The following is a 137,222-nucleotide window of genomic DNA, read 5'->3' as shown; positions in this document are numbered from 1 at the left end:
CTTGGGCTTTTCAGGCTCTGTGGGCTTGGGCTTTTCAGGCTTGGGCTTTTCAGGCTCTGTGGGCTTGGGTTTCTCAGGCTTAGGCTTTTCAGGCTCAGGCTTTTCAGGCTCTGTGGGCTTGGGTTTCTCAGGCTTAGGCTTTTCAGGCTCTGTGGGCTTGGGCTTCCCCGGCTCTACGGGCTTGGGCTTCTCGGGCTTGGGAGGGTCAACGATCTCGATGCTTTTGATAACTTTTGCACCTTTGCAACATAATTTGTCTCGAATTTTCTCAGGATTGCAACATACAACAGTGATTACCACCTTGTTTTCCTTCTCCTTGTAAACCTGGTCTCTAATTTCTCTTGTCCAAAAATAATTAATCAACTCAGCAATTAAAAATAAATAAAATTGAAAGAGTGAATAGCATAAAGTAGGTATACGATGGATAATGCATTATCTTGTGTGGTGGATTATTGTGAAAGACTAATCAATCATTAATTGCCACCACAAAAATTAAAATAAAACGATAAGAACAAAATGAATAGATACGGTCGGGTATGTATAAGTCAGACAATATCGTACTAACGTGAATTCGCATTCGTATGGAAAAAACTACTCACGGGGAAATTTGCAGATAATTTTCTTGACTTTCTTGTAGCAGCAAGGACATTGGAGATCAACCTTGAGCACCATGATCGTCACCTATTTCATTTCATCCACAACTCAATTAATCCTCCAAAATTGCAATTCAATATGATTATTTATCAAATAACTCTATACATGATCAAGAAAAATTGGATTACCTTCTCACCCATGGCTAGCTATGAATGTCTTGATACAATTATTGGGAGCAAAATTGATGAGATAGAGAGAGAGAAAGAGACTTCTGGTGAGAGAAGTAATTATAGGGAGAAGAAGAGGAAGAAGAAGAGAGTGGGAATGACTTGAAAAAAGAATGACATAATGACACGTCTATTATTCGGAAGGTGTTGAAATTAATGAAATCATCAAATTCTCTTATCAAAAAAATGCAAGTAAAAGAGGGGCCTAAATTGCTGACTATTTACTCTGTGTTTGCATGTGCTGGCTTTGATGGAAACTTCTCACCTTCCTCTAATGAAGTAAATACACTTCATTCATAATCAAACTAAGTCTAACTCCTTTCAATTGAAAATTGTTAAAAAGGTTTGGTGAAATGGAGTTGTAAGTTGGGGTATGTGCCCCACATGGGCAGCCAACGAAGCTTCTCTTAATTTTTAATTACGTTTTTAGATTCATTAAATCTTGATTATGGAGATGGAATTAAGAGTTTCAAGAATATGAGAATTAGTGTCGGTTGCATCTTAATCAGACATTTTGATTAGTTAATTGGGTTTTGGGGGATGAATTTAATTCGGTGTTACTTTAATTAATGTGGATTTAATAGTCTACTATAGATTAAATTGTATTTTAATTAATGTGGGACGTGTCTAATCTCTAGTGGCCTTTGAGTTGAAATTTGGCAGTGACTTTAATAATTTTATTAGTAGTTTTCATTTAGGTTTATGCACCTCCATGACTTAGGCTTATCTATTTAAGTGTTTAATGATCGTTCATTTGAAGGATGAGCATGAGGTATTGTCAATTGAAAAGGGAAAGCAAATTATTCGATTTAAGGATAGATTGGAATACTTCATATAAAAAAGGATGGATTGTAATATACCAGCCCACTTTGATGTATTTTTATTTTTATTTTTATTTTTAATTAACTTTAAAATACATGGAACCGACAAATTTTGGTAAGTACTACACTTAATATGGTATCTTAATTATTTATTTAGTTATTTGTAACCAACGATACCGTTAAGAGCTATAGACAGTTTTTTATTTTATGCAAAAATTATTTTTAAATAAGCAATGACGTAGCAAATAAGAAAGTTCTAATTTTAAAATTTAGGTCGTGCATAAATGGCTCTATGCGGCTGTTGAAGACTTTAAAGCCACATTAATATTGTTAACTACAAGTAGCTATTTAATAATTAAAAAATAAGCTGTTATAGTAATAATTATTATTATAACCATCAAAACAAAGAAAAAGTTTGAGGTTTTAGCTTGTTACTTCTTTGAGAAAGTTTAGTTCTTACTGCTAAAACACCACAAAAAAAAGAGGATTTAGCTTGAAAAGAAAATTAGGATACTACTCCAACTAAACAAGCAAAAAATTGAGGTTTTTAACTGCAACTGAGGGTGTTTGAGAATATAGAAAGGGTCCCTTTATTTTACAAAGTTAAAGAGTGGAAGAAAGGTTCAATGATGGGCCAATAATGGTAGTATTTATGACTTTTGTGTAGGTATTTTGATAATTGAAGATCGATGATAAAAAATAAAAAAATTATTGGGTAGGGTTCAAAATAGATTAGTCATCATATTTTTGGTGGACATAAAATAAAAAGGATAGCATATATTTTTCTTCAAAGGAGGGAGTAACATTATACTCCGTATTAACTTTAGGTATATAATATTGAGTATGAGATAAGTTAATATAGATTTTATTAAGGATCAAATAAGTCATAGGAATGTAATGTGATAGATAATCTCAAGATAAGTTGTAATTTTGATAACGTAGAGACGAACTAAGATACACTTTTACATGATAAGTTTTTAAGAAAATTTTCAATCGAACAAGAGATAAGAATAAACATGACTTCTAGTCACAAGTAATAGTGGAAACCGGAAATTGTAAGGAAAGTGTTAAAAATTGTTAGTGTTACACATTCTTTTTATTCTAACATGGCAAATTATACTTACTTCTGTTGGACTAACAAAGTAGGAGTACAATTTTTTCTAAAAAATGGGACTACTGAGTATTAAAAAAAAATACTTTATTACTCTCTCTTTCAACAATCACACATCAAATATGTTTGAAAAGAAAACGAGTAACGATGCCTACGCTTAAACTACTGCACTTTCCACATCCATCAGTTTCATAGTATTAACCAAATCCAATTGTAAATCAGAATTTAATTTGATTTTACGTCGACTAATACTTCATGATTAATACTTTTTGTTTTTACATCACAAAATAACAGACCAAAAAATCTATGTAGTCTTGTAGTACAAATTTGAGTACATGACAAAATACTTATGATTTAATCAAAATTTTCAAATAATTATTTTATCCAAATTTTGATGATCCAAATTCATTTAAATACTTGGACAAGAAAAAGAGTCATTTATTAAGATAATGAGAGCATAAAATGAATATGAGGTCCAATTCAGTTTATCTATCCTTATTAGCTATTGTTTTCAGGTCTTATTCAACCCACTTATATGGCTATAAAAGCTAAACCAGACTCGAAAAAAATAAAATAGGACCAAGTTTTATTTTACATTTTGGTAAGTAATGAAAATCAAATTGAAATTATTGAACGAAACAAAAAACATATGTTTAATACCCTACTTTTGTAACAGTGATGGGCTTGGTGCAACTAGAAGCATCTTGTTAAATTATTGGGCCTTGATATATTTAAACAATTACAGTTGCAAGCAAACAAATCTGCATCTTTGATTTAAATCATGTTAAAATTATTTGTTGGTTTAAGGAGCTGATGAACAACCGAGCCTCTTCATTTAAAAAAAAATTGTACTTTTGCTTAATTTTGGTCTGGTTTTTGGTGTGATTTTTCTAGCAATTTATCGTCATCAATGTATTTCGTAGTATGGCCAAAAATTTTTGAATATTGACCTAATATTTATTTTTACAACAAAAGTTGATTAAGATCCATGAAAAGAAATGAAATACATATGAGGTATAAGGGCATTTTTTGTTTATAACTTTTATCAAAGAAAACTATGATGCGTATCAAACAACGTCTTAAAAGTATTATCTTACATTAGGACCAAAAATACTACTAGTATCTAATGTTAACCATCATGATTAGGTTCATTTGGTGGGTCAACGAAAGTGGCATTTATATCGGGCTTCTCAGGCTCCTTTGATTTTTCGGGTTGTTTGGGCTTTCCGGGCTTGGGAGGATCAACGAATTCGATGCCTTTGATGACTTTTGCGCCTTTGAAGCATAATCTGTCTCGAATTTTCTCACCTAGAACAGTGATTGACACCTTCTTTTCCCTCTCATTGTACACATGATCTCTAAGTTCTCTTGTCCAAAACAAGGAGTACTATAAACTCAGCAACCAAAGAAGAAAATTGAAATAGTGAATAGCATAAAGTAGATATATGATGGATGATGCATTATCTTGTGTGGTGGATTATAGAAAAGACTAATTTATCAATTTTTAATCACCACCAAAAAAATAAAATAGTGAATGCTAAGAACTGAAAAATACTCCCTATGTCTCTAATTAATTGGCACAACTTTATTTTTCAGTCCGTGATTAATTAACATATTTATTTTTTACTATTTCTGAACACAGGCTCATATTCCAATATCCCTTTTCACTCACTTTTAACAACAACGGCGACTATGAGTCTTAGCCCAAAATCGGACAATATCATATGAACATGAGTTCAAATAGGTAAAAGTACTCACGGGGAAATTTGCAGATAATTCTCCTGACTTTCTTGTAGCAGCAAGGACATTGTAGATTAGCCTTGAGCACCATAATTGACACCTATCTCATTTCATCCAAAACTCAACTAATTAAAGGGCAGAACTGCAATTCAATATTATTATTCACCATTCCTCACTATAATCATCAATAACCCCATATATATGATAAAGAAAATTTTGAGTACCTTGTCATCCATGGATGTCTTGATACAATTATTGGGAGCAAAATTGATGAGAGGGAAGAAAGAGACTTTTGGAGAGAGAAGCTAAGTAATTATAGGAGGTGAAAAAAGAACAGAAGTAGAAAGTTGGAATCACTTGAAAAAATATTAGTATGATACAAGGAAACATCACACTTGATTCATATTCAAACTAAGCCAGCTTTCAATTTAAATTTTTAATAAATGTGGGACGTGTCTACTCACAATTGGCCTTTCAGTTGAAAGTTTTGTCCATGACTTTTATTAATTTTCATTTAGGTTTATTCCATTGCTACTCCGTAACTTTGGCTTTATCTAAGCGGATGATTGTTCATTTCAATTTTTAAGGATGAGATATTATTTTGTCACTTGAAAAATGAAAAGCGAAAGCAAATTATTGTATTAAGGATAGATTGGAATGTAGTACAGTTTCTTTTATTTTGAACAAAAAATATTTTTATATACAATGACGTGCACTTAAGAAGCTTCGAATTTGAAATTAAGGTCGTGCATAAATGGCTCTATGCGAATGTTGCTTAATGCCGCATTAATTTAATTAATTATAGAGAAAGAGAAATTAAAGTGTGTAGATATAAATGAGTGGATAAAGAAAAGTATGAAAATGTCTAAGTCTAAAAGAAATGCAAAAAGTGCAAAAGAAAAAAAAAACAAGCTAGCAAGTATCAAACATCAAAGTAAGGGATCACTCATGATGCCCGCAAGGACGTAGTGCAGTTGGCAACAGAAGGGCAGATCTTACTGCTATGAGTCTGGATTCAAATCTCACTGTTATCGTGTAGTTGCTTCCATCGGCGGAACCAGCATAGGCCAAGTCCCCGAGCGGGGGCTTGGCCGGAGCTGTCCGCCTATTTATACAGAGTAAAAGCAGTGTCCGCCATTTTTACCGAGAAGATTAAAAATGGGATAGAAAGGGCGGTGATAGAGAGAAAGGGGAGGGTGAATGGGCCGAGGAGAGAGAGAGAGTGAATACTCTACCTAGTTCCCACATAGTTACAGGCTTTCCATTATTTTTTATTAATTTTGTTGGTATATGTGTCATAGAGTAGGGGATATTTTTTTTTATAAAATTTAGAGAAGGGATATAATTATCTTTTTATCCTTTAAATAATTGGGATACTTTTATTAGTTTTTTTGAGTGAATTACATATTTAGGACTTATACTTATCACGACGCACGTTTGCGGTCTCTATACTTGCAAAATATTATTTGCGGTTCCTATACTTGTATTTATGCACGTTTTAAGGTTCTTTTCTTTTTTTGACATTTTTTAGGACAAAAATACCCCCAAATAAATGAAGGACAAATGTATATACTTTTTTCTCTCCTTTTTCTTTCTTCTTCATTTTTTCTCTTTCTTCTTTCTGTGAATGACTTGTATAATTACAAGAAAAATTGAGATAAAACATATTTGAAGAAGGAAATTAGACAAATCAAATATTCAGCTAAGAAGTTTATTTTACATTATTTTGTTAGAATTGCAAAGAGAAATTTTTGATGTGAGAACCCACATAAGTCGCGGGCGCTACCCACTTGCTAAATACACAACCAAAATTACCATAATTTCATCCATTCCATTTATCGCTTATTATTCCTCACTTTACGATTGATTAGATTCAAATATTCACTTGTTGAAATTCGTCATTCAAATTTTTAATCTTTTATTTACGGGATCATTAATTATAATACTCCACATTTGAAGCATAATCACAAATACTCTAGTGTGGTGAAGGAAATGACGTGAAAATGTAAAATTTATCATCATATGATTAAATTTCTCAAAAAATTTAACAGAACACAAGGAAATAAGATTAACAAACCCATAATTTTAGTTCTAATTTTATTATAGACAAAGGAAAAAGAAAGAAGGAGGATGAAAGAGAGAAAATAGTGTACAAATTTTTCCTTTGGGGGGTATTTTTGTCTAAAAAAAGATCAAAAAGTGAAAAGAACCTTAAAACATGCATAAGTACAAGTATAAGGACCGCAAATGATATTTTGCAAGTATAGGGACCGCAAACGTTCATCGAGATAAATATAGGTCCTAAATATGTAATTCACTCTAGTTTTTTTTTTCTTTCTTAACAAAGTTTCCGTATTTACAATTTTCTCAGCTACCATTTGAAAATTTGTTAGTAATAGTAATATCTTATTTTGATTCATTATATCTATATTTTATACTTTATACACTACATATTTTAGCCAATTTTGCGATACTTTCACAGTATCAATCTCTATGTATATAAGAAATAATCCCTAAAACATGTTTTTTTATTGTCACATTAAAAATAAAATATTTTCTAAAATAAAAAAATGACAATATTCTACTTTTTCATTTCCCTTACTTTACTCTCTCTTCATTGACTCAACTGCATAAAATCTCGTATCGGAAACCAAACATTTCATATTTATTAGGATAGAGGGAGTATTAGTATTTGCTTCGCGCCCATAAATTGATAATTATTATACATCACTGCGGACAATTAATACTGCTAGAATCGACTATCCGCTTTCGGAGATAATAAGGGTGTCAGTGTCGTGTTGTATTATCGTTAAATTTCAGCACCGGCTTCTTTAAATTTCTGGTTCCGCCACTGGTTGCTTCCATCTCTCAGACACAAGTGTGAGCCTTGGGAGATGGGCTTCTGGAAGCCAGTGGGTTAAGGCCTCCTACTTAACGAACTACTGCATATCTTGATTTAACTCCCTCATATGATATCGGGCCGCCAAGGCGACGAAATTGCCTTTATTGTGCAAGGGATCACTCATGATAATTTTAATGTCCAGTGAATTCATCAGTGAAGATCTCAAAATTCATAGATCATACTTATTCATTTATATAGTTCATTCATAAAGACTAAAACAAATTAACATTTTGTATAGTGTGTATATGCCCATTCATTATTTGTGATAAAAAAAAGTCCAAAACATTGTCCATATATTTTGTAAATACTTTGGCCCATTAAAAAAATAACAGTCCCTTCCGTCAATGTCAATATAATGTTTGCTGATGCTCCCTCCGTCCCACGTTTGGAGTCACTTATTGCTATGGCTCGGATTTTAAGAAAGAGTTGAAGTGTGTAAGAGCATCCGCAACGCTGCCTCGTTGCGGACTCGATCTCGTCTCGACGAGACGAGACGGCATCGAGACAGCGTTGCGGCTCCCGTCTCGTCTCGACGAGACGAGATGTCTCGACGCCCGACGCGTCCCGGCGAGGCAAGTCTCGAGCTCGCGAGACACGCGCCCGGCGCCACGTGGCGCGCGCGGGCTGCTGGCCTGACGCCCACTCGCCGACCCGCGAGTAGGCGTCGGATTTATGACGTCATAATTTAATTTTTTTTTAAAAAAATCTGATTTTTCAAAAAAAAAATAATAATAAATAAAAAACGGTAATATTTTTAATTTTTTTTATATATATCTATATATACTCTTCTCCATTCTCCATTTTACACACAAACACACATTTATTCTCTCATCTCTCTTTCTTTCCTCTCCAATCACTTCTATAAAATCATTCCTTTATTTTTTTCTTCTCCCAAATTTAATCAATTATGGATCCATTTGAGCAAATGCGTCGAATAATGGAAGAATCGCTAGAAGCAGATCGACGTAGGGAGGAGGAAGCCGCCGCGCCTCCTAGGCGACGCCGGACATACATCCACCGTAACCGGGAGGAAGCCGCCGCAAGGTTGGAACGTGATTACTTCAGTCCGAACCCGGTGTGGGGAGATATCTACTTCCGTCGTCGTTTCCGTATGTCACGCCCGCTATTTTTGCATATCGCGAATACATTGGCGGCACGAGAAGAGTTCTTCAGAGAAGGGTTCGACGCTGTTGGCCGTCCTAGCCACACGACGCTCCAAAAATGTACTGCGGCGATCCGTCAGCTTGCTACTGGACAAACGGCGGATGCGTTCGACGAATACCTGCACGTCGGAGAATCCACTGGGCGACTTTGTTTGTTGAACTTCTGCAAAGGCGTCCGGGTAGCCTTCACCGCCGAATTTCTGAAGAAGCCAACCACCGCAAATTGTTAGTTTCTGCTCCGTCTTCACGAACAAGTGCACGGATTCCCCGGGATGCTCGGGAGTGTCGATTGCATGCATTGGCAATGGAAGAATTGCCCTGTGGCGTTGAAGGGGTCATACACGAGCGGCCACAAAGGCACCCACCCCACCGTTATACTCGAGGCCGTCGCCGACTACCGGCTATGGATTTGGCATGCGTATTTCGGGGTCCCCGGCTCGAACAACGACATCAACGTGCTCAACAACTCCGACCTCTTCGCTGAAGTTCTGAATGGTAAAGCGCCGGCCATCAACTTCGTCGCTAACAATCGCCAGTATAAAATGGGGTACTATCTTGCCGACGGCATCTATCCGAAGTGGTCAACCTTCGTGAAGACATTCAACAGGCCTACGGACGAAAAGCAGTCTCTTTTTGCGCAAAAGCAAGAGTCTGCTCGCAAGGATGTGGAGAGAGCGTTCGGGGTTCTCCAAGCTCGATGGAACATTATCAAAGCCCCGGCTCGACAGTGGTTTATGGAGAATATGGTCGACATCATGTATACGTGCATAATCTTGCACAACATGATTGTCGCCGACGAAGGACCTGAGGCGGGAAATTGGTTCGACCCTAAAACCCCGGGAAGCTCAACCGCAAGTAGTCCGCCTCGAACGGGAGTGCATCCGTCTTTGCAAGAGCGGTTGTCTATTCGGGCAAGGACACGTGATTCTACCGCCCACGCCCAATTCCAGGAGGATCTAATGGAGCACATTTGGGCAAAATTTGGCAACCATTAGATGATCGTCACTAGAGAACTCCTTCTTCTGCTTCTTTCCCTCCATTTTTTTTTTATTTGAGTTTAAGTGTGCAATTTGTAATTTCTAGTTTTTTAATTATGTCTTTTTTATTTTTTTAGGTATTTTAAATTGTAATTTTATTTTATTTATAATGAAGTGTGTTTTTTATTAATTGAATTTGTTGGAATTAAAAATAAAAAATGAAATTGAATGAATAGTTAAGAGATGGTTAAGAGATGGAAGGTTGCAGGTGTTGTCTCTTAGTTAAGAGATGAGCTGAAAAGTACAGTGGGGCCCATGAATAGTGAAGAGATGAGACGGTTAAGAGACAGATAAGAGATAGCGTTGCGGGTGGCCTAATAAATGAAATGAGATGGTGGAGTGTGTAATAAATGAAGTGAGATGGTAGAGTGTGTAATAAATTAAGTTAGATGATAGAGTTGGTTGAAGGTGGGTCCCTTTTGACTTTTGATTTTTGTTTTGGTTTATTTTAATATAAATAATGACATTTTGATGTAATTTTGATGAAGAATGAGGTAAAATTGTATGACCAAATATGGAAAATTCTAAAAGTGACTCTTAAACTGGGATGTACTTTTATGGCAAAAAGTGACTCTTAATCTGGGACGGTGAGAGTATTTTTTTTCATTATTACTTATTTTCATAGTAATTATAGTGTGAATAAATAAAATATATAAATTGTGAGTTTTGCTATCATTTTTTCCTATATTCAATTTTTAATATTGTTTACAAAGAAAACTTCTAAAACTTATAAATTATAGTATTAATATTTATATAAACTATAGTCAAGATCTAGATGTTATGAATATTATAAGTTGTTAATTAATTATTTTGTATTTAAAGTGTTTCAATATTGTACAGTTGTACTGTGTAGATTATCGTTTTACTTAGTTTTCTGAAGTATTATACTAACAAATGATGAAAACTGATGAAAGCGAGAGAATATATAGTTGAATCCAATTCCTCCAAGTCCATAAAATGTAATACTCCAGTATATATAAGCCTTATATTTAAGCCAAGAAATGAGACAAGTTGGAAAGGAATATAATACTTACTATAATCCTGTTGCTATAATCCTTTGAATTCTTCATTGAATCAGGAGAGTATCATTCCCTTTGTATGATCAAATAATATCCAATATTTTGTTACATATGTATATTTGGATTTAATTACCAGAAAATATATGTCTTTTTCACATTTTTGTTGAACCACTGGTAGTAATAAATTACTGCACACTAATTTAGCAATGCTAACATATATATTCTCGTTCTCGGCATAAGTGCTTTTTTAAAAAAAATATATTGATTAATGATTTGATTTCGAGTATGTGATAAGCATCCATATTATATTCCATTTTCCATTAACATGCAACTGCTATTAGCCTTGCACTATAACCCGAATAAGAATAATAAACATAAGTAGTTTTCAAGAGACCTCTCTTTCAACTACTACCTCCCAATTCCATAATTGAGACACATCCATTTCGTTTGCATTCAGAAAACTATCTCTTCCATTGTTTGTGCCTTGAGTGACCATTACCATATTCTCCATCACCATTTAATAATTTCCATATATGTATGTAGAGGTCGGCCCGGCCCAAAGATTAGCTTTCGTCATACTACATCTTTTAGTCGGGTCATCTCATATTTTTGGCCCGGCCCAAAACATTTGCTAGGTCGGGTCACTTTTGGCAGTTCTAATTGTCTAGTCTTTTTCTTGTCACGATTACGCAACACCATGCTTGATATGATTCGAATTGTTCACCCGGTGATTGTGATAGACACTTAAATTAACTTGTAGGCAGGTCAAATTCTTAGAATTTTGGGATGCAAATATCAAAAGAATTTGAGTAGGAGTTGATGGTTGTGAGGTTTTGATTAGTGCCCACAATCCCACATTGGAGAATTGATAATGACATTGAGATTGAGAGCAATGTGGATGTGGGGAATGTAGCAATAAATCCCCACTCATTAAGATGCCTTTGGTCCATGAGATTGTCCTTGGCCTTTTTGGTTAATCATGATTCTCCTTCACTCTTTGGGTGAAGTTTTTGAGTGAAACTTTATTTCATTTGTGTGCATCTTTGCCTATATTTACACAACCCATCATCTATTATGTGCACCATGTTACTTGAATAAAAATAGGCATCTCACTATATGCTACAAAGAAAAGTACCCTTATCCACTTGATACATCATATACATGTGTTTTATATACGTGACATTGTTCTGAAATTAAGTAGTAGATCGTATATATTCAACTGAACAACGTTTGTAAGGTTCAATTATATCTCATCGAACGAAATATGGCATTGCATAGAGTAACACTAAAATAAGTAACATCACAAGATATAGGTATGATTTGAAAAAACATAATCCAAACTACTTAGGAAATGACACTACATTGCTTTAAACGCTTTTGCTCTTTTTTGGGTCAACTGAAGAACTGTGCAGCACTAAACCACTTTCAATGAAGTAGGTTTGCTTCCATCTTAAAAATCTCTCATTTATAGAAATCATGTGTTGATATCAAAAAGAAGTTGCGCCCTTTTGGCTTCCTCTCCTACTATTCCATTTTTATACTCCTATAGATTGAATCTTTTGATTTAGCACAATATTTCAAAAAAATTTGAGTATATATTTGAAAACACAATATGAGGTGAGAATTAATGCAGGTAAGAGTCTAATCTCTAAGATCATAAAATACCAATTTCCCATACCCTTTATTTTTACATAACAATATTTAAGATAACTTTCTATAACAACATCCTACTAAAGACTTATAATTAACGATAGTAAGACTACTTTATTGTTGATGCACAAGTATGATACAGAGAAATACACTGTTATCATCGATGTCTACTAAAGAATATGGAGAACTATTCCATCGCTTTTAGTTTTTACAAAGGAATATTGTGTGTTCATCGTCATTCAAGCGGCATACACTTGTTTTTGGAGGCTTGTCTATCCGACAACCCAAAAAAGCGGAATATTACTACACATCTGTTTATCATAATACTTATTATATGTGACATCACTTTAGAAGTAATCATATAAAGCTTGTTGTAATATTAACCTCAATTTGCAGTCTAGCAAAATCTATACATAGGAGTACAATTTTTATAATCGCAAAATGTTACAGCGTCACCACAATCTGCAATTTTTTTGGGAGAAGAAGAAGACATCAAACAACTTTTGAATTATTTTTGTATGTAAAATTGCAATTTTACTTGTCTTAAAAGTAAAATATCATAATTACCTCGTGCTTTTACTTCTATTGATTCCACTCCTTCCAAATTTGTATCCATTTTCACCAGTCACACCACACAATCATTTTTCTTAGATGGGTTTAAAAGTGATTGAATATAATGCATCCTAAAAAATGATATAGACAGTAAAAAGATTTCTTTTAAAAATGATATACTAGCATATAGACGATAAAAAGATTTCTTTTTTATTTTAAACTGAGAAGAAAAAAACATCTTATCTTGTACATTGGGTTGCGGCTGCGCTTTTCATCGTACAATCGAAAGAAAATGTATCTAAATCCGGTAAATTTATTCCCGATTGAGATATTCAAAATTTAGGTAGACTACTTAAAAAACACTACATCAATTCAATCGAGGAACATGCTACACTGCTACTGTCAGTCTAAACTCTAGCGAATAAATAATTATCAGGTATGTATATGTTATTTTCAAATTATTTTGCTGTTTAAATAATAAGTACTCCGTCCGCGAATAAGAGTCTCGTTTTTCCATTTTAGTCCGTCCGCGAATAAGAGTCCCGGTTCACTTTTACCATAAATGGTAATAGGGTCCCACTTCACCTAACTCATTCCACTCACATTTCATTTAAAAATAATATATACAAGTGAGACCCATATTCCACTAACTTTTTTCCACCAACTTTTTTTAATATTTCTTAAAACCCGTGCCGCCAAGGAATGGGACTCCTAATGGCGGACGGAGGGAGTATATATCATGAAAACTCAATTTTCTGATAATAAAATACAAACTCGAAGACTTCACGAGAGAAGTGTGCGTCAAGTCAACGAAGGTCCAGAAAGTGTGGGCCCGACAACAATGTGAACGCGTTCGGTAGGCAGGAGTCCTCTCAACGTACGTGGGCCCCTCTCACAACAAGTCAAATTAGTGGGACCACTTCTACATAAAAGTGCCACAAAATGACCTTTTTTACACTTGGCGCTATCTTAAAAGTAAAATAAAATGAAAACACAAAAATCAATAAATAATGAACACATTATTTCTAATTTCTAAGGTATTGTTAACAAAACTACTATTCAACCGTATGGTCTCTAATAAGATAAGAGTTTATCTTCTTCTTTTTTCTTTGATAAGATAGGGATTTTAACTTGTAGGGAATAAAAGGTTTCAAATAATTATTTCTTCAATACTTTATTATTGTGATACTGACTAATAAATGTGAGAAATTTCTCAAATTTTGAAGGAAAACAGAAAATTAAATCTCAAAATCGAATTTCGCTTCTTCTTCCAAATTATGTTGTCACTGCATTTGCAAGTGTTTCCTCCATTTCATTTAAGTGAGTAATGGAACTGTTTCAGTGAGAGTTATAATGATAGGAACTTTTATTTAATAAATTCAGTCTTTCAGAGCATTCACGAGTTCATTTATTATTGATAAACACTTCTCATTTCTTCCACCTATCTTTAATTTATTTACATAGTGCTGAACCTTCATTGTCCCCAGCCATTTTCATTAAAACTGACATATATATTCACAATTCAACGTAAAAAAAATAGTTTCAGAGGTAATAATATACTACTTCCTCCGTCCCTAAAAAATAAACAACATTTAAAATGGCACAAATTTTAATTTATATTTGATAAAGTAAGAGAGAGATAGAAAGAAAAAGTGATTGGTATTTTTGATGGAGAATGAGACTCACCTCGAGAGAAAAAAGGTGCATTGTCTATTTTTAATGGACATCCCAAAATGACAAATGTGCTCTATTTTTAAAAGATCGGTGGAGTATTAAATTGGGTTTTCCTATCTGTTTCTATCAAAATGTCATGTGTTTGTGTACACTTTCATTTTAAAGAATTATAAATATAGTCTGTAGGGGCAACGCAGTTGATTTCAGAGGGACAAATTTGTATGAATGGTCAAGGATCAAATCTCACTACTGCCATGTAGTTGCAACACCTCTCAGGCACAAGTGTGAGGCCTTGGGAGGTGGGCTTCTGGCAGTGGGTTAGACCCTCCCCCTTAGCGGGTCACTGCTTGCCCTAATTTAACACCCCTCACAGACCGGGATGTGGAGGGCCTTTAGGGTTGGTATTTCAACCTTTTTTTTGTATGAATGAAGGAATTATAAATAGAATTATTTTGAAGTACTCCCTCCGTCCCAAGTTACTTGAGTCGTATTCCATTTTGGGTTGTCCGAAGTTACTTGAATCATTTCTCTTTTTGGCTAAAAATAAAACATCTGATCATACCTACTTTTATTATTTCTTTTACTTTATCCTCTTTAATCTCTCTTACTTTATTCTCTCTTCTACTTTATTATATTTTATTTAACTCACTAAACACAACTTTCTTAAATCTCATGCCGAAAAGAAACGTCTCAAGTAATATGGGACGGGAGGAATATTACAATTTATTCTCTATTAAATTCGAATTTTGTTGCATTAAAAATTGAGTTAATTTCCTTTTTACTAGTGAAAGAGCTCGGAATTTTAGGAGGAAAGTAATTAATTTGGATTTACATCGCATTCAGTCAAATATTAATCTCTGATGAGTGGAAAAATGAGTTGAATTGAACCAAATTCCAAAGATAGAGATTCAAAAAGAGCAAAGCGATGAGCAATATGTGAGGTTCAAACCAACCACGGTAACACCACATGCTTAACACACGAATTCAGACGTCACAACTAACTCCGTCTGGTATATCACCCAAGATTTCCCCTTCCCAACTTAACGGCGTCAAAAAACAAACAGTTTGCTTATGTACAACACGGAACGAAAATCCGACGTGGCGGCTCCCCATTGGGTCCCACGAAGATTCCACGGATACTGCCGACGTGGCTAACGTACGAAAGTGTGTCGGAATCAAGACAGCACGTGACACTCTCACGCTTAAAAAGTAGCAGACCTTCCGCCACTACCATTAATACCTTATTACGCCACGTGTTGTTTAATTACTACATATAATCATATAAACAAGTACTACTATTCCACTTTTTTGTTGATTTAATTTAATTAGGGAGTATTATTAATTTATTATTCACTTAAAATCATCCTCTCTTATGAATGATCAACGAAGAAATTGACTAACACTTTATTTCTCTCATCCACGAAAAAACAGTGACATGAAATAGACATTGGCATGTCGAGATCGCTTGTATACGTACACACACGTATGTGTGACATGTATATTTAAAAGAATTGTTTTTCCAATCCTAAATTACTATGATTAATTTTGTTCAATTCTAAATTGCTAAACCAGTGTTTTTCTTCTTTAATAATGGGAGATTGGCTTAGATTTCTTTCAATTAAAACTTTATTACTATAATTTGTGTTATATCATCAATGAGGATATCAGATAGTATTAACCAGTAGTAACCACTACCAGTGATTTTTTTTTCTTCACGAAATGGTAAATCTAATTTAATGTAGCCAAATTGCGTCTAAGTTTAAAATACTATTATTTGCGGCAAACTGACGGATTCCAAAAATAATTATAAATCAGTCCTGTCATTTTCCAATTTTGATTCTACCTTACGTTAACACTTCATCTGTTAAATTAATGACATTAATTATTTTATAAAAGAATATAGGACACTGTTCCCATAAAACTTTATAAATATTGTGTTATTCTTGTGTTAGGGACTTCTGTATGGGTTAATAGTATAATATCGTAAACATGGTAAAGTAATCATTTTTATATTGAAAAGATTAAAAAAGGTATAAATAGGAGTATTAAACAAACGCAAATGTAGCCACTTTTTTATTAAAGAGTGAACTACAAAAAACACCCCTATGTATGGACGTTCGAACGCTAGAGGTACCTATGTTTTAAAAAATGCAACAAACTCCTCTACGTATGGGTATAATATCATTTGAGGTCCTTTTCCACTATTTCTAGTCTTTCATGCCCTTTTGACCCTCCTTTTTTTTCCAAAATGCCACTCAGGATTGTTTTAGTCTTTCCATTTATTCATTATTTATTTTAATATATAAAATTTGGTAAAATTGATGAACCTACGTAGTACTTAACAATTCTAATTATCATATCATCTATTACATGATTTATGATTTTGTTTTAAAAAAATTATTTATAAAAACATGGAGTATATAATTAAAATAAAAACATAAACTATTCCTATGATAACTATTTTAGCTGACAAGATACGTAGAATTGATAAGTATTTTAATTTATCAATCTAATTAAATTTAAAATATTTATGAATTAAATGAAAATAATATTTAAATATAAAATAAACATATTATATCATAATAAAAAAGGAAAAAATTAATTTTTGCACCATTTGCTGCGTTTGATGAGGAATTATAGAAATACTAGTACCTTTTGGATCATATTTTGATAAATTCTTAACATTTTGAAAAAAAGAGAAACGTGCAGAAACAAAGTTCCCCACCTTGTACCTCCTCCACCTCCGCGCAAATAAATCATTCAACTAATGCACTGAAACAAAGTGGCGAAAAATCTAATTAGATGGAGCAATTTTCAAGAACACTGCCAATGATTTTATTGCTCGAAATAATTGTTTATTTTGGAACACCGACTTAGGCAAACTCCCATAGATTCAACTAAGCATCAACCAAATAAATCCTCAAATTACAATTGAATTGACTATATAACAATTAGGTTAGTGTTGTTATAGCCATGACTGCCATTGATGAGAGAAGATGGGAGAGATAGATGAGAGATGAAGAGAGAAGTTATAAATAATGATAAAAATAAGAAAGACTAAAATACCCTTGAAATGATATTTAAGTTAAAAGTGAAGGAAAAAGGGTATAAAAGACTCAAAATAGTATAAAAGGGTTTAAAATGATATTATATCCATACATAGAGGCTTACAATGCATTTTTTTAAACATGGATGCCTCTAGCGTTCGACTTGCCATACATAGGGGTCAATTTTGTAGTTCACTCTTTATTAAAACATAAATTATAGACAAACTAAAATAACAAAATGAGGATAGATTGAGAATAGAAAATGACGACAACTAGGTATGGTCTACCTTTAAATTTCTCTGTCCTCAGTCCCAAGGAAGATGACCTCTTTCTTGGGCGGCACAAGATTTTATACAAATTTATTTTGTGTGTTGAGAGGAAAGAGTAAAAAGTAAGAGAGAGGGAATAAAGTAGAGATAAAGATATTTTTATTTTAAGTAATGAGTCATCTTAGTTGGGATAAACTAAAAAGGAAAGTGGGTCATCATCAATGAGACGGAGGGAGTATTACTAATTTACAAATAGGTCATAGGTAGGTCATTAGTTGCCATAAAATAGAATATTTCAAAATCAAGTCACGGCTAGTTTTTTAATATAGCTAAGTTTACATATAGTAGAGTAATTCACAATCTTTATGAGTTCGTCATATGTATCATAGTTCACTGTCAAGTCATCAATAAAAGACTGTGAATTTGCTCCAAAACTAATTAATTTTATCTTTAATATCTTAAAATAACTAGTATGAGTATTTCAATTGTATACTAAAGAATTCAAATAGACTCACTCTCCCTATATGCACTCACTCCATTCCCGCGCTCCAAAAGGGATCTATATTTAATCATTAAAATTATTTTGATAAATCTTTTTATCTCTTAATTACTTTTTTCTTTCACCAGAAACACACCACATGACAATATGTCGTCTTCTCGAGTCCAAATTCCTTAACGATTCTGACAGCCTTGATTTTACCACTAAAATGAAGCTATTGGCACTCCAATTTCCATATCCAATCAATTGCAAACTAAAAAATCAGTGCAAGAAATTTCAAATTAATGATTCCATCATCCAAAATTAATCAAAAATAAAAAAATAAATAAAAGGCCCAAAATCCTTTATATATACTCCACGACACTGACAGAGCAGAGCTAACAACAATCATCACAAAGCAACAAAAAACCTCCAAAACCCCATCCTTCAAATGGTGACCGATTCCGCCACCAAACCCTCCGGCGACGAGGCCGAGCGCTGCCCCGTGGAGGAGGTGGCGCTGGTGGTGCCGGAGACCGACGACCCGACTCTCCCCGTCATGACATTCCGCGCCTGGGTCCTCGGCATCTCCTCCTGCATCCTCCTCATGTTCCTCAACACCTTCTTCATCTACCGCACTCAGCCCCTCTCCATCTCCGCCATCCTCATGCAGATCGCCGTCCTCCCCGTCGGCAAGTTCATGGCCGCCGCTCTCCCGGAAAAGGAGTACTCCCTCTTCGGGCGGTGGCGATTCAGCCTCAATCCGGGGCCCTTCAACATCAAGGAACATGTTATCATCACTGTCATGGCCAATTGCGGCGTCTCCACCGGCGGCGGCGACGCCTACTCCATCGGCGCCATTACTGTCATGAAGGGCTATTACAAGCAGACGCTGAATTTCGTCTGTGCTCTCTTGATTGTGCTGACAACTCAGGTGAAAAAGTTGTTCAATTTCTGATTTGGGGCTAAAATTGAAGTCTTTAACCAGGAATTGGATTTCATTAACTAATTGCAGCTGGTGGGATATGGATGGGCTGGGATGTTGAGGAAGTACTTGGTTGATCCAGTTGAGATGTGGTGGCCTTCCAATGTTGCTCAAGTTTCCTTGTTTAGGTAAAACACAATAAAAATCGTTTCTTTATCTTAATTTCTTCATTTTTCATCCTCCCATTTCTTGTTTTACCATCTGGTTTTCATAAAAATAGCACCTTTAAAGATTTTGTGAAACAAGGGTGTGGTCGAGTGGCATGGGAGTCGGTATGGAGCAACCTTAAATCACTGGGTTCGCCAGTGGATACCTTAGTCTAACAGCCATTTCTTGTGTTCTTGATTCTTCATAATCCCATTTCTTGTTTTAGCATCTGGTTTTCATAAATTGGCACCTTTAAAGTAGAGATTTTGTTCGAGTTCCTTGAATTTGGATAGCATAAAAAGAAACTTTTCCTCTCTACTTGCTGGCTGTGATTTGAAATTCCCATGGTGTAAGATGCTGAAAAAGAACAAGTAGAATAAAGATTGCTTTTCCACTTGTCCACTTTGGAAGACTGTGATCCATAAAAAGAGCTCTGAATAATTGGAGAATTTCTGTCCTTTTTCTCCATGTTGTGTGTCTTGTCTCCTAAGCGTGAATCTTGTGTACCTTTCGTGGCAGGGCCCTTCACGAGAGAGAGTCTAAGTCGATGGGGATGACGAGGATGCGGTTTTTCCTCATCTGCATGGCGGGAAGCTTCATCTACTACTTGTTCCCCGGATACCTGTTTCAGATCCTGACCTTCTTCTCTTGGGTGTGTTGGGTGTGGCCTCGCAGCATTACTGCTCAGCAGATTGGTTCGGGTTACCATGGGCTCGGTGTGGGTGCATTCACCCTTGACTGGGCTGGGATTTCAGCCTACCATGGCAGCCCTTTGGTGACACCGTTTTCCTCTATCCTGAATGTCATGGTCGGGTTCATCATGTTCATATACATCATCGTCCCCGTGTGTTACTGGAAGTTCAACACCTTTGACGCGCGGAAATTCCCTATATTTTCGAACCAGCTGTTTACCTCCAGTGGGCATAAATATGATACAACTAAGATCTTGACACCACAATTTGATCTTAATATATCTGCCTACGAAAAGTATAGCAAGCTCTACCTTAGCCCTCTCTTTGCCCTCTCCATTGGCTCGGGATTCGCGAGATTCACAGCAACGCTCACCCATGTAGCGCTGTTTCATGGCAGGTTTGGTAGAAGAAGCTCGTTGATGGTTCATGAATTAACATCATTGTTTGTGATGATTTCATAACTCTGAGATGTTGTGTTGGGCAGTGATATCTGGAAGCAGAGTCGAGCTGCGGTGCAGAACGCGAAAGCGGACGTCCACACGAAGCTGATGAGGAGTTACAAGCAAGTGCCTCAATGGTGGTTCCTGGTTCTACTAGTGGGCAGCATTGTGTTGTCCCTATTAATGTCGTTTGTCTGGAAAGACGACGTGCAGCTACCCTGGTGGGGGTTGCTCTTCGCCTTCGCGTTGGCTTGGATCGTAACGCTCCCAATCGGAGTCATTCAAGCCACTACTAATCAGGTAAAGAAAGGTTTAATCAAAACATTGTGAAATGTATCAACTAACTGTGTTTGATCAAATGAATGCAGCAACCAGGATATGACATAATCGCGCAGTTCATCATCGGCTACATCCTCCCGGGGAAACCCATTGCGAATCTGCTCTTCAAGATATACGGACGAATCAGCACGATCCACGCTCTCTCGTTCCTCGCGGATCTCAAGCTCGGCCACTACATGAAGATCCCACCACGGAGCATGTTCGTGGCTCAGCTCGTTGGAACACTAGTTTCTGGGACGGTGAACCTGGGAGTCGCGTGGTGGATGCTGGAAAACATCGAAAACATCTGCGACATCGAGTCATTGCACCCTGAGAGCCCCTGGACATGCCCCAAGTTCCGTGTGACCTTTGACGCGTCCGTGATATGGGGCCTGATTGGGCCGGAGAGGCTGTTCGGAGCAGGAGGGTTGTACCGGAACCTGGTGTGGTTGTTCCTGGTCGGAGCCGTGTTGCCGGTTCCTGTATGGCTGTTGAGCAAAGTGTTCCCAAACAACAAGTGGATACCCCTCATCAACATTCCAGTCATTTCCTATGGTTTTGCCGGAATGCCTCCGGCCACGCCCACCAACATCGCCAGCTGGATTGCTACGGGCACCATATTCAACTACTTCGTGTTTAAATATAGAAGGACGTGGTGGCAAAGATACAACTACGTTCTGTCGGCTGCACTGGATGCCGGGACGGCTTTCATGGGAGTCCTCCTGTTTTTCGCTCTGCAGAACGAGGGCAAGAATGTCAAGTGGTGGGGGTCGGAGCCCGATCACTGCCCACTCGCAACCTGCCCGACCGCTCCCGGGATTATCGTTCCGGGTTGCCCTGTTTTCCGCTGAAGTATATAGCAAGCTTGGTACAATTTTGAGTATCCAACAGATTTACTACTTAATTGTGTTGGGGTGTTGTAAATCACAAGAGTGGTAGGGCAAATAAGGGAAACTGTTGCAAATCAAAGGATGTGACTAAGCACCACTCACTTCTCAATGTGGATGATAATATCCTCTTTCTTCAATTAATTTACTAATTGATGCTGGCTTTTTTAGGAAGCTGAATTGGGAAATTTGATATTCAGTTCTTATATTTGAGTTATTCATTTCTCCCTATAGTTTTCCTTTTCAAATTTTCTTGTGAATTATAATCATGAAAGAGACTTTTTTCATCTCCCTCAAAGTGAGAATTAAGGTGAAGTTTGTAATCTATGAAAAGTATCTAAACAAATCAAGAAACAACATTAAAACAGTGGATCATATTTCTACTTTTTAGCAAACTCCACAGAAATATCAAGCAAAGAAATGGATAGGATGTGAGAAACAATAGCACAAGTAATTGCATGAAAACAGATTTTTTTAATATTCATTGTGTGGCTATTTCTGAATCCAACATAAGCAATTTACCTGACATGTATCTCTGATTGTTATCAAGTACATTGAGAAATCAAGGCTAAATTCATAGCACAATCTTTACCTCTGTATGGACTTGTAAAGCACCACCGTCACGTATTTGGAAAGGAAGCGGTTGGTAGAACCAAGTGCCACAACGGATGGGCGGTTCCTATCTCTGTGCATGTAAAGATGGTTTAGCACTACATGTTGCGGTCTTGAGTATGGAGGCGGGATCTCCATCTGGGGTGAAGGTGCATTCAGTAATGTCAAATTTAGATGTGGTGGAACCATTGGTGGCTCCTTCCCAAAATCCTCTTGACCAAGTTGAGTATTGCTGTAGCTGGAGTCGGGTGATTGAGGCGGTTCGAAACCAGAAATGCTATCGATATCTTCTGGAACATAATCCTGCAGCACATGTTAGTCGTGTCAGTAAGCATTGCAGCCAAGAAAGCTTCTAATCAATCGATGTCATATTTAAAGATGTCTGGGGTGAGGGTCCCGAGGCCATCTTTGATTCTTCGATGTGTCTCAAGTTTTTTTAGGCAGACAACAGTTTCTATGCATATATAACAGCAACAACAAACCATCACTGACAGACCTCCAAATTAATAGTCATAATCAACAAGTTGTTCTATATCAAAACCCTCTCACAGTGGAAAAGCAGTTAGGCATTATATCATACATACATTCCTACTTTAAGAAACTAGATGTTAACCTGCATACCAATAGTCAATAGGTACGATCAAATGCATATTAAGCAGATTTAGTGGATATGGACTTTAGTTTCTCCAAAGAAGCATGCCCAAATTTCCCATCAAACATCAAATTTGAATCTTTTCGATAATCCATAATCCAACCACCAGCACATAAGTAGCTTGTGGGAAAAATCAATTACCTCAACAGTTAGAAAGTAAGGAAACTTGTCAATACGATCGACTGAGGAAGTAATTCAAGTAATAGAGTAGATAATTTGCTTTTACTCATGACAATGATGTGGTTTTTACACATTCGTCAATTGCCAGGACAAAGATCCAAACGATGTCAATATCATTGTGCACATGAACTTACTATAATTTATAACCATCATGCATGACCCCAGAACTACTATACTCAAGAACCACATATAGTAGTACAAAACAATGCTCTGATTCAGCATTCACCTAAATCACGTTGAAGAGAGTGACTACAGTCTACAGGAACTCAACATCTAGATGATAGCCCTGAACTGAAAACGAAAGGGGCATGGAAATAAATATACCACAGGTATCACATGCTTTCAATGGTTTGACTCCCTAGCAACTGAAAAGCCAAATGGAAAACCAAGTGGCACGACATCGACGTTTGAAAACTATCAGCACCATAATTTCATCAAAAGTTAATGCTATGAAAAGACAATGATGGTTCAAGAAAATACATAAAATGTGGCTCATTTACAATTAAATCCAAACCTTTTAGTTTCAGTAATTTATTCATTAAATACTTGTTTTGCAAGTCAACACAAATCAAATATCTGTAGAAACTGAACTTAATAGTACGCATTATTTGGATATCACATGGATTAAGATAATTACTTGGACATAAAATTATGTTATGACTTGCAAAATTAAAAACTCATGGATGAAAACAAAAAAGTTGTCAGTGTCTTGGTACTTGCAACCAGCCCTTCAGGAATCAAACAGGAATCAAACATTCAACAGGAAACCAGAAGCAAGAAATGCCAACAAATAACAGATGAGAAACAATTAGGTGTGCATTAATTACGTTTTGAATTTATTTTTAGTGGGTTCCTGTGTGAGGCTGATGCTCCATAACTAAAGATCCAGAGAAAGCATAGTTCTTGACACTCTCTTGACTTTTCCACAGGTTATTTTAGGTACATTTAAAGCTGGTCTCCATGGACCACTTGCAATCATCAGTATCCTGCTTTAGTGAATATTAGCTTATTACACAAGTGCGCAAAAAGCTTTGATTGGTATATTTCATATAGTTCAGCGCTGAAAAGCTTTGATAGGTAGTCTTAATACATAAGCATTACTTTTTCTTGAGTATACCTCATTTGTGCGTATCAAAAAAATTCATTTGTAATTTTGTATCACTAAAAAACCTCATAGATAGAGTCAGAAATTGATGTTCCTCCCAATTTTAAAGCACCCTTCTTAAAAGAGAGCTACTTGGCAGGACAAACAGTGAAACCAATTATTATTAGTAGGGGGTGGTCAATATACTCAAATGGAAATAAATGCTTGGCATTATTGACCATCCATTATTTCAAACGTTTTGGCCTTAATACAAGTGGGACCTAACATTTCTATGGTATCCATGGACAAGCCTCTCATATGGATGTCAGTGTGACTTACTAAATATATTTTCTGAGATAACAAACACGACCAACATGCAATACAAATTCTTGAAGTAACCTTTTATGAAAATATGAGGAGAAAAACAAGGTATCAAACTTCAAAAACCAAAAAAATTAGCAAAAAAGATAAAACCATACAAGAGTCTTAAGCATTTCAGCCTGCTCACAGTAGAAAGTATCAACAAAATCAGGTAGACTAACATCGAATTCGAGATACCATATCTAAATACTCTAGCCTGAGTTTATGTACTTCATCCTTACTCTAAGAAAAAATTAAGGACGTGAAAGTAACACGGAAGATTTTAAAGGATTAAAAAATATTACCTGCAAATCTAACACGTTATAAGCATTTCCTGAATCATCCTGTTCCCAGGGGAGATCGGGGGAATGCCTCCATTGTCCATCTACAAGAAACCTGTACTGGTAAACTCCTGAAGGAAGTACCTTCATGATGGTGAAGTCTTTCCCCGATCTCTGCAAGGGCTTCCTGTGGAAGATGATCTAAAATGCGCTCATAATCTGTAATAACTAAACACGAAATGGATACAAGAATTACACAGATTAGGAATAACCTTGACTTCCAGCCATCCCATGATCCCTCCACGGAAACTTCCTTGCCTCCGTAGCTCCATGTGATCATAGTAGGAATGCCTTGCTCATTATACACATCCTCATAACCTGAGCTAGTCTGCATCCATGAAGGGCTAGGGATGTTCAACTCATCAGGTCTTTGTAGAGGAACCACTGGCATCTGAAATGAAAACAATGAAGAAAATTTACTCTCAATCCACAGCTTAGGCTAACCAGAGTCCAGAGAAGACCAAATACTATAAGGTATTGTCACATCATAGCTGCATTATTGCAAACTAATGAAAATCACCCCACATAATGAATATGAAAATTTAAAGCAGAGTTTTCCTCATGTAAAAAAGAAACGACCCCAGTATGAGAAACTTAAGCAGGCAAAAGCAGCAATATCTATCTTTGTAAATTTTCAACCAGAAAATTTTACAAGATTAGGAGGAAGATAAGCAATCATGCATTCAGAAAATCAGATATTTGTAGCAACAACTCTTTCGTGCTGTAAAATTCAATGTGACAATATGTACCCCTACTTAACTAACAAAGAATAAGGCATAATTTCAGCACACCAATTCATAGAAGCAAAATTCTTTATAACCATGTATGAACCAACCATGAATGTGCTTGGATCTATAGTAGCTAGCTCAAAATGCAACAATCACCCATACAATACAACTTAGAAGAATCCCGATAGCAGCTGAATATAAAAATCCAATCTTTCCACGATCTAATGAAATAAAGAAGAAATCCCCAAAGCATAAAATGAAAAGGAAGTGAAGAGACCTGAGGTCTGAACATGAGGGGCGAGTGAGAAGCCCTAGGACTAGAAGGGGGGGAGTGGCCCCCAATGTATTCAGGGGCGTGCTGATCGGCCATGGCAACCTGAGCGGAGGCGGAGTCCTCGGCGACCGATTGGGTGTCGCTGCCGCCGTCCTCCCTCCCATTGGCATTCCCCATAATCAAAGCCCTCCAAGTGGAGCTGCGGAATTCTGTTCAATGCGGCGTTGGGAGCATGGAAGAAGGGCGGTGGCCTGATTGAGGGAGGATTGGTGAATTGAGAAATTGGTGTGGGGATTGGGGGAGAGTGGGAGTGTAGAGTGGGTTTAGAATTGAGGGAATTGATGTGTTGATGTGAGTTTGGAAGTATGGTGGTAATGGGGAATGGGCATGAGGGGTTTAATATGGCGAATAATGTGGTGTGTTTGTGTGTACTTAGTTGAGTTGGTGTTGGTGGTGGGGATAACCAGCCAGGCCTCTATATCTAATCAACCCTTGTGATTCTATCTTAAAATATCTTCTTCTTATTGGATCCTAACTCATTAACTTCGTACGTGTTCGTGTATTGTTTTCGTGTCATGTCGAAAATTGTTAGCTCTGCCATTCTATCTATATGATTTAGCATGACACGACATGATAATGACATGAACTATGATATTACATGATTGAAACATGATACTCCCTTCGTTCCACTTTAAGAGTCTCGATCATTTTGCGCACTCGTTTTGTAAAAATGGCAGTAATAAATAGTTAAAGTAGATAAATAATAAAGTAAGAGTCTCGGTCACTTCTCAACATTATTCTCTCTCTTACTTTACAATTTCATCACCTTTAACTATTTATTACTTCCTCCGTTCCCCAAAGTTTGTCCCATTTTACCATTTTCATACGTCCCACAAAGTCTCTCATTTGGAATCTTACCAAAAATAGACATTAAATACACACTCAATCTCTTCAATGTAGGATCCTTATTGCACTACAACCTTTCATTTAATACAAAGTCAAACAATTTCTTAAAGCTTGTGGCGCGTCAAATTGGAACAAACTTTAGGGGACGGAAGGAGTATATCATTTTTACAAAACGAGTGCGCAAAAGTGACCGGGACTCCTAAAGTGGGACGGAGGGAATATTACACATAAAATATGTCTAACTATTAAAACCTAGGAGTATTATAACATGATTAAAACGTTAGCACGATTTAAAGCTAAATAATAAAACTAAAGTGTAATATTTTTTAAAATACTAAAAATAATTAAAATAATATTTTTTTTTCTTAGAGGTTAATCCAAACTTATGAACCCAACCTAAACTCGTTGGGGTTTTATTGGGTCGACGCAATGAGGATTCAAACTCATTAACTTCGTGCATGTTCGTGTCCGGTTCAAAATTTTCAGCCTTATCTTGGAGTTATCTAACCTAAAATGACATAAATATGTATTTTTTTTATTATATTCCTGTCAATTACTTTGTCAGTCTCATTAAAATAGTATCGTTATTTTCATTTTGGTTCGTCCCATAAAATTAAAATCTTTCTATCTTTGGTAAATTTTTCTTTATATGTCATATTTTCATAATTTTGAATTAAAACTTGTATCATCATCAAAGTTCTTATTTTTATGAGACAAAGGTAATAGGAGAGATGGGTTTATTTTATGTATGTCATCCTTGCGCAAGGATCATGCTAATCTTTTTTATATCGTTACAATTTAATCAGATGTCTTCGAAGGGACTTGTTCGGAGAGATGGGAAACACCAAGCTTGCGTTTATTACGTGTCTATCTCGTCCTCGTCTAAAACAATATCGGCATTGGGCTAAGTCTCATGGCTCAAAACCTGGTGGTTTCCTACTTCATTTTATTTCATGGACCGATGTTAATTCAACGATGCCAGTATCACACGTCCAAATCAACCATTTCCAAATAAATCTGCCATAATTTCAATTTCTATATTCAAATGTAAAACTTGGCTAGTGAGGTCTCGAAATAGGAGATCAAATGTTTCGAATTGCAAATTGACTATCTTATTATTATTTCCTTATTTATTATGGAGTAGTATAATTTATAGACAATAGGACTTTATTCACAAGTCTATAGCAATAATAAGATGAAAGGATAGGTTGAGAATTTGTTTAAAATAGAGTAGATGGTGAGCTGTAATCAATTATGAGCCTAGGAAAAAAAGAACATACGGAGGTCATGAATATTGAGGAATAGAAACTTGATGTTGAAAAGGTTGTTATATGTCATTTTCATGATATAAAAATTATTAAAGAATTGTATGATATGAAATAAATAATCATAGAAAATGGTAAATTGAAAGAGGAGGAGGAAGTGTGGTAGGGGCCAACACCAAAGCCAATTACGAAAAGGGCAAAAGTTGGGTCCTTAATTTCATGATGAGATTGGAATTGGTAATTACGCTAGTGTAAAATGTTGATGAATCTATAATGATCATTATTCCACTTTTTAACCATTCTTTTGCTTTTTTTTTTTTGGTCGAGTGATTGAAGTTGGAAGATAAGTCACAATATGGATAATTACTTCTTTTTATAACAAAAGTTGTTTATACTTTGAAGCATTTTTATGCCAATGGACAAATCCCTTAATTGGGAAAGCAAACTACACGTAATTAACTACCCAACCCCAACCCTTCAAATGAATTGCCATAGTTAATGATATTGGAAATCCCTTAATATTGAAAGGTTGTTCCATTTTGATTGCATAATTTTGGTGCTTTTGTTATGGGATCCGGTTGGCATAAGCTTGAGGTTTTCGAAGGCAAGAAGTGGAGAGTGATAGCTTGGGTATGGTATTTATCGTAGACGATAGTTCAGAGGTGCATTAGTGCATTACTATGCCAGGATTTTGAATCTGTAGAGATTGATTATGTTAATACAGAAGAGAATTTGTTGCTCATATTTTGCTTACAAATTTACTAAATAAGTCTATATCCTAGAAAATTTAGATCCGACCCAAAATTATAGGGCCCAAACAAAGAACCCAAAATCTAGCTTATGAAGAATGTGGGCAAATCTCACGGGCATTTATATTAGCCCAAAACTTAGAAATATAGCCCTAAAAGTTGAATTTCGACCTCTAAAAAAAACACGACATTTTACACACAATATTAAATACTAGTACTCCGCAATTGATTCAACCATATAAAAAATTAAGTGAATTAGAATATTCTAGTTCAATTTCATAAAAATATAATTTCAATTCCATTATATCAATCACATCCTTATACTATTATTTAATTTAGGGGGTTATGGGGATAAAATTGTAAATTCCATATGATTTTTATTTAACTAATTGATTTAGGGGGTTATTTAATTTTCTATAACAATCAAATTGAGTGCTACTAGTTTAAATGATCACACATGGAATTGAAGTTTAGGGTGTATATATATATATATATGCACATTCTCAAAAAACATTTACATGGTCATCACTATGTATAATTAACAAACATCTCTCACTCTCCACACAAATCGCAGGCACACAAACCATCTCTCTCTCTTTATGGTGATAGATATAGATATGGTGGTTGGGAGACATAAAGTTGTACTAGTAATATGTTTTAGGTGCGGCTGAGATGTATGTCGTGGGTGGTGTAGGTGCGGATGCCTTGATCGACCGAGCTCAACGCTATGGGTTTGTTATGCTTCGCGGCGCAAGCTTTGATACACGGAGAACTCACCGGGATATGAACCACTCTCACATGGCATACTTTTTCCAAGTTCGGGATCGCGTGGAGGTGTGAAGGTAGATCTATCAGGAACCTTCCGGAAACATCTGTCCTTCCTTTCGCGGTCGACCCCTTCTTCGCCTTCCTGTTTGTGCCGCACACCACACTCACTTTTGCGCCTGCATATCAGTGATTTGTTTTTTAGGAACATCTAACTTAATTAAATTAAAGGAACATATTTTCTAATTGAAAATTTTATTTTCTATTCATTTTAATATTCAAAATAACATTTCATAAAATTTCATGCCGAAATGGAAACGATTCGCTTAAATCATAAAGGGAGTAATAATTAAAAATTTAAAAGCAAGGAGGATTGACTATCAAATTGCAGCAACGGGAGTTGGAGAAAACGCACTTTGTAGTGTATATGATCACCAAACCATGAAATTAATTAGCTGCAGCTGCATAATTATATTATATTATACTACTATTATACTATATATCAACAAATTAACAAAACCTTTTTCTCCAGTAGTGCTTAATTACCAAATGAGTTTCCGCAATAAATAAACCTCTTTTCAAATTAATAAGTGCGATGTTCAGAATATGATTATATTTATTTCATATTATTCATGAAAAATAATCACGTGTATGTTTTTATATTTCAGGTCATCCACCAAAATTACTTTTTATATATTTCTAGTAAGTTTTTCTCTTTAATAAGCTAACTCAGTCATTTTGCACTAGCAATACTTTATCTTATTTTATCAACTTTACATTAAAATCTGTAGCTTTCATAACCAAAGCTATTTTTTATGAACAGATATATTGAGTGGAGTTGATTACCTGAGACTGGATGGGGATTGATGGAAGGATTCAGACTTGGCTGACCGGCGTTGCAGAGAATCGTGCCAGCGATGACGACGGTGGAGAGCTTCTCTTCTCCGTAACCAGCCCACTGCACCAAATCATCCCTGCCCAACAAATCCGAACTCCCAAGTGTGGGAATGGCGAGGAAGAAGATGACGACGACCAAGAAAACCATATTCGGAATTAGTAATCGGGGAAAATAGGCCATGGAGTATTTAATATTGGAGTATAAACTTTGTTGCAAAGCAAGAAGAGGATGAAGCGATAATGAGGGGGAAGCAACCACACCACCACCTTTGGGTTTTATATGCATGCTTCACATACCCTTTTCGTGGATTTGATATCACAATTCACCAAACTCATTTGCCCAACTTCTATATATTAATTAATATTTTCCAAAATATCATTACTTCTTTGTACCATATTTTTGTTTTATTTTATCATTCACAAGAAGTAATTCATGTTTCAATCATTGGATTGGCTTTACTAGTAATTATATATATTAATGTGTCAAGAATTGAAGTAATTCCAATCACTTTAACACAAAACAGACGTAATTAAATAATTGATATTAATCAGTTTTAAATTTTGCTTCAAACGCAATCAAGGTGGAAGTTAATTTGGTTACTTCAAAAGAGGTGCACACTAGTCAATCCAATATTGGTCTGAGGTAAAAAGGTTTTGTCAACTTAATATATAAATTAGTACTAATATATTTTTTTCTTTTTCGTAGTGGATTTGTGTTTGAGGATTGAACAAGATTTGGAAGTTAGGAAATGGAGGGCTAACTGTTTGGGGTAGGTAGCCTAATCTTACCTCCTACGAATTACTTACAACAAATTAATTAATAATATAGCCTCAGTTTGAAGATTGACTCATCCACCTCTCTGACCTTCGGTAAACTAGCAATACAAATTTAGTCAATTTGTCAAACCATCCCCAACTATATTTATGGAGTAATAAAATCCATACGAAATCTGGCTAATTCTCTCATTCTAATAATAAAGTAAAAATACTAGCGCTATAGTATATTTTATTATTAAAATAACAGTAATCAATTGTATATTTGTATTCATGCGTCATGTTATAATAGGCCTACGGTATTGGATGATAGAGTTAGTGAGCTACTCCTATTCCATTTTAGTGCCTCTGTTTAGTTTTGTCTTCTGAAGAGCATGAATAACCCTGGCCCGGATTTGGGCCGCAAGTCCCCTCCACGTCATCATTCCCTCAAATTAGGGGTTCTAGGCCACAACTCATCTAACACCGCAGGCCACAACTCAAGCCACAACTATTCATCTGCACTATTCACAACATATTTTAATCGTAAAATAGAATACGTTGAACAATTAAAACCGAGAAAATTCATTGTTCAGTCGGAAAATAGAAAATTACAACATTGAAATTTAAAAATTCGAAAAAAAAAAAATTTAAAACATAAGTCAATTGCGGTTCCAAATTTCTTCAATTAGATCCGCTTGGAGGCGTGTGTGTTGATCTTCTTGGCGCATTGCCGCTGAACGGGCCATGACATTGCGCACGTCGGGAGGAACACCTTGCATGATCGGATCGGTGACAATGTAGCTACTGCTGGCGCTGACGAGCGGATCGTCGCTCCAGTCAGTGGCGTTGTCTCCCTCGTCCTCAACGATCATGTTATGCATTATGATACATGCATACATGATGTCGGCGATTAGCGGACGGTGCCAACCACGGGCCGGTCCCTTCACTATAGCCCAACGTGATTGGAGAACTCCAAATGCGCGCTCTACATCTTTCCGAGCCGCCTCTTGCTTTTTGGCAAACAACTTCCTCCTATCCATAGTCGGACATGTGATGGTCTTCACGAACACGGGCCATCTAGGGTAGATCCCGTCTGCCAGATAGTACCCCATAGTGTACCGACGGTGGTTGGCCGTGAACTCTACGGTAGGCACTCGCCCGACACACAAGTCGTTGAACAATGGAGACCCGTTCAACACATTGAGGTCGTTGTTCGACCCAACGACTCCAAAGTAGGCATGCCAGATCCACAACCGTTGGTCGGCAACGGCCTCCAACACAATCGTTGGATGCGAGCCCTTGTGCCCGCTAGTGAATGCTCCTCTCCAAGCCATTGGACAATTCTTCCACGGCCAGTGCATACAGTCGATGCTGCCCAGCATCCCCGGGAAGTCGTGCCTCTCCTCGTGCATTTCTGTAAAGTCGATATACTTTGCCGCCCGACAGCATCGAAGGTTTGCATAAAGTACGCGTCACGAGCCACAACTGCGTTGACAATGCGCAAGAACACATTCCTCCGCATCCGGAACCGGCGACGGAACATCTGATCACTCCATCGAGGATCTGCAGAGAAATAATCCATGAAAAGCCGCAAACCATCTTGTTCACGGTCTCGGTGGATATACATCCGAGTACGCGGTACCCGGTCGTGTTGCTCGTTCCACGCTTGGATAGCAGCTTGATAGCGTTCCACCTCGTTGTTGATTTCTTCTTGGATTGCGTGCATCGCCGTCTCTAACATTCGAGCCATTTGAGCTTCGATTGCTCGTTGGCCTTCACGCCGAGGATTCATTTTTCGAATTTTATGGTGAGTGAGAGGGAATGAAGTTGAAGTGATTTGAAAATGGATGGAAGAGTGATATTTATATATTAATTTTCGAATTAAAAAAACAAAAAAAAATCGGAGGGGACTTGCGGCCCGGCCCGAACGCAAATAACGCCGGGACGAGCCGCAACCGATGCGGCCCGGGCACGCATATCGCCGGCCTGGACGTGACGGAGGGAGAGGCACCGGGACGCAACTGCGTCCTTGGGACCGGCCTGGGCCGAGCCGCATCGTCGTCCAACGCTAAACACGGGCCGGGACTCGCGAGTTGCGGCCCGGCCCAGTAGCGTTATTCACGCTCTAATGAACCCAACACACAATCACTGAAAAACAATACTACTATTTTAGATGGAAAAGCACATAATTTATGAAAGTGTATATAAAAATAGTTCTAAGCTGGGTCAAATTTTGACAAAATAGCATCTAAAGAAGACAATAATATTGTATACAAATTCTGAAAAAACACTAAGTGTGGACTATTAATTAGTACTATAAAATATGTAAAAATAGTCCACAAATATAAAAAATTTATACAAAAGTTGTGGATCTACAGCCCATTAGCCAATCACTATAACTATGGGTCGTTATTTGCTCCCATAATCCTAGTACCTGTATTGATACTAGTATTTGTTATCAATCAAAAACTTAAGTACTAATATTGTTGCATCTCGCCATTTATATAATTTTTACTAGTATTTTTATTAATAAAATGAGTTCATTATGTGTTTTTGGGATGTACCACGTTATAGTTTATTTTCTTTACGCGAATTATCATAAACAACTTTTTTTTTAATCAAAATAACTCTATTAATGTTTGTGACAATAATAACTAAGGGGAAAAAAGAGTTGCATATAAATTACATTTTCTTAATTAAGAACATCAAATATATTTTCATAATATCAGTGAGAATTAAACATAATCACAAGTGAAGAGAGAATATACTTTTAAGTTTCATTTATAGTTGATAGATTGTGATGCAATACCATCCACTTTGCAGACATTTATGTCACATAGCTTGACATATGAGTCACTTGGTATATACTCCCTTCCTCCGTCCTGTTTTAGGATTCCTGATTAATCAATTTTAGATGTTCTGCTTTAGAAGTCCCGATTGAGATAAATTAATAAAAAAATGCCTACAAAGTGTTAAAAATGTTAAAAGTGGATCCCAACATTCACTACAACTAATAAAAAAGTATTAAAAGTGGGTCCCAACATCCACTACAACATTTATTTATTGGACACTCAATTAAAAGTGGGTCCCAACATCCACTATAATATTTGTTTATTACACACTCAAACACTTTTTTCTTAAAACATGTATCTGACGCAACCGGAACCCCTAAAACGGGACGGAGGGAGTAAGATTATTTACTAATTTAGTAGTAAATGTATATTAGTATGGTTTTCAAAGCTTAATAGGAGGTGCGTTAAAATGACAACTTCTCTTAAAATAACATCATACTACCATTCTTAGTCAATCATTTGTATATGTGAACGAATAATCAGCTGTCATGTGGCAATCATAAAAAATGCTCAAGTATAAATTTTCTCGGCCAACAAATCCAATACACTAGACAACAATTTACAACGTTTTTTTCTTGGCCAGCAATATTATAATGTTGTTGGATACGTGGTGTCACAGTATCACTTTAAGAGGTATTTGTTAGGTTTGGTATACTGAAAAGCATGTTTCAAGCAAGTTTCGCTCGAATAGAATCTTGCTTGTATACGTAAAACTCTATAATCCACTTTTAACCCGATTCAGTATTATTCGAGCAGTTTCGCACGAATAGAACCAGTATATTATTACACTGTGTTTGCTTGTGCATTTATAAGATGTTTTATAAACATTTAAACGGATAAGAAGCAAACAAAGTCTAAGTCTTTTGCTTAGTAGACTGGTTGTGGGCGACGTCCACTTTAAGGTAACACGGTCGGTTCTATGCAATGCTTTGCAAAAGAAAAAGAAGAATTTCACAACCAGATAGGCTTAGACTACCTATCGTGAAAGGTTGCAATGTCAGTCCGATTATTTCTAAGCCTTACTGAAAAAGATGACGTTGGTGTGGTATAGCACTGAATGGATCTAACATCAAGACGTGTCTTTATGCTATCTACTGAAAGACTAGGTCTTGATAAATAACTATTTCTTAATCTATATACGTTAGCATTGAGCATACGGTATTGATTATGCACTACTTTGACTAATCAAATGGTGCAGGTTTTTCGCAACCCAGTAATCCTGTTATATTGGGTAGTGGTGATTAATATCTAGAGGTGCTAGGATTGCTATTATGTTGAATTGTGCGCGAGGTGAGTCTCGTTTGATAATATCCTCAAGAGGAGCTCGAACAAGGTTTTATTATTCACAAAACTGGTCAGTTGAAGTTTTATTACTCTATGAATAATAAATAAGTGTTTCTTGCTGAGTCCACTTTTGGAATTAATAAGATGTTAATTAATTAAGTCCATAGACATTAATTAATTAATGGATATATATATCTTAAGCGCGAGAAATAAATAATAAACAAAATGGAAACCCGGATTACTTGTAATTTCGGATTTGGATGGGGAGTGCAATATTACTTCTGTAGTGGTTGCTCGTAATATTCCAATTAAAAGCTTATATTAAATTGAGATTCAATTTAATTAGTAAAAAGCTAATTGGAGGAGTCCATATCCAAAACCTTCCATAGATCACTGACCCAATATGAACTTAATATAAATAGGAGAATAAAGGAGAGACAGAATCACAATTATTATTAGATGAAATTTTCGTCCCCCTCTCTAATTAGTAGAGGAGCTCGAAAATTCTTCAGCTCTCCTCCGTAAGGAATTTACGTCTTCTTTTTATTCGAATCCTAGTATTTTGATAAGATCAGCCCACCTTGATATCGAGATACAGTTCGGGAACCAGTCAGAAGATCCGTGGTCTAGTATTGAAGATCATCACGTGGAGAAGGCGCGAGCAATCGACGATTCTTTGGAGAATCAAATCGGTAACTCTAAACCGTAAAATTAATGTTTTAGGATTTACTTTCTTTGAGCATGAATTATTTGCGTTCGAGCATGCAATTTATCTGTTTAACATGTGAATTGATTAATCGCATAATCGGTCAAATAAATCCTTGTCTGATTTATTTGTTTTGTACAAGTCTTCCGCAGTGTAAAGGGCACCAAACCCCGGCAGTATTGTCATTTTAACACAAATCTAAGACCTAGGAATGGATCAAGGATTGAATATGGAGCAGTACAATTGTGTTCAATTGTAATTTACACAAGGGTGCTTGTATTTTTGTCGTTTTCGTTAGAAGGCTTGAATGCGATCTAATGCGTCTATCAATCAAATTTGCCAATGTGATATATATTTTCTTTTGGTGAGTTTCATACATAATCTATTATTTTCTTTTCGTTTAAGGAATAGTAGTACTAAGGATTTTCTGAAAAAAATATATTCCTACTTTCCGTATAGTCTCAAATTAAATTATACTAATAAAATAATCATAATTGTATCTCTCTATCCCTCTAGGCTCTAACATTCAAATGGGCTTTTTCCCTCGTTCTCTTCTTTTTCTTTTCATTTCTTTTCTTTACTTTCTTCTTCTTTCTTTGTTTCTTGCCAAGAAGAGATGTGGGCAACAACGACAGCAGCACCTGCTTTATGCTAGTTTTGGATTTTCTTCACATCTCAACTCTATTCATCTCAAACCCTTCTTCAAATTATATCCATCATGCCTTTAAAATATTTTCTCATTCATTTATCTAATACTACTAATATACATGAGCAAGTTATATAGACCACAACAACACAAATTCATCAACTGAAAGTGCACCAAAGAATATATTATACTAGATTTTTATGGTGAATGTTGCACTATATAATTAGATCTGATCAGATAACTTAGTTATAGAATTCAAGTAAAAGCAATTCTGTAGTTACATAAAAGATGCAAGCCACATCTTTTGATTAATTCTTCTTTTATGTATAGTGGACTTTTTAGTTACAAAATAATTAAGCAGTTGAGTGGTATGGGTAACAAAAAGGAAAAAAGTATTCACGTTTCAATATTCATCAGCATAATAATGAATGAGTATTAATTTGGACAAATATGACAAAAATGGAAGTAAGGCATCAGACAAAATAGCAAAACTACACACACGAGAATGGTGAAGACTGAAGAGAGAGAGAGAGAGAGGGGAATTGTTGATGGTGCATGTTTCCGTAGAGATATAGCAACTGAAAATGTATTATAGCGAAGATAACGACACAATATTTCACCAAAAGAAAGACTAATCCTTTTGAGAGAAGAGCATTGAATTGGAACTCTAAAACAAAGCAAAGACAAAAGAGAAGAGAGAGAGGCGGTAATGCTGCCCAACTGTGAGCCCTTATTTCCCACCGGCGAATCGCCTTGTCTCGTTTGCAACGCCTCCCCGCCACGTGTCCTCCCTCCTCCTAATTTCTATAAATACAACATCTCACTCTCATAATTAAGTCAGAGACAGAGAGAACGAAAGATGGAACTCGGAGGGAACAATGGAGGCTTCCATGGCTACCCAACAACTAGCTCCGGTGAGCTCTTCAATTAGGCTTTCTACTTCCCTATTCATATCTTTTTCCCCCTTTTTTCGATTTTTTTTGTTTTGAGCATGAGTGTTTTTATGCTAAGTAGTACTAGTAAGTAGAACTCTTACATTATGTCCCTTTTTTTTTTAGAGCATTATTTTGGTGTAGTCTACTAATTAAAAATCCAAACTTTCTTAATTTCTCATAACCATGCATTAAAAAATAAAGATAAACTTGAATATGATGTGTAAAATCAACACTGTATATATAGAAAGGAGTAAGGACTAAGGAGATATACTTAATTAGGGGTAGAGGTGGGATGGTTTCTTGATTGATTTTCCATTTTAAGGAAATGATGAGAAATGTAAATCAGAAGAAGCCTAAAAGATTGGCGAACATGTACACGTGTCACTCATGCATTCACAGACACACACCACTCAGTATTAAACAACCAAAAAAAACATTTATGATTTGACTTCAAACTATATAGGAGTAGTGTTTTAATCACTAGGCCAGCCCCATTTCACCTTTTTCAAATAATAAATAAATCACTCATTTATTGTTAATTGCCATGCTTTTAATTTCTCATATTTTCAAAGCAACTGAATGTGGTGGTATAGATATATGTACATGAAATGGAATTTGAAAATAAAAAAGTTAAAATTTAAAGGTGCATTTAGTCTTGTTCATCCGTCCTTTAAAAATAGCAATTTTTGAGCAGCAGAGACGAGCATGCCCCCAACTAAGCAGCCATCCGTGGCCGACGAGCCAGAATGCATAGTCCGGGAGCAGGACCGGTTCATGCCGATAGCGAACGTGATCCGGATCATGCGCAAGATCCTGCCTCCGCACGCCAAAATATCCGACGACGCCAAGGAGACCATCCAGGAGTGCGTGTCCGAGTACATCAGCTTCATCACCAGCGAGGCCAACGAGCGGTGCCAGCGAGAGCAGCGCAAGACCATCACCGCGGAGGACGTGCTCTGGGCCATGAGCAAGCTCGGCTTCGACGACTACATTGAGCCCCTCACCGTCTACCTCCACCGCTACCGCGAGTTTGATGGCGGGGAGCGCAGCTCCTTGCGAGGGGAACCGATCAAGACCTCCATGGGCTTGCACGGGTTTCCCCCGCTCGCGTTCCACCACATTCCTCAGCACCATGCCTTCTTCGGAGCTGCTCCGGTGAATTTCTTCAAGGACTCGCCTAATGCTGGTCCATCCGCAGCCTGCATTCACCCATTCCCCCACCATAAGGAACAATTGTAGGGTTGCACTGACAAATCATGTAACCCTTTCTGCCAAATCATGTGTTACAGTTTTTCAAAAAATTGCTGCTGAATCTTGCCTCTTTTCTGATTAATTTTGAAATTGATTAATGCCGATAGAAATAATCAGTTCATCAAAATTTAGTAGTACTAATAAAATTTCTTCCAGTAAAAAAAAAACGGCTAACGACATTTTCTAGTGCTATTAAGGATGTTAATTTGTGTGTCTATTTATACCACCAACGCTTCATAAATTGTTGTTATTGTTGAGTATCCCAACTACAATTAAGGGACCCAAATAGAAGCGTCTAAATCAAAAGATTAATATAATTTACCCTCAACTTAGAGACGCTTTCTTTTGCATCCTAAATTGTGATTATGTTTTAAAAATTTCAAATAGCTTTGTTGCTTTTGTGTCCTGTTTTTAAAATTCACACACCACTCACACACACAATATAATAGGGGCAGATGCTAAAAAAAAATTGCTAGTCAGGACTCTATTGTATGTATTACTCTCTCTGCTCCACAATAAGAGTCATGTGTGGACATAAGTTTAAGATATGTAAAGAATAGTGTGTTAAGAAAAGTTAATGGAATATGAGGTCTACTTTTAATTTTATACTGATTTAATAATAAAATGTGAGTGGAATGATTTAGTGGGATGTGTGACCTATGTGACTCTTATTGTGGGACGTACTGAAATCACAAAATGCGACTCTTATTGTGGGACAGAGGAAGTAATATAATATGATAGTAGATTAATAGTATTTTTTTTTTGGTTTAACCCAGAGGTGTACTGAATCCGCCTATTGACGGAATCCGACTAATCCTGCTCGACCGGGCTTGCGGATTAAGGCCGAAAGTCTCCCAGCGGGTGGCGGGGTTTGAACCCGTGACCTCTTGGTCACCACAGCTCAACTGCGCTGCGACCCGTTGGTTAATAGTATTATTAAGAAGAAATGAGATTGAAATAGAATGATCATTTTATGTGCAAAAGAAATGAATTGATTATTTTCATATGGAAAGTAAATGAGACTCCTAATAAAAAAAAGTATATAAAAAAAAATGAAATCTTACTAATCTAAAGGGCCAGTTTATTGAAAAGACTTTAATACCCTTTTTGTATGGAAAATGTAAAGCTATTTTGATTTATCCTTTTGGTCATTTTGAAAAATAGCAACCATTGGATAGAAAAAAGGCAGCTCTTATTGGCTTCTCAAATGACCCAACCAAATGCAATCTTTTTGAAGAAGATTCGAAACACTTTTAAATAGATAGACTAGAATCTGCATTTTGTGGACTGATTTTGTGATTGCACTGTAGCAGGTTTGGTTCTGCTTGGAATCCGGCGACGGCTCCGGCGGCGACGCTACTGCTGTGTAGGATGGGTTAGTGTGGCGGCAGCAGAATAAAGAGGAGAGCCGACGGCTGGACTCGCACGCCGGCAAGCCCACGCGGTGGCGACTGGACTAATGTGAACATATACTTATTGCAGCTCGTGGGATAATTCTGGCCATAATCCAGCGATGCTCCGATGAACTCGACAGGATAAAGGTGGATTTTTTAGATCTATCCATTTCTGGAACCTTACAACAAAAACGGAAAATTGTAGCTGAATAATAAAGATCAACCATTGAATCGAAACAAAAACCAAACTTTCCATGACAGTCAAGGCCGAGCCCGACTCGCGACGGCAAGCTACTTCGGCGGCGGCTGGACTTCAGAGCTAGAAAGAGAGAAGTACGCCGGCAGCGCCAACTGTGCAGACCCACCAAAATCCTCCGCAAAAACCCCTATTTCCCATCATCAAATCCCTCCTCCACTTGGCGACCGCGGCGGTTGAGGAAAGCGGGGCGGTAGGTGAGGCGGCGGGAAGCTGGCGAGTGAGGCGTGAAATGAGAGAAGAGAGAATCACCGGCGTCGGGAAATGAGGGAGCTAGCGACATCGGCGACGGGGTGGGGAGCAATATGAAGAAGACGATGGAGGCTATTGAGGTGTATTTATATGGGCTTGATATATAGTTGTGAGCTTCAATTATACTTTATTTGCGATCATCTAAATACTACTAATAGTTAGTAAAACATTAACGTATTTAATGGCTGATTGTATTGATATTTGGTTATGTTTAGTAATAATATTAATTAACTACGTTAACAAACAATATACGAATTTAGGAGTTTGAGACTATTTAAATATATTTTAAATTTAGGTTATTTAAGTATTTGTTCAATGTTAAGTATTTGCATAATTTAGTTTAAGTTTAATTATTCTTTTCATCTATTATTTAGCTAAAAAGTGAATCAACATTCATTTTATTTTATACTTCATCCGTCCATATAAATATGAACATATGATATTTTATGTGAATTAAGATAAATTTGATAAGGAAAAAAGAGGAGATAGGTAGTTAAACTGTTAAAGTAATGTTAGTAGATAGTGAAACCCACGTTATTATTGATGTATTAATTGTGGTATATATAGTAAATAACTTGATGTATATGTGTAATACATTGGGATAACTTTCACTAAAGAAAAATGACTACTAATTTTATGGTAAATATTGAATTGTATCTTGAATCATATTGTATTGTATTTGAACTTACTAATTTTATTACATTTTTGTTTAGCTAATGTTGGTGTATCCGTTCAAAGTTCAATAGTTACGAGTGATGGCATACTTGATCAACGTAATTCGTGTACTGTGAATGATAGTATCATTTGTTCGTCTATCTTAAACAAAACTTATGAACTATTGTTTGGTTTGTGGTTGTTTTTCTAAGTTTTTCTCTTTAATCACTACTCACACATATTTTCTTTATTCATCTTATTCTAACTAACTCATACTTTTTGATCATTAGTCACACATCTCTTATTTGTCATTTATTTTACTCCACTTATATCATAAATTAAAATTGTACAAAATCGATTACCGAATTTGAAATGTTATTTATTAGGAAGGAGGAAATTTTCATTTAAAGTGGGACAAGATAATCACATTTACGTTTTTTTAAATCTTTATATTATTTTTAATTCTTATTTTCTATATTTCATTAGGATTTGTGTTCATTATTTGAAAATCTTATGTTCCGTGTATAGCGCGGGTGTTAATACTAGTGGAAGTAAAAATACTGTTCCATTTCATCATGAAAGGCTTAAAATTAAATATTTATTGAGTTAGTAATACCAAGATAGAGAATTATATATGGACATTTCTAATTGTTTGATATCATAGTTAAGCTTAACTCAAAGCCCAATATAAGACCAGGGCCCTATCTAATCTTACCAAAATTATAACATTAACCTTGTTTATGTATCTCACCAATTTGTCAAGTTAAGTCATGTTATTTAATATACAATACAAATTTAGATAATTTCTTTTCTATCAAACAACAACGAAAAAAAAACATATCTTTGCATATCTTGACATGGAGCCCTTATTTCTTATCTTGTTTTACATATCTTCTCATATCCCATCTTTTGTATCAAACGAGTCCTTAGTAATTTTAAAAAGAAGTACGATTATTTCGATATTGCACAATAGTCCAATATGAGAGCACGCTGCAATTATCGTAAACTAGGAGACCCAGGATGCAAATTACCCAAAGCATAAATCTGATGGGTAAAGCCCCGCTTCAGTTTTTTTTTTATTACTACCTGTTTTTATTTCTAACAAAGCTTGAATTTTTTCGTTTCATTTTTCAAAACAACGACGAAAATCCAAATAGAAATTCAAAAAATCCCCAAATTCACTATACTCACAACACACATACACTCAGCGGCACGAACATTCAAACCACGCTGAGCCTGGCGCCTTCTTTTCATGTGAGAATTCGACTTCAATTTTGAAGTTGGCTGAGATTCCATCAAATTCACTTAAAATGGCGCAGAAGCTGCAGCAGCAGCTCAAGGAGCTGGGATCGAAGTTGAAGGCGCCTCCGTCTTCCAAAGACGCTCTCATTAAACTCTTGAAGGTGAGCCTTCGCGTGTTTTTTTTTTTTTTTTGCATGCGAATTTTAATTTGAGAAATTGTTTTGGCCTCTGGAAATTGAATTCTGTCGGTTGGAAGCTCCGTCTGTTGATGCATGCTTTTAGTTTGTGGAAGTTGAGCTGGCATTACAATTGGAGTTGGATTAGGGCTTGTTTTAGGTGCGGTTCGTGTTTGTTAATTTTTCTGACCAATTTGAATCCCGTGGCATATCGTGTCGAGATTGTAAGGTTTTGTGAGTCGTGATATAGAAAATATGGTTGCGCTTGAGTTCAATTACAAGTGCATGTGTCTGCATTGTGGATTTCGTAGCTTTGCGATTGTTGGGTTGGGATCAAATTAGGGTTCGTTTTAGGCTCTTTGATACTTCCATAAGTCTCTCTGATTTTTTATGGATAAAGTTGTTGCCTTTAGGGTTGGGCACAAGTCCTGTCTGCTTTTCTAAGTTTATTAGTACTAGTAATGTTTAGGAGACTTGTTCGGCCTGTAATTTGTTTTACACTAAAGATTTTTTTTGAAGCAAAACTTCAAGAGAAACAAAAATGTTGTCCAATTATGTGGCAGGGATCATGCTTCTGCATTGTTAGTTGAAGCTTTCTTTCAAGTTTATCATTAAAAAATGCTATTTGAAGTTACCCAATGGAGTTTGGAGTAGCTATAGGAATGAGATTATGAAAGTTTCCTGATTGCTTGATATGAGGTTACATGGATGCTTAAGTAGTTGGTTAATAGTAAATTGATTTCTCCCTTGTGTTGCAGCATGGAGTGACATGCCTAACTGAATTAGATCAGTCACCACCCAAAACAATGTTGGACTCCATGCAGTCTTTCTTGAAAGCTATTGTGAAGCCGGGGCTGTTAAAACATCATGACCGAGAAGTAAATCTTTTTGTTGCTGCATGTCTTTGTGAAATAACTCGAATTACTGCACCCGAGGCTCCTTATGAAGATGATATCATGAAGGTGCGCTTGTCTTTTGAAGAAGAAATAGCGAATCAAGATGACATCTCAAGTTTGTGCTTGGTTTTTAAACATGTATATCTATGCTTAGATTCTGATAGTCACTATCTGATCTTTCACAGGACATTTTTCAGTTGACTGTGAGTACTTTTAGTGGCTTAAGTGACATAAATGGCCCATCATTTGGAAGGATACTTGTTATTCTTGAAACCCTGGCAAGATACAGATCATGTGTTGTTATGTTGGATCTTGAATGTGATGATCTCATAAGGGATATGTTCAGTACCTTTTTCACTGTTGCCAGGTATGACTCTTTTAATTGCACCTTATTTCATTAATTGAGAACCAAGTTTATGCTTGTATTGATGCCAGCTATGTTTGCCACAACTTTTATATTAGGAAGTCAAAGTGCATGAAACTGTTTAGCTTCTAAATGATTGTGTTAAATGTTTTGCCACTCCTTTATTTGTCTAATTTCAGCTGTTTCCTAGATGTTCTAACTAAACCATAATTTTACATAGGATACATCTGGAAGTCCCTTCAAATGAATTTTGGTCACCCTCTTTACTTTGCTTTTCCCTTTGGCCATTATTGTTAGTTGTTACCAATTTAAACTCTCCCAATTTGGCATGCCAATTAGGGTCCTTTCAATTCCCTTTCCTTGAAAGTCAGAGAAGTGGTGGGAAAAGTGATGGTTTTGTGATTGCTAGAACATTTTAGATTATGAGTCTTATGACTCAGTTTGGTGACAGATTTTTTTTGTATATACTAATACTATATACTGAATGGGTATGTTCAACAAATATTTAACTTGATTACCATTCTTAACGTTTTCCAATGGTGGCAAGTTTCTATTAATTTGTTTCATTTTCAATGTATTTTGGGAGGGGAGGGGAGGGGTGGAGGGATTCAGTAGTTATGTAACTTATGTTTATTGAAGTCAAGGTGTCTATTCTATGCGAAGTTTGTTGAGATATGGTGAAAGGAGAACGAAATACAAAGAGACATCAATATGTTGTTGTAGGTACCACACATTATGTGTTGAACTATGTTGTTGTAGGTACACATTATGTGTTGAACCTCCTTGTAAACCAAAAATATGTATAAAATATTTGTGGAATTCCTATATTGTAAAAGAGTAAAGAAGCTAAGGTATTAGATCCTTATAATATGGCTGATGCATCTAAATTCATGGACTAACATCAGGGGGGGGGGGGGGGGGTTGGAGCAAGTTTGTTATATTATGTACTTAAGATAGACTTGTGTAGCACTGTTAAACTGTTAATCTGTTATATCCGATCCTTGCTAACCCTGTTACTACCTTTGCTAATGCTTGCTTGCTCATTAATCATAGAGAAACAAACTCTTTCAAACTTGTGCGGATGTTTGTCCTATAAGCTCGTAGTTGATAACTGATCTAGAAACATAAATGCCCGTACTAGGGTAACTTGATGCTAACTGTATTGATGTCTTGAATTATATTTCACCTTCAGAGATGATCATCCTGAGAATGTTTTCACTTCAATGCGAACAATCATGGAGGTTCTCATAGAAGAAAGTGAGGATGTACCTGAGAACCTGTTACTTACATTGTTGTCTGTTTTAGGAGGTGAAAATGAGGTAATGTCTCGTTCCTTGCTCCCGTTATCTGGATTTAATGACTTTTCAAATAGAAATGAACTTTGAAGTCTCTGCTTCCAGGATGTCACCATGGCTGCAAGGAGGCTAGCTATGAATGTGGTAGAACGCTGTGCTGAAAAACTGGAACCTAGCATAAAGCACTTTTTTGTGTCCTCAATGTCAGGAGACAGCAGGTCCCTGAAATCTGAGATGAATTACCAGGGTGTACTCTATAATATCTATCGATCTGCTCCTCAAATCCTATCAGGAGTTGTTCCTTATCTTACTGGAGAGCTACTGGTAATCTTACCTGTGTGCTTTTAGATATTCATCTCTATATTTTACTTCAATTATCGCATACCTGACTATGCTTTCTCCGTCGGGATGAAGGCCTGAGGTCATATGCATCTAATTCACCTTCTTTATCTCCTTTTTATCTGTCAAGTTCTTCAAAAGAAAGTGGTTTTAGTAATTCCAAATATTGTGGTATTGGTTATGCTGAACTCATTGTCCGCGTTTAAAATCTTGACATAAACAGAGCGATCAATTGGAGGTTCGTTTGAAAGCTGTGGAGTTGGTTGGTGACCTCTTTTCTCTGCCCGAGTCTACTATTTCTGGAGCTTTCCAGCCCGTCTTTTCAGAGTTTTTGAAAAGACTGACTGATAGAGTGGCAGAGGTCAGAATGTCTGTACTTGAACATGTCGAGAGCTGTCTTTTGGTGAATCCTTTTAGACCGGAAGCTCCTCAAATAATCTGTAAGAAATCCTACTCTTGTTTCCCCTATATTACGGTTTCTAAGATATTTATACTCCATCCGTCCCCTAAAAATAGAAACTTTTGAAACAGCATGGGTTTTTGGTAAAGTAAGAGAGAGATAGAAGCTAAAGTGTGTTAGTGGAAAATGGGTCCAACCTCATTAGAGGGAAAGAAATTTCCTAAAATAGAAAGTTTCTATTTTTAGGGGACAGAGGGAGTACTAATTATTTTAATCAATTCTTCCAGCTGCTCTTTGTGATCGGTTATTGGACTATGAGGAAAGTGTTCGTAAAAAGGTCGTCTCAGTTGTTTGTGATGTGGTATGTCATGCCATTACATCCATACCAGTTGAAACTATTAAACTGGTATCTGAACGCCTTAGAGACAAATCTGTATGTATACCTCTCTCATCGTTTTTATCATTCATTCTTGCCATCTCCCTGCTATTCCGTAACAATTTTTGTGGCTTCCAGCTTCTTGTCAAAAGGTATACAATGGAGAGGTTAGCTGACATATACAAAGCATCTTGCACGAAGCAATCTAGTGGCATGACAGAGAATGGTGAATTTGATTGGATTGTGGGGAAGATATTGAGATGTTTCTACGATAAAGATTTCGGGTAAGTCATTGAAGTCCTACTTATGTGCTTTGCAAAAATATGACCAATCAATATGAGAATAAGTATAGTGATCAAACGCTCTTGGAGGCAGTTTATTTTGTTTGAAACTAACACCACTGTAATAAGCTCATGAAGTGAATCTACAATTAAGTTAATAGAGAGAAGTAGGAGCACTGACCAAAACTGGTTTCTAGCAATGATATTTTAACATCCATGATTTTTGTGTTCTAATTTATTTGGCACTGTTATCTCTATGTACAGATCAGATACAATTGAGCCCATCCTATCTTTGTCCTTGTTCCCAACCAATTTTCCTGTCAAAGATAAGGTGAAAAAGTGGGTTTGTATCTTCTCTGAGCTTGACAAAGTTGAGGTTAAGGCTCTTGAGAAGATACTCGAACAGAAACAAAGGTACGTGAAACATATTACACTATCTTAAATGAGACTTGGGGGTTGGATTGGGGTGGGGGATAGTGGTGCATGAGTTGGGGTATACATCAACACTACTAATGCCTAAATACGTGTAATATAGTCTCATTGAGAGAAAATATGCAGGCTACAGCAGGAGATGAATAAATACCTTTCCCTCAAACAGTTGTCTGAGGTAATAACAATTGGTTCTATCTCTTTGACTATTTAAAGAATCTTGGCAGCTCTTTTGATGAAATTATTGCTCCTTTGCCTATCTATATTTTACAGGAAGGTGATAAGGTGGAGAGCCAAAAGAAAATATCATTTTGCTTCCGTGCTATGTCTCGTTGTTTTACTAATCCTGCAGGAGCAGAGGAGAACTTTCAGAATCTTGACCAATTAAAGGATTCTGACATATGGAAACTTGTATCTCGACTTCTAGATCCAAACACTAGCTCAATTCATGCCAATAGCTCACGGGTGAGGCTTTAATCTCATGATGATACCATTCTGGTGTCTTTTCTTTTGTTATCTCCCCTTCTTTCTTGCAATAAATTAAACTTGAAAATGCTTCCGTAATCAAATAAGCAGTCCTCAATCTTTCTTGCTATTGTACAGGATGATTTGCTGAAACTCCTTGGGGATGAGGATAGACTCTATGAGTTCCTGAGCACTCTTTCTTTGAAATGCTCTTATCTACTTTTTGATAAGGACCATGTCAAAGAAATTGTTCTTGAGGCTGGCCAACACAAATCTTCTGGAAACAACGACTTGATTTTGTCCTGCATGACTATTCTTGTGGTATGACATCTACTATTTGTTCTGTTTATGTTCAGATAACTGCTGATGTAATGACATCTTGATTCTGTGGATGGCTGTTGAGTGTTTTCTTGTGGAAACCAAGAAGCTTATATGCATTTTGAAACCTGAAATTGCTGAGATGTTTTCATATCACAGAGTTTATGGCCTGAAAATTTGAAAATCAGGAGATGCAGATATCTTTTGAGTACATATTCTAGTTTGGTTGAAATCAAACTCTTCAGATATGCATACTCTTGTTTGAATTGTGAGGCACATACAATTTGCAAAACTTCACAATTATTTGAATTCTGCCATCGAGCAAGTGGTACATGCTATAATGATCTCCTATGATGGTTTACCATGTATACTTGTAGATTATAAGATGAAAATAGGGGTGTGCTTGGCTATGTGAAAGGGGAACTGGAATGAGGTTTGGGTTTAATTATAAAGGAGGATTCAATTCCATTCCCCCCCTCCCCCAAAGCTTAGAAGGATGGAGGATTCCTCTCATGTGGGGTAGCAAAACACTCTATTACGGATCATTTCTGATTTCCAAACTTGCAGTTGCCATTCCTTTCCCATTCTCTTCTGACCAATTAGCCATGCACCCTCTAGAGAGTACTACTATAGTACTATTGCACTAGTATTGCTTGTTCCATTGAAACAATTCAGGTTGCTTATCATGCCAGATCTCTTTTGTCACTACCGAATTGTTATGGTTAATGATTGCATGCTTGATCTTCTTAAAGGACTCCTTATATCTCATGGGAGTTGTTACTTGACAACCTAAACATTTGTAAATCCTTTCTGATGGATGTTTACAACCTGTAGATTCTTGCTCGATTTTGTCCTCTGCTGCTACATGGAATTGAAGAGGACTTGGTACATTTTCTTGAGGACGAAAACGAAATAATAAAGGAAGGTACTCTGCATATCCTCGCGAAGGCTGGGGGAACTATCCGAGAACAACTGGGTGTTTCATCAAGGTGAGACGATATAATATTTGTTTTAAATTAATTTGGTGCCGTTTTTTGTTCATCTTCTTTAACTGAAACTTTCGGTTTCCTTGTAGATCATTAGACCTTATACTTGAGCGTATATGCTTCGAGGGTAACAGAAGGCAGGCCAAGTATGCTGTTCATGCACTGGCGTCCATCACAAAAGATGATGGGCTTATGTCCCTTTCTGTTCTTTATAAGGTTTTATTTGCCTTCTTTTTCTTCTATTTGTCATCATGTTGAATTCTGTATTACTTTTGTTTTATTTTCTCGGCTAGCTCACGAGTCTGTTCTCTCTCCCTTCTATCCCCTGTGTTCTAAATAACTAGAGGCTAGTTGATATGCTTGAAGAGAAGGCACACATGCCAGCTGTACTACAGTCTCTTGGGTGTATTGCACAAGCTGCTATGCCAGTCTTTGAAACAAGAGAAAGTGAGATTGTAAAGTTCATCAGAGAAAACATAATGGAGATTGGACATGTATGACAGATTATATACATGAGAATTTGTGTTCCTTTCTCTTGGTTATTGCAGTTGTTATGCTATACACTTCACTTGCAGATATCAGAAGATAAAGCACCTGATTCTTGGGATGATAGAAGTGAAATTTGTTCCCTAAAGGTTTTTCTGCTACTCTGTTAGATCTTCGCTGAATAGTACGTGTATTGTGAACCTTTGGAGCTAAATAAGAATCAACTTCTACATGCAGATATATGGGGTCAAAGCTCTGGTCAAGAGCTATTTACCTGTCAAGGATGCCCACCTTCGTTCTGGCATTGATGACCTGATTGGTATCCTCAAGAACATTCTAACTTTTGGTGATATCTCTAGCAAGATTAGGTCGAGGTATCTTGGCTGTTCATATCTCAAATTTTCTTTTAGGGTGTTGGAGTCATAGATGTCTTCTTCATTTGCCGAGTGTTGCTAAATGTTTCTGGCATTGATGTCATTTCTCTCTTCGTGTTCCAGTTCAGTTGATAAGGCTCATTTGAAGCTTGCTGCAGCTAAAGCTGTTCTTCGCTTATCAAAGTACTGGGAGCACAAAATTCCAGTTGATGTCTTTTACCTTACACTGAGAACCTCAGAGGTAGATTGCATTTGGTTAGGAGTATGTAGATGTTTACAGAATAAATTTCCTAATTCTTAATACCTTAAATAGAGTATTATTTTCTTAATACCCTCCCACCCAAATGATTTTGTAGGATAAATTCCCTGAGGTAAAGAAACTACTGCTTGACAAGATTCATCAATATGTAAAGGACAGGGCTCTGGATCCTAAGTATGCTTGTGCATTCCTGCTTGACAATACAACTCAACAGGCAGATGTCGAGGAGGTAAAGGCCACTCCAGTTTCTTCACCGACAATGGAATTTAACGCATGGACAGTACATAAATAAATTATATTTTGGAAAATATATTCTAAAATTGGTGGCAGATAAGACAACTATCATAGTGTTGGTCCTTATTTGAGAATTGATATAACTTAGTGGATACAGTGTATGGCATGGCTTTGGTGGGAAAATGTTATTATTGTGATTTTTCAACATGATTAAATGCTCTTGAAATCAAACCATATATCCCTGGACCTTGAAACGCATTAGTCCATACACAGTCCTAAACAGTTCTTCTGAAGTACTCATAACAATAACTCACCTATCTTTTATTGTATCTAAACATATTGCTATTGATTAATCTACCTCTTGGAAGTTTCGCATGTATATTGCATAATGTTAACTTAACTATTTGACAGAACAAATGCAATTTGAAAGACATCATTCAGATGTGTCGACATGGTAGGGGGAGGCAGGCTTCTTCTCAGACTGATACAGATTCTCCCCCACACAGTCCAGAATACTTGCTCCCATATGTGGTGCATTCTCTTGCTCATCATCCCTCGTTTCCTAGTCTTGACGAGTCCAGAGATGTCAAAACATTTGAAGAAATGTACAGGTATCTTAGACTGGCAATTGTAATTGCTAAAATGAAGTTTAAAGAACTTAAGTTAATAACATGCAGCTGTAACGTTATTTTAGAACATCCTGATTGTAATTTATTTTCTCTTAGCATGGCAGTAGTTTATAGCCCTATCACTTTAGGTTGTTTTGGTCTTGGATTCTTGGTAAAACAATATACTTCAATCATGGCTATGCATTTGCTTCTATATTTCCTTAGGCATTTTCGTTTGTCCGATCTCTGAACTTACCACACCTTTTGAGTTCAGTTGGAGGGTATCCATGTAAATGGGTGCTATATTGCAATTTCAGCTCTCAACAATGTTGATACAGTCTTGTGGAGCTGAAATGATCATCGATTCAATTGGCTTTTAGGATTCTTGCTGCTTGCATATTTCCCATCCTAATACGCCATTAAATAATTTGATTCTGAAAAATCACCAAAGCAACCTGACTCAATAATTTAAATGGGCAGAGGATATCATATGACCATCTGCGTGATTCTGATGCACCTCTGGCCTTGGTGGCCATCGGAAGTCAAAGCAAACAAGTGCTATGGAATATGAATCTTTAAGCTGAACTTTTTGGATATTATTATTTCCTCTAAACATTTTTGAAAATAAAAAAATTATTCCTGTGTAGGAGTGGCAACTCTTTAGGGCGAAGGACACAAAATCAAATCATCCTTTGACTCAAACAAAAATAAAAACCAAAACATGTAATATGGTGAACTTGTCCTAGAAAAGTTTTGGTTGATACTCCTTTCGCCCAAGGTAAGCGATTAGTATTTGGGATGTCCCAAGGTAAGTAACACATTTCCTCTTTTGGAAAAAATTAACCCTTTTTAACTCTCCTATTTATTCTCTCCTCCTAAGGTAAGTAGAACTTTTCCTCTTTTGCAAAATTAACGCCTTTAATCTCTCCTACTTTATTTTCCGTCCTGTTTTATTCTCTCCTCACTTATTTACTTTGTTCTTTATCATACGTTATTATATCTCTATTTAACTCACTAAACATCGCTTCTTAATTCCCGTGCCCAAATATCTAAGGAGGAATCTCAGTAACATCAAATTTTGAATAAGTTGGTCTCATTAACATGTGATCAACATATCATCAACTCAAAGCTTTATAAATACTGCTATGTTTAAAAATTTCGACGTTATAAAACTTATCATCTAAGCCCAACAAAGAATGATTTTGCTACATTTATGGCCATTTTCCGTATATAGTTAAATTTGTTTGTGGTCGTGATATCTCTTAAAAGATTGTTATTTAATGCTTCAGTGGACAATTGGCAAGCTTTATGTTGTCTGTCTATATTTCGACACCATTTAACTTACATACTAATAAGTCTATATTCTTGGTTATATGTAGATCACTAGTTTTCATAAGCTGAAAAATAACTTCCATGAACTACATTCTAGGCATATAAAAAATTATTCAGTGATTAAATTAGTGGTGAAATTTTAATATACATAATCTAATATCATTCAGAAACATCTAAATGCATCTATAACTGAGTGTACTTGTAACTAGAGTAGAATAGATGTGTGGCATTTTACTGTGCACCTTTTTTCGTGTGTGTGCTCGAACATAAGAGGTCTTTTTTTGTTGTGTCGAGAGAAACATTACTTATCAACCTGTCAGATTGCTTTTTGATTGCATCACATGCTCTATAACATGGTTTAATTTTCTAATTTTTCTTATTGTTTTGAGAATGAATTCCGTGTTTTCTTGGCTGATACTTGCTCAAATGATTTATACAAACTTGGAAGAATGCATTTGTCGAGATAATTTGTGATGGGAAAATGCCAAATGGGATTAAGAGCACATATGTTATCCATGTTATATTATGAGTACTTGTTTGTTACATTGATTGGATCTGTTGATGGTTATCAACTTATCATAGAATTTTAATGTAGTGGCTTCTTAAAGGACAACTAAGTTAATGTTATGATTATTATGTGTGACATGTGGTTACTCCAGAAAGGTATGTTTAAGTCAGAAATGATTTATTACAGCATAACGAAGTTAATTTTCCTTACCTAGGAAAGAAGAGCATTTAAAGAAATTTGTTTTGTCGCGTTTGGAGGTTGCATTTATTGCTAAGTTATAAATTTATTATTCCCATAAAAGACCTCTGCTTTTGATAAAATTGAACTGATTAGGTCCACATTTTTAGTACATCTATCGTGCCTGGGACAATGCTTACAACTTATGAGAACGATTGCTTTGCTAGTATGAAGTGACTGCAGCATATTGGGTATACTTGTAAAGATACTGCTACTGTATGGCATTTCTCATTCTCCATTTAATATACGTGAATCTGCTTCAGGAAGTCTTATCTTTTCCTATCAATGCTGGTGCATGGAGACGGAGATGGAAAATCTGATGTTAGCATTAGCAAGGACAAGGAGACTTTTTCATTGCTTAATTCTATTTTTCTATGTATCAAGCGCTCCACAGATGCTTTTGATACGACTAAGTCCCAGGTTTGATATTTAAATGCTACTAGATTTTTTTTTTCATTTTCTAAAGTACTTTTTTCTCTTGACGAGAAAAAATATCTTTCCTCTAGGAAAAGATATACTAGTATGACCTACTTTGGAATGCTTCAAGATTAATTTTTCCTAAGGTGGAATAATTCCAAATTATATATTACAGAATTCGTATGCTCTGTGCGACCTTGGTATGTCAATTGTGAAGAAGTTATTTCCAAATCATGAGGTTCTTCATGGCTCCAGTGTATCTGTGACCCTACCAGCTGGGCTTTACAAACAACGTGCGAAGAAAGATGAAGATGCCTCGCCGGTATGTATGCCATCTTTTATATAAAAATATACATACTTGCATAAGCCTTTGTATCTCTCTTGATAAGATGATAACTAACGAGAGAATGGAATTCTTGTCACTAGATTTCTCTACATCTGATTGTAGTAAGAAGCAGTTAATGTTAAAGTGAAAATAATTTTTTGTTGTTAAGTTTCTGTAAGGGGTAGGGTGGTCATTTATGTTCTATGCTTTACGCACCAGCCTTGGCTGGCTCTGATGAATGTCAAACCTAATGACTCGTGTTTTTTTTGTGCACAGAAGCTGTTTTTCCCTATTATGCTCATTTATGCTTGGCTAACTGCAGTTCTCTGGATACACTGCATGCTTTGATAATTTGTATCTCTCGATATTCTGTTGGTATTAAGCATTGCCCCAACACAAGTCCTTTAACACAGCCTATGCCTATATAGCTAGATCATTGGAAATCCAAATTGTTCTATCATTCAGCCATCTGCACTGACATTTTCTTTGTGTGCAGTTTTATCTTGGCCTGCTGCATTTATGCCATGAAATATCAGTAAAAGCTTTGATGGTGCTCATACATTGTTGAATTATTATTATTATTATTATTATTATTATTATTATTATTATTATTATTATTATTTTGACTTTGCCTTCTTCTGTGTCTTTTTCTTTTTACTTGTTGGGGCAATTGAGTGGGTAACTGAATTCTGGTCTTGTTGTTGACCCTGCAAGATTGTTTTATCTCAATGCGAAAATATCATCTAGAATTTATAAGCCTTTTAAGAAAGTAGTACTACTTTTTTCTCTTTTTGCTGCAACCATTTATCTGATTGAATATGTTTCTTGTTTATTATGAACTAGGTTGGTGAAGAGAAGACTTGGCTGGCAGAAGATGGTGTTCTTGCCCACTTTGAATCACTTAAATTGGAAACTAATGAAATTGTAAGTATTAAAACATGTGCTACTGGTATCTTATATCTTAGTTTTGGCCTTGTGTGGTAATATAGTCGTACGGTTTCATTTGTCACTTTCAGGTTAATTCCGTACATGCAGAGGATGATATCATAAAGGATAGTGAAGCCGAGGGCAGTGAGATACCGTTAGGAAAGTTAATGAAACGGCTAAAAGCTAAAGCAGCAAAGGCAAGAAAAGAGGCAAAGAATCAGTCTGCACCAACTGGGATCTCCAAAGAAAACGATTTTGATATATTGGAAATGGTGAAGGAAATAAATACTGATAACCTGGGAACATCTGGCAAGATTGGATCTAGTAACAATGATGAGCATGTTGGGAAAAAGAGGAGAAACATCCACCAGCTAGAGAAGAGGAAAACATTGTTGGATGAATCCAAGGATGTTCCTGTCCCAAAACGTAGGAGAACATCATCTTCTCAAGCTCATAAATCTCTCCAAACAACTCCTGCAAAGGGTTCTAAGAGGTCCAGTAAAGTAAATCAGGAAGATACTAATGATGTTTCTGACAAAATGGATGAAGATCTTCAATCTTCTTCAGAAGATCACTCGGCACAAGAAAAAATGGCTGAATCTGACTTGTTACTTTCCCGTATGGGCAAGAAATCCAGTGCCTCCTCTAAGCAGAAAGCTAAACGACCTGGCAGAGATAGTGCTGAGTCCCTCGATCACTCCCCTGATGCTAAGGTTTACTTCTAAGTTATGCAATAAGTTGAAGGCCTACAGTTCATCATATGAATTTCATTCTGACTAACTTGCAAACTAACCAACTCTTGTATGTACAGAAGCGTAAGAAAGTCAAAGAAACTGAGGAGGCACCCTCGTTCAGTTTTTCAAAATCGGCGTCCCTGAAGAAGAAAAAGAAAAGTGTCTCTGGATTAGCCAAGGTCAGTGCATCATTTGTGCGATTTATCTAATGAATGGAGATTATGCATATACATGGTCTTAATGACTGTATATGGACACTAATGATGTCTTTTCCATATTAAAACGCCAAAGAAGCATATTTATGGAAACTTGATCGTCATATGCATCCCAATTTTAGAAATGACAAGTATAGTAAGAAACAAACTACATGGGGGATTAATTTGGATCATTGAGCTGTATTGTTGAGACTAATCTGGTTCACTTTCTTGAGTTCATTACATCCGAAATTGAGATGCTGATCAGTACCATCGAGCTATGAGATGCGGTTTTTAATATTACTGGTTCCATTTTCTTCTATCATGAAAGTGAATGATCCAGAATTTTTCTCTCCCTACACTTTCCAACATTGTTTCCACTTTCTTTCATTTTTAGTGCACAACCAAGGACAGTGGAAGCCGTAGTAGCGACTTAATCGGTTCAAGAATAAAAGTTTGGTGGCCGATGGATAAGGAGTAAGTGTTGTTCAATTTGTGTGCTATAAAATATCATAAGGCATGTGGAGAAGCAACTTTGCAGAATGGAGATGTAGGCATTAAACACTTCAAACCATTGCACACTTGATTTTCCTATGCAGCTCTCCTTTTGATCTGAATAAAACAGAAAATTAATAAGAAGTGGCTGGACTATGAATTCATCCCTTTTTTTTGCATAATTACATCCACAATTATTTGACTTTCTTTAGCTATAGGTATCTTTTCCCCCTTCATTTGGATTATCCAAGACCTCAGTACTGTTGTTAATGATATCTGCATACAGTCATCATCAGCTTATTTTTACATTTTGTTTCAACTTTCAAGTAGCAGACTTCCATAGCAAAACTGTTAAACTTTATGTTCATTGTGAGCGATTCATGTCATTAATACTTCTCTGGTATTACACAGATTTTACGAAGGTGTAATAAAGTCGTTTGATACCCATAAAAAGAAACATGTGGTAAGAGGCATTTAATACTCTAGAATTAATTGACAGCGTCTTCTCATAATTCTCTCATTCCTGAGTTTATTTTCAATTCCCGTTGTTATCAAATATTTATCTTTTGATTGGACTCACAGATAGTATATGATGATGGAGATGTGGAAGTTCTTCAATTAGATAGGGAGCGCTGGGAACTAGTTGAGAATAATCACAAATCAAAGGTGAATTGCAAATATCACTTTATTTTTCTCCTTCTAGAAATGTTTCACTGGTTTAGCATTAGATCTGACAGTGTCAATACTCCATTTGCAGCAGCTTGGCTCATCAAAGGGCTCTCGTCCCAAAGGAGGGTGAGTGCTGCCTTCTATAAACTAGGGCACACTATTTATTATTCATTTTAATCTACATATTCTCTAAAAAATAAATTATTTATTTGCACAAAATATGTTGTATTGTAGATTCATTAGCAAATAAAGTGGATTTAAGATTTATTATAAATAATCATAGTATAATGTATAAGTTGTATAAAGTGAATAATTTTATATGTTCAAGCTAACTCAAGAAACGAGCTTGCTCAATATCTAACGAGCCAAATATTTCCATGCTCAAGCCTAACTTGCTAAGCTTATGAGCTCCACTAAACAGGCTTGAAAGAGCTTTTACTGAGTTTAGATTTCAGTAGCTTGACTCATTTACAACACTAGTTACGTCAAGTCAGAGTGCTGGTGTTTCTGTAAATGTTTGCATTTTATTTGTATACATTATCCAAGTAAATCTCATATTTTGGTATATACGGAGTATAATATACATATATATATTTATCTAAAATCTAAAAATATAGTAGTATAAATTTTATTAGTGACTTTACCTGATCAATAATATTTGAGATAAACTATTGTCAACATAATTTGTATATAAAGAACAGAAATTAATAAAATAAGATAATTAGCTATATTATAGAATATTTCTTTTGGTGCAAGTTTTGTGCAAATTTTGTGCAAGCCATTGGAGTAAGGAATTATGGGTCACCCAAATTTCGCAAGAGATTGATTGGAGTATTCATCAGAACTATAACATTCCTTTTGGTGCAAATTTCGTGTAATCCATTGGAGATGGAATTGTGGTTTGCAAAACTTGCACCAAAATAGGGCAAACTCTTGGTGTTTCTGATAGGAAATTGCTACACCTGGGGTCTGTACATTCATCCCAATTTTTGAGTGAGGTGCTGCTTAACTATATCTGTTTGTGGCATTTTACCTCATGGACACGATAGTATTTTATGTTTGACTATAGCATTTTTTGGGGTGTTATCTTAGCAAATTTCCTGTCTCCATGTGTTTTATCTTTGCAGTTGAATGTGGCTATACTTAGGTCTCATTTCATTTAATTCACCTGCAGGTCGTCTGGGCAGAGAAAGAAGTCGACTGGAGGCTCAGGACAAGATGAAAAGTTGGGTGCGAAGTGAGTTTTTAAGAATTGGATAGATGGTTGCTTTTTAAATTGACAATTACTACATCTTTTGTATTAACTTACTTAATTATCCGCCTCACTTGTACGTATCTCCCATTATTTCTCTGAATTTTTTTAACTGAGTTATTTTGTTCTGATGTCCGCATTATTGGACCTGCAGATCACCTGGGCAGAAAAAGAAAACGGTGGGAGGTTCTGAACATGTTGAAAAGTTGGACATGAAGTAAGTTGCTTTTCCGTTATAAACAGGAGCTGAGATGCTTATCTCTTTTCTTTGCAATTAGCTTATGTAGAAACTGACTGGCAGATCTCCGTCGTCTCAAGTAAGAGGGAAGAGGACTCCACGAAAAAGTCCTAAAGAGGGTCGAAAAGGTCCAGTGAAGATTACTTTCACTGTGGAAAGGAGAGAAAAACCAGTGGTTGCAGAACCTCAGTCTTCCACAAAGTCCCCGGTTGATCAGTCAGACTCAGGTGATAGATCAACTATGAGTACTTCAATATATAATGGCTAACAGTGTTTATACTTTTCAATGACATTATTCGTGGAGTTCTCTTCAAAGTTTTTAGTGTTTTTTGTCATAACTAGGATGTTTTACCCGCCATACTTCGTCACACATAGTGGCGCATACATATTAGTTGTCAAAATAGCGCACTAGGAGAGTTTATGCACTCAACTTTTTCTGTCTGTATTCCGACAATCCAGAGAAGGAACAAAATGAGAGGAGTCATAAGAGTGTGTCTGATGAGGAGCTGTCTGATAATGACAAGAAACATGAGGAGGATGCTGAATCAGAAGAGCACAAAGAGGGTGAAGACGACTCTGAAAACACTCATAGTGACCATGTTGGTGGCTCTCCACACGATGCTAGTGAACTGGAGGACGAGGCTGTTTCTGCTTCAGATGGGAAGCAATTAGACGAAGACAAAGAAGAATCTGGAGGGGAGGAATCTGAGGAAGCAGATAACACGGACAGGGACAGCCAACCTGCAGCATCGGATAAGCCTGATAAGAGCACTTCTGATTCTGGCGCTGCAGATGCTGAGGCTTCTGATGACGAACTTCTGGTACTCCAAACTTCATCCGTATACACACTTTCACAACTCATGCAAATGTTTTAAGATCGACTAATTTGACTATGATTGGTGTTTCGAAATGCAGAGCACGTGGAGACAACGGGCAGGAAAGAAATAGGGAGACGACCGACATTTATGGTGGTGCTGCGCTTTGATGATTGTAATCGCGGTAGCAAAATTAGCAGGACGAGATCCGTGGACCTGGATATGAATAAATTCGTGTAGGATTTAGCACCACAGTAGTGTAGCATAAACCATTGGTTCGTATAGTTGCCGATGCAATGGATTTCAGCAATCGGCTCTAGTTCGTATTTTTGAGATTTTTGTGTACAGCTATTAGGTGTACTAACATCTACTAGTTCGTTTTTTGTAGCTCGGCAATCATGATTTGTATGTATGCTTCTAAACTGTATTTGATTATTGCGTTCAAACGCTCATAGCTATGCTGTGCCTACATTCTTAAATGCAGTATCTTTCTTAAGTATTTTTTTCATTTAAAACATACTGAACTACAAAAATGATGTACTTTAAAAAATGCCAATTTCACCTTTTGAGTATCCAACGTTCCGAAAATCACATTTTCGGTCATAAATGCTCAAAAATCGCAAATTCTGACACAATTATAATCATCCTGCTATTCAGGTCTAGGGTATAAATGTTAAAGTACTCCAATTTTTTTAAATACAAATATTAATTAAATTAGACAAACTATATACAAATATCTTAACATATTACTTCATTAACATGAGGTACATGAGATTCAGTATTTTGCATAATAGAAATTAAAATAAGATAAGTATTTGTATAAATTTTTTAAAAAAAGGTCATTACTGTTATATAAAATTAAACTATAATATCTAAATTTTTTCATATTTTATTTTCAAAATTTTAAAATAAAATAAATATAAAGAATTGTAAAAATCAACTTTTTGTATAAGCAAATTTTGAAAATTACCAATAAAAAAGTCAATCACCAAAAATTTGTAATACAATATATTATAATTTTTTTTCCCATTTTAATGGTATTTGTATAATTACACTCAAAATTCCCTATATATAAAATAGAGTGAACTACGTAAATGGTACCTGATTTTTATTTTATATCGTTTTTGGTACCTTGTGACAAAAATAACCTCAGGTACCAAAGATGTGATTTTTTTGTTATGGAGGATATTTTTGGAAATTTCAATTAAATAGTACCAAATGTGTGATTATTTTTTCTTCTTTTCTTATTTCTTTTTTAGTTTCTTCTTCATTCTTTTTTCTTCATTTTCTTATTTTTTTAGTATTTTATCTTTCTTTCTTCTCTCTTTTTTTCTCCTTAGTTTATATTTCTTCTTCTTTCTTTTTTCTTTTATCTTCTTTTTCTTCTTTCCTTTTGATTTTTTATACATACATCAATTGCATTCATAATATAAATCAATAACAAAATATCTAATTAAATTAATTATTTAAAATAATTAAATACTTTATCCTCATTTTAAGATTGAAACACCTAACTAAAAATATTCAACTCTTTATATCATTATGAATACAATTCACAATTATTATTACATAGTATTATATGATTCATAATTTATATAATTATACTATAATTATTTATTAATTACTGCTAATTTTAATATTATAACAATAATATTTTTATAATAATTAAATATAATTATAACTATAATTATAATTAACTATATTTGAATGATATTAAAAATAAATTAATTATTAATTTATAACATTAAAATAATAATATTAATATTGATTAATAATAATAGTATAAAGAGTAAGGAGAACGAGAGAAGGTATTATAATATCACTTTTTGGTACTAATTTTATGTATACCTAAAATATTCTTTATGACATAAATGAGAAAATGTATTTGTTTAGAGGATATTTTGGAAAGAAAATTGCATCAAGTTTTTGTGATTTGTAAGTATCGAAAGTGATATAAAATAAAGATCAGTACCATTTACGTGCGAAAAGTGAAAGATTTTATGCAGTTCACTCAATAAAATAAATCTAATTCACATTGTAACCCAGCACTGATTACCACTACACTCTCTCCAAATGTCTGGCGGTCTCTTGAAATTGATAGCGAAACACCATCCTATTGATGATCCTCACCCGAATTCGGAAAATTCAACAGCAGAGAAACCTAAGAAGGTGCTGGAGCTGGATTTAGGTAACGGAAGTCACATTCTACAGATTCCGCGATTCATCTCATACCAACATTCCTCCAACTATTTCGATTATCTCCATCAAAACATCCCTTGGACCCGACCTACCATCCGCGTTTTTGCCCGCTCACATCTCCAGGTTCGATTGCTTCACGATTTAACAAATTTCATATTACAAATGCTATAATGTGAATATGCTTTAATTTTATCTGCATTTCGACAGCCCAGGGATACGTGCTACGTTGCAGGTGAAGGATTGCCGCAGCTAGTTTATAGCGGATATCATCCTCATGCTTATTCATGGGATGAATTTCCACCACTCAAGGAAATTTTGGATATGGTGAGATTTTCTTCTGCCAAGTATCGTTATTGGTGTTTTACTGAAAGACAAATGCTTCGATGTTGCAACCCTAGGTTCATGAAGCTCTTCCTGGAAGCAGTTTCAATAGCTTATTGCTGAATAGGTACAAAGGAGGCAATGATTATGTTGGTTGGCATGCTGACGACGAGAAGCTTTATGGATCAACTCCTCAAATTGCTTCGGTTTCATTTGGATGTGAACGCGATTTTCTCTTGAAGAAGAAACCGAGTAAAGGTGCTCCAGGTGACCATCTCCTGGTTAATGCTTTTTTTGTTGTTGTTTTCCATTGTTTGATTGTATGTTTAGAAAATGCATAAAGTCATGTATAAGATTGTTTTGGCATTTATGTTGCAGTTGCTGCTTATTGCATGATTAGTTGTTAGGCATGACATGGTTTAGTTTCATGCTAAACGATCATTCTTTACTGGCAAAGTAGAAGCAGTTAACTTGCTTAGCAACTTATGATCTATAATCTTGCCTTTTTCAACGTTTTGAAAATGGATCTAGTTTTTCTTACAGATGTTGCTTGCCCACAATTTTAAATGGCAAATGTATGAGCAAAATTAGAAAGCAGACCATGATTAGCTTGACTTCAAGTGATATCAATAAAAGAAGGGGAATAAGTTTGATTGCTTTTATTTTAATTTAAAACCAATCACCTCATAGTGAAGGAATTATAAGTTATCTAGCTCATTTTACAACTAACAGGGTATTGCTGGTTGTATTGTGTTTTAAGTTGACCCTGATTTTATTTTCTTGCAGTTAAGTCCGCTGAAAGAAGTGAAGGGGAACCCCCTAGTAAGAGAGCAAAGAAGCTCAATAACAACAGTGACCAGCATGCTTTCACATTAAAGCATGGGTCTCTTCTCGTAATGAGTGGCTTCACGCAAAGGGACTGGCTCCACTCAGTGCCCAAACGTGTGAAAGCAGATTCCACACGGATTAATCTCACCTTCAGACGCATTATATGACAAATTGCACAGCTATCAGAAGTCTTCGGAGGATGCTAGTTGATCTTGATCTGATGTGGAAATAATTGACGTTTCAACTACGTAAATTTCTGTTATGACTAGTAACTAACTTAACTCACCAGTACTTTGCATATGTTGAGGAAGTTTTTTTTTTGGCTCAGTATCATGACAAAATGTAGATCTGTTGGCCTCTTTTTGAGTATTATGGGAATCTTGGTTTGTTAAGCCCGGTGCCATGCTCTACATTGCTATTGAATCTGACATGATACTCATCAGTCGCTTTGCTTACGAGTGATTTTTCTTTTTATGAGAATGTATCCAAGATACAGAGGCCTAGGGAGTTGCATGCAGGAGCATGGACGATGGAGAAACTACTGGTTGCTTTGCAGTGGAAGCCAGTGGTGATTTACATGTGATGTTGATGAATGACTAGTCACTAGTGACTAGTGAGCTAGAGTTGCTTTCACCATCAGATAAAGGCTAAAAAATGCCCGTGTCCTGTGGATCTGAATGCACTGTAAATTCATTAAGGGCGATGTTTTCTTCGTCAATAGAATATAGTGTTGCTGTTTGTCCTAATATTTTGTACTTATATCCTTTCTTGCATAGTATCATCGGATGTGATAACACGCGCCGCGTGTTTTTTATCCCCAAGGATGGGTTTAGAGTTAATATTTGTTCTTGATTAACTTGTGTAGTTCTACAGGCATTTTTAGTGAGACAGAATCTTAAATTAGGTATGTATCCCCTTCTCTCTCTCTCTCTCTCACACACACACACATAGTTGAAAAATGATGGTGTTTTGAGTTGGGGTGTTGGAGAAGATCCGGAGATCGTAACCGGAGAACGGTGGGTACTTAAAAGGATGAAGATGATCCATGGCTTGACTCCACTTCCAAGACTGTAATAATTCCTCTTGTGTTTTTTCTTATTTGGAGATTATCTTGCAGATAATGAACTAGTTTGTTATTTATGCATGCAATGTCCTGGAGCCGATAACCTGTTTAGTTGAAGTTGGTACCGCGCCTGCACATGTCGAACATGCTGAAAGAACAATTGATGTAAGATACAAAAGTGAACCCATGTGTACAACAAGAAGAATGATTATGAGTGCTTGTATTATAGTTAAACTAAAAATACTGATATGGATCACTGTCGAGACCATTTAACTGTACATCAAATTTGGAAGCTTAACTAAAAGAAAGCTTTACTTGGTTGGCTCATATTTTCTCTCCATTTCTTGTGAACTGCATTATACATTTATACAAGTTGCAGATCTATTATGATGATATCTGTCACAATATGGACACCCTGGTTTGTCCTTGTTTATTGTATTCTTTCTCTCGAAACATGAATGGTAATGCATTAATGTCAGCAAGTACTTGTAATGACTAGATGTTTTACTAGTTTCTTCACATGCTAGAAGAATATAATCTATCTTAACATATAAACTAACCCTGCTAAGATAATTGATTGGCATGTGACAGAAGCGGGCATACAACCCTGATCCTTCCGAAGGAAGAGGGCTTCAAACAAGGGTAAGTTGATTATTATCACTACCCCATTCAAAAGAATCTGTAATGCACAAGCATCCAAATCTGTTGCTGGCTTCTTGATAATTATGCTTCTGGCGATTGAGATTGATGTAAGGAGATTGAACAGCGCAATTGTTGCTAAAATGATGAACATCGATGAAGCTGCGCCGAATTCCATCATCTCTTGCTCAAATCTTTTAGAAACATCATCGTCCACATTCTTCCCAGTGATTACAAAATTCAACTCTGCGAAGCCCAAGTACCTCATGATTATTTGACAGAATCCAAAAAGATAACTGGTAACTCTCTTGTACAGCCACATTCTCTGATCATTATACCATCCCTTTAGTGTGCCTCCACAGCTGAGAAACTCACCCAGACTGTAAGTGTATTTTGCTACAAGAACATATGCATATGGTAGAATCCAGTTGCTTGAAAACTGTGGCAAAAATCAATGCATTCTCAAAGGATAAAAAGTGATTGTTCTAAAAAAAGTAAAATGTTGATGCATACCTGTGGAAACAAATTGATTCCCTTCAGAAGACAAAAGGTCGGTACAGTTACATAGTATAACGTAGCCAAACAGTTTGCTCCCCACAGGTTGTAGCAGAGATATGATATTTGAAGTTGTATTGGGATCTTTCCATGGCCATAGATTAAAGAACAATATTTTGACAGGAATATCTGAAAGAGGCCTTCTGACCATCGAGTTTGCTGAATTAGTGAACTTAACAGCGTCACAGGAGCTACTCCCAAGAAGCCTTTCCTCCCTGGGTTAAAGTAGACGGATCTCCATCCGTTGCACTGTATCGATAATCCAGTGACCACATCTTCAGAAGGACATCCATACTTCAACCCCATCTGTAAGTAACTATATCTGTATCAGACTTGCTAGTGATTGTGGTCACGTCCTTAATGACTCCCTTTGTATACTTTCATAAAATTTGACTGTACTTAGCCGTATAACATAAGAAAAAAATTTACTACATGATATGTATGGTGTGTATGTGTGTGTTTGTGTGTGTGTGCACGTGCACAAAGAGAGAGTGGGAGAGAACCTCCGTGCCCCAGGATGAGTTCTCTTCATAGCTACAGTTTGCTAACTTGGCTGTTTCCTCTAGTAGATTTTCTCTTTCTGGTTCCTGTATCTCATTCACTTGTTTCCAGTTGATTGGAGACCCCTTCTCGTACTTCTTCCCAGTGAGAGCGTCTCTTCTGTGGAAACAGCAACTGCCAATGTATAGTGGCCCTCCATGTGCATCCAAGGCTAGAATCTCTACCTTCAGTTATCAGTAAACCATTATGGTAAGTTCTCCTTTTATCAATCTATACGAGTATGAATTTATGTAACTTGCAGCGTTATTAACTCTTACTTCAGTTGGCACTCTCAAATAACTTCCATAAAGATCATTCTTTGTTATGTTATTGAAACGCTGAGGATACTGCACATAGGCAATGTCATGACCCTGTTTGTCTTCCATGAAGAAGCATAATGCATCTCTCACAGATTGTGAGTTGTTTGAGTAGTGATCACAATCTATATTGAGAATGATTGGGCCGTTGCTTATCCTAGATGACACCCTTATCTGCTTAAGTCCATTAGAGTTATATCCATTGAACATGAACTTATGTTAGATAGGTAGAAAGAAGAATGCTATAAGCTCATTGGACTTACTAAGGCATTCATGGCTCCGGCTTTGAAGTTATGTGGGTACCCAGGTCTCTTCTCACGTGCCAAATATACGAGCATTGGCAAAGGTTTCCCCTCTATGTCCACTGCCTTGTTACCCCTCCCGTCAATTAGCACCTGAAACACCACAAAATGAAATCACGCTTAGAGATGTTCTGCTTAACTAACTCTGTGGAATGCTTTTATATGCAGATGAACTCTTTGTACGTACTTGAAGAATGTTGTGGTGGTTGCTTCTGCTTGCGCCTGATTTCCATTCATGAAGTCCTTTGTGGTGCTTCCTCAAATGATCAGGAACTCTCCCCAGCTTCATGATGTCGGTTATTTGCGCCTCCATTTCGTTATGCAGCTTCTGTTAATATAGGAAAACAAAAAAGAAGATGAATATAAATCAGATTTTGAGCTGATGTCAAGAATTCTGAGCATTACGTACCTTGACTTCCCTCCATTCTTTGGCAAAAGTAGGGTCATCACTAGGTACTTGTTTAACAGCAGAGAAGTAAGCATTAGGCGCCCGCAGCTCGACATTAAAGCTCTTACAAAATGGCAGCCATACTCTGGAAAACTTTGAAGCTTCATAAAGAGCGTAGAACACCAAGTCCGAGCACCCGTCATCGGAAAGATACACGCTGAGCTTCTCGGGAGGGTAATCATACGCCATCACCGACAGCACAGTGTCAGCCACCATTAGTGGCGGCTCCAGTTGAGGGTCAGCTGTGCTTACAAATATGTCTATGCGTGGAAGGTCGTCCCCGTATCTGCATGAAAAGCTTTTCTGTCAGTTCTTGGTTTGATGGTTTAGTTAGGCATGGTTTTTTACCTTCGGGCGAGCCTGTCTTTGAAGGTGTAACGGGAGACAGCTCGATACCGCACAAATTGAGTGATGATCCAGTAGATGATGAACCAGAGTTCTGCCATGGAAATGCCAATCCATGTCCATCTTGTCAGTCCATGTTGTTGTGGGAAGTGCATCACTCTGTAGATGCAGATCAATGCTATGGAAACCGCCATAGAAATCGCGTAAAACCAGTAAACACCGCGCCATTTGCCCGCCTTGCTCTCAAACAGTGGCATGTACTCGTTTTTCTTCATATCCCTTTTCTGTATCTCTTTTGAAATTGTGCTTGGAAAATATGGTTTGCTAATTTGTCTCCAATGTCTTTTTATAAAAACAAATCAGTGAGGAATGTCGTTTTGTGGAAGAGGTGTGATGACTTTCCTCTCCAGTTTTGGTATTTGTCGTGACATCTTTGGTAGTTACGTCTTAAAATTGCTTAGTATTCTATTTCAAGTGACGAAAATGAGACCAATTTCGTAGGATGCTGTTGATCTTGGTCTGATGTGGAAATTATTGGCATCTCAACTCCTTAGATGTCTGTTGTGACTAGTAACTAACTTAACTTACCAATTTGCATATGTTGAGTATGATTTTTGGCTCAAAATGTGGATCTGTTGGCCTCTTTTTGACTTTGATTTTGACATATTGGTTAAATTATGTAGTTCTGCATGCATTTTTAATGATGCAGAATCTTAAATATAAGAAATGAGCCACTCACCCCTGCCCCTTAAAAGACCTTATAAGGGGGAGAGAGGTTATCTAGATTAGATAGAATCTTTACCAAGTTGATGTGGAACCGAATTTAGAGAATTAAATTAGCTTCTCTTTTTTCTCACTCATACACAATTGAAAGATGATGGTATAATGTGAATCCTCTAGATTGAAGACTCATGAACTTGCCCCAGACTTATTCTTGTAAATAAACCCAACGAATAAACAAGATAAACCAAGAAATGGAACATTTTTAAAAGAATAGAGGATGGATTAGTGTTATGATTTAGGTGAAAAACAAGAAAGAAATCCCAAAGGCACTTTCACATACAAACACCTAATGGCTCCACAAACTAGCAACACAAGAACTAGCAAGCATACCTTTACAATCAACCTTAGCCCGGCAAAAGATCGAATGCAACCCGAAGGAATTTGATAAGTCTTCATAAGATGAAGAAGGTGAGCTCTCAAATATGGAGAAATGGTCTCTTACAAACATTCAAAAGCTAATGACAAAAACCCTAGACATGGGTATTTATACTAGAGGTTAAAAGTGCAAAACAAAAGAGGAAAAATGAGCAAAATTCGAAAATCGCACAAAACGCCCGGGTCGGGCGTTTTTCTTCTCCAGGCCAGGCAAATTCTCTGTGGTCGGGCGTTTTGCTTGTTGGACTGCGCGGCTTTTGTAAAACGACCATAACTTCCTCGCCCGGGCTCCGATTGAGGCGTGTAAGGTACTCACGCGAAGCTATTTTGACGATGAAGACAATGGTGGTCTTAGAAGAGAATTTGGACACCATCTTAATAGGCTTTTTCTGATTTGAGTCAGACCTCCGCATCCGGCTTGGCTCCTTGCAATATCTCCACCTTCTTTCCGGACCCCAATCAACCCATGGCCCTCGATGTCGTTGCATCCTATGATTGTGAATATCCGGATTCACATCATCCTCTCCTTATTTGTGAAAGGATTTGTCCTCAAATCCGGTTCTTCGATTATTCTCTAGGACACCCGGATTCACATAATCCCCTCCTTCTTTTGAAGGATTTGTCCTCAAATCCCGATCAAGTACACCTTGGATAAGGAGCGGCGCAACTTGGCCTTGTTCACATGAGTTCATTACCGGTAAGAAGTTACTCGGTGCCTCCTCAACTCGGGGTTCACATTCCAAACCTTTCAATTTCTGCATCACAAAGTCATTAAAGATGAAAGACAAATCGAAAGAGTTAGTGAAATAAGTGTCGCTCTTCTCACCAAGGGCAAAAAGATAGGGTGATTTAGAGCCCTCCCATGGGTGATCTTAGAATCTAACAAGCAACCTTTTTTTCTCACATGCTTGTGGTTTTTCTCTTTTAAAAGCTTTGATTCACACTCACCCCTACCACTCTCTCTTGGCTTTTGCATCTCACTTTTTAGCCTTTTCTCACACTCTATTTTTTCTTCTCTCTCTTGCTCATTCCTAAAGTACTCATTTACTTTAGCAATCTCATTTGGCTTCGTTTCAATGCTCAATACTTGAAGGGCTTTTAATGGCTCACACTCGTCCTCGGCTTCCACCATGCTAGACACACCATCATTGAAAGTTGGGCGTGCATCTTCCTCATGTAAGGCCATGGACTCTTTTTCATCCTCACATTTCTCTTCATCATCATCGGCAACAAAATCCATCATATGCTTTATACGATCTTTAACAATGTAGTTAACATTGTCACACTCACTTTGAATCAAGCTTTTTGAATGAGGGAAATTGGATGACAACCACGACGAAACTTTCGTGTGATAGCTAGGATGAGATCGGTCCACCTTCTTTGGTGGGATGCTTCTTCGGCTTATGTCATCACCATAATTTCGAGGGCTTGAGCTCTCCCTTGATTTACTTGAGACTTCATCCCCCATTAACCACTCATGCACTTTATGATGACCATGATCCCTCATCCTCCGAGAGTGAGACTCTCCATGGAACTTTGGTACTCGCTCCCTTCTACTCTCTCTATCAAGTCCATCATCGTGATACCTTGACTTGTAGTCACTCCTATCATGTCTCTCTCGGTCACTAGGTGCTATGGAATGGTTATGCCTAACTCGATCTCTTATGAGGGATATATTCTCATAGTATGCCTTAAATCCCTCTTGCATAGAATTCATGATTCCCCGCGCATCGCGCATCTCCTTCATGATTGAGGAAATCATCTCTTTGAGGGTGTCGTCGGATGTGGACGCGATGTCGTCCCCATCCTCCATTCTAGGCGAATTGTGCTTAGAAATCCTCGTACGTGGTGGCATTTTCGGTACCTACAAAGAAGATAAAGAGGACTAGGGACACATCCCTTTTGTTAATAACACCAACAACGCACATACCTAAGAATGGAGACTTTAGTGAGGAGCTCACTTCCCAACCCACAAAGTATGTCCCCAATTTTCCAAACTCACACCCAATGTCTCTCGGAAAGTTTAGAGATTTAGTGGCTAGATACTCTCCCTCACTTGCTCTCGATGATGTAATCCCAAGGGTTGCACAAATAGCACAAACAAGATACACAACTAGGCAAGTGAAAACTAGTCCAAGAAGCCACAAGATTAGTGAAAGTAGGGAGCTAAGCCAATGGGACAAATTAACAAACACTTTGTGTGCACAATTTCACCCAACAACAATAGACCCAACAATTGATGTAATTTCGGCCTACAACTTTCCGACAATCAAATTGACATACCCAAGAACACATATATCAATTTATAGCTAAAGCCCACTGATAGGATTTGAGATCTCTCTTTTTTTTGACAAATTTCTAACAATTTTCACCCTTTGAGGAATTTATCCTTTTTTTTTTTTGCTTACAAGAATAAGAACCAATGGCTCTTGATACCAAATAATGTGAATCCTCTAGATTGAAGACTCATGAACTTGCCCCGGACTTATTCTTGTAAATAAACCCAACGAATAAACAAGATAAACCAAGAAATGGAACAAGAAAAATGGATAAAAGAATAGAGGATGGATTAGTGTTATGATTTAGGTGAAGAACAAGAAAGAAATCCCAAAGGCACTTTCACATACAAACACCTAATGGCTCCACAAACTAGCAACACAAGAACTAGCAAGCATACCTTTACAATCAACCTTAGCCCGGCAAAAGATCGAATGCAACCCGAAGGAATTTGATAAGTCTTCATAAGATGAAGAAGGTGAGCTCTCAAATATGGAGAAATGGTCTCTTACAAACATTCAAAAGCTAATGACAAAAACCCTAGACATGGGTATTTATACTAGAGGTTAAAAGTGCAAAACAAAAGAGGAAAAATGAGCAAAATTCAAAAATCGCACAAAACGCCCGGGTCGGGCGTTTTTCTTCTCCAGGCCAGGCAAATTCTCTGTGGTCGGGCGTTTTGCTTGTTGGACTGCGCGGCTTTTGTAAAACGACCATAACTTCCTCGCCCGGGCTCCGATTGAGGCGTGTAAGGTACTCACGCGAAGCTATTTTGACGATGAAGACAATGGTGGTCTTAGAAGAGAATTTGGACACCATCTTAATAGGCTTTTTCTGATTTGAGTCAGACCTCCGCATCCGGCTTGGCTCCTTGCAATATCTCCACCTTCTTTCCGGACCCCAATCAACCCATGGCCCTCGATGTCGTTGCATCCTATGATTGTGAATATCCGGATTCACATCATCCTCTCCTTATTTGTGAAAGGATTTGTCCTCAAATCCGGTTCTTCGATTATTCTCTAGGACACCCGGATTCACATCATGGTATTTTTTGAGTTGGGGTGTTGGAGATGATCAAGAGATCAAATCCGGAGAAGCTGCTCCAATTATACTTTCAACTGAGTTGAAATTGAAAATTCTCAAAATTGATCATGTGTTGGATATTTTAGTGTAATTGGATAAACTTGATTAATCAGTATTATCATAATGAGACATCATATAAGTCTGGAGGTGCGAAGTGCACGCTTATTTGAATTCATTATGATGTTAGGGGGGAAACCCCTTAACAGATGGACGGGGTCCAAGGGGCAGAGCCCCTGGCTGGGGTCAGCTTGGAAATTTTTATTTCCAACGAAGTTACTGTGTAAGAAATTCATCCAAAAATGTAATTTCTGAAAGTCAAAGGACTAATTTGCAATTTCGGAAACCTTTGAAAAACAGTTAATTTCCGTTATGAAATTAACAGATGCGCTGGTTCATCTTGTTAAAAACTGATCAGTTCTTGTTTGGTTAAAAGATTTTTTTTTCTCAGAGATCAACATAAGAAAGTTCTGATTTTCTCTGAATTGTATCCGATCAAATATTTTGGTAGAACCACCGAAATTGAATCTGAAAGTGATTTCATCACGACTTTCAAATTATCCGTTCTGTTTAGTATTTTGAATCTCCCTAACAAAGATCAAATCAATTGAAAATGTCGAACAAGGAAACAGTGAAGGAAGGAACGAAAGGTTTCGCGAAGTTAGATAAATTTGCTGGCCAGGATTTCAGATGCTGACAAAAGAAGATGCATTTCATGCTGACGAATCTCAAGGTCGTGTACGTTCTGAGTACTCCCATGCCCGAGGCTGTTGAAAATGAAACTCTGGAACAGACGAGGAGGCGGATGAAGTGGGAGAATGACAACTACATATGTCGTGGTCACATCTTAAACGGTATGTCTGATTCTCTATTTGATGTGTATCAAAATGTTGAGTCTGCTAAGGAATTGTGGGATTCCCTCGAAGCCAAATATATGGCAGAAGATGCCTCTAGCAAGAAATTTCTTGTTGGTAACTTTATTAACTATAAAATGGTTGATACGAGGCATGTCATGGAATAATACAACGAATTGTTGAGGATATTGGGACAATTTTCCCAATATGATATGAAAATGGATGAATCCATTTCTATCTCTAGTATTATTGATAAACTGCCACCCTTTTGGAAGGATTTTAAAAATAATCTGAAACATAAGAAGGAAGAGTTGAATTTGGTCGAACTTGGAAGTGACTTCCAAATTGAATAGTCCATACGTGAAATGGAAAAGGGCTTTGATGGTAATGCTAGAAACATGGTTGGTTCTTCTGTGAACATGGTGGAAGAGGGTGAATCCTCAAAGGCTGGTAAAGAGAAACGTATGTTTCAAGAGAAACGAAAGTATCAAGGGAATAACAGTAAGGCTGGGAATAAGAAGTCTAAACTGACTTGCTGGAAGTGTGACAAATCCGGGCATTTTAAGAAGGATTGTAAGTCTGGAAAGGGTGGAGGAAAAGGGAAATACGAGGCTGGTTCAAGTGGATCTTAGGATCCTGAAAAGCAATCAGGTTCGTTTTCTGTACCTAATGATCATTCTGTTGAGAATTATTATGCATCAATAATCTCTAAAGCATTTTATGTGCAGGATGATGATCTTTCATGGTGGATTGATTCGGGTGCAACATGTCATGTATGCAAGGATCGTCAATGGTTCAATGATTTTAAACCAATTGAAGATGGATCTTCTTTGAAGATGGGCAACGTTGCAACTGAACCAATCAAAGGACTAGGATCTGTTAGCCTAGTATTTACTTCTGGAAATTCCTTAGTGTTAGATAATGTTATATATGTACCTGGTATTCGTAAGAATTTAGTTTCTGGTATTGTGTTGAATAATTGTGGTTATAAACAAGTGTTAGAAAGTAACAAATACATTCTGTCAAGGCATGGTACTTTTATTGGATTCGGTTATCTATGTGGTATGTTTAAGTTGAATCTAGATGTTTCTTTTGTTAATAATTCTGTTTGCATGACTTCTACTAGTTTTAGTAATCATGTTAGTAAATTAGAATTGTGGCATGCTAGACTTGGACATGTACATTACAAGAGATTGAAAGATATGTCGAACATGAGTTTAATACTAGCATTTGAGTTGAACATTGAAAAGTGTAAAACTTGCATGTTAACTAAAATAACTAGAAAACCTTTCAATAAGAATGTCAATAAAGTTACTAAGGTATTAGAACTTATACACAGTGATTTGTGTGATTTTCATTCGACTCTATCACTTGGTAATAAAAAGTATGTAGTTACTTTTATTGATGATGCTACTAGATTTTGCTATGTCTATCTATGTCATTCAAAAGATGAAGCTCTTGATAAATTTAAAATCTTTAAAGAAAGTGTAGAGCTTCATCATGGTGTGAAGATTAAAGTTCTTCGCACTGATAGGGGAGGTGAGTATTATGATCCAGTATATTTTGAATCTACTGGTATAATACATCAGACGACTGCTTTATATACATCACAACAAAATGGTGTAGCTGAAAGAAAGAATAGAACGTTGAAAGAAATGATTAATTCAATGTTGTGTTATTCTGGCCTAAGTGAAGGATTTTGGGGTGTGGCTATGTTAACAGCCTGCTATTTGTTGAATAGAGTTCCTAATAAAAGGAACAAGATAACCCCTTATGAACTTTGGCATAAGAAACCACCAAAACTGAGTTATCTCAGAGTTTGGGGTTGTCGAGCTGTGGTAAGACTAACTGACCCTAAAATGAAAACCATAGGTCAAATAGGTATAGATTGTGTGTTTCTTGGCTATCCTGAAAATTCTGTTTGCTATAGGTTCTATGTCATAAATCCCAATGACTATGTAACTGTGCACTCTATTATTGAGTCAAGGGATGTTGATTTCGGCAATGAGGATAGATTCACGTCTTTACCTAAACCTGGAGAGATGATTGCAAGGTCTAGTAACTTTGGTGTAACTGGAAAAGTGATTGATACACCTCCTAATGCTAGGAGAGATGGTAGAGCAAGAAAAGCTAAGTCTTTTGGAGATGATTTCCAATTGTACTTAGTATAAGGATCAATAAATGAAATTAATTTTCAATATCAATAATGTTTTAATATTGGCGATGATCCAAGGACCTACAAAGAAGCTATGGCTTCAAGGGATGTTGCATTTTGGAAAGAGGCAATCCAAGAGGAGATGAATTCTATAATCCAAAATGGTACTTGGAAACTGACTGATTTACCACCTGGGTGTGAACCTTTGAATAGTAAATGGATCTTCAAAACGAAGATGAAGGTGGATAGAAGCATAGACAAATATAAAGCCAGATTGGTTATTCAAGGCTTTAGACAAAAGGAAGGAATTGATTTTTTTGATACTTATGATGTTGCTAGGATTTCCACAATTAGATTATTGTTAGCACTTGCTGCTATACATAATCTTGTAATTTACCAAATGGATGTTAAGACTGCCTTCTTGAATGGTGAATTAGATGAAGAGATTTATATGAAACAACCAGAAGGCTTTGTCATACCTGGTAATGAACATAAGGTTTGTAAATTGGTAAAATCTCTTTATGGACTAAAGCAAGCCCCCAAGCAATGACATCAGAAGTTTGATGACGTGGTGTTGTCTAATGGTTTTGTATTAAACCAAGCAGACAAGTGTGTATATAGCAAATTTGATGCTACCGGTAAAGGGGTTATCATTTGCTTATATGTGGATAACATGTTGATCTTTGGTACTGACCAAGATCAAGTTGATAAAACAAATGAATTTTTGTCATCTAAGTTTGAGATGAAAGACATGGGGAAGGCTGATGTGATTCTTGGAATTAAAATCACACATGGAGAACAAGGAATTTCCATTTCTCAATCACATTATATTGATAAGGTGTTGGAAAAGTTTAACTTCAAAGATTGTTCTTCAGTTAAGACTCCTTTTGATCCGAATGCAAAACTCATGTCCAATAAAGGAGTTGCTGTGAATCAGCTTGAATATTCAAAGGCTATTGGATCACTAATGTATGCTATGATTAGTAGTAGACCCGATATAGCCTTTGCAGTTGGAAAATTGAGTTGATATACTCATAATCCAAGTTTAATCCATTGGCAAGCAATGAATCGAGTATTTAAATACCTAAAAGGAACCATGGATTATAATTTGTCTTATTCTGGATTTTCCTTCTGTTCTTGAAGGTTATTCGGATGCAAGTTGGATCACCAATATGGAAGATCATTCTTCCACAAGTGGTTGGGTATTCCGTCTTGGAGGTGGTGCTATATGTTGGGCATCAAAGAAACAAACTTGTATCACGAATTCAACAATGGAATCGGAGTTTGTGGCATTAGCAGCAGCTGGTAAAGAGGCTGAATGGCTAAAAAATCTAATATATGAAATTCCATTGTGGCTAAACCGATATCACCTATATCTATCAGATGTGATAGTGCAGCTACCTTGGCTAAGGCATATTGTCAAGTGTATAATGAAAAGTCAAGACACTTAGGCGTTAGACATAGCATGATTCGTGAACTTATTATGGATGGTGTGATATCTGTGGAGTTTGTGAGAACTCATGACAACTTAGCCGATCATTTAACCAAATGGTTAAGTAGAGATCTTGTGCACAAATTGGCTGTAGGGATGGGATTAAAGTCCACTACAAATCTTTGATATTAAGATACTCAATTCCCATTTAGTATGACTAGGGGTGAACAAAAAAATCGAAAACCGAATATCCGAACCGAACCAAACCGAAATTTTGAAATTTGATTCGATTTTTTCGGTTTTTCGGTTCAGTTCGGTTTTGAAATAATAAAAATTCAGTTTTTTAGTTCGGTTCGGTTCGGATAAAAAAAAATCGAAAAACCAAATTATATTTCATAATAATACATATATTATATATATATACTAGCCTTAAAACTAAACCCTAAAAATACACATCAAACTTTCAGCCGCCTCCATTCTCCCTCCACTCTCTAACTCTCCAGCCGTCAACGTTGGCCTCTCCAGAGGTCCACCCCACGCCAGCTTCGGTATGACGCCTCCAGCTCTCCACTCACGCTGTCGCCTCTAGATCCACGCCGGCGCCCCCAACACTTTTTCACTCTTTCATATACTAGGGGATTTCACTTGGAAAATAAAATGTTCCATACTAACGGATTCGGGTCCATAACCATGGGTTCCAATGCAAGAGATCTTGTAGCACTTACCAATGAGGCCCTATCGATTAGTATTGCACAGAAGAAATCAATTATAGACACTAATACAATTAGATCCGCTCTTCATAGACAAGCTTGGTATTTGCGATCCCAGAAGTCCACCCAAGCCAGCTCCACCCTGTCGCCGTCACCGTCACCGTCACCTCCAACTCCAGTCCGTCACCGTCGCCCAGTCATAGATTAATTGTATTTTCATACCGAGAACACTAATTTTGAGTAGTTGACAGTTTATTGTTTCAATAGCATTATATGTATTTTTCAGATTAATTGTACAATATGTATTCTACACAGATGAATTTTGATTAGTAATTTATTTAGATTAGTACGTATTTTATCGTTTTACACATTTTTATGTATTTTTGATTTTTTTTTGGGTTTTTTTAAATAACCAATAATTTCGGTTTTTTAGTTTGGTTTCTGTAGTTCGGTTTTCGGGTTTTCGGTTTTTCGGGTTCGGTTCGGTTTCAATTTTAGAAAATTTTTGGTTTTTCGGTTTGGTTCGGTTTGGGCGAAAAATCGAACCGAAACCCGAATGCTCACCCCTAAGTATGACACTAGATGCAGAATTCAATGTGGAAGACTTAATATTTGGAGATTGAAACACATTTGAAAATCATCCCAAGGTATGTGTTCAGACCTACAAGTTAAGGAGGTTGAATGTATATGTTCTTAATAGTTCTTTTGAAAAATTGCAAATGTAGGTGCAAGAATAAAAGAGCTACCTATATAAGCATGAAGTTTAGCCGCTTCAAGAAGCTGTGACTTGGTTTCGACATGTTTATGAAGGATAAGGACATAGGCTAGTAAAATATAGTGTCAAGATAGAACATATTCGTATGTAAACTTTTGTGTACATTATCTTCGTGTATTCAATGTGAGTTCTTAGGGTTCAATCCTTAGGGACACCCGGGGTATTCGAATGTTTGGAATGTGTAATGTACTAAGGTGGAATTCAATCGTTACAATATTTCATTTATGCAGAAGTTTGAATGTTTGAGATGACTTGTTTTAGTTAATCAAGGATTGCACTAAAATAGCAGAGGAATGTTGGATATTTTAGTGTAATTGGATTAACTTGATTGATCAGTATTATCATAATGAGACATCATATAAGTCTGGAGGTGCGAAGTACACGCTTATTTGAATTCATTATGATGTTAGGGGCGAAGCCCCTTAACAGATGGACGGGGGTCTGAGGGCAGCGCCCCTGGCTGGGGCCAGTTTGAAAATTTTTATTTCCAATGAAGTTGCTGTGTAAGAAATTCATCCAAAAATGTAATTTCTGAAAGTTAAAGGACTAGTTTGCAATTTTGAAAACCTTTGAAAACACAGATAATTTCAGTTATAATATTAACAGATGCGTTGGTTCATCTTGTTAAAAACTGATCAATTCTTATTTGGTTAAAATTTTTTTTTTTTTTCCAAAAAATCTTTTTGGTCTTACACGTCAAGTTTGTTAGTTTTTGGTTCCAAAAATTATATTTTGATCCATATAATATCCCGTGCATTTGCATAGAAAACTTACTTGACCCAGTTGATTGTTATGCCCAAACATAAACCAAAAACTTACAAACTAAACGTGTATGAGCAAAAATTTTTTTTTTGGACAAATGTATAAGACTACGTTTGAACTTTAATCTATAAAAAATAAGTTAAATTGAAAAATAATTAAAATTGAATCCATGAACTGAAGTGAAAATGTAAAAGAACTAGCTATAAACTATAATTAATCAATCATAATATAAATATCCCGCGTGATTGAGCAACTTGAAGTGAGCAATTTTGAAGCGAACTCTCGTCGATTTCTTGGTACGTGTTCACTTCAATTTAATTGCCCTTTCTTTTCGGCTCGTTCTTGCTGTTTTAATCTACTTGTAGCAAAACACAATATTGTATCGAATCTGTAATCTTCCTTAACACTTTTGGTATTTGGGCATTTTCTTTGGACTGAGTTTGGCTTTCCTGAATGCAGTTTACCAAATTTCTTTTCTGTTATATTTTGTTGGATGGCTATGTAGTTAGTGCTAAATTAGGCCAAGCTCCTGCTGGAAAGGCTGCCTTAGGTGAAGGTATTCCTAACTCGGTGGCCTACACGGCATTTGCATAGTGTTGTGGTTACCAACTTCAAGAAACTATCTGATGACTTTTATTTATTTTTTTCATAATGCAGCTACAATGCTTGCTGCTCAAACTATGGTTGTTGAAAATATGTAAATGTATGTACCTACATAAAATTTTACTCTAACTATGCTACTTACTGTCTATAGATTAGGCACCACATATGGTTTAGCTAGGCACTGAATATAGATTCCCTTTACTTGGCAATGTTGATGAGTGGGATCTCTGTTATTCTTGTTCTCTTTAACTTGGTTCATTCACTTGAGTGAGTTGGTAGTCTACCAGTATTAATTTATGTGCATTTTTATGATTTTCCAGTTGTCATTAATCATTCGGGAATGAGCATTACCTGCTGTGGACATTGTCTTGTGCATTGACGGGGCTGCTGCTTTGTCCTGGTCAGTGGAGCCATGGTAGTGAAACTCGGATTGGACGTTATTGCTAGAATCAGAGGCTATGCTGATGCTGCACAGCCACCTGAGTTGTTTACAATTGCTCCAGCCATTGCGATACCTAGAGCAATCTCAAAATCTGGGTTGAAAGCATCTGACATTGATTTTTATGAAATCTATGACGCCTTCTCTGTCAGAGTCCATGTTGCATTTATATGATATTAGAGTATCCTTCTTTCTAGCTAATCTAGAAAGTGTTTTAACTTCATTTCCACAGGTTGTCGCTCTCTCAAATCAGAGGTTGCTCAATATTGACCCTGTGAGTTTTTATCTAATCTATGATGATATCTGTCACAATATAGACACCCCTTCTTTGTCTTTTTTGCATTTCTGTGCTGTTTATTTGATTCTAATGCTACTGTTGGTCCTTGTTTATTGTATTCTTTCTCGAAACATGAATAATATTGCATAAATGTCAGCAAGTACATTCAATGACTAGATATTTGCTAGTTTCTTCACATGGTAGAAATTTATTCTCTCAATATCCTATCGCATAAGCTAACACAGCTAAGATAATTGACTGGCATGTGACAGAAGTGGGCATACAACCCTGATCCTTCCGAAGGAAGAGGGCTTCAAACAGGGGTAAGTTGATTATTATCAGAACCCCATTCAAAAGAATCTGTAATGCAAAAGAATCCAAATCTGTTACTGGCTTCTTGATAATGATGCTTCTGGCGATTGAGATTGATGTAAGGAGATTGAACAGTGCAATTGTTGCTAAAATGATGAACATTGATGAAGCTGCGCCAAATTCCATTATCTCTTGCTCAAATCTTTTAATTACATCACCGTCCACATTCTTCCCAGTGATTGCAAAATCCAACTTTGCGAAGCCCAAGTACCTCATGATTGTTTGGCAGAATCCAAAAAGATAACTGGTAACTCTCTTGTACAGCCACATTCTCTGATCATTATACCATCCCATTAGTGTGCCTCCACAGCGGAGAAACTCTCCCAGGCTGTATGTGTATTTTGCTAGGAGAACATATGCATATGGTAGAATCCAGTTGCTTGATAACTGTGACAAAAATTAGTGCATTCTCAGAAGATCAAAAGTGATTGTTCTGAAAAAATTTAATGTTGATGCATACCTGTGGAAACAAATTGATTCCCTTCAGGAGACAAAAGGTTGGTACAGTTACATAGTATAACGTAGCCAAACAGTTTGCTCCCCACAGGTTGTAGCAGAGATATGATATTTGAAGTTGTATTGGGATCTTTCCATGGCCATATATTAAAGGACAGTATTTTGACAGGAATATCTGAAAGTTTCCTTCGGACCATCGAGTGTGCTGAATTAATGTACCTAACAGCGTCACAGGAGCTACTCCCAAGAATCCTTTCCTCCCTGGGTTAAAGTGGACTGATCTCCATCCCTTGCACTTTATTGATAATCCAGTAACCACATCTTCAACAGGACATCCATACTTCAACCCCATCTGTAAGTTAACTATATTTGTATCAGACTTGTTGGAGATTGTAGTCACGTCATTAATGATACCCTTTTTGTAGTTTCATAAAATTTTGCTGTTCTTAGCCATATAAAATAAGGAAGAATTTTACATGATATGTATGGTATGTATGTGTGTGCGCACAATAGAGAGAGTGAGAGAGAGAACCTCCTTGCCCCAGAATGAGCTCTCTTCATAGCTACAGTTTGCAAACTTGGCTGTTTCCTCTAGTAGAATTTCTCTTTCTGGTTCCTGTATCTCATTCACTTGTTTCCAGTTGATGTGTGACCCCTTCTCATACTTCTTCCCAGTGAGAGCATCTCGTTTGTGGAAACAGCAACTGCCAACGTATAGTGGCCCTCCATGTGCATCCATGGCTAGAATCTCTACCTTCAGTTACCAGTAAAGCATTCTGGTAAGTTCTCCAATCAATCTATACGAGTATGAATTTATGTAACTTGCAGCATTATTAACTCTTACTTCATTGGGCACTCTCAAAGAACTTCCATAAAGATCATTCTTTGTGATGTTATCGAAACACTGAGAAAACTGCACGTAGGCAATGTCATGGCCCTGTTCGTCATCCATGAAGAAGCATAATGCATCTCTCACAGATTGTGAGTTGTTTGAGTAGTGATCGCAATCTAGATTGAGAATGATTGGGCCGTTGCTTATCCTAGATGACACCCTTATCTGCTTAAGTCCATGAGGGTTATAATTAACATCCATTGAACTTGAACATTTGTTAATTAGGTAGAAAGAAGTATGCCATACGCTCGTCAGACTTACCAAGGCATTCATAGATCCTGCTTTGAAGTTATGTGGGTACCCTGGTCTCTTCTCACGTGCCAAATATACGAGCATTGGCAATGGTTTCCCCTCTATGTCCACTTCCTCAGTGCCTCTCCTGTCAATTAGCACCTGAAACTCCGCCAAATGAAATTGTGCTTAGATGTTCTGCTTAACTAACTCTGTGAAATGTTTTTATATGCAGATAAACTCTTCGTACTTGAAGAATGGTGTGGTGGTTGCTTCTGCTTGCGCCCGATTCCCATTCACAGAGTCCTTTGTGATGCTTCCTCAAATGATCAGGAACTCTCCCCAGCTTCATGATGTCAGTTATTTGCGCCTCCATTTCATTATACAACTTCTGTTCAGAAGGAAACCAAAAAAGGAGATGAATAAAAATCAGATATCGAGCTGATGTGAAGAATTGGGAGCATTACATTACCTTGACCTCTCTCCATTCTTTCGCCAAAAAAGGATCATCACTAGGCACTTGTTTAGCAGCAGAGAAGTAAGCATTGGGCGCCCGCAGCTCAACATTGAACCTCCTGCAAAATGGCAGCCATACTCTGGAAAACTTTGAAGCTTCATAAAGAGCGTAGAACACCAAGTCAGAGCACCCGTCATCAGAAAGATACACGCTGAGCTTCTCAGGAGGGTAATCATACGCCATCACCGACAGGACAGTGTCGGCCACCATTAGTGGCGGCTCCAGTTGAGGGTCGGCTGTGCATACAAATATGTCTATGCGTGGAAGGTTGCCCTCATATCTGCATGAAAAGCTTTTCTGTCAGTTACTGTCACTGTGGATTTGGTTTGGTTTTGTTTGTACCTGCGGGAGAGCCTATCTTTGAAGGTGTAACGGGAGACAGCTCGATATCGAACAAATTGAGTGATGATCCAGTAAATGATGAACCAGAGTTCTGCCATGGAAATGCCAATCCATGTCCATCTTGTCAGTCCATGTTGTTGTGGGAAGTGCATCACTCTGTAGATGCATATCAATGCTATGGAGACAGCCACAGAAATCGCGTAGAACCAGTAAACACCGCGCCATTTGGCTGCCTTGCTCTCAAACAGAGGAATGTAATCGTTTTTCTCCATACCCATCTCTCTCTCTGGTAATTGTGCTTGGATAGAATGGATAACTCATCACTCATTTTCTTCCGTATTGTCATTTTGTGTAAAATGTGTGATGAGTTTTCTCTCACTCTCAAGTTATATAATATGTCGTGACATTTTGGTATTTGTCGTGATATTTTTTGAAAGTTGTATTGACGTTTCTGATTAGTTGCGTATTACAATGTGCATTGCTTCTTTTTTCATAGCTAGTTAATTCTTTGAATTGGGCTGTATGTATAATATGAATCGTATATTTCTATGGTGGTGCATTTGAATTGGGCTTTTACAAGTGACGAAAAGTTCACGTCCACTTTATTCAAATAATATTATTAATATTTTAAATAAAAAGGATTAAATTATTTATAAATTTTATAATTTCAATTATAATTTATATATATTCATTAGGTAATTTTAGCATTATTATTATATGAAAAATGTGTTAGTATTTATTAAATGCATATGTACTATCAAATTTAAACTAAAAAATTAAGATAACCTTAATTAAAAGGGTGAATTGCCAAAAATAACTAAATTTGGTTTAATTATGATTATTGTGTGATTTTAAAAAGTAATGGATTTCATAACTTCTAACATTTTTTCAATTGGGTATTTTTTTTTGTGTTGGGGTGTTGGAGATGATCTGGAGTACATATCCAGAGAAGCTGATCCAAACACAATTTCAACTGAGTCATAATACAAATTCAATCAAAATGAAGCAATATAAAACAAGTTACATTGAAAAAAAAAGTTGAAGCTAAATAAAAAAATTACAGTTGATTTCATGATATAAAATTATAAATACTATAACATGAACGAATATTATAATATCACGCACTTCAATGCATAAAATCTACTTATTTATTTATCTTTCTTTATTAGTGTCTGATTGAGCGAAGCAATTTAAAAAGATTTTCTCAGCTCTCTCTCTTCGATTTTCTCAGCTCTCTCTCTTCGATTTTCTCAGCTCTCTCTCTTCAATTTAATTTCCCTTTCTTTTCGGTGGTTTGAAATCTTTTAAGGTGTTGTGATCATAGTCTGACTCTTAATGGAATCTTGAGTTGTATCTTCGTTTTTGCTGTAAATTCTTGCTGTTTTTATCTACTTTTAGCTAAAGATCACCAGTTTATTTAATCTCTTATCTTCCTTAAAAATTTGGTATTTAGGCATTTTTCTTAGTACCTCTTGTTTTCGTTTTCTAATTCAACTTTTACAAATTTGGTATTTAGGCATTTTCCTTATTATGTATGTATGCTAGAGTTTGCTCTTTGACATGATTTTTATTTTGAATTTTCATAATTCTACCTATTTCTTGCAGGTTTTCATGGCTTCTGTTGATGATACTTCCATTATGCCTCAAGGTGATATTATTTTTCTCAACCGTGATATTGTAGTTGCTGATACTTATTAAGCTCCTTTACATGTTCTCTGTGTTTCTGGCATTCACTAGTATTTTTAATTTCAAAACACGAAAATGAGGCTTATGAATAATCGACCGCAGATGTTTACATTGTCGGTGTTGCAAGAACTCCAATTGGCGGCTTCCTTGGTTCGCTTTCATCTTTGCCTGCTACAAAGCTTGGTTCTATAGCTATTGCATGTAAGATCACTTTGGCCTGAATTTGGATTTTCTGAATGCGGTTAACAAAATTTCTTATGTTAGTGTCACTAAAATCTCGTTATGTTTTTGTAGGTGCTCTTAAGAGGGCAGGTGTGGATCCATCTATGGTGCAGGAAGTATTCTTTGGGAATGTACTTAGTGCTAATTTAGGTCAAGCTCCTGCTAGACAGGCTGCATTAGGTGCAGGTATACCTAATTCAGTGGTCTGCACCACCGTAAATAAAGTATGCGCATCAGGGATGAAAGGTTGGTTGGCATTTGCATAGTGTTGTGGTTACCAACTTCAAGAAGCTTTTGATGATTTCAATTTCTTTATTGCAGCTACAATGCTCGCTGCTCAAACAATTAAACTGGGTGAGAATGATGTAGTAGTTGCCGGTGGTATGGAAAGCATGTCCAATGCACCCAAGTATATCCCTTCGGGAAGGTGAGGACTATGGTTGTTGAAAATATGCTTTTTACAGGTCATTTTTGGAAAATAATTCTGTAGGCCGAGCTTTTTAAAATCAAATTCACTGAAGAACACACGTTGTTCCCTTGCTGTTGTATCTTGATACTACATTTTCATGGTGTTGGTTTGAGGTTTATCCTTCTACCATTGTAATGCCATGCTTTCTTTAACAGGATAGGCTCACGGCTGGGGCATGATACTATTGTTGATGGCATGCTTAAAGATGGCCTTTGGGATGTCTACAATGATTTTGGAATGGGTGTTTGTGCAGAGCTTTGTGCTGACCAACATAATATAACAAGAGAACAACAGGTGATTGGGTTGCGTGGTTACATTTTCTAGTTGTCTTCTGCTAGGAACCTTTTAATGGGGTGGAGGCATATTTGTTTATGTGCATTGTGAACGCAGTCACTGTATGCTCTCAACTAATTGCAACTGTCTTCATACTCTTTTTTCATGCATCTTTTTTTGTTTCCTCTTTATTTCAAACCCCCATTTGTACTAGACTACCAGGAGATAACTCTTGTAGTTGAGTTGGAATTAGTTTGTTCAATTTGGGAGAGATACACTTTATTGGAATAATATGTCTTTCAAAACAAAGTAAATGTGTTAGGTTATAGAACAGTTTTTAAAAGGCCTGAGAATTCACTTGTACAAACCTATTCTTTTTTTCTCCTAATTTGTATTTTGATCTTGATGGGCTCCAAGTTCTTTGAAAATCCTTATATTCTGGACATCGACATTCTATCTTTGAATTCTTTTATTTGTTTGGAGATGTTATAACATGTGGGTTGTTTATTTATGCCCACCTAATGGCATTTCATTTTCCTTTCATAATGTCTATTAAACCCATATGTCCTACTTTTCTGTATATTAATCTCTGCTTCAATTATTACTTTATAATTGTGAATGGTTCCGTGATTACTTAGATTAATGTTATTTAGTTTGAACTCCGATCCTAGTCAGATTATCAAGTTATGCACATTTGCTTCTTTCTAGGATTCTTATGCTATTCAAAGTTTTGAACGAGGTCTTGCTGCAGAATCTAGTGGTGCATTCTCATGGGAGATGGTTCCGGTTAGTCTTCACTTATTTTAAACGAATTTAAGTGTCCTTTCCTTATTAAAAGGACTGAATTTTGGTGGATTCCAGGTTGAAATCTCTGGTGGCAGGGGGAAGCCGTCTACAATCATCAACAAAGATGAAGGTCTAAAAAAGGTGAATAACTACATTGTGAATTTTTAAGAGCTGATGAAAATAGATGAATTGTTTTAGTAAGACTTGCCATGATTTCTTTGTGAATTTTATGATCTAATTAAATTTATATATATGCCCAAAGGCATGATTAGAAGCCGATTTGAATTTTTTATGTTCCCTAATTCTTGTTTTAATTTAGTTTTATTCTATGAATATATCTGCCTCTTGAACAGAAAAAGCATATTTTCTTAGATGATGTAGGAGTATTAGTTTTGATCTACTTCGCAAGCAATGTTTATTTTATTTTATTTTATTCGTTTCATGAGGCTTTTGTTTCTCTTGTATATGTTGTCAGTTTGATGCATCGAGGTTAAGAAAGCTCAGGGCAAGTTTCAAGAAGGATGGAGGTTCTGTAACAGCTGGCAATGCTTCTAGTATAAGGTTTGGTACTCCATGCCTTCCTCTTCTTGTGAGCAACTTGTCCTGCTTCATTTTCTCCCTCACTACCCTAAAAAGTCCAACAGCCACTTTAGCCATCTATGGGGTAGGAAAACATGAATGGATAACGTTATAGTAAAGAGAACAAAACACCAAGTACCCAAAATCAAGAGGAATTATATTAAGAACCAATAAGAAAGGTAACAAACTATCAGAAATCAGAACAAGAACTCTCCCAAGTGATAGTCCCCCACAAAATGGTCTTTCCATAAGATGATAAGAAGAAGACCACTTTTGATCAGTAGGAAATCTGAAGCCCGACGAAGATGCCTGCATGATAACTGACAACAAGGAAAGTAACTAATGACGAGATAACAATAATCGAATAACAACTGAAAAAGGATCATGTTTTCTGTTGTATATAACATGCATATGCATGTACCTACATAAAATCTTTCTCTAATTATGCTAGTTACTGTCAATAGATTAGGCACCACATATGGTGTAGCTAGGCACTGAATATAGATGCCATTTACTTGACAATATAGATGAGTGGGATCTCTGTTATTGTTGTGCTCTTTAACTTGGTTCATTCACTTGAGTGAGTTTGTAGTCAACCAGTATTGTTTATGTGCATTTTTATGATTTCCAGTTGTCATTAAGCATTCGGAATGAGCATTACCTTATGTGGACATTGTCTTATGCAGTGATGGGGCTGCTGCTTTGGTCCTAGTGAGTGGAGCAATGGCAGTCAAACTCGGATTGGACGTTATTGCTAGAATCAGAGGCTATGCTGATGCTGCCCAGGTACTCTGAATCCTCTTTTCCTACATTTGATTGGGTTGAAACTTGAAAGGTGCTGACATTTAACGGTTTGTCAGGCACCTGAGTTGTTTACAACTGCTCCAGCCATTGCGATACCGAGAGCAATCTCAAAATCTGGGTTGAAAGCATCTGATATTGATTTTTATGAAATTAATGAAGCCTTCTCTGTAAGAGTTCATGCTCCATTTATATGAGATTAAAGAATCCTTCTCTCTAGCTAATCTAAAAAGTGTCATAACTTCATTTTCACAGGTTGTTGCTCTTTCAAATCAGAGGTTGCTCAATATTGACCCTGTGAGTTTTTATGTGATCTCACCAAGTTAAACAGTTATACTGTATACAATATATAGAACTCTTCTTCTCATATCTTGTTTGGTTAGTAATAAATGTGCTCATTATAGGAAAGACTAAACGTACACGGAGGTGGTGTGTCATTGGGACATCCTATAGGCTGTAGTGGAGCTCGCATCCTGGTCACACTCTTAGGGGTATGCTTGCGCCCCTTTAAAACAATTTGGGATTGCCATAATTTTATCTACTCTTCATCCTGTTGATCAAGTGCGGTGTTTAACTTCTTTTGCTTGTAACTGGTGATTTAGGTGTTGAGGCAACACAAAGGGAAGTTCGGGGTTGCTGGAATTTGCAATGGGGGAGGAGGTGCATCTGCTGTTGTTCTAGAGCTCATAAATAAGCGGTAAGAGCACTCCCAATGGAGGTGGCGAATTCTCGGCGATAAATCGCCGATTATCGCCGAATTATCGCCGGCCATTGTGGCGAAGTCGGCGATAATTCGGCGATAATGTTACCGTTGCTTCGCCGAGTGGCGATTTATCGCCGGATTATCGCCGAGCGATCGCCGGCCACTGTGGGCGACGCTCGGCGATAATCGGCGATTTTTAAAATTTTTTTTTTTTTTTTTGGCCGAACGGCTATTTTATCCCACCCCTATAAATATTTCATCCTCTTCCTCCATTCATCACCCACAAACTTCATTCACACAAATTTTCAATCTTTTTTCTCTCCATCTTTATTAAATGAGTTCTGATTCATCGTCTCGTGCTCAGTCCGACGAGGAAATATCACATTCTTCTTCCGAAGAAGAGGTACCTCCCGCTCCCACCGGATGGGATGTAGCGGGTTTCGCCAACAACCCAATCAACAACTATATCTCCCGCTGCATACAAAGCGAGATCGCTCGAATGCAGCAGCCACCCCCCCAACGGCCAATCCGCCGGCGGCGCCGATACATCCCTCGCAACCACACTGGTGCGCACGATCGGCTGTTCGCCGATTATTTCGCGGAGGAACCACGTTATCCGGCAGATGTATTTCGTCGCCGGTTCAGAATGCGCCGCTCCCTCTTCCTGCGCATTGTTAATGCGTTGTCCGCGCGTTACCCCGAGTTCCGGCTCCAGCGAGACGCAGCAGGGAAGCCCGGACTATCGCCCCTACAGAAATGCACTGTTGCCATCCGGCAGTTGGCATATGGAGGGTCCGCCGACATGTTCGATGAGTATCTGCAATGCGGCGAGACGACTGGCAACGAGTGCCTGAAGAATTTCTGTCAGGGCGTGCGAGAGATATTTGGGGAGCACTACCTTCGCTCGCCGGACGCAGCTGACTGCCAGTTCCTACTGGATTGGCACTGGAGGACCCACGGCTTTCCGGGGATGCTCGGCAGCATCGACTGTATGCACTGGCAGTGGAAGAACTGCCCAACCGCGTGGCGAGGCCAGTTTACTACCGGCTACAAAGGTACGCATCCCACCATCATTCTTGAAGCCGTTGCCGACCAACGGCTTTGGATTTGGCATGCTTATTTTGGTATAGCCGGGTCGAACAACGACCTAAATGTTCTCAATTCCTCGCCCCTTTTCAACGAGCGGATCAACGGATTAGGCCCCTCCATCGAATTCACGGCCAATGGCAATGTGCATAACATGGGGTACTACCTGGCTGACGGCATCTATCCGCAATGGCCCGTGTTTCTGAAGACGATCAGATGCCCACTCGGAGATAGAAGAAGGTATTTTGCCCGAGCGCAAGAGTCTGCGCGCAAGGATGTGGAGAGGGCATTTGGGGTGCTCCAATCGCGATTTGCACTGGTAAAGGGTCCGACGCGCTTTTTCTACCAGGGGGATATTGCCGATATCATGTATGCGTGCATCATCATGCATAACATGATCATCGAAGATGAACACGAAGGCGTCCTCGACGTCACCAACGACCCAAGTGTTGCATCATCGAGTCACGGTGTCTCAACCGAGTCCGCCCGCCAGGGTGTACCGCACAACGAACATGAACGGTTCCAGGCGTTCATGGACATACACCAGAAGGAGGCCCATCAAGCACTACAACACGATATCATCGAAGAATTGTGGGCAAATAGAAACCGCGCCCACCGCCCTTGAATTTTTTTTTCTTTGAATTTTTTTTTTGATTTTTTATTTCCATTCGTGTACTTTTTTTTTTTTTAATTTTCTTCGTTGTAATGTGTACCCGTGTTTAATACAACGAACTTTATTACTATTTATTTGATTTATCTTTATAAATTAAATAAGCTAGCTTTATTATATATAAAAATAAAACAATTAAATTAGTGATGATGTAAAAATGAAATGTTGAGTTAGGGAGAAATAAGGGAGAAATAAGGGAGAAACCATTGTAGGGGTTGGCTAAAAACTGGGGATAAAATGTGATGCTGATGTGGCGCTGATGTGGCAGGAGTTAGGGAGAAATAAGGGAGAAATAAGGGAACTCCATTGGGAGTGCTCTAAGGTTTATAAGTGATTTAAAATCATCTAGTACCTTTTCTCTTTTTGAATTATGTACGTAACCATGTGTTTGCAGTGAATGAAACGCGTCTCATCTACTAGTTTGTATAAATATAATACATACAACAATAGGCTAATCTATTCCAGCAAAGAAAATCAAGGAATGTTACAAATAGACATTCTATAACAGACACCCTCAAATTGGGCATGACTAATATATCTATGATTGACTTTGCCTAAACATTAAGAAATGCTAAACATATAAAACATGTGTATGCTGCAGGCCCGTGTCACAGGTGGCACGCTCTCTGCTGTGATATCAACTATAAGCTGCCAGCTGCTGCAAAGATAACATCTGCAGATGTTTCACCCAGCCTTGGAGGAATGAGCAGTACCTCCTAAATACTTATATGAATAATGTTCTTATTCCAATGTATTTGTACTGTGTTACAGTTCTATCGATTTGCATCTATATGGAGATATTTTATCTATTCCATTCTGCTCTTATCAAACCTATCCTATCTCCTAAACTTACTTCTATATGATAGAATTAATAATGATATTATTAGAATATTTGTGCCTTACATGCTTCATTCTCCTGTTACCTTTGAAAAGATCGTTTATCAATTTCAAAACCTCCAGCATAGACATCTGCTTCTTCATTAGAGCTGCAACCAGACTCAATGGCATAACGTCTGCTCCACTCCCCACTTCCAAGACTGTCAGTAATAATTCCTCTTGTGTTTTTTATTATTTGGAGAATTCTTACTGATAATGCACTTGTTTGTTATTTATCTGTGCAATATCCTTTCGTGGACAACCTGTTTAATTGAAGTTGGTACAGTGCCCTACACATGCCGAACATGCTGAAAGAACAATTGATGTAAGATGCAAAAAAGTGAGCTCATGTGTACAACAAGAAGAATGATTATAAGTACTCGTATCACTGTCGACACCATTTAATTACAGATCAAATTTGGAAGCTTATCTGAAAGAAAGTGCTTCACTTGGTTGGCAAATGTTTTTCTCTTCATTTTCTTGTCAACTACTGCTTTTATACAAGTTGCATATCTATGATGATATTTGTCAGACTGTCACAAATGTTTTTCCTTTTGCATTTCTGTACTGTTTATTTGATTCTCATGTACTGTTGGTCCTTGTTTTTTGAATTCTTTCTCGAAACATGAATGTAGTTGCATAAATGTCAGCAAGTACATGCAAATATGCAATGACTTGATGTTTCGCTAGTTTCTTCACATGGTTGAAGTTTATAATCTCAATATCCTAACACATAAGCTAACGCAGCTAAGAAAAATGACTGGCATGTGACAGAGGAGGGCATACAACCCTGATCATTCCGAAGGAAGAGGGCTTCAAACAAGGGTAAGTTGATTATTATCACTACCCCATTCAAAAGAATCTGTAATGCACAAGAATCCAAATCTATGGCTGGCTTCTTGATAATGATGCTTCTGCCAATAGAGATTGATGTAAGGAGATTGAACAGCGCAATTGTTGCTAAAATGATGAACATTGATGAAGCTGCACCGAATTCCATTATCTCTTGCTCAAATCTTTTAGAAACATCATCATCCACATTCTTCCCAGTGATTGTAAAATCCAACTTTGCGAAGCCCAAGTACCTCATGATTGTTTGACAGAATCCAAAAAGATAACTGGTAACTCTCTTGTACAGCCACATTCTCTGATCATTATACCATCCCATTAGTGTGCCTCCACAGCTGAGAAACTCTCCCAGACTGTAAGTGTATTTTGCTACGAGAACATATGCATATGGTAGAATCCAGTTGCTTGAAAACTGTGGCAAAAATCAGTGCATTCTCAGAAGATCATAAGTGATTATTCTGAAAAAATCTAAATATTTAGGCATACCTGTGGAAACAAATTGATTCCTTTCAGAAGACAAAAGGTCGGTACAATTACATAGTATAACGTAGCCAAACAGTTTGCTCCCCACAGGTTGTAGCAGAGATATGATATTTGAAGTTGTATTGGGATCTTTCCACGGCCATATATTAAAGGGCAGTATTTTGACAGGAATATCTGAAAGTGGCCTTCGGACCATCGAGTTTGCTGAATTAATGCACTTAACAGCGTCACAGGAGCTACTCCCAAGAAGCCTTTCCTCCCTGGGTTAAAGTAGACGGATCTCCATCCGTTGCACTGTATTGATAATCCAGTAACCACATCTTCAGCAGGAAATCCATACTTCAACCCCATCTGTAAGTTAACTATATTTGTATCAAACTTGTTAAAGACTGTACCTTAATCACTCCCTATGTATAGTTTCATATAATTTTGCTGTTTGTAGGTATGGTGTGCGTGTGTGCGCGCGTGCAAGAGAGAGCGAGAGAGAGAGAGAGAGAGAACCACCTCCTTGCCCCAGGGCGTGTTCTCTTCATAGCTACAATTTGCAAGCTTGGCAATTTCCTCTAGAAGATTTTCTCTTTCTGGTTCATGTATCTCTTCCACTTGTGTCCAGTTGATGTGAGACCCCTTCTCATACTTCTTCCCGGTGAGAGCGTCTCTTTTATGGAAACAGCCACTTCCAATGTATAGTGGTCCTCCATGTGCATCCAAGGCTGAAAGCTCTAGCTTCAGTTACCAGTAAAACTCTCTCGTAAGTTATCCTTCTATCTATCTATACAAATATGAATTTATAAAACTTGTAGTGTTATTAACTCTTACGTCAACGGGCACTTTCAAAGAACTTCCATAAAGATCATTTTTTGTGATGTTATCGAATTTCTGAGGATACTGCACGTAGCCAATGTTATGGCCCTGTTTTTCATCCATGAAGAAGCATAATGCATCTCTCACAGATTGAGGGTTGTTTGAGTAGTGATCGCAATCTAGATTGAGAATGATTGGGCTGTTGCTTATCCAAGATGACACCCTTATCTGCTTAAGTCCATTAGAGTTATATCCATTGAACTTGAACATTTGTTAGATAGGTAGAAAAAAGAATGCCATAACCTCATTGGACTTACTAAGGCATTCATGGCTCCTGCTTTGAAGTTATGTGGGTACCCAGGTCTCTTCTCACGTGCCAAATATACGAGCATAGGCAATGGTTTTCCCTCTATGTCCACTTCCTTGTTGCCTCTCCCGTCAATTAGCACCTGAAACGCCACAAAATGAAATCATGCTTAGAGATGTTCTGCTTAACTAACTCTGTGGAATGTTTTTATTGCAGATGAACTCTTCGTACTTGAAGAATGGTGTGGTGGTTGCTTCTGCTTGCGCCCGATTCCCATTCACGAAGTCCTTTGTGGTGCTTTCTCAATTGATCAGGAACTCTCCCAAGCTTCATGATGTCAGTTATTTGCACCTCCATTTCGTTATACAACTCCTGTTTTTAAAGAAAATGAATATTAATCAGATTTCGAGTTGATTCCAAGAATTGGGAGCATTATATACCTTGAGCTCCCTCCATTCTCTGGCCAAAGATGGGTCATCACTAGGTATTTTCTTAACAGCAGAGAAATAAGCATTAGGTGCCCGCAGCTCGACATTGAACCTCCTGCAAAATGGCAGCCATACTCTGGAAAACTTTGAAGCTTCATAAAGAGCGTAGAACATCAAGTCAGAGCATCCGTCATCGGAAAGATACACGCTGAGCTTCTCAGGAGGGTAATCATAAGCCATCAGCGACAGCACAGTGTCGGCCACCATTAGTGGGGGCTCCAGTTGAGGGTCGGCTGTGCTTATAAATATGTCCACGCGTGGAAGGCCGTCCTCATATCTGCATGAAAAGCTTTTCTGTCAGTTGCTGATATCTGCGGTTTTGGTTTGGTTTCGCTTTGTACCTGGATGAGAGCCTGTCTTTGAAGGTGTAACGGGAGACAGCTCGATATCGAGGAAATTGAGTGATGATCCAGTAGATGATGAACCAGAGCTCTGCCATGGAAATGCCAATCCATGTCCATCTTCTGAGTCCATGTTGTTGTGGGAAGTGCATCACTCTGTAGACGCATATCAATGCTATGGAGACAGCCATAGAAATCGCGTAAAACCAGTAAACGCCGCGCCATTTGGCTGCCTTGCTCTCAAACAGAGGAATGTAATCGTTTTTCTTCATATCCCTTCCTTCCATCCCTCTCTCTGGTAGTGGCAACTGTGTTTGGAAAATATGGATAGGAGCTAATTTATCACCAATGTATGTTCAAAAGAGTCAAGTCAGTAATGTCGTTTTGTGAAATAGGTGTTATGAGTTTTGACTCTTATCACTCTCAAGTGATGGTTTTTGTTGTGATATTTTAGGTATTTGTATGGTATTTTTATAAGTTGTAATTGTGTATTGACCCTTGTCACTAGTTTAAGATGTGCATTGCTCTTTATTGACTAATTAATTAATTAATAGGTTTAATAACACACTTTGAACTTTATTAATAGGCCTATGACTGAATTCATGGATCTGAAATTATTTAAATTTCTGGTGCAATTGAGCTATATTTTTCAAGTGGCAAAATTTAACGAATTTTGTGAGAATCTTTTGATTTTATTTTCTTAGCGATTGTGGTGGATATTGTTATATTTTAATTTTAGTATTTGTCTTAAACTGTCTATCACACGATTAACAGCCGTGCCAAATTTTGTTACCTCTACCATTGAATTTCTTTTGGTCTGCTTCATAGTGTGCGGCACAGGTCCCAATGTTAATTAGATGGCACTATATATTTAATGATCAACTACCAAACTAATATTCACCAGGAAATTAATTTCATTTATAAATAGTGTGGGTTTTAATGCATAGCTGACATAGTAAAAATAAACATAAAAGAAATGGACAAAATAGATGAGAATCTTGGATATAATATGATAATCTGACACGTATATGCACAAAGTTAACGGTTTGAGTATATTGAGTTCGGGCCCTTAAGAGATCGACCCAAAAAAAACTAATGATATCGTATTGGTTTGGATAAACTATTAAGAAATATTACTATTATTTTTATTACTTTTTAAAAAATATTATACTTTAATTTTGTTATTCGTATTTAAACTACAATAAAGTTTTAACTGTGTTATACTGGAGTATCATATTTTATCATGTAACATCAAATTTTAATTATTTAATATTAGGTTCAGACTTTTATTGTGTCATGCCAATTCGAATTATATTGTATTGTTAACACCAAGCTGAAAATTTCCAATATCAGATTGACCCGATAATAACACAACCAGTATGATTTGCTAACCCTATGTGCAAGTTAGAACTGAAAGAGAGCAAACTATATCCCACATCGGAGAATGAACAAATTAAAGAGTTGCAAGCATATATAAGAGCTAACCCAACTCCATTAGTATGGGGCCTTTTGGAAAGTACCCCAAGAGTAAAACTGTGAGGGCTTTGCCCAAAGCGGACAATATCATACTAATGTGGAGTTTGGGTGTGCACCACTGACCCAACAGTGGTATCAGAGCCCTGGTTCAGGGCTGGGCCTGTGTGGCTCGGGGTTCGTTGGTTGCGCTTGCAAGTTCTTCGATGTCTCTGCGTGAGCTCGACCAAGACCTGTGGTGACCTAGTGACCTGTAACATGTGTGGTCGACATGTGATCTTGGTCGGGTGGTCTTGGTTTGGGGAGGATTGAAAGGGAGCAAACCATATCCCACGTCGGTGAATGAACAAGAGTTGCAAGCATATATAAGTGCTACCCCAACTCCACCCCAAGAGCAAAACCGTGAAGACTTTGCTCAAAGCGGATAATATCATATTAATGTGGAGTTCGGGTGTGCACCACCGATACCCAACAAGAACGAATCTTTATATGACTTGATGTAAGCCTTTGGACAATGCTACTTTTTTAAAAAAGATATTGCTTGATTTTAGCTCATCTAATCACAATTTTTTCTTCAAAAATGACAACCCTCCTTTTATAAAGTATTGTTTTATATGTCGATGACATCTTGGTGGCTAGGAACAACTCTAGCACTATTGCCAATTTCAAAGAGTGTATGGATGGACACTTCAAATATAAGGATCTTGGTAATCTATTATTGAAAACGAAAGACGTCATCAAAAATTTCAAAATATAATTCACCATCAACATGTCATTTCATAATTACTATAACGTTATGGTAAACTATATTTTGAAAAGCATTACCACCTTTTAAACTAAAAATCACGTAATATTTTACATAAAATGCTTAACATGCATATTGTACCTAATTTCTCATTCATGTTTGTTGGATATATTCCACTATTATATGTAATTGGTAATTTAATGTAGCATTTAACATTTTAAAGTTATGCATAATTATATGGTAATAAATAGAAAAGCATAATATTATGGCTGAAAAAAAAGAAAGGAATGCTTTCCGCCCTTTAAAACAATTTGGGATTGCCATGATTTTATCTACTCTGTGTTCTTTTGCTTCTAAATGGTGATTTAGGTGTTGAGGAAACACAAAGGGAAGTTTGGGGTTGCTGGAATTTGCAATGGGGGAGTACAGTGGTAGACGTATAAATAAATTTTGGCAGTAGCTTCACTAAAATTTTCATATTATATCTATACTTCTTCCGTCCCCTAAAAATGAAAACTTTTGAAACGATCCAAAATTTTTAACAAAAATTAGTAAAGTAAGACAAATAGAACGAAAGTGGATTAGTGGAAAATGAGTCTCGCTTCATACAAAAGAAAGAAATTTCCTAATATAGAAAGTTTTTATTTTTAGGGATTGTCCAAAAAGAAAAGAATTTCTATTTCTACGGGACGGATGGAGTATTATATTATATAAAAGCATAATAATAAAAATTATTAAAATGCATAAATATCTAATTAATCCTAACACAAGTTTAACAAAAAGAATAATATTATTGTGTTTGTTTCACTAAAACAATACTCCCCAAAGAATATGCACTTTGAGTTGGACACGAGTTTTAATGCAAAATTGATAAAGTAAGAGAGAAGAAGAGAGAAAAAGTAAATTAAATATTGTTAGTGGATAATGAGTCCCACCTCCTCATTAGAGAGAAAAAAAAATTGAAAAATTAGAAAGTGCATATTCTTGTGCAAGGACTAAAAAAGAAAGAGTGCATATTTTTGTGAGACGGAAGAGTAATCCATAAAAATGCATAGATGATACGGTTATCCCCCAGGAACGGTCAGATCAGGCCAGCATCGTCGGAGAGGAAGCCGAGCTAGAGGAGGTGCAGGACCTGGAACTGAACTATGATACGGTGGAACGGGGAAGGTCGATGTCGAGGGAAAGGAAGAAACAGAGGAAGTCTGCCCGGTCCGGTGAGGTTTGGGGATTATGTTTTCAAGTAGGGCGTGAGGAAAGGCAGAGTAGAATAGGATCTTTTTTTATTTTTTTTATTTTTGTTATTCGTTTTTATTATTATCTTTTGAATAATTGAGTCGGGCAATTTATAAGCTCCGTTCCGGGTTTTCTTTGTTGGTTCTTTCCCGGGCCGTAAGTCGAACCAACCCTAGGGTCCTTAGATTATAAATAGGCACTGAAATCAATAAAACGGGGATCAGAAATTTCGCCTACTTCTTATTGTTTTTTTTTTTTGTTCTTGCAAAACCCTAGTTGTCGACGGGATCTCGCCTCCCGGGACTTCTAATTGTTTCCGCGGCATCACGTTAGGGAAATTGTCCTAACAAATTGGTGCTTTCACTGAACTCATGGATCTTGTCACGTCTGATGCCGTCCATTCCGAGCGGCTGCCGGTGACCCGAATCCCCGCTCCACCAACCAACGTGGGGTTTTCGTCGGGGCCGAACGTTCGAGGAACGGAACCAGTGGCCACGATGTTTGAGCATATCCTTGCTTCCTTAGCACGATTTGAGACACGGATGGACGATTTTGATCGACGTTTGGTACCACCGCGATCGGAACCGGCACAAAGCTTCGGTCTTCCTTCCCATTGGTTTACCGATGCCATGCCTCGGTCAGTACCGTTGTCCATCCCTACTCAATCGGTCGTGACGACCGTCCCGAATACGCTAGCTCTACGTTCAGGGGATCAGCCATGGATAGCGCCAGGGATGAGTGGGAGCCTTCCCACTGTCAGTGCGATCCCTACTCCTTCCTCGATACAAGGCCAGATGGGTGGTTTGGGAATCGGATCACAGACGGGGTTGGGTTTGACGACCTCATGGGAGCCACCGGGGACCAGCCTAGGGCTAGCTATGCCAACGTCTCGCCAACCTACCTCGTGGGATAATCCGGCGTGGCATAATAACGGTGGTCATCGTGCGTGGGTCGAACCGCGGGACGTGAAGATGAAGCCCCCGCGATTCAATGGTTCAGAGGCGGTGAATTGGATTGCTAGAATTCAGTACTATTTTGATCACCTGATGATGCCAGAGGCGTATCGTCTACACTATGTGGTCATGCTTTTTGACAACCAAGCAGCGGAATGGGTATTTAATTATCGTGCTAGCAACCCGGTCGTTCTCTGGGGTGATTTTTTGGTGGATGTGCGGCGACGATTTGATCCGCAGTGTTTTGAGGATTACCTCGGTTTGATTGCCAAACTGGTTCAGACGGGTTCGTTGGCCGAGTACAATGCGACGTTCGAAACTATGCGGAACCGAATTCCTAATGTCCCTGAGTCCACCTTCTTGCCTATCTATGTAGCGGGTCTCCAACAACCTGTGCGTAGCCAGGTCAAACACCAGCATCCGAGATGGTAGCAGCAGCGATGGCTCTCGCTATTGAGTTTGATAGCAGCGCTGAGAAGCCGGTATCACAATTAGGTTCTCAGCGCCGAACTTGGCCGCCCAGAGATCAGAGAGGAGCGGCGCCGGCTGCCCCACACCAGCAGCAACAGTCCCAGCCGACGACGAAGCCTGTTTATGCCAGGGACCAGAATATTCGAAACTTCCAGTTATTCACTTGACTGCGGCTCAGCGGGCAGATCGCACACGCCGCGGCGTTTGTATTTATTGCGAGGAGAAATGGCTACCATCCCACGCTTGCAAGCGGCCCTTCTTGGCTTATATGGGTGGCGAGGAGGAAGATGAGGAGGTGGAACGGTTTACGTCTGACGCTCAGCCGGATCCAGAGGTGATAACGGCAGATCTTTCTCACATTTATGCATTGGATGGCAAGCAGCGCCCAGAGGCGATGGAGTTGCGGGGTAATATCGGGGCTGACCCGGTCGTCATTCTAGTCGATACGGGTAGCTCCCATGATTTTTTGCATCCTAGAGTGGCGCAGAGGCTAGCACTTCCGCTTACAGCGGTAAAGCCATTCCGGGTGTATGTAGGTAACGGTGATTCGTTGGTCTGTTCGCACGCCAGCTTGCAGACCCGAGTGGTGATTCAATCACACGTGTTCTTGATTGATTTGCATGTCCTTCCGATTCATGGCCCAGATGTGATTCTCGGCTTGGCATGGCTGAAGTCTATGCGTCGTGTCACTAGTGATTTTGTGGATGGGACTTTGGAGTTTGTGCGTAATGGGGTTCCTATTTGTTTGAAAGTATCCACCCCAATGGTGCAGCAGGTCTCGCTCAAGACCGTCGCAAGCCTACTGTCATTGCAAGGAGAGGGCAAGTTGTTTGAGTTAGTGGCGGTTCCCGGAGAGGAGGACTAGGGGGCAACTTCCGATCAGCCACAATTCCCGCCGGACCTGGACCCCATGATCTTGTCGGTGTTGCGGTCTCATGAGGCGGTGTTTCACGCTCCGACGAGCATGCCGCCAGCCCGTCCCTTTGACCACCGCATTCACCTTCTCCCGAATTCGAAACCAGTTAATGTGCATCCGTATCGCTACCCATATTTCCAGAAGAATGAAATCGAGCGCCAGGTGAAGGAGATGCTAGCCTCGGGCGTTATCCGGCCTAGTCAGAGTCCGTTCTCGTCTCCTGTTTTGCTTATTCGGAAGAAGGACGGAACGTTTCGGTTCTGCATTGACTACAGGGCCCTGAACAGTGCTACGGTGCCTGATCACTTCCCCATACCCACCTCAGATGAGTTGTTTGATGAGTTGGGGTCTGCTCGTTTTTTCACTAAGCTGGATCTGCGTTCAGGGTACCATCAGATTCGAATGCACACGGATGACGTCTTTAAAACGGCTTTTCGGACTCACGATGGCCATTTTGAGTTCCTCGTCATGCCGTTCGGGTTGACTAATGCTCCGTCCACATTCCAGTCGGCTATGAATGCCATTTTTAGACCACTGCTGCGCACCTTTGTCATCGTTTTCTTTGACGATATCTTGGTCTATAGTCCGACGCTGGAATCCCATGTGCGCCACCTACACGAGGTGCTTACCATTCTGAAGTCTAATCATTTTTTCGTCAAGTTGTCCAAGTGTGTTTTCTGCAGTACTACGGTGGATTATTTGGGGCATTTAATTGCGGGGGGCAACTTGAGGGCTGACCCGGAGAAAATTGCGGCCATGGTTGCGTGGCCAGTGCAAGCCTCTATTAAACAATTGCGGGGATTTTTGGGACTTACAGGTTATTATCGAAGGTTTATCGCGCATTATGCTACTCTTGCGGGCCCTTTAACGGAATTACTAAAAAAGGACGCGTTCGCGTGGTCCCCTGTGGCAGAGAACAGCTTTCTAGCCCTCAAGGCGGCTATGACCTCCGCCCCGGTATTGCGTCTCCCTGATTTCTCCAAACTATTTTATATTGAGACGGACGCATCGGATTTCGGGGTGGGCGCTGTCCTCCTTCAAGAGGGACACCCTTTGGCCTACTTTAGCAAGAAATTGGGGCCGCGTCGCAGGGTGTCGTCCACTTATCATAAGGAGTTATACGCCATCGTCGAAGCAGTTCAGAAATGACGCCAGTACTTGTTGGGGTGCGAATTTGTGATCCGGAGTGATCAAAAGAGCTTAAGGGAATTATTGCAGCAGGTTATCCAGACTCCCGACCAGCAGTTCTATGCGCGAAAGCTAATGGGCTATAAATTTCGAATTGAATACAAGACGGGGGCCTCCAACAGGGTGGCGGACGCGCTATCGCGTCGCGATATGGAACCGGACGATGGCGAGACAGAACGAGTGCAGGCTGAGACCGCTCTGCTGGCCCTGGCAGCCCATCCGGTCCCGGATATTTTTGAGGTGCTGTTGGCAGAGGTCGATTCCTTGGAGGAATTGATTGGGTTGAGGGAGTTAATCGCGAAGGGGGAAGCGGGAGATCACCTGTCGTTTGTGGGGGGGCCTGATCTATCATGGGCGTCGTGTTTATGTTGCCGAGGGGTCAGCGGCGAAGTTGCCTCTGCTAAGGGAGCACCATTCGACTCCGCAGGCGGGTCATCCGGGTGTCGACAGGACTTTTCGCCGGCTGGCTGCCCAGTTTTATTGGAAGAACATGCGGAAAGATGTGAAGGAGTTCGTGGAGGCTTGTATGGAGTGCCAGATGACTAAGTATTCGACTCAAAAGCCTGCAGGGTTGCTGCAGCCATTACCTATTCCTTCGCAAGTTTGGGAAGATGTGTCTATGGACTTTGTGACTTGCCTCCCCCAGTCTCGTGGATTTACTACAATCATGGTGGTGGTCGATAGGTTGACCAAGTATGCGCATTTCGCGCCGCTACCTCCGCATTTCAATGCTCTACGAGTGGCGAATCTTTTCATTGAAACAGTGGTAAAGCATCATGGGTTTCCTAAAACCTTGGTGTCGGATAGGGATTCTGTGTTCCTAAATGATGTGTGGGAGGATATGCTGCGTCTAAGCGGTACTAAGTTGCATTTTACAACCGCGTATCACCCTCAATCTGACGGCCAAACGGAGGTGCGGAATCGGGGTCTGGAGCAGTATTTACGGGCGTTCGTGGCGGATAAGCCGAACAAATGGGTCAATTTCTTGCCTTGGGCGGAGTTATCCTTGAATTGTTTTTTTCACGAAGGGCTGGGTACATCGCCGTTCAAAGCCTTGTATGGCCGGGATCCACCTCCATTGGTGGCGGCGGAGCCGTCGCGGTCCACTCCAGCCGATGTAGCATCTTTGATCAGACAGCGGGGCGAGTTGATTGTATCCCTGCGCGCGAATCTGGAACGGGCGCAACAACGTATGCGCGCTTCGGCGAATAAGCATAGGCGACATGTTGAGTTTGAGGTCGGGGATAAGGTATTCTTGAAATTGCAGCAGTATAGGCAGTATTCGGTTGCCAAGCCTCTGTCCACCAAATTGGCGCGCAGGTTCTTTGGTCCGTATGAAGTGGTGGAGCGGATTGGTCAGGTTGCCTACCGCCTTCGGTTGCCAGAGGGGAGTCGTGTACATAATGTGTTCCATGTCAGCCTCCTTCGTCCATTTGTTCAGAGTGATTCCTTGGGGGCAGCGGAGCTACCACCTTTGTTCGCACGAGGACGCCCTGTTTCGAGACCTATGAAATGGGTGGGCAGCCGTACGGTGTGGCGTGATGGGGCTGCGGTGGAGGAGGCGTTGATTCAGTGGGATGATGACAAGGGTGAGAATCCATCATGGGAACCGATGGTGATCATCCGCAGGCGTTTTCCGGACCTCATCCTTGAGGACAAGGATGCACTCATCAGGGGGGGAGTTGATACGGTTATCCCCCAGGAACGGTCAGATCAGGCCAGCATCGTCGGAGAGGAAGCCGAGCTAGAGGAGGTGCAGGACCTGGAACTGAACTATGATACGGTGGAACGGGGAAGGTCGATGTCGAGGGAAAGGAAGAAACAGAGGAAGTCTGCCCGGAGAGCCAAACCGCCGGTGAGGTTTGGGGATTATGTTTTCAAGTAGGGCGTGAGGAAAGGCAGAGTAGAATAGGATCTTTTTTTATTTTTTTTTATTTTTGTTATTCGTTTTTATTATTATCTTTTGAATAATTGAGTCGGGCAATTTATAAGCTCCGTTCCGGGTTTTCTTTGTTGGTTCTTTCCCGGGCCGTAAGTCGAACCAACCCTAGGGTCCTTAGATTATAAATAGGCGCTGAAATCAATAAAACGGGGATCAGAAATTTCGCCTACTTCTTATTGTTTTTTTTTTGTTCTTGCAAAACCCTAGTTGTCGACGGGATCTCGCCTCCCGGGACTTCTAATTGTTTCCGCGGCATCACGTTAGGGAAATTGTCCTAACAATAGATGTATAAGTACTACTGATTTTGTGAACTATGACAAAACAAAAGGAAAAAGTTCACCTCAGGCTTACACTACCAATCAGAGTTATAAAGAGGACAAGTTGTAATTCTCGTTCCCAAGTTGTAATTCTGGGAGAAAGATTCAAAGTATTTTTTTTCCCGATGTTTTAAAATAAATTTGAATAGAGTGAGTTGTAGACAAAACCCTTTTCAGTTTTCATAAATTAATTTTAAATAAAAAAACGTTAGTCTCAAATTTAGGAAACAATTTTAAAAGTGTTACTACTACAATAACTTTAAAATGTAGTTATACTTTTAAGTTAAAACGTGCAACCGTTTATGTAGGGAGTGGAAATGACTTGTTCAACCGTTAGTAAATGACTACCATTATACATTTAACAGCTTTTATTTATTAGACATCTTCTTCCTCATCCAACCTCTATGCGGCGGCCATTTTCAAAGAAGTTTTCTCAGCAATTTTATTTTCAGCCCCTCCTTTCCGTTAAATCTCCTTCCCATTAATCCCAAAATATTAACTTGGGAAGCGCTGAAGATAGTTTCTAAAAATTTTGAAAAATTTGTAGAAATTTATTATTAAAAAAAAAGTTTGGGAAGGCTTGCCCTCACCTCCTCCACCTGTGTCCGCCACTGGGGGAGTAGGTGCATCTTCTGTTGTTCTAGAGCTCATAAATAAGCGGTAAGGTTCAAAAGTGATATAAAAACATCTACTCCCTGCGTCCCGCTTAAGATGACACATTTTCCTTTTTAGTTTGTCCCAACTAAGATGACACATTTCCTTTTTTAGAAACTTTCTCTCTCCAATTAATACATTCAACCACTTTTTCTCACTCATATTAAAATATCCATCTTTCTTTATCTCTCTACTTTAATACTTACACCCACATTTTCTCTCTCAAATTAAACACTTTAACAAATAACTCCTAAAACCCCGTGCCGACTAAGGAATGTGTCATCTTAGTCGGGACGGAGGGAGTAGTACCTTTTGTTGAAAGTTGATTCAATTCAAAAGCATCTAGTACCTTTTGTTGAAAGTTGATTCAATGTTATGTAAATATTGGATAAGTTAGGAGTTGGTTATTACTCCCTCCGTCCGTGAATAGGAGTCTTGTTTTTCCATTTTAGTCCGTCCGCGAATTAGAGTCCCGGTTCACTTTTACCATAAATGGTAATAGGGTCCCACCTTCACCTAACTCATTACACTCGTATTTCATTTAAAACTAACATATACAAGTGAGACCTCTATTCCACTAATCTTTTTCCACACACTTTTCTTAACATTTCTTAAAACCCGTGCCGCCTAGGAATGGGACTCCTAATGCGGACGGATGGAGTATTAGATTAGGATAATGTCAGTTATGGAAGTTATGGATGTCAGTTATGGATAGAAGTTAGGAAAAGTAGTTATTCTTAGCATTATAAAAGTGTTGTTGTATTTTACGTTTGTACTTTGTACATATGTTCTGATACGAAGAATGTTCGTATCGGCGGGGATTAGGTCCGTTCGCGGATGCACAATCCGTCGAGCAACCAAGAAAAACCCTAGCTAGAGTTTGAGAACACAACGAAAGAAAAAAACGTAAAGTAAAAGATAAAGTTTAGGGATAATTTCTGATATGATTAATGATTTATGAATCCCTATTTATAATACTACGGACCCTAGGGTTGGTTCGACTCTCTTTTGCATTCCGGGAAAGAACCAACAAAGAAAACCTGAAAAGGAGCTTATAATCCGCTCGACTCAACTAATAAAAAACTAATTGTTTAAGCAAAAACAAAATATCAATAATAATAATGAAAATAAAACTTCTAAAATAAATAACTCTAGTAAGACACGAAGTCCCGATAACGTGCGGGAGTTCGGGCTTGACGTCGCGGCCTTGGGCTCCTCTCCGCCATCCGCCCCCGCTGCTTCCCTTTTCCCTTCACCTTCTGCTGCACGTTCTGCTGCACTTCACCCTCTAAATCTGTCCCGGCTCCTGCCTTCTCTTGCACCTCTATACCTGTATCACTCTCGACTCTTGCCTTCCCTTGTATACCCATAGTCGTATCTACTCCCTCCCCGATAAGTGGCTCCTTGTCCTCAAGGAGGAATGGAAAGCGACTAACTACTTCTTCCAACGGTTCCCAGGTGCACGACTTCTCCCCATCCACTGGCCACTGAACTAAAGCCTCCTCACGGGGCTCACCTTTCCGCATAACGGTCCGACGCTCCCATATTTTTACCGGTCGCATCACAGGGCGTGACCCAACGAACTCCTCCGGAAACGCAATCTCTGCTGGCACCTTAGCCCCCTCCACAAACGGTCTCAACAAACTGACATGGAACACATCGTGTATCCGAGAACCCTCCAGAAGCTTAAGGCGATACGCCACTGGTCCTATCTTCTCTGTGACTTCAAATGGACCAAAGAATCGACGTCCCAGCTTGTTAGAAAGTTGTTTCGCCACCGAGTGTTGTCGATACTGCTGCAGTTTAAGCAACACCTTGTCGCCTACTTCATACGAAACGTCCCGGCGGTGACGGTTTGCCGCCTCAGCCATGCGCTGCTGGGCCCGCTCCAGATTACGCCGGAGTTCCACCAATAAAGCGCCCCGCTGCACAATCAGATCTGCTACCTTTGGCGGGGTCGTTGCAGAGGGCTGAGCTGCGATCAAAGCTGGAGGTTGTCTGCCATACAATGCTCTAAATGGTGACGTCCCAAGCGACGCATTATGGAAACAATTCAATGCAAGTTCCGCCCAAGGCAAAAAATTTGCCCAATTCGTTGGCTTATCAGCCGTGAAGGCCCTCAAATACTGCTCTAGGCCCCTATTTCGAACTTCCGTCCCGACTGGGGATGGTATGCCGTTGAAAAATGGAGTTTCGTCCCGCTCAATGTTAGCATAGCATCCCACACGTCACTAAGGAAAATCGGATCCCTATCAGACACCAAGGATTTCGGGAAGCCAGGATGCTTCACAACCGTGTCAATAAACAGCCGAGCCACCCTCAAGGCGTCAAACCGCGCCGGCAGTGGGGCGAAATGAGCATACTTCGACAGACGGTCTACCACCACCATAATGGTCGTGAATCCCCTTGACAACGGAAGACATGTAATGAAATCCATTGAAACATCTTCCCAAACTTGTGACGGGATCGGGAGAGGCTGCAATAGTCCTGCAGGCTTCTGTGTTGAGTATTTAGTGGTTTGGCACTCCACACACGCTGCCACATACCCGGCCAGTAGAAAGCAGCCACCAAACGCCGAAGCGTTCGTTCAAATCCCGGGTGACCAGCCTGCGGCGTGTCGTGATGTTCGAACAACAATGCCTCTTTAAACTGCGATGCACTGCTCACATAGATCCTCCTCCCAAAATACACCAACCCGTCACAAAACGTCACATTTCCGGGGGCTGACCCTGCCTCAATCGCTTGACGTAGCGCTGACAAATCCTCCACTGAATTCATCTCCTGTTTCAGCATCCCGATTAAGTCAGGAATCGGCTGGGCAATTGCAGTCAAAAGAGCGGCGTCCTCGTCCCGACGCGATAGCGCATCTGCCACCTTGTTCGACGCTCCAGTCTTATACTCAATTGTGAACTTAAACCCCATCAATTTACGCACATATAGATGCTGTTCCGGAGTTTGGATGACTTGCTGCAATAAATCCTTCAAGCTTTTCTGATCGCTACGTATGACAAATTCGTGGCCCAGCAAATACTGCCGCCACTTCTGCACCGCTTCCACAATCGCATACAACTCTTTGTGGTATGTCGAGGCACAGCGACGGCGTGGTCCCAGCTTCTTGCTGAAAAAAGCCAACGGGTGTCCATCCTGCAGGAGAACCGCGCCTATACCGAACTCAGAAGCGTCAGTTTCCACATAAAAGGTGCGATTAAAATCAGGCAATCGCAACACAGGTGTCTCCGTCATAGCCTTCTTCAAGTCTGCAAAGCTCTTGTCCGCCACAGGTGACCAATTAAATGCCTCCTTCTTGAGTAAGTCCGTCAATGGCGCTGCAATGTGCGCATAGTGAGCCACGAATCTTCTATAATACCCTGTGAGGCCCAGGAACCCCCTCAATTGCTTGGGAGTTGATGGTTTCGGCCAAGCCAACATTGCCTCGATCTTGCCCGGATCGGCCTTCAAGCATCCGCCTTCTATCAAGTGTCCCAAATATTCGACCTTCGTGCAACAAAAAGAACACTTGGAAATCTTCACAAAGAAGCTGTTCCCTGCCAAAGTCTGCAGTACTTCTCTCAAATGGTTGGCGTGCGAGGTGAGGTCTGGGCTATAGACCAGTATATCATCGAAGAAGACGATGACCAACTTCCGAAGCAGGCCCTGGAAAATGCTATTCATCGCGGCTTGAAAAGTTGAAGGCGCATTTGTTAACCCAAAGGGCATGACCAAAAAATCGAAATGGCCATCATGCGTCCGAAAGGCCGTTTTAAAAATATCCTCTCGAGTCATACGTATTTGGTGATACCCGGAACGGAGATCCAACTTGGTGAAATACCGTGCTGCCCCAAGCTCGTCAAACAACTCATCTGCCGTGGGGATCGGAAATTGATCTGGAATAGTAGATTTGTTCAAAGCTCTGTAATCTACACAAAAACGGAATGTACCATCCTTCTTTCTGACCAGCAAAACCGGGGACGAAAATGGGTTGTGGCTCCTCTGAATTACTCCCTGCTCAAGCATCTCGCGGACCTGTTTCTCTATCTCGTTTTTTTGGAAATACGGATAGCGATAAGGCCTCACATTAACTGGCTTAGATCCCGGCATTAAATGGATTTTGTGATCAAATTGCTGCTCCGGGGGAAGACCCACGGGAATGTTAAAGACCGCCCTGTTATCTTGTAACACCCTCAAGATGTCAGCTGGTAAATCATCTGGAAATCCCACTTCGTCAGCCGCCGGTGGCTGATCTGGCGATGTGTCAAGTGCCACTAACTCGTACAAGTCTACCTCCGTCGAATGAGTCATAAAAGTAGCCAAAGAATTGGCTGAAATCTGTCGTGGGGCTCGCTGAATGCCCTGCAGTACCACCCTTCTATCATCTTTAATGAATTCCATCGATTTGCTGATGTAATCGTGTGTTACCCTGCCCAAGGACTCCAACCATTCCATACCAAGTATAACATCGAGCTCATGAACCGGCAGAACGTATAAATCGATGAAAAATTGCTTACCCTGCAGGATCAACTCTGTTGCCTTGCTGACATGAGTGCAAAGAATAGACTCGTCGTTCCCCACATATACTCTAAACGGGCGGATCTTGGTTAGTGGTAAGTGCAAACGTTCCGCCACCCTCGGATGTAAGAAATCGTGCGTGCTACCTGTGTCGACTAACACCGTCACCTTAGATGATGAAATCGTGCCCTCCAAAGTCATGGCTTTAGCTCTTGGTCGACCGTCAAGTGCACGGATATGGGACAAGTCTTCTGAGATCAACACCTCATCCAATCCTTGATGTTCCTCCAGCTTGTCGACCAACTCGTCGTCGTCCTCATCCGCCCCCATATACGCTAGGAACTTGTGTTTGCATACGTGGGTGGGCGCCCACTTCTCCTCACAGTACCAGCACACTCCTCTTCTTGTTCTATTTGCCTTATCCGCCGCAGAAATCCGCACAATCGGAAGTTTGGAAATATCGGTTGACCTGGATGGTTGCGTCGTCCAGCGTCCTCCCGAATGTGAGTTAGATGCCATAGTGGGGTTCCCTGATGAAGCAACAATACTCGTTCTCGAATCACGCTGAACCCATTGACGACGAGGCATTGGCGGTGGTGGCTCGAATTGCTCCGGTCTACACGCTGTGAGATGTTTAGCCAGGGCAAACGCCGATGCCAGGGACGACGGTTGGTGGAGCTGGACCTCTCCCCTTAGCGGTTGTCGCAAGCCTGCAATATATAACTCCAGTAGCACATGATCTGGGGTCCCAACAATCTTATCCTGCAAAGCTTCGAAAGCGGTCTGATACTCCGCAATAGTGCCAGTCTGTGTTAGTTTCGAAAGTAACCCAATGTGGCTTTGGTAGCAAGTAGGGTCAAACCGACGACGCAGGTCATCCAAGAATTCGAACCACGTCGCAGATTCATGGCTAGCACAATAACTCCAAATCCAATCTGCCACTGGAGGATCGAAAAGTGGAATCACATAATGCAGACGTTGTTCTACCGGAGTACCGATGTGATCGAAATAGTATTGCACACTGCGGATCCAGTTGTTTGTTTCCAGCCCATCAAAATGAGGCGGCTCCAGTTTCACTCTTGAATGCTTCGGTTCCTGGTACATGTTCCCAACCTGAGGTCTCGAAGGGGGCGGGCCCCAACACGATCCCGGGTTCACCATCTGGGGTTTCGGGACTGGTGGTCTGTACGCCGGACTTCCCTGTAACAACGGCTGGCCAAATAAAGGCAGCCGCGTTGTCTCCGGTATGGATCCCATAGACCACGCAGTAGACTGCGGTCGCGGAATGGGCTGAGTTTGCGGAATCGTGAACCCTGTGCTGCTAAACCCTGCAAGATACTGAGATGTCACAGGCGGAAGGAATGACAGTGTGAATACCGCCGACACTCCTGTAGTGTGTTGCGATGTCGGAATCGCAGAGGACGTCAACAGCGGCCATGAAAAGGGGGGGCGGGGGCTGTGGTCTAGACATCAGAATGTCCGAAGAAGATTCCTCAGATGCGACTAAGCTCGATTCCAGAAGGCCGACTACCGTCGGCAGCCGCTGTAGTTGGGATGACAACGTTGACAGCGAAGGGATCGGAATCGACTCCGAACCAGAGGCGTCGCGCGTGTCCACACCACTCGTGCTGGACTTTGTGGTCGTCATGAGTACGTCAATGAAGCACCAAATGATACGAAGAACGTTCGTATCGGCGGGGATTAGGTCCGTTCGCGGATGCACAATCCGTCGAGCAACCAAGAAAAACCCTAGCTAGAGTTTGAGAACACAACGAAAGAAAAAAACGTAAAGTAAAAGATAAAGTTTAGGGATAATTTTTGATATGATTAATGATTTATGAATCCCTGTTTATAATACTACGGACCCTAGGGTTGGTTCGACTCTCTTTTGCATTCCGGGAAAGAACCAACAAAGAAAACCCGAAAAGGAGCTTATAATCCGCTCGACTCAACTAATGAAAAACTAATTGTTTAAGCAAAAACAAAATATCAATAATAATAATGAAAATAAAACTTCTAAAATAAATAACTCTAGTAAGACACGAAGTCCCGATAACGTGCGGGAGTTCGAGCTTGACGTCGCGGCCTTGGGCTCCTCTCCGCCATCCGCCCCCGCTGCTTCCCTTTTCCCTTCACCTTCTGCTGCACGTTCTGCTGCACTTCACCCTCTAAATCTGTCCCAGCTCCTGCCTTCTCTTGCACCTCTATACCTGTATCACTCTCGACTCTTGCCTTCCCTTGTATACCCATAGTCGTATCATGTTCCTTATCAATAATAGAAGAATAGAACCAAAGTTTCCAGCCTAATTCTTTACTTTGATATGATTATACCACAATACCTTTTCTTTTTGTGAATTATGTATAATGATCATGTGTTTAAGTGAATGATATGTGTACACATAATACATACAACAATAGGCTGATCTATTCCAGCAATGGAGGTCAAGGTATGAAAAGCTAGAATCTATTACAAATATACATTCTTTAACACACGCCCTCGAGTTAGGCATGGCTAATAACAAAGATTTGGTGATTCTTAGGCATGAATAATGTATCTATGATTGACTTTGCGTTAGTTCTTTAAGAAATTATAAACATATAAAACATGTATACGCTCTCTGCTGTGATATGAATATAAGCTGCCAGCTGCTGCAAAGATAAACATACCCAGCCTTGAAGGAATGAGCACTACCTCCTAAAATACTTATATGAATAATGTTCTTATCCCAGTGTATTTGCACTGTGTTACAATGCTATCAATTTGCATCTATTTAAAAATATTCTCTCTGTTCCATTCTGCTCCTATCAAACCTATTTAATTGCAGATCAAATTTGGAAGCTTAACTGAAAAAAAGTGCTTCACTTGGTTGGCAAATGTATTCCTCTTGGTGAACTGCATTCATACAAGTCACAAATATGGACATCCCTTGTTTGTCTTTGTTTTTGTATTCTTTATCGAAACAGGAATGGTATTGCATAAATGTCAGCAAGTACATACAATAACTAGATGTTTTGCTGGTTTCTTCACATGTTTGAAGTTTATTATCTCAATATCCTAACATATAAGCTAAAGCAGCTAAGACAATTGACTGGCACGTGACAGAAGTGGGCATACAACCTTGATCCTTCCGAAGGAAGAGCGCTTCAAACAAGGGTAAGTTGATTATTATCACTACCCCATTCAAAAGAATCTGTAATGCACAAGAATCCAAATCTATGGCTGGCTTCTTGATAATGATGCTTCTGCCAATAGAGATTGATGTAAGGAGATTGAACAGCGCAATTGTTGCTAAAATGATGAACATTGATGAAGCTGCACCGAATTCCATTATCTCTTGCTCAAATCTTTTAGAAACATCATCATCCACATTCTTCCCAGTGATTGTAAAATCCAACTTTGCGAAGCCCAAGTACCTCATGATTGTTTGACAGAATCCAAAAAGATAACTGGTAACTCTCTTGTACAGCCACATTCTCTGATCATTATACCATCCCATTAGTGTGCCTCCACAGCTGAGAAACTCTCCCAGACTGTAAGTGTATTTTGCTACGAGAACATATGCATATGGTAGAATCCAGTTGCTTGAAAACTGTGGCAAAAATCAGTGCATTCTCAGAAGATCATAAGTGATTGTTCTGAAAAAATCTAAATATTTAGGCATACCTGTGGAAACAAATTGATTCCTTTCAGAAGGCAAAAGGTCGGTACAGTTACATAGTATAACGTAGCCAAACAGTTTGCTCCCCACAGGTTGTAGCAGAGATATGATAGTTGAAGTTGTATTGGGATCTTTCCATGGCCATATATTAAAGGGCAGTATTTTGACAGGAATATCTGAAAGTGGCCTTCGGACCATCGAGTTTGCTGAATTAATGCACTTAACAGCGTCACAGGAGCTACTCCCAAGAAGCCTTTCCTCCCTGGGTTAAAGTAGACGGATCTCCATCCGTTGCACTGTATTGATAATCCAGTAACCACATCTTCAACAGGACATCCATACTTCAACCCCATCTGTAAGTTAACTATATTTGTATCAGACTTGTTGGAGATTGTACCTTAATCACTCCCTATGTATAGTTTCATAATATTTTGCTGTTTGTAGCTATGGTGTGTATGTGTGTGTGCGTGCAAGAGAGAGAGAGAGAACCTCCTTGCCCCAGGGTGAGTTCTCTTCATAGCTACAATTTGCAAACTTGGCAGTTTCCTCTAGAAGATTTTCTCTTTCTGGTTCATGTATCTCTTCCACTTGTTTCCAGTTGATGTGAGACCCCTTCTCGTACTTCTTCCCGGTGAGAGCGTCTCTTCTGTGGAAACAGCAACTTCCAATGTATAGTGGTCCTCCATGTGCATCCAAGGCTGTAAGCTCTAGCTTCAGGTACCAGTAAGCCATTCTCGTAAGTCATCCTTGTATCTATCTAACAAATATGAATTTGTAAAACTTGAAGTGTTATTAACTCTTACGTCATGGGGCACTTTTAAAGAGCTTCCATAAAGATCATTTTTTGTGAGGTTATCGAATTTCTGAGGATACTGCACGTAGCCAATGTTATGGCCCTGTTGTTCATCCATGAAGAAGCATAATGCATCTCTCACAGATTGAGGGTTGTTTGAGTAGTGATCGCAATCTAGATTGAGAATGATTGGGCCGTTGCTTATCCTAGATGACACCCTTATCTGCTCAAGTCCATTAGAGTTATATCCATTGAACTTGAACATTTGTTAGATAGGTAGAAAAAAGAATGCCATAACCTCATTGGACTTACTAAGGCATTCATGGCTCCTGCTTTGAAGTTATGTGGGTACCCAGGTCTCTTCTCACGTGCCAAATATACGAGCATAGGCAATGGTTTTCCCTCTATGTCCACTTCCTTGTTGCCTCTCCCGTCAATTAGCACCTGAAACGCCACAAAATGAAATCATGCTTAGAGATGTTCTGCTTAACTAACTCTGTGGAATGTTTTTATTGCAGATGAACTCTTCGTACTTGAAGAATGGTGTGGTGGTTGCTTCTGCTTGCGCCCGATTCCCATTCACGAAGTCCTTTGTGGTGCTTTCTCAATTGATCAGGAACTCTCCCAAGCTTCATGATGTCAGTTATTTGCACCTCCATTTCGTTATACAACTCCTGTTTTTAAAGAAAATGAATATTAATCAGATTTCGAGTTGATTCCAAGAATTGGGAGCATTATATACCTTGAGCTCCCTCCATTCTCTGGCCAAAGATGGGTCATCACTAGGTATTTTCTTAACAGCAGAGAAATAAGCATTAGGTGCCCGCAGCTCGACATTGAACCTCCTGCAAAATGGCAGCCATACTCTGGAAAACTTTGAAGCTTCATAAAGAGCGTAGAACATCAAGTCAGAGCATCCGTCATCGGAAAGATACACGCTGAGCTTCTCAGGAGGGTAATCATAAGCCATCAGCGACAGCACAGTGTCGGCCACCATTAGTGGGGGCTCCAGTTGAGGGTCGGCTGTGCTTATAAATATGTCCACGCGTGGAAGGCCGTCCTCATATCTGCATGAAAAGCTTTTCTGTCAGTTGCTGATATCTGCGGTTTTGGTTTGGTTTCGCTTTGTACCTGGATGAGAGCCTGTCTTTGAAGGTGTAACGGGAGACAGCTCGATATCGAGGAAATTGAGTGATGATCCAGTAGATGATGAACCAGAGCTCTGCCATGGAAATGCCAATCCATGTCCATCTTCTGAGTCCATGTTGTTGTGGGAAGTGCATCACTCTGTAGACGCATATCAATGCTATGGAGACAGCCATAGAAATCGTGTAAAACCAGTAAACGCCGCGCCATTTGGCTGCCTTGCTCTCAAACAGAGGAATGTAATCGTTTTTCTTCATATCCCTTCCCAGCCTCATATGGATAGGAGCTGTAAGATTGCTACTTTATCACAAATGTATTTTCAAAAAAGTCAAGTCCGTAATGTCGTTTTATGAAAGAGGGGTGATGAGTTTCGTCTTTATCACACTCAAGTGTTGGTTTTTTGTCGTGATATTTTTGGTATTTGTATGATATTTTTTGAAAGTTGTAATTGTGTATTGACTCTTCTCACTGGTTTAAGATGTGCATTGCTCTTTATTGACTAATTAACTTATTAATAGGTTTGATAACACACTTTGAACTTTATTTATCAGGAAGAATGGCCTATGACTGGATTCATGGATATGAGTTATATTTTTCTAGTGGCAAAATTTGACGAAGTTTGTGTAATTTTATGTTATTTTACTTTATTTTCTTAGTGATTGTGGTGGATATATTATCATAGTGTTTTAGTTTTAGTAGTACTAGTATTTATCTTAAACTCGATCACGATTAACAGCCGTGCCAAATTTTGTTACCTCTACCATTGAAGTTGTTTTGGTCAACTTCATAGTGTGCAGCACAGGTCCCGATATAAATTACTCTCTCTGTCCGCCATTAGGAGTCTCATTCTTGGCGGCACGGGTTTTATGAAATGTTAAGAAAAGTGGGTGGAAAAAAGGTTATTGGAATAGGGGTCTCACTTGTATATATTAGTTTTAAATAAAATGTGAGTGAAATGAGTTAGGTGAAGGTAGGAACCCTATTACCATTTATGGTAAAAGTGAACCGGGACTCCTATTCGCGGACGAAAGGAGTAGATACTAGTACTATATATATTTAATGATCAATAGGATGAGTTTTAATGCATAGCTGATAATAGTAAAAATAAATGGATAAAATAGATGAGAAATTTTGGATACGATCATCTTACACGAATATACAAGAGGATAATGGGTTTGAGTTGATTGAGTTCGGATTCTTAAGGAATCAACCCATTATAAACCTAACAATATCGTGTTGGGTTCGGATAAACCATTAAGAAACAATACTATTTTTTAATTATTTTAAAAAATATTATACTTTAGTTTCATTATTTGTATATTATCTGTAATAAAGTTTTAATCATGTTATATCTTGTTTTAACTGTGTTATACTATCATATTTTATCATATAACATCAAATTCTAATAGTTTAATATCATGTTCAGACTTTTATCGTGTCATGCGGCCCATGCCAATTTGAATTATTTCGTATTGTTAACACTCAATACTGGGGCTGAAATTTTTCAATATCAAACTGACCCGGTAACAACACAACTCGTACAATTTGTCAGTCTATGTGCAAGTTGAACGAATCTTTATACGAGTGGATGTAAGCCTTGGACATGCTACCTAATTTTCTTTGAAATATTATTTGATTTTAGCTCATCAAATCACCAATTTTTCTTCGAAAATGATAACACCCACTTTTTTTATGAAGTACTACTATTTTATATATTGATGACATCTTGGTGGCTAGTAGCAACTCGAGCACCAGTGCCAATTTCAAAGAGCATGGGTAGACACTTCAAATATACATCTATCATTGAAAACGAAAGACGTCATCAAAAATTTCAAAAATACTATAATTCACCATAACAATTAACATGTGATTTCACAATTATAATGTTGGTAAACTATATTTTGAAGAGCATTACCACCTTTTAAACTAAAAATCACGTAATATTTTACATAAAATGCTTAATATGCATATTAGACCTAATTTCTCATTCCTGTTTGTTGGATATATATATTCCACTATTATATGTAATTAGTAATTTAAAGTAGCATTTAAAATTTCAAAGAAGAAAGGAATGAGCAGAAAAGAGAGTAAAAAAATGGTGGATTTCCGCACAAGATGGATGGAACAATGAGCAATTCTCGGAACACATACAGATGTATAAATCTCCAAACATTTTCATCAAATCCACTTTTTCTTCCTTCAATTCCTCTGCTATTTCTTCAACAACACCAAAGCAGAGGAATAAAGGAACAGATCATTCTTTCATTCTGCAGTTTTCTGCTCTTATTCTTACATAAGTCTTCCTTCGAGGTACATCAATCAATCGCAATCGGCATTCATTTATTAGGTTAACCGTTTTGGTTTTCAATTGAATTTGAATTGCAGGATGAGGGATTTGGTGATTAAAACGCGGGAACTCGCGCCGGTGTCTCCTCTGCCCGGAAACTCCCCTCGGGCGGATGTAGGAGAGATCGATACGAGGGCGCCCTTCCAGTCCGTCAAGGACGCCGTGTCTCTGTTTGGCGATGTCGTCTCGCCCAGGGGCAAGACGGCCGTCGCCAAGAAGAAGGCGGCCGTGGCGGCGGACGAGGTAAATTCCAAAATCAAGATGGAAAAAATGTATTGTACTTCTTTCGTCCAACAAAAATAGTCTTATTGGTGGACGACACGAATTTTAACACTCCATCCGTCCACAAAAAATAGGACACATTGTGAATGACACGAATTTTAATGTTGAATTAGTAAAGTAAGAAAATAGGGAAAAAAGTAAGATAGAAGTACTTTTGGTAAAATGTGAGATTCATATTAGTTAGAGAGAAGAACAAAAAATACAGTGAAGTTGAAAACTTCCTTTTTTAAATGTGCTATATTTTTCATGAAAAATCAAAAATAGCAAATGTGCTATATTTTTCGTGGATGAAGGGAGTATAAAATTTGTAAAGTAAGATAAAGATAGAGAAACTTTTCATTTTTGGCATGGGACTAATTTTGGTGGACAGACTGAAACGGAAACATGACATTATTTATGAACGAAATAATGCAATGTGAGGTCGCACGCGCTCTAATTCGCGCGGTGCAAATGCAGGGATTGCTCGAAGCAGAGGCGCAGCTTGGCCTGATGGCGAAGGCACGTCAAAGCTACACGCAACAGTTGCGAACCACCGAAGCCGCGAAAGCGCAAGCTCAGCGCGAGCTGCAGATGGCCGAGCAGACGCTCGAGCAGCTCAACAGCAAGCTCCAAACGCTCACGGATTCCAAGGAAGCGTCCGTTGCAGCTACCGAGGCTGCCAAAGCCCGAGCAGCGGAGCTGGAGGAGCGCGCGCAGCTGGACGACAAGGCGTTGGAGTCTGCCCTCGACAACGAGCGGGAACTTTGCAAATCCACCGCAGCAGAACTCACGGCGTGTGAGGATGAGCTCGCGAATTTGAGACGGGATTACGATGCCGTCGCGATGGAGAGTCTCGCGATGCTCCAGAAAGCAGAAGAAGCCCAAGACGAGCTTCAGAAGAAGAGCCAGCTCATGAAGGAAGTCGAACAACTTCAGGAGATGTTCGATCAGGTGAAGCAGGCCTCGCTCAAGGCTGAAGAGGAGTACACGAAGCTCATCACGGAGAAGGACGAGTTGTTGCACGGTCATAAACTAAACAAGGAGCGGATCGAGAAAGAGATCAAGATCTTGGAAGAAGAACACTTACCTACCGAAATTCTCCAGGCGAAGCTCGACGAGACAATGGAGGCGATCAGAGTTCTGCAAGAACAGCAGAACGACATACAGTCCAAGGCTCTATACACCATCCGGCAGATGACCACAGAGCTCGAGAGCGCCAAAATGGCGTTGGAAGAAGCCGTGGCAGAGGAAAACTCGCTCCGAGCTTCTAATGATTCAACTGCAAAGCAACTGGAGGATGTGAGGAGCGAGCAGAATCGGAAGCAGAAGGCGGTGTCGGAAGCAGAATCGACCACTGAGCAAATGCAGAGCGATCTAGAGAAGAGCGAGGCTGAGCTCGAGAAGGCTAAGGCAGGATGTGGTTTCATTATGCAATCTTGTGTGGAGAAGCTTCTAGAAGATGCCGAAATAGCTAGACACGAAGCAGAAAACAGTAAGAAGAGCGCTGAGTTACTACGCGAAGAGGCCAAAGCAGCAGTAGTTGTGACCCAAGAAGCGAGCGAAAAGCTCGGGACAGCGTTGAAGGAAGCTGAAGAAGCCAAGGGTGTAGAGAGGCTAGCAGAGGAACAAATCTATTGCTATCAGGCTCACGCCGATGCAGAATCAAATAGTTCAGGATCGACTAGGAGGATCAAATTGACAGTCGAGGAGTTCGACTCTGTGAACGAGAAGATCAACAAAAGCACATGCAATGCCGATCAAGAAGTGGCCAATGCCATTGCCCAGATAGAGGCTATAAATGCAAGAGACAGAGAAAATTCAGAGAAATTGGAGGCATTGTTGAAGGAGAACGAGGCCTTACAGTCGGAAATCAAGGAGGCTCTCAAGGAAGCAGAAATGGCAGAGGCTGCCCGGAGGTTAGTTGAGACCGAACTCCAGAAATGGCGTCAAAACGAACACAGTGGAGCTGCAAAAGCCAAATAGTGATCAGTACATAGGTTTTTGGACATGAGGGTCTATATTCAGGAAAGCAATAGCAAATCGCTTACTGGCTAGAGAAAATGGAGAATAACGAGACAACGAACATACCTCATCAGCATGTCCATGAGGCAGCACGAGAAGCGCTAGCCACATCTAGATCAAAGATATATGCTTTGAGATTTCTAACTATTACTACCTCAAAAATCAAATTTTCCTCTCTATTTACTTAAATATGTATATTAATACAGTACCTGTGAAAGTACTATTAGAATAAGCCATAATTTATATATTGCCTCCGCACGTTTATACAAATGCATGCAACATATTGCGGACGGCTTACAGATGAAGTCGGCCGTCTGACATATGAAGCACATGCATCGAGTTTTTATCTGTTCCCATAACATGCAGTGATTTAGGATTCTACATAGCGAATACTAAATAGCTACGGATAGTCAGAATACGAAGAACAAGTTATTACAAGCAGGGTGCAATTTAGCACTTCAAAAACGGAGATGAAGAGTAGAATAGCACTTCCTATAATTGATTTTCAAGTCCTCCAGATATTTGGAGATCTCTCTAGACCCTCAGATTCTCTAATTCAGATTCCAGAATCTTGGCAATATCTCCCTCATTGGCATTTTCGGGTAAAGTAACATGCACAGAACCTTGTTTTACCGGCGCAACAGATGCACGTTCCAAGGATTGCTTCTTGATGTAATCATAAACTTGTTGATGGAATGGATGGTCCAAGGTAAAGCAACTGTCAGCAATCTGTTCCAAATGTTTGGAAGAGCCTGAACTTCTCTTACGGCAGAAATGGGGAAGGGAGGAATAATCCATTATCTGCACCAATACAATTTACCGAACTTAATTCTTAACTTCCGATACAACATAATAATCATACGATGGAAGATTTATGCCTTGAAAAAGATCATATATTATTAGTGACACTGATGTAATAAGAAGGAACATGGCGAAGAAGCTACCTTCAACAACTCATCTTGTCCACAACCAGACAATACATTAATTTTCCTTCTCGTTCTCTCATGCAGAAGTGGCTTCACAACCTAATAAAATTGAATAGATTATGAATATGACTTTCAAGAAATTTATAGCGGTTCTACAAGCATTGAGAATCACATAGTAGGTTGTCAAAATTACAGGTCCAAATTTGGGACAAACCTTCCAACATGCGGAAAATATGTATGGAGCATTCACAATGTAATAAGTTAATGTTTTCTCTGGGTAGTTCAGATCGTCAATAGAAGAAATCGTTGTCATTAGCTGCACAAGGAAAAAATCCTTCGTTATAATTAGTTAATTTCTTATAACCATCGGAGAATTGCAGTAGAATGAACTAGGAACATTTTACAACTGAAGCACCTTTATGTAGTTTAAAGCAGACAGCTTCAACCCAGTCATATCGAGAACCTTGATGCATTTGCTAACATGCTTGCCATACTTTTTTGTTGCAGCTGGCTAAGAGAAACATGATTTCATGATTAAGTTAGTCATCTGCCCTAGTAAAAGTAGAATTGAAGTTACTGTGAGCAAGCTTACCAAAACGACGCGATCCCTGTATTCATTCATCTGGATATGGGACTGTATATAATAATGAACCTAAAATTGGAAATCAATATGGTCAGAGATGAAAAAATGGAAGCTTTATTGATATTATATATTGATTAGATACACTCACAGATGCTCGGTCCAATGTGCTCATGCCTACTCCAACGGCATAGACAGGGAGGCCCTATGGAAAAGTACTGCCTTTCTCAGTAAGAGCATGGTATTTCTTAACCAACAATGTCCATTTGTAAATTTCTAGGTATATACTTGAACTTGTTACTGAATACTCACCTCGTTTGAGTAACCTGACAATCCTATAAGCTGGGTATCGCGTATATCTCTGTAGAGATCCACTGGAACAATGGGTTTCTGTAACAACAAAAAATAGATGTTTTAGACTACACATCAGAAAGTACTACACCTATGGAAGAATTCGTCATATATTATGGCAACTGAATCTTCCAAAGGTGGCGTGAAAAAAAAATAGTTTTGCTATAAACATGATTTTCAAGTAATCTATGATTCTACATACTTCAAATCAAGAAAATGAATGCCAAAAAATTACATAGGAAAATACAGGTAGCAAATAACCAAAATGAGCTCAGAAATATGGTGCACAAGATTGAGTAAACAAGTCAAAATCAAAAGCTAAAATATCTCAAATTGAGTCACATTACATATGAACAGATCGATGGTAAGACATTGAGGTCGGTAAAGTTCAAATAATCACATACAGCGCGAGCATTGTAATACTTACTGCTAAGATTCCATCGATGTTGTTTTCCACTCTCCACTTCAAACAATCACATAACTGCAATATCAAGTGCCTCAGAATTCAGTAACCCTAAACACCAAACAGACTTGTGACCAAAATGACTTGTTTAGACAAAGATTCAGTCTGACCATCTTGTAGGCCTTGGTAACATCCCCTTCTCTTGCCTTGAGAAAGCGTATCAAAGATTCATGAGGATATCCTTGATGGATATTCTGCAAAATGAATGGAATCAGATGGATAATGCACAAAATGTAAAAGGAATACATTGTTCTACTCAAGGAAAATTCCTTTAAAATCTTTCTCGTGTTTTCTTATCGTCAAGAATGAAGAAAGAAACATTCCGCTACAGGACCTCGTAAATCATGAATGCAATGTGTGCAGTAAGATTGCAATTTTTACATAGCCAAGTTTCTTTCTTCCAACAATCTCGTAAAAGGACTATTACTTTACGCTACAAAACATACCAAAAGATAAAAATAAAAATAAAACAACTATGGTCAAAATAGAAATACAAGACAAGTGACTAGTTGAGAATCCATTTCCCATGAAAGCATAAAGGAGAGCAAGCTGCATATTTCGGATAAGCCAGCCAGTGCCTACGAAAGTTAAACTAGCTCATCCCCAAGATGGTGAAAACATGGTAGCCATTTTCGCAGCAACATTTTTTTCATGCAATGAGGAAACACTGTGAAAGAGTTAATTCTCTTTCCTTTTGGGTTTACATGCACAAAGGGAACAAAATAAATATATTGAATTACTGATTTACTAATTACTCTACTAATCAGATAACATGATTTCTTGTAATATGGTTTATTAGGTCTTGACCGGTCAAAGTGTCAATTTAAAGAATGGAAGTGTCAAATGGGAAATGCAGGCAGAAATAATCCTCAAAATCACCTTACGTTGGGCGGGTTTCTCTAGTTGACCAGACTAGTTCAAACATGAAATTCTAGTTTGTTTTCATCTATCTAATCCACAGAAAAATACTTATGTGAGATGGTATGAAACATTAGATCTTAAGGACAAAAAATAAATTTTGTAGAAGTCAAACTTCTGAATTTTGAAAATATTTTTCTTATATAACTCAGTAAATACATTAAAGGTTGGATTTTGGTCCAACGGCCTCATAACAGACCTACTCTTCCGTCTCCTCGGTCTTTTCTCCATAACATTCCAAAAGGAGAGGGAAGAAACTACATCAACTTGGAAACCAGAATAAGGAAAGCACTAAGAAACCACCAGGAACTCCATGAATCTTGAGCATACATATCATCAGCAAAATCGAAATCGAGTAGCATGATAAGCAACAGATCCAGTTACTAAATCCAAATTTGTTACAATGTTACAACTTACAACATATAAATGAAGCTGATTGGCATATACAATTGTCAAAGGCCACATTTTGGCATCATGATTTCACTGATACACAAGTAAATTGGGAGTTGCAACATTTCACAAACAATCAGACACAAGAATTTCAAGCATAAACAAGTAAGAAAATAAGGAAACAAAGCTAGTACTCCATTTACCTTGAATGTTCTCTTCATTGGCTCATCAACTGCACAGATTTCAAAAAGAGCAATGACAAAAGAGAGATAGCAAAAAATAAGAAATGGGCCATAAATCATAGATCAAGAAGCATAAAAAGTAGAGAGATCAAGGCCAACCGACCTCCCTCCATCAACGCCTCAAACCGATTGATAGCCTCTTGTGGAACCACCGCCATTTCTGCAAAATCAACAAGAAACAAGAAAATTTAAACTAAATATTCACCTTAAAGCTGATAATCAGCTGCATTTTTCAGCAAATTACCTCACTTCTGCAGAAGAGCAGAGGAAGAACAAGGGCATCACACAGAGAGAGAGAAAGGGAGAGAGTCAAGTAAAGATTCCACTTTTATTTCAAGAGCGATAGAGGGATTGGTTGAGAGAGGGAATCCTTCTTCCTCTTTGCCTTGATTAGCCTCTGCAGTTAATTTTCTTTGCTATTTTGCATCACTAGATTGGAATTCTTGCATAATTGATTGAATGCAGACAAATGAAGTTAGAACCACACCACCAGCAGTAAATCAAAGTTTACTATTTTGAGGTACATTGGACACAATGCAAACTTTTCGGTTTGAGATAATGTAAACTATGAAAAAAAATTAAACTAAAAAATAAAAGAGAAAATATGCATTTGTGGGAGGAAATTAAATACTCTTACCAACTTGCTTTCTGAATTAGTTTATGCCGCCGACACAATTAAAAAATGTAATGAGATTGGGTAATTTTCATGGTCAACATTTCGACTTTCTGAATAAAAAAAATTGTTGAGATATCTAAATTTACAGTGTGTTTACTTTACTCCAATCAGAGTTTGTGAAATTTAATTAGAAACATTATATTTTAATTTTGATGTTAATGAAGTGGATGCATTGGAGTGTGCATGAATATTGTTAATTAGGGCATACGTAGCGCCGTATTTAAGTAAGTGGATGTATATCTAAAATCGCTGAATACGTGTGTTGCTACGAAAAGAAGAGCACTCGGTACTTGCGCACGTGTGTGTATATGATCACGTTGACGCATTTAATGGAAGTGGCCAACTGTCGCGTGACACGTGAATGCTCGTCGATTTTAATTTTTTTTTAATGCTAATCCAAATTCACACTTAAAATTTTGTGGTTCTTATAATTCATCTCCTCTCTTTATATTTTGTTTTTTTTTTCTCTCTTATATTATGTAGTACTACTTTTTAATTCAAATTATAGTATTTTTCAATTATATAGTATGAAGTAATTTTTATTTCAATTATTTAAATTTCTTTTTTTGATGAAATTATACTAGTAATACTTTTGTTATTTGTCGAATGAATAGTAGTAGTATAATCTTAAAGAATCTAGTGTTCAATGATTGTAGATGGTATGAAAGAGCACGCGAATATATAATGCTGAAACAATGGTTGCAAATAGTGTGGAAGAGCACATGATTATATAATGCCGAAACAACGATTATATAATGTCGAAACAATTGGTTTTCAAAATTAAAATCTCCTTAGCCTTAAACATGGTGTATGATGTGTTGGGCTTTAATGAGACATATTTCACATGTTTTTCTTCATCAAATTCCTTGAGTTATTCATCACATAAATTCTATTGGCTTCACCATTACTAAGTAGTAATTCATACATGGCTTTTGTTTGTTGACGCAAATAGTTCAAAAATAGAGTAGTGATGACAATTGACAACCATACAAATTGAGAAATTTTAAATCATTATTGACATTTAATTTATTTTACCATTTATTTGAATCATTCCTTTAACCGGATAGCATTAATCGGCAATTTAATATACTTTAAACTTTATTATTATTATTATTATTATTATTATTATTATTATTTATTTATTTACAGAATCTTACTCCTACTATGCATGAATATGATAGTTGTATAAATTAACAAATTATTACTAACAACTAACAACCTGGCGTGTTACATGCTTGATGATATCACGTGGCTTAAGATATAGTACTTAATTAGTTATATAGCATAAAAAAATTTATAATCACTGTATGTAATTAATAATTACTCCCTTACTGCAATGTCAAAATTGGGCTAGCGTTGACTTGACGACTTGACTTGCATTATAGACCAGGACTTATTCCTTGTTTGACAATGGACTCACCAGATTCCGTTTTTCTTTTGGAATGGAATCACTAAATTTTGTGAAATTTTACTCCATTTTCATAAGTTTTGAAAATAAAATATTAAATTATAAAATTCATTTTTCCCAATTATTATTTTATTAAAAATAAAAAATAAAACTTATTTTATTGAAACAAGCATCCTTTTGAGCATCAACAAGATAAGTTGTTTTGTACTAGTACTACATTGATGAGACAACTGTAAAATTCGGTACTCCCTCCGTCCCTGATTAAGAGTCGCACTTTGACCGGGCACGAGTTTTAAGAAATGTAAAGGAAAATTGATTGAAAAAGTTAGTGGAATGTGAGACCAATTTTTTTATATTGGTTTTATAATAAAATGTGGGTGAATTGAGTTAGTGGAATGTGGAACCTACTTACTATTTATGGTAAAAATGAAGTGTGACTCTTAATTGGGGATGGACCGAAATGAAAAAATGTGACTCTTGATCGGGGACGGAGGGAGTAGATAGTATTTTCAAATTTTATGGAGAATTTTATCAAAATTCGAGATAAATTATTGATTTACTAGCTCTCTTAATTTGAAAATCAATAATAGTAGGACTTTGACCATATCGATGAGATAAAACATTTTCACACTATATGATATTATCGACAATAATTATTAATTGTGACAATTTAACCCAAAGCTGATTAATGTCTTCAAACACAATCAACTTTTTTCATCAATAAGCAATACGTACAACACCTCCTAATCCTAATCACAGGGCGTTCAATTTAATGTGCTTATTCATGGTGTTTCAATTCAAGATCACTAGTGAAATGTAAAACTACGAGCCTAAATTGCAATAAGAGATTTAATATCCAATAACTTTTCGAAGTGCTAATTGAAGTATATCTCATTTAATGATTTAATTACAATAGTAACTAGGGTAATTGTTAATTTATATGTACATTGATTCCATATTTTTTTGTTGGCTTGGTACATAGAATAGTGAGTTCATAGAACATTCATAAATGCGATATTAGATTATCAGAGACAAATGTGTGAAATGTTTGCACAGAGCCACAGACAATTCAGATACATATAGTATCATCGGCTGATGCTCGGGGAGAATAGTTTGGTTGTTTGAAAACTATGACATTTATGTTTTTTTAATTAGATTAGAGTGATTAGTAAATAACTCAATTCATGTAGGAGGTCGGAAATTACGCTGTGGGATACAGGAAGTATTAAACTTCGTAACTTTTTTGGTTGATTTTCAAAGTTACATGATAGACCAGAATTTGATAAAATTTCATAAAAATTTTTTTAACAATTTGCCCAGCATAAAGTTATGTGGAATTTTAATTGTATGTGGAATTAAATCAAATAAAAAAATGAATTAAACTACATAATACAGAGTATAAAATGTACTAGTATTTATTTTGAAATAAAATAAACTTTAATAACCAATTTGATATACAAGTAATAGTTTAATACTACTAATATATTTATGAAATTAATTCGAATTATCATTGTTACGGCATAAAAAACATAAGTTATGATTCTTCTTAACTTGAAAAAACTAATTAGTTATAAATAACATGCATGTATTATGAATAGTTAGATCGTACTGTATCGAAAATGAAATGTATTTCTTGACATGCAGAATGGAACGATTCAAGACTTCTCTGATGTCATGTTTACCTAATAAACCCAAAATATATGACTACTTGACTCTTGCAGTACTATTTGCGTAGAATTGCATGTATGTTAACAACCTGAGTCATTGAATATATATATATATATATATATATATATATATAATGAGCTCTGATGAACCTTTCTTAAAGACTGAACTAGATACTAAATTTGGACTATTCATTTTCTTAATCTTATGGTTAGGATTAATTTAATATTTTATTTAATAAATACTTTTTTATTTTTGTTTTATTTAATTTTTTTTTTTTTAAATAATTTTTTTAAAAAAAAATTATTTTTTTTATTCAATAAAAACTTGCATGTTGGAGTAAATAATGAACTATATTCACTGCATAATGAACTAAATGAAAGTATGTTATGAAGTAAATTTTCGCATTCATTACATACCGAATTTACTTCAACGGAAAGATAATTATGTCATAACACATTATGGAGCAATAATAAACTAATGGAATGAAGTAATAGCATGACTGAATGAAGTAATAGATTAACAGGATGAAGTAATGAACTAATGGAATGAAATAATAGCATGACTGAATGAAGTAACAAGTTCATTACTACTGCTTGACGTTTAACACAGTTAACATTGTATTTCAATAAAATGTCATATTTACTTCATTACTAACATTCATTTGGTTCATTATTTATTGAATATAGTTCATTACTACCGCTTACGTTTAACACTAAAATTTGTTGTATCATTATTTCAATAACATGCCAAAATTACTTCATTACATACTTCATTTAGTTCATTATTTACTCCGATAAATTTTTATTGAAGAAAAAAAAATTAAAAAAATTAAAAATAAATAAAAATTAAAATTAAAAAAAAGTTTTATTGAATAAAATATTATATTAATTGTAAATTAATTCTAACCACAAGCTTAAGAAAATGGATGGCCCTAATTTGGTCTCTAGTTCGGTCTTCAAGAGTGAATTTGTGGATAATAAGACTATGTTTTCTTATCCTAAAATTAATTGCAGAGTTTATAGGAGAGCAACGATGTATTTTTAATCAAATTTGAGAATACGTAGTTTGGTTCAAACGTTTACATTTTCGGGGTGTTACACATTTGGCAAGAGCATAAGACATCGAGCGTAACTCATGTTTTCGTTACATAAAATGGCTATTGCATTCAAAATCCGCAGCCCCTTGGGCGTGAAAAAACAATGAGATATGTGTAACATAATAATGTACATATAAGAAAAATATTTTTAAAATGCAAACTCATACTTCATCCGTTCCATAAAAATACGTGCATATCTATTTTCATCCGTCCCACAAAAATATGTGCATTCCATTTATGGAAAGTTATCCCAATTTATTACCTATATACATCAACCTGTTTACAACTTATACCACCTTATACACTACTAATAATGTGAGTTTCACCATCCACTAACACTACTTTAATTACTCTTCTCGTCACATCTCTTTACCAATTTTGTCTTAATTCTCGTGCCATATCAATTGCTCATATTTTTATGGGACGGAGACAGTAATAAACTTTACCTAGGGGGGAAAATGCTTGGGACTTTCAATTCGCTTATTGCCATAATAATATTATTTGGATCGACAGCTTTAAGCGAGTATAAATATTTGGTTTTCGTTTCATACTTGTTGCCACCATCTAGAATGATTTTATAGTTGGAAGTGTTTTTTTTTATTGTTCGTCCATGCATTGTTATTTGGATCGGTTGCCTTTAGCAATTGTAGATATTTTGGTTTTTGTATCACACACTTCATGCCATCACCTTCATCCATATTGTCTGCAGCTGGAGTGAGATTTTGGAATCATCCTCTTAAATCACATAGGGACGTTTAGAGCAGAGGAAGAGTTCGCGACATATGACATCTCCAAATCTTTCATTAATCCTATTCTCCTGTCATATTTTGTAATACATAATACTATAATTAGTATCTGACAACAGAATATATAATATTAACAATGCCATTCAGTGACTTTTTCAAGATCCGCTAATCTCCCCAATATTTTTGATCATGTCTTTTATCCCGTCAGATGATAACGTCAAATGATAAGATATATTATACTATAGTTTATCCAATTAGTCATTCTTACAGTAATATCTCACTTCAAATAGTCGCTTAATGCATATTATGAATAATTTTTACCTTGATGACATTTTTTTTTGGAATCTTTGAATTGTTCCATAAATTGCATTAGAGAGACACCACAATCATGCCTGTAACAAAAAAATATAAATTATTAACGTGAAAGAAACAAATTATTTGACAAAAACTATGGTATGAAACACACTCATTCGGTTAAATTATTTGACAAAAACTATGGTATGAAACACACTCATTCGGTTTGTACGGATAAGTCTCCTCAATCAATTTTTCAATGGTCATGATCAACCTTCCACGATAGCACATTTTTCCAATGTCATCCATACCAACGATATAACTAACACACATCCATCGTCCTTCTTGCATTCTGCTTTTTAAAACACTAATCACAAATTATCTATGCAAGAGCCCATCTTCACCAAGTCGATGAGAGAGAACAGATGGGAACGCTACAACTACAAACTCGCCTAGATGCAATTTATAAGAGGCATTTGTAATTTAATACTTAGTAGTTATTGGTTTTAGAATATAAACGGATTTGTCATTAATTTAAATAGGTTACAAGTGTATTGAATAAGACATGCATCTAATTACTGAGAAGTATCTGGCACACTAGAGTATTAAACAAAATACGAAAGTACTCCCTCCGTTCCGGATAATTCGGGTCATTTTGATCGGGCACGGGTTTTAAGAATTGTAATGAAAAGTGGGTTGAAAAAGTTAATGGAATGTGAGTCCTACCTTTATATATTAGTTTTATAATAAAATGTGAGTAGGAATGAGTTAGTGGAATATGGGTTCCACTACTAAAAATGGTAAAAGTAAAATGGGACAAATTATATGGGACGGACCGAAATGGGAACTAGGACGAATTATCCGGGATGAAGGAAGTAATATATAAACAAAATCTACATATATTTATCAATAGCGGGGATAGCTCAGTTGGGAGAGCGTCAGACTGAAGATCTGAAGGTCACGTGTTCGATCCACGTTCACCGCATTTTCTTTTATTTCTACCAATAAATGCGAATTCTCCTTTTTACCCCTCAAAATGACAGTTTAATGCTTCCGAATTCTCTTTTTTATCCCTCAAAACAGTTTAATGCTATCACAAATTCACAATCCATTTAAACATATAGTAACTCATTTTTCAAGGATTAATTTGAAACTCAACTTACAACTCTAGCTCCTCAATTTATAAGCTCAATTATTCAAGCCTTTTGACAAATTATAACTTCTTACACCTAACACCTTACAAAATCTTGAACATATTAAAACCTCTAAAATAAGCATAGCCAAACACGCCCTAAGCAATGTGCAGTTGTATATGGTTGAAGAAAGAGCAACACACAGAGACAGAGATGGATAAACATTAAAGACTAAACAGATGATGAAAACACCATTTATAATTTGGTCCTACATTTCCTTGAATCCAACAACCTTCTTTCCCTACCACAAATTATACATATCACTTCAATTCTGTAGCTATCCAACCTCAAACAATCCACCTCCACACACTCATTTCTCACACCTTTTGCCACTAGAAGAAATCAAACTCAAGATACTTGTCACTTTTCTGATCACCACCAGGAGCAGCAGCAGCGGCAGCCGCCTTTTCGTTGCCCGGTGCTGCAGCGGGGACAGGCAGCCGCTCGTAGTCGACAGGCTTCGGGATCTCCGGTGGGGTGGCACAACGTATCAGCGCCCAGTTCACCCCTTCGAAGAAAGGGTGCTGCTTTATCTCCGTGGCGCCTCGTTTGTAGGCCAGCCTGTGCTGAGGCTCCTTCACGAGTAATCCTCTTATCAAGTCCCGAGCAGCGAAGCTGACAACGGGCGATTCCGGGAAGCGGAGAGGCTGCCCTACGACGTTGAATAGTGTGGCTCGGTTGCCGGATCCCTTGAAGGGAGTTTTGCCGAATAAGAGCTCGTATAGGAAGATGCCGAATGTCCACCAGTCGACTGCGCTTCCGTGGCCTTCGCCTTTGATGATCTCGGGGGCCAGATACTCGTGTGTACCGACGAAAGACATCGACCGGGCGTTGCTTGGCTCGGCCATCAGCTCGGGCAAGGGGCTCACTTGGTTGCCGATTTCGTTTTTGTTCTTGGGCTTCTTGTCCTTCTTGGATTTGCTGGAGAAGAGACGCGGAGAGAAGCACGATGTTGGGACGACGCACGATGGCGTAATGCAGGATGGTTCGATGCAAGCTGGTTGGGCACAGTAACTGGGGGTTTTGCGCTGGGGGTCGGTGTCGAGAGAGGAGGTCTTCACCAGAGTAGGGCTGACAGCACAACGAAGTGAGAGATCAAAGTCTGAGAGCATGATATGGCCGTCGTCCCTGACAAGGACGTTTTCTGGCTTGAGATCGCGATAAACGATCCCAAGCATGTGTAAATACTCCAACGAAAGCAGCACTTCTGCAACATAAAACCTGACCAAAGAAAAATGAGAATAATTTAGGAGCTCAAACCTTTTTATTTGTTGATATCTCCTCATTTTACCAATCACATATGGCATAAAAATGAAATCTTTAAAATACATGCAGTCAAATATATGGCATAGTAACTTCATTTGATCACAAGATATATAAGGCTACTTAATTAATTGACAGAAGCAACCAAATATGTGAGAATTACTTAACAAACTCAGTATTTTACTCAGCAATGTTGTGTTAAAGCCACTTTCGATTATGGTGGATATAAACAGATCCACGCGTGCACAATTGAAAGGTTCGAAGATGACAGCATGATGCAAGGTAGTAAGATATGAAACTAAATGAAGAAAAGCTCGTAATGATAAGATCTATAGCACTGAATAGTTCTTGAAGCCTAACCCAAAACCCCCAAAAATGGAGGAAGAAGAAGAAAAAGAAGAAAGAGCATCTGAAAAATGGATACGGAGAGGGTAAACAATAATGGTAAAGAGAAATATTGTCTACCAAAAAGTTGCTCCGAGAAACATGGGAGGGAGACTACAAAACCATATAAAGACTTGAGGGTGCATTGGAAATTTGGAACAATAGTCTTGGGATAGAAAAGTCACAAAACTTAATCTTTTAAGTGAGGTTCAACCAACAGAGAGATTCGACAGTCTATGCATTACTGAGACATTGAAAACTGATGAATATCGAAGGTATATATGTGTCTGGTTTTAGCAAATTAACACTGCAGAAAATTAGTTTTATGACAATAATAAGCATGATATGACTGTCAGATATGCTGAAAATGTAGAGCCAAATTCCATTCTAGTTTTGCTAAAGAGTTCATATGGTTAGAAAATATCTTACTTGACTGCTTGTTCGGAGAAATATTTTCCTTGCTGTCTCTGTCTAAGAGTGTGTAGGTCTCCTCCTGGGCAGAATTCCATGACCAAACATGAAAATTTATCGGTTTCAAAATGGATGTACAGAGTCGGAAGGAAGGGATGGTCGAGGGACTGGAGTATCTCTCTTTCAGTCTGAGCACGGAGAAGCTTCTTACGGCCAGCTAAAGATGCCTTGTCCATAACTTTCATTGCGAAATAACATTTAGTTCCGGTCAACTCAGCCAGATAAACACTCCCGATATCTCCACAACCTAATCTTTTCAGCAGCCTGAAATGGCTCAATCCAATTACACCATCTCTGGATCGAAGTGCTTGGATGGCTTCCCATCGTATGTCGTTTGCTTTATGGGGTTTGTTGATACCGCTACTAAAGCTGCTACAGGTGCTCTCATCACTCACATCACTGCCAGTGCTTCCACGGCACACGCTGCTCTTCCCACTCTCGAGCTCTACTCTATCGCTCACTTTGGCACTTCCACTAGTTTTTGCTGGTGCATCACTAATCTTTGCAGAAACGGAGCTGTTCTTCGCACTGCATGGATTAGATATTTTCTTTTCTTGATCCTCAGAAGTTTCGATGGAGACTTCATTCTCGCGTACATCAACATCTCCAGCTGTGGACACTTGCTCAGATTTGGAATCTGAGTGACCAGGTGACACATTCGACGAATCCTCAAGATTAATTTGAGATAGTTTGGACTCAACATCTTCTCTAGGCTCCCCAGTAGTATCCATACCAGATTCTTCAGCCTTCTCTGGTTTACTCAGCTTCGGCTTGTTAGTCTTTAGGGGCAAAGATTTGAGATCATGCGCCGTGACTGCATAATGAGCGCCGACAGCTTTTTGCTGCAATCCCAGGTGATTCCTAGAGCCAGTCTTCGAGGCCATCACTGAAACAATAAGCTACTCTTTTAAGACTTAGATACAACAAAAACACTGCATAACGGCTACAATCGCTATAATGCCCACGATAACACCCCAAGCATTTTATCTCCAACTCTGTGGAACAACAACCCTGTCAATTGAAATCACCAACAAGTAAATCTCTTGACATAACTAAAGAGGGAAGTTTGTTCAGTCAATCAAAATTACCAACAAGCATAACCATCAAGTGTTGTGCAAGATTTAAACATCAAAAATCAGAATATCATAGCATCAAACAGAGATGAACAAACTCAAGAGATTAGCTAGTACCAGAAAGATTAAAAGCCCACAAACTCAAAAGCTTAAAAAGCAAAACTGGAAAAGGAGTCTATGAAGCATCAATAGATAGAGAGATTGAAAAAGGAATTCCAAAAGGAAGCTAGGGAGAGTGATGGCACAATTTGAGAATTACTAGTCAATCACAGAACACACCACAAAATTACTTTTTTTCCCCAAAAAAAGAGGCTTTAACAGAAGCATAAAAAAATCCAAGCCCACTTCCAGTAAACCTGAAAAGACGAAACCTAGAAAACAAAATTCACATAGGGAATCGAGGACCACCAGAAAGAAACGAAAAAATGGCAGTGAATCAAGTCAAATGCAACAGTTTCTATGATGGCATGCGATTATTCAAAATTCAAGAAACACAATCAATCAAGAAACACAGAAATTCACACACCCACATAAAAATCAGATCTTGATCACACACCCACCACAGATCTTAACATAAAAATCAAATCTTGAAAGCTGAAAACACAAGGATGGAGAAAAATCACCTAAACTCGCAATGATCAGAGATTATTCCTCTGGGCTTAGAGCTTTGGCAGTTAAAAATCAGTATACAGAGACAGAAAACGGCTCCATACACGGCCTCGTTCCGTTGTGTTTGGCGGATTATGGGGTGTGTCACAAGTGGAGGAGAGAGAGATTCAATGAAAATTTGGATGCTCAAAGACTCTTACCTTTTATTAGGAGAAGAGAATCATCATCACTGTGAGTGTGTGGACGGTCAAAGCTACTGAAAATCACTACTAATCACTTTACTAAAACGGTTAAACCCCATTTTTTATGGTTTCCCTTCTTTTTATCTTTTTGAAATGTGTGTTTAGCTTAAATTTTTTTTCCTTTTAATTTATTTTTTGTCGTTTTCTCTATAATAAATTAATAATACTGCAAAAACTAAAGTGGGACATGTAACTATTGGGCGAAATCAATCCCATCTGAGCTGTCACATGTAAATATGTAATCGATTATTGAAATTATCATTACAAAATTATTGAGTTTGTGAACTTTTCAATTTTTATCTTAGCTTCTTTCTTAGTAGTATATGAGTGGAGCTAAAAACACATAGGGCATGAGCAAATTCTTAAATTTAATTGTTAACGATTCTGGAAATAAATAGGAGTACTATTTTCTGACATAATTAAATGAGTAATAAAAAATTGCTAAGAAATGGAGTAGTATATTATAAAATCAGATGAGAAGACACAAAATTAGATGAAAGAATGAGAAGTGCTTCACATTAATGTAGAAAAAGAAGTTAATCAAAATAAGATTAAAACGGTTCTTAATCTATAATGCATTTCAATAACGGTAGTGAATTTTATTGTCATTGAAAGAAGTCTATACATATGTAATTGTAAATAGTGCTTTATATCCCTATTTTTCAGCCTATTTATAATGTGTAGTACCATTTTTTGTTTTTTTTATCCAAATGTAACAAACTTTTACTAGCATTTTTCACAAATTTGGTTATGTCTTGTTATACTTTGAGGTTGATTCATCTCAATTCTCAACACATAAAACGACATCATTTTAACAAAATATATGAAATACTATTAATAGTGTCCCTTGTCCCAACTTTTAAAATATTTTAAAATTCTCTAACTTTAAGCTAATTTCATGAAATATCCAGATTTTAAAATGTCTCATTTTTAAGAAAAAAACATTTTTGGGACAGTTTTTGGAACACATTAAGAGTGGACAGTTGAAAAAAGAACATTAGAAATGTGTTCAAAATACTTTAAAGTTGAAAACATAAAATATTACTATTAATGAAAATTGGACTGAAATAAGAAATCAATCTATATTTACAACAGAAATGGCACAGATTTAAGAAGTATTAAGTGATTTAATTTTCAAACTTAAAAAGTGCTCTCTTTTTCCTTTTACTTGGAAAGGAAAATCAAGCAGTGATATTCAGATCTTAATTATCATATTTTAGGAGTACTACTTGTTTTCTTTTCTTTCCAAAAAATCTTGTTCAATTACATAGGGATGGAACATTCAAAATCTGACTCCCACCCTCCGTAAATTAAATATAAAAAAATGTCTAATGATATCAACAATTACCGATGGAGTCAAATTGGTCAATTATGATTGTTTTAACGTATGGATAATTGGGTGCACCATATTAATCTCAAGTCAAATTAGATGAAAATAAAAAATTGAAAACAGCCGAACCCAAACAGGTCCCGAATGTGACAGTGATTGACTTAGTATTATTATCCATATTATTCAACCCAATGGACCATCCGTGACAACGAAATCATGATGATGCATCATGCATGAATGAGAATGAGAATGAGATGAGCCCTCCTTACCCGACGTCCTTCCCGTCACCACAAATCTGTTTGCACTTTACAGTGTGTGGTGACGGCGATCAACGAAACACGTCTATCTAGCAATATAATATTGTTATCATACATAATTTCACACGCAGTACATAAAATGAGTTGTTTCTTTCCTTTTCACATTAATAATCATACGGATTGCTTTTGTTGAATTGTTTTTCCTATTCTAAATATATTGTGGTGTATTTATCATGAATGTATGGATATGAATGGCCTAAGTCCATTATTGTGTTTGTTGTCGTTGTAGTGTTAGGCAAACATGTCCCAATATCCAGAATGACATTACTATCTTCGGACAAGGCACCAAATTTGAACTTCCCCATCTCCTTTTACACGTGCATGCGCGTGTGAGTTTATACATACATACATACATACATACATACATACATACATACATACATGATCGTGTTAGGATGATAACTGCTAGCTTAATGTGATAACTCGTCAATTCAGTATATTAAAAATGTCAACACAGTGAAATCAATAGTCAACTATGTCTTCGTGTTCATTTGTATTTTCCTATACTGAATTGACGAGTTTACGAAATTATCACATTAAGCTAGTTATCATTTGATTTACATACACATACATATGCATAGCTTATGTAAGATTTTGATCTGGGATTATTTAAGAATTCATTCTATTCCCCAAGACTAACTTCTGCAAAAATAAATGCAAGAACTTGATACCTAAATTATTAATAAAAAGGGAAAGAATTTATTACCTGTGTTTGGAAAAGTATTTTTTCTTTATCCATAAAATTTGCTGGAACACCTGCAAGAATCTCATTGTTGTTGGCCCACAAACACAACCGGTTCATTTCATCTGTTTCTTTATTCCTTCGATTTTTCCCCTTTCCCTTCATGTCTGCACATGGTTAGGAAGATTGTGATGAAGATATGAATGAAAGCAATTTTTGTTGTTTCAGTTGCTCGTGTATTTTTATTGGCTAGTCAACCAAAATCTTGTGATTCTGATAGGAATCTGCATATGATAATAGTAGAATTTAACAAAAATAAAACAATTCTGATTTTTTTTCTTTCTATTTTGTATGTATGAAAAGATAATTCAAATAATGTTATGGATGATAATTGGCCTAATTCAACTCACATAATTATTCAATTTTGGAATTAGATTTACTTAATTACTAGTATTACTTACACATTTTGACACTAAAGACTGATTTTTTTTTTTTCTCAGTTCAACTTGGTTTATTTAATATGGCAAAACCAAGATTTTGTAGACTACGTAATGCTGGTATATGCATAGCTTTATGTAGGTGTCCATGTTTTATGGTTGGCTTAATGAATATTTATATTTTTTGATTGGAAATGTTTTGTAGTATTTGTAAATAGAACTCTTCTTGAAGATCTGGTTGAGAAAAGGGCTGTTCTCAAAGATGTATGTGGGGGCAATAGCACATTATGTTAATCATCTTTGTGCCACATCCAGCATGGAGAGAGAGGGAGAGAGAGGTCCCAAATCTCAATAAATACGATCCAAAAGATGAACATGGCATATGCTCACCCATGCAAGTGAAAGAGACTTCAACTATATAAGTGGCCAATTTTACTATCTTAATTATTTATTGCATGAATAACATAAAAAAATAATAATATGGTTGGTGCGAGGATTCAACACCTTGTTTCTTAAATATGAGATCAAGGACTCAGATTTCTGTTTATATAAATGGAACAAACCAGTTGGCCAGTCTCTTACCGTTTAATGCGCTAACAGTTAAAGCATGAATTTGTCCTCTAGCTATCGATGAAAGGGCTATCTTGAGAAAAAAAAATGAAAAGAGAAAGAATAATTTGTAGAGTAAGGTCAAAACTGGTCCTGAACATTATGCCCATTTTATGATTTTGGTTCTATACTTTATCTTTTGAATTTTTGCATCCTGAACATCTCAACTTGGATCACAATTGGTCATACACTAACAATTTCGTCAATTATTTTAATAGTTTTAACCCGATTTTGACTGATTTTTAAACGGTGTTAACCCGAATGGGACTGTTTAAACCATCAAAATCGGTCAAACTCGGGTTAAAACCGTTTAAAAATTGGCGGAATTGTTAGTGTATGACCAATTGTGATCCGAATTGAAATGTTCAGGATGCAAAAATTCAAAAAATAAAGTATAAGACCAAAATCATAAAATGAGCATATGTTTAGGACCAGTTTTAGCCTTTACTCTAATTTGTATTATTAATAATACAGCTTGTAAAATGAGAATTTCAATATTATTTTACTATAGAATATCTTATTTTATAATGTAATATTAATTATATATAGTGTATTAATTGAATTAGAAAAAATTGAACTATTAATGATACAGGTTGTAAAATGAGAATTTCAACATTATTTTACTATAGAAATTCTTATTTTATAATGTAACATTAATTATAAATAGTGTATTAATTGAATTAGAAAAAG

At 37.7% G+C, this 137,222-nt stretch overlaps 17 protein-coding genes, 2 long non-coding RNA genes and 2 other non-coding genes across 33 annotated transcripts in view; 8 read left to right on the top strand and 13 right to left on the bottom strand.

Annotated features, from left to right (window-relative positions):
- LOC125197852 (uncharacterized) overlaps positions 1-937 on the bottom strand; it is a 1,420-nt gene extending 483 nt beyond the window's left edge. The window contains exons 1-4 of one of the 3 annotated variants that reach the window (XM_089065820.1): positions 783-937; positions 600-681; positions 108-338; positions 1-38 (exon numbers count right to left, since the gene is read on the bottom strand). The exon at positions 1-38 is cut by the window's left edge and continues 483 nt beyond it. In XM_089065820.1, the coding sequence (XP_088921946.1) occupies positions 1-38; positions 108-338; positions 600-681; positions 783-794 (363 nt within the window). In that variant the 5' untranslated portion in view covers positions 795-937. Of the gene's footprint in view, positions 339-599; positions 682-782 lie in introns of all 3 variants that reach the window. The other 2 variants (XM_089065821.1, XM_048096373.2) reach the window with 2 other exon arrangements.
- Positions 938-3,763: 2,826 nt separating this feature from the next.
- On the bottom strand, positions 3,764-5,045 carry LOC125201566 (uncharacterized). 2 transcript variants are annotated; one of them, XR_016135468.1, is made up of 3 exons: positions 4,718-5,045; positions 4,512-4,635; positions 3,764-4,140 (listed from the first exon to the last, which is right to left on the bottom strand). It is a non-coding gene; the product is annotated as an uncharacterized LOC125201566 (long non-coding RNA). The 2 variants fall into 2 exon arrangements; XR_016135469.1 differs by having other exon boundaries at positions 4,512-4,593; positions 4,718-5,040.
- A 13,631-nt stretch (positions 5,046-18,676) lies between these two features.
- Positions 18,677-21,970, top strand: LOC125214756 (oligopeptide transporter 3-like). Its single transcript, XM_048115899.2, has 5 exons — positions 18,677-19,218; positions 19,300-19,397; positions 19,936-20,505; positions 20,593-20,848; positions 20,917-21,970. The coding sequence occupies exons 1-5, from the start codon at positions 18,736-18,738 to the stop codon at positions 21,715-21,717; spliced, it is 2,208 nt and encodes a 735-aa protein (XP_047971856.1). The 5' UTR covers positions 18,677-18,735; the 3' UTR covers positions 21,718-21,970.
- Positions 19,934-26,426, bottom strand: LOC125214762 (SNF1-related protein kinase regulatory subunit beta-2-like). Its single transcript, XM_048115908.2, has 4 exons — positions 25,988-26,426; positions 25,195-25,373; positions 24,947-25,109; positions 19,934-22,668 (listed from the first exon to the last, which is right to left on the bottom strand). Exons 1-4 carry the CDS (start codon positions 26,159-26,161, stop codon positions 22,342-22,344), a joined length of 843 nt encoding a protein of 280 aa, XP_047971865.1. The 5' UTR covers positions 26,162-26,426; the 3' UTR covers positions 19,934-22,341.
- A 1,184-nt stretch (positions 26,427-27,610) lies between these two features.
- On the bottom strand, positions 27,611-27,712 carry LOC125202934 (U6 spliceosomal RNA). Its single transcript, XR_007173262.1, has one exon. It is a non-coding gene; the product is annotated as a U6 spliceosomal RNA (small nuclear RNA).
- Positions 27,713-29,364: 1,652 nt separating this feature from the next.
- LOC125202044 (uncharacterized) lies at positions 29,365-30,823 on the bottom strand. The gene is made up of 2 exons (XM_048100355.2): positions 30,516-30,823; positions 29,365-29,848 (listed from the first exon to the last, which is right to left on the bottom strand). Exons 1-2 carry the CDS (start codon positions 30,745-30,747, stop codon positions 29,562-29,564), a joined length of 519 nt encoding a protein of 172 aa, XP_047956312.1. The 5' UTR covers positions 30,748-30,823; the 3' UTR covers positions 29,365-29,561.
- A 591-nt stretch (positions 30,824-31,414) lies between these two features.
- Positions 31,415-32,734, bottom strand: LOC125187817 (uncharacterized). The gene is made up of 2 exons (XM_048084466.2): positions 32,054-32,734; positions 31,415-31,441 (listed from the first exon to the last, which is right to left on the bottom strand). Exons 1-2 carry the CDS (start codon positions 32,732-32,734, stop codon positions 31,415-31,417), a joined length of 708 nt encoding a protein of 235 aa, XP_047940423.2.
- Positions 32,735-37,459: 4,725 nt separating this feature from the next.
- LOC125202008 (nuclear transcription factor Y subunit B-1-like) lies at positions 37,460-39,067 on the top strand. Of its 2 annotated transcripts, none has more exons than XM_048100319.2 (2): positions 37,460-37,724; positions 38,443-39,067. In XM_048100319.2, the coding sequence occupies exons 1-2, from the start codon at positions 37,670-37,672 to the stop codon at positions 38,982-38,984; spliced, it is 597 nt and encodes a 198-aa protein (XP_047956276.1). In that variant the 5' UTR covers positions 37,460-37,669; the 3' UTR covers positions 38,985-39,067. The 2 variants fall into 2 exon arrangements, with proteins under 2 accessions (XP_047956276.1, XP_047956275.1); XM_048100318.2 differs by having other exon boundaries at positions 38,440-39,067.
- Positions 39,068-42,653: 3,586 nt separating this feature from the next.
- On the top strand, positions 42,654-59,719 carry LOC125221793 (sister chromatid cohesion protein PDS5 homolog A-like). Of its 2 annotated transcripts, none has more exons than XM_048124061.2 (34): positions 42,654-42,955; positions 43,729-43,932; positions 44,052-44,233; positions 45,423-45,549; positions 45,631-45,849; positions 46,088-46,304; positions 46,552-46,697; positions 46,779-46,924; positions 47,186-47,335; positions 47,480-47,528; positions 47,624-47,815; positions 47,954-48,136; positions 48,968-49,122; positions 49,209-49,335; positions 49,464-49,613; positions 49,695-49,754; positions 49,843-49,979; positions 50,103-50,220; positions 50,336-50,467; positions 50,884-51,083; positions 53,421-53,577; positions 53,750-53,896; positions 54,743-54,823; positions 54,916-55,539; positions 55,638-55,739; positions 56,152-56,231; positions 56,661-56,712; positions 56,832-56,915; positions 57,010-57,044; positions 58,093-58,155; positions 58,325-58,387; positions 58,472-58,635; positions 58,868-59,229; positions 59,324-59,719. In XM_048124061.2, exons 1-34 carry the CDS (start codon positions 42,863-42,865, stop codon positions 59,354-59,356), a joined length of 5,034 nt encoding a protein of 1,677 aa, XP_047980018.1. In that variant the 5' UTR covers positions 42,654-42,862; the 3' UTR covers positions 59,357-59,719. The 2 variants fall into 2 exon arrangements, with proteins under 2 accessions (XP_047980018.1, XP_047980009.1); XM_048124052.2 differs by having other exon boundaries at positions 57,007-57,044.
- Positions 59,720-61,262: 1,543 nt separating this feature from the next.
- On the top strand, positions 61,263-67,198 carry ALKBH2 (oxidoreductase, 2OG-Fe(II) oxygenase family protein). Of its 2 annotated transcripts, XR_016135503.1 has the most exons (7): positions 61,263-61,545; positions 61,630-61,746; positions 61,821-62,001; positions 62,530-63,799; positions 64,226-65,136; positions 65,441-65,578; positions 66,156-67,198. XR_016135503.1 is itself a non-coding variant. In XM_048101224.2 (4 exons), the coding sequence occupies exons 1-4, from the start codon at positions 61,297-61,299 to the stop codon at positions 62,736-62,738; spliced, it is 765 nt and encodes a 254-aa protein (XP_047957181.1). In that variant the 5' UTR covers positions 61,263-61,296; the 3' UTR covers positions 62,739-62,963. The 2 variants fall into 2 exon arrangements, 1 of the variants encoding a protein (XP_047957181.1); XM_048101224.2 differs by lacking the exons at positions 64,226-65,136; positions 65,441-65,578; positions 66,156-67,198 and having other exon boundaries at positions 61,821-62,010; positions 62,530-62,963.
- On the bottom strand, positions 63,954-67,055 carry LOC125202762 (cellulose synthase-like protein E6). The gene is made up of 8 exons (XM_048101212.2): positions 66,784-67,055; positions 66,397-66,721; positions 66,175-66,315; positions 65,949-66,080; positions 65,647-65,859; positions 65,332-65,553; positions 64,787-65,134; positions 63,954-64,712 (listed from the first exon to the last, which is right to left on the bottom strand). The coding sequence occupies exons 1-8, from the start codon at positions 67,053-67,055 to the stop codon at positions 64,173-64,175; spliced, it is 2,193 nt and encodes a 730-aa protein (XP_047957169.1). The 3' UTR covers positions 63,954-64,172.
- A 10,965-nt stretch (positions 67,199-78,163) lies between the features above and the next one.
- On the top strand, positions 78,164-82,590 carry LOC125202766 (uncharacterized). 2 transcript variants are annotated; one of them, XR_016135891.1, is made up of 5 exons: positions 78,164-78,279; positions 78,443-78,539; positions 78,641-78,686; positions 78,907-80,909; positions 81,489-82,590. It is a non-coding gene; the product is annotated as an uncharacterized LOC125202766 (long non-coding RNA). The 2 variants fall into 2 exon arrangements; XR_016135892.1 differs by lacking the exons at positions 78,443-78,539; positions 78,641-78,686 and having other exon boundaries at positions 78,211-78,279.
- LOC125202761 (cellulose synthase-like protein E6) lies at positions 79,445-82,390 on the bottom strand. Its single transcript, XM_048101211.2, has 8 exons — positions 82,113-82,390; positions 81,726-82,050; positions 81,504-81,644; positions 81,284-81,415; positions 80,975-81,187; positions 80,663-80,884; positions 80,135-80,482; positions 79,445-80,061 (listed from the first exon to the last, which is right to left on the bottom strand). The coding sequence occupies exons 1-8, from the start codon at positions 82,388-82,390 to the stop codon at positions 79,519-79,521; spliced, it is 2,202 nt and encodes a 733-aa protein (XP_047957168.1). The 3' UTR covers positions 79,445-79,518.
- Positions 82,591-83,275: 685 nt separating the features above from the next.
- On the top strand, positions 83,276-90,201 carry LOC125202763 (acetyl-CoA acetyltransferase 2-like). Of its 2 annotated transcripts, none has more exons than XM_048101213.2 (15): positions 83,276-83,421; positions 83,718-83,760; positions 83,901-83,999; positions 84,093-84,266; positions 84,342-84,447; positions 84,645-84,783; positions 85,471-85,548; positions 85,624-85,689; positions 86,024-86,109; positions 86,814-86,913; positions 86,988-87,098; positions 87,184-87,225; positions 87,333-87,419; positions 87,531-87,625; positions 89,989-90,201. In XM_048101213.2, exons 2-15 carry the CDS (start codon positions 83,724-83,726, stop codon positions 90,020-90,022), a joined length of 1,254 nt encoding a protein of 417 aa, XP_047957170.1. In that variant the 5' UTR covers positions 83,276-83,421; positions 83,718-83,723; the 3' UTR covers positions 90,023-90,201. The 2 variants fall into 2 exon arrangements, with proteins under 2 accessions (XP_047957170.1, XP_047957171.1); XM_048101214.2 differs by having other exon boundaries at positions 83,330-83,479.
- A 697-nt stretch (positions 90,202-90,898) lies between these two features.
- Positions 90,899-93,891, bottom strand: LOC125202764 (cellulose synthase-like protein E6). Of its 3 annotated transcripts, none has more exons than XM_089066103.1 (8): positions 93,536-93,891; positions 93,147-93,471; positions 92,938-93,078; positions 92,717-92,848; positions 92,415-92,627; positions 92,100-92,321; positions 91,599-91,889; positions 90,899-91,524 (listed from the first exon to the last, which is right to left on the bottom strand). In XM_089066103.1, exons 1-8 carry the CDS (start codon positions 93,820-93,822, stop codon positions 90,982-90,984), a joined length of 2,154 nt encoding a protein of 717 aa, XP_088922229.1. In that variant the 5' UTR covers positions 93,823-93,891; the 3' UTR covers positions 90,899-90,981. The 3 variants fall into 3 exon arrangements, with proteins under 3 accessions (XP_088922229.1, XP_088922228.1, XP_088922230.1); XM_089066102.1 differs by having other exon boundaries at positions 91,599-91,946; positions 93,536-93,889; XM_089066104.1 differs by lacking the exon at positions 92,415-92,627 and having other exon boundaries at positions 91,599-91,946.
- A 10,690-nt stretch (positions 93,892-104,581) lies between these two features.
- On the bottom strand, positions 104,582-109,584 carry LOC148931660 (uncharacterized). Its single transcript, XM_089064852.1, has 3 exons — positions 109,314-109,584; positions 105,977-109,264; positions 104,582-105,591 (listed from the first exon to the last, which is right to left on the bottom strand). Exons 1-3 carry the CDS (start codon positions 109,582-109,584, stop codon positions 104,582-104,584), a joined length of 4,569 nt encoding a protein of 1,522 aa, XP_088920978.1.
- A 1,197-nt stretch (positions 109,585-110,781) lies between these two features.
- LOC125187794 (cellulose synthase-like protein E6) lies at positions 110,782-113,857 on the bottom strand. Its single transcript, XM_089065803.1, has 8 exons — positions 113,520-113,857; positions 113,131-113,455; positions 112,922-113,062; positions 112,701-112,832; positions 112,399-112,611; positions 112,085-112,306; positions 111,601-111,948; positions 110,782-111,526 (listed from the first exon to the last, which is right to left on the bottom strand). Exons 1-8 carry the CDS (start codon positions 113,807-113,809, stop codon positions 110,984-110,986), a joined length of 2,214 nt encoding a protein of 737 aa, XP_088921929.1. The 5' UTR covers positions 113,810-113,857; the 3' UTR covers positions 110,782-110,983.
- Positions 113,858-115,623: 1,766 nt separating this feature from the next.
- On the top strand, positions 115,624-118,409 carry LOC125200998 (WEB family protein At5g55860-like). Its single transcript, XM_048098857.2, has 3 exons — positions 115,624-115,844; positions 115,920-116,124; positions 116,620-118,409. Exons 2-3 carry the CDS (start codon positions 115,921-115,923, stop codon positions 118,123-118,125), a joined length of 1,710 nt encoding a protein of 569 aa, XP_047954814.1. The 5' UTR covers positions 115,624-115,844; position 115,920; the 3' UTR covers positions 118,126-118,409.
- On the bottom strand, positions 118,388-122,560 carry LOC125200999 (phosphatidylinositol/phosphatidylcholine transfer protein SFH2-like). The gene is made up of 12 exons (XM_048098858.2): positions 122,279-122,560; positions 122,138-122,194; positions 121,996-122,024; positions 120,595-120,678; positions 120,449-120,502; positions 119,983-120,060; positions 119,822-119,875; positions 119,683-119,742; positions 119,506-119,601; positions 119,305-119,406; positions 119,109-119,189; positions 118,388-118,965 (listed from the first exon to the last, which is right to left on the bottom strand). The coding sequence occupies exons 2-12, from the start codon at positions 122,190-122,192 to the stop codon at positions 118,699-118,701; spliced, it is 960 nt and encodes a 319-aa protein (XP_047954815.1). The 5' UTR covers positions 122,193-122,194; positions 122,279-122,560; the 3' UTR covers positions 118,388-118,698.
- A 6,274-nt stretch (positions 122,561-128,834) lies between these two features.
- On the top strand, positions 128,835-128,907 carry TRNAF-GAA (transfer RNA phenylalanine (anticodon GAA)). Its single transcript has one exon. It is a non-coding gene; the product is annotated as a tRNA-Phe (tRNA).
- Positions 128,908-129,269: 362 nt separating this feature from the next.
- Positions 129,270-133,133, bottom strand: LOC125220869 (serine/threonine-protein kinase D6PKL2-like). 3 transcript variants are annotated; one of them, XM_048123005.2, is made up of 3 exons: positions 132,930-133,133; positions 131,192-132,244; positions 129,270-130,336 (listed from the first exon to the last, which is right to left on the bottom strand). In XM_048123005.2, exons 2-3 carry the CDS (start codon positions 132,115-132,117, stop codon positions 129,448-129,450), a joined length of 1,815 nt encoding a protein of 604 aa, XP_047978962.1. In that variant the 5' UTR covers positions 132,118-132,244; positions 132,930-133,133; the 3' UTR covers positions 129,270-129,447. The 3 variants fall into 3 exon arrangements, with proteins under 3 accessions (XP_047978962.1, XP_047978966.1, XP_088920569.1); XM_048123009.2 differs by having other exon boundaries at positions 131,192-132,119; XM_089064443.1 differs by lacking the exon at positions 132,930-133,133 and adding an exon at positions 132,424-132,859.
- Between the last annotated feature and the right edge of the window lie 4,089 nt (positions 133,134-137,222).

Source organism: Salvia hispanica, chromosome 2, assembly GCF_029641045.1.
Source record: "Salvia hispanica isolate PSC_SH4W2 chromosome 2, Shi_PSC_v1, whole genome shotgun sequence".
In the NCBI taxonomy this organism is placed as follows: Eukaryota; Viridiplantae; Streptophyta; class Magnoliopsida; order Lamiales; family Lamiaceae; genus Salvia; species Salvia hispanica.
The sequence above is the reverse complement of the archived record's forward strand: the minus strand, read 5'-3'. Positions and strand labels throughout refer to the sequence as shown.

What these genes read in the sequence shown, in the direction of transcription:
- LOC125200999 (XM_048098858.2), bottom strand. Translation starts at nt 122,192, where the DNA reads ATGGCGGTGGTTCCACAAGAGGCTATCAATCGGTTTGAGGCGTTGATG. An exon ending in TGAGGCGTTGATGGAGGGAG is followed by an intron (nt 122,025 to 122,137) that starts GTCGGTTGGCCT and finishes AAATCTGTGCAG; the next exon opens with TTGATGAGCCAATGAAGAGA. An exon ending in GACAAGATGAGTTGTTGAAG is followed by an intron (nt 118,966 to 119,108) that starts GTAGCTTCTTCG and finishes GTATTGGTGCAG; the next exon opens with ATAATGGATTATTCCTCCCT.
- LOC125214756 (XM_048115899.2), top strand. Translation starts at nt 18,736, where the DNA reads ATGGTGACCGATTCCGCCACCAAACCCTCCGGCGACGAGGCCGAGCGC. An exon ending in GCTCAAGTTTCCTTGTTTAG is followed by an intron (nt 19,398 to 19,935) that starts GTAAAACACAAT and finishes CTTTCGTGGCAG; the next exon opens with GGCCCTTCACGAGAGAGAGT. An exon ending in GTAGCGCTGTTTCATGGCAG is followed by an intron (nt 20,506 to 20,592) that starts GTTTGGTAGAAG and finishes TGTGTTGGGCAG; the next exon opens with TGATATCTGGAAGCAGAGTC.
- LOC125220869 (XM_048123005.2), bottom strand. Translation starts at nt 132,117, where the DNA reads ATGGCCTCGAAGACTGGCTCTAGGAATCACCTGGGATTGCAGCAAAAA. An exon ending in TTCTCCGAACAAGCAGTCAA is followed by an intron (nt 130,337 to 131,191) that starts GTAAGATATTTT and finishes TTCTTTGGTCAG; the next exon opens with GTTTTATGTTGCAGAAGTGC.
- LOC125202008 (XM_048100318.2), top strand. Translation starts at nt 37,670, where the DNA reads ATGGAACTCGGAGGGAACAATGGAGGCTTCCATGGCTACCCAACAACT. An exon ending in CTACCCAACAACTAGCTCCG is followed by an intron (nt 37,725 to 38,439) that starts GTGAGCTCTTCA and finishes ATTTTTGAGCAG; the next exon opens with CAGAGACGAGCATGCCCCCA.
- ALKBH2 (XM_048101224.2), top strand. Translation starts at nt 61,297, where the DNA reads ATGTCTGGCGGTCTCTTGAAATTGATAGCGAAACACCATCCTATTGAT. An exon ending in TTGCCCGCTCACATCTCCAG is followed by an intron (nt 61,546 to 61,629) that starts GTTCGATTGCTT and finishes GCATTTCGACAG; the next exon opens with CCCAGGGATACGTGCTACGT. An exon ending in ACCGAGTAAAGGTGCTCCAG is followed by an intron (nt 62,011 to 62,529) that starts GTGACCATCTCC and finishes ATTTTCTTGCAG; the next exon opens with TTAAGTCCGCTGAAAGAAGT.
- LOC125200998 (XM_048098857.2), top strand. Translation starts at nt 115,921, where the DNA reads ATGAGGGATTTGGTGATTAAAACGCGGGAACTCGCGCCGGTGTCTCCT. An exon ending in CGGCCGTGGCGGCGGACGAG is followed by an intron (nt 116,125 to 116,619) that starts GTAAATTCCAAA and finishes GTGCAAATGCAG; the next exon opens with GGATTGCTCGAAGCAGAGGC.
- LOC148931660 (XM_089064852.1), bottom strand. Translation starts at nt 109,584, where the DNA reads ATGACGACCACAAAGTCCAGCACGAGTGGTGTGGACACGCGCGACGCC. An exon ending in ACACTACAGGAGTGTCGGCG is followed by an intron (nt 109,265 to 109,313) that starts GTATTCACACTG and finishes AGTATCTTGCAG; the next exon opens with GGTTTAGCAGCACAGGGTTC. An exon ending in GGCTGCTTTCTACTGGCCGG is followed by an intron (nt 105,592 to 105,976) that starts GTATGTGGCAGC and finishes TACCATCCCCAG; the next exon opens with TCGGGACGGAAGTTCGAAAT.
- LOC125187794 (XM_089065803.1), bottom strand. Translation starts at nt 113,809, where the DNA reads ATGAGGCTGGGAAGGGATATGAAGAAAAACGATTACATTCCTCTGTTT. An exon ending in AAAGACAGGCTCTCATCCAG is followed by an intron (nt 113,456 to 113,519) that starts GTACAAAGCGAA and finishes CTTTTCATGCAG; the next exon opens with ATATGAGGACGGCCTTCCAC. An exon ending in ACTCACCCTGGGGCAAGGAG is followed by an intron (nt 111,949 to 112,084) that starts GTTCTCTCTCTC and finishes GTTAACTTACAG; the next exon opens with ATGGGGTTGAAGTATGGATG.
- LOC125202763 (XM_048101213.2), top strand. Translation starts at nt 83,724, where the DNA reads ATGGCTTCTGTTGATGATACTTCCATTATGCCTCAAG. An exon ending in ATATAACAAGAGAACAACAG is followed by an intron (nt 84,784 to 85,470) that starts GTGATTGGGTTG and finishes GCTTCTTTCTAG; the next exon opens with GATTCTTATGCTATTCAAAG. An exon ending in GGTTGCTCAATATTGACCCT is followed by an intron (nt 87,226 to 87,332) that starts GTGAGTTTTTAT and finishes TGCTCATTATAG; the next exon opens with GAAAGACTAAACGTACACGG.
- LOC125187817 (XM_048084466.2), bottom strand. Translation starts at nt 32,734, where the DNA reads ATGCACGAGGAGAGGCACGACTTCCCGGGGATGCTGGGCAGCATCGAC. An exon ending in ATGTCATGGCCCGTTCAGCG is followed by an intron (nt 31,442 to 32,053) that starts GCAATGCGCCAA and finishes TTGTATTGCTAG; the next exon opens with TTTACCGAAGGTCAGAGAGG.
- LOC125214762 (XM_048115908.2), bottom strand. Translation starts at nt 26,161, where the DNA reads ATGGGGAATGCCAATGGGAGGGAGGACGGCGGCAGCGACACCCAATCG. An exon ending in CCCTCATGTTCAGACCTCAG is followed by an intron (nt 25,374 to 25,987) that starts GTCTCTTCACTT and finishes TTTTCATTTCAG; the next exon opens with ATGCCAGTGGTTCCTCTACA. An exon ending in ATAACGTGTTAGATTTGCAG is followed by an intron (nt 22,669 to 24,946) that starts GTAATATTTTTT and finishes CATGTGCTGCAG; the next exon opens with GATTATGTTCCAGAAGATAT.
- LOC125202762 (XM_048101212.2), bottom strand. Translation starts at nt 67,055, where the DNA reads ATGAAGAAAAACGAGTACATGCCACTGTTTGAGAGCAAGGCGGGCAAA. An exon ending in AAAGACAGGCTCGCCCGAAG is followed by an intron (nt 66,722 to 66,783) that starts GTAAAAAACCAT and finishes CTTTTCATGCAG; the next exon opens with ATACGGGGACGACCTTCCAC. An exon ending in AAGAATGGAGGGAAGTCAAG is followed by an intron (nt 66,316 to 66,396) that starts GTACGTAATGCT and finishes CTATATTAACAG; the next exon opens with AAGCTGCATAACGAAATGGA.
- LOC125202761 (XM_048101211.2), bottom strand. Translation starts at nt 82,390, where the DNA reads ATGGGTATGGAGAAAAACGATTACATTCCTCTGTTTGAGAGCAAGGCA. An exon ending in AAGAATGGAGAGAGGTCAAG is followed by an intron (nt 81,645 to 81,725) that starts GTAATGTAATGC and finishes CCTTCTGAACAG; the next exon opens with AAGTTGTATAATGAAATGGA. An exon ending in GCTCATTCTGGGGCAAGGAG is followed by an intron (nt 80,483 to 80,662) that starts GTTCTCTCTCTC and finishes GTTAACTTACAG; the next exon opens with ATGGGGTTGAAGTATGGATG.
- LOC125202044 (XM_048100355.2), bottom strand. Translation starts at nt 30,747, where the DNA reads ATGGCCTATTTTCCCCGATTACTAATTCCGAATATGGTTTTCTTGGTC. An exon ending in CAATCCCCATCCAGTCTCAG is followed by an intron (nt 29,849 to 30,515) that starts GTAATCAACTCC and finishes ACTGATATGCAG; the next exon opens with GCGCAAAAGTGAGTGTGGTG.
- LOC125202764 (XM_089066102.1), bottom strand. Translation starts at nt 93,822, where the DNA reads ATGGAAGGAAGGGATATGAAGAAAAACGATTACATTCCTCTGTTTGAG. An exon ending in GAGAATGGAGGGAGCTCAAG is followed by an intron (nt 93,079 to 93,146) that starts GTATATAATGCT and finishes CTTTAAAAACAG; the next exon opens with GAGTTGTATAACGAAATGGA. An exon ending in ACACGCCCTGGGGCAAGGAG is followed by an intron (nt 91,947 to 92,099) that starts GTGGTTCTCTCT and finishes GTTAACTTACAG; the next exon opens with ATGGGGTTGAAGTATGGATT.
- LOC125221793 (XM_048124052.2), top strand. Translation starts at nt 42,863, where the DNA reads ATGGCGCAGAAGCTGCAGCAGCAGCTCAAGGAGCTGGGATCGAAGTTG. An exon ending in ATCTTACTGGAGAGCTACTG is followed by an intron (nt 45,850 to 46,087) that starts GTAATCTTACCT and finishes TGACATAAACAG; the next exon opens with AGCGATCAATTGGAGGTTCG. An exon ending in TTCTACGATAAAGATTTCGG is followed by an intron (nt 46,925 to 47,185) that starts GTAAGTCATTGA and finishes CTCTATGTACAG; the next exon opens with ATCAGATACAATTGAGCCCA.